At 36.6% G+C, this 126,596-nt stretch overlaps 5 protein-coding genes across 6 annotated transcripts; 4 read left to right on the forward strand and 1 right to left on the reverse strand.

Annotated features, from left to right (window-relative positions):
* Nucleotides 1-2,606: 2,606 nt before the first annotated feature.
* LOC140140584 (uncharacterized) lies at nucleotides 2,607-6,662 on the forward strand. The gene is made up of 3 exons (XM_072162341.1): nucleotides 2,607-3,224; nucleotides 3,340-5,025; nucleotides 6,579-6,662. Exons 1-3 carry the CDS (start codon nucleotides 2,607-2,609, stop codon nucleotides 6,660-6,662), a joined length of 2,388 nt encoding a protein of 795 aa, XP_072018442.1.
* Nucleotides 6,663-19,904: 13,242 nt separating this feature from the next.
* Nucleotides 19,905-22,980, reverse strand: LOC140140585 (uncharacterized). Its single transcript, XM_072162342.1, has 2 exons — nucleotides 21,847-22,980; nucleotides 19,905-19,997 (listed from the first exon to the last, which is right to left on the reverse strand). Exons 1-2 carry the CDS (start codon nucleotides 22,978-22,980, stop codon nucleotides 19,905-19,907), a joined length of 1,227 nt encoding a protein of 408 aa, XP_072018443.1.
* A 3,142-nt stretch (nucleotides 22,981-26,122) lies between these two features.
* LOC140141286 (uncharacterized) lies at nucleotides 26,123-48,331 on the forward strand. 2 transcript variants are annotated; one of them, XM_072163111.1, is made up of 8 exons: nucleotides 26,123-26,513; nucleotides 34,305-34,374; nucleotides 34,862-34,914; nucleotides 41,302-41,430; nucleotides 43,653-43,849; nucleotides 44,402-44,479; nucleotides 44,876-45,086; nucleotides 47,733-48,331. In XM_072163111.1, exons 1-8 carry the CDS (start codon nucleotides 26,306-26,308, stop codon nucleotides 47,777-47,779), a joined length of 993 nt encoding a protein of 330 aa, XP_072019212.1. In that variant the 5' UTR covers nucleotides 26,123-26,305; the 3' UTR covers nucleotides 47,780-48,331. The 2 variants fall into 2 exon arrangements, with proteins under 2 accessions (XP_072019212.1, XP_072019213.1); XM_072163112.1 differs by lacking the exon at nucleotides 41,302-41,430.
* Nucleotides 48,332-54,900: 6,569 nt separating this feature from the next.
* On the forward strand, nucleotides 54,901-86,835 carry LOC140140722 (arginine-binding periplasmic protein-like). The gene is made up of 7 exons (XM_072162474.1): nucleotides 54,901-55,009; nucleotides 55,649-55,701; nucleotides 57,960-58,088; nucleotides 59,312-59,508; nucleotides 61,369-61,446; nucleotides 63,213-63,423; nucleotides 86,040-86,835. Exons 1-7 carry the CDS (start codon nucleotides 54,942-54,944, stop codon nucleotides 86,084-86,086), a joined length of 783 nt encoding a protein of 260 aa, XP_072018575.1. The 5' UTR covers nucleotides 54,901-54,941; the 3' UTR covers nucleotides 86,087-86,835.
* A 16,565-nt stretch (nucleotides 86,836-103,400) lies between these two features.
* On the forward strand, nucleotides 103,401-118,865 carry LOC140141287 (arginine-binding periplasmic protein-like). The gene is made up of 8 exons (XM_072163113.1): nucleotides 103,401-103,817; nucleotides 105,938-106,019; nucleotides 108,575-108,627; nucleotides 113,792-113,920; nucleotides 114,409-114,605; nucleotides 116,940-117,017; nucleotides 117,477-117,687; nucleotides 118,406-118,865. The coding sequence occupies exons 1-8, from the start codon at nucleotides 103,616-103,618 to the stop codon at nucleotides 118,450-118,452; spliced, it is 999 nt and encodes a 332-aa protein (XP_072019214.1). The 5' UTR covers nucleotides 103,401-103,615; the 3' UTR covers nucleotides 118,453-118,865.
* Nucleotides 118,866-126,596: the final 7,731 nt, after the last annotated feature.

Here is a 126,596-nt window from a genome sequence, read left to right on the forward strand (position 1 = left end):
GCGCTCAATCAACTTGCCTAAGTAGGTCAGGTTAGATATCGGACGGTAGTTTGCAAGTTCATCAGCATCAAGCTTGGGCTTCTTAAGAAGTGGAGTGACGATTGCATGTTTCAGGCTTGATGGAAAAGAGCCAGATAGTAACGACTGATTCACAATTGCCGTCATTCCAGGCAACATCTCGTCAATACATTCCTTCGTGATGGAAACAGGCAGAGGGTCCAACTTGCAAGATGTAATATGAGAAGACTTAATAATCTTCAAAACTTCCTCTTCAGATACTGAATGGAAACTATCAAAGGAGCTGGAGCAAGTACCATTAGATTCAATGCTGATAACTGAGTTGGAAGAGGTATCAAGGCGGTCACGAAGGCTACTGATCTTATGATGGAAGTAGTCAGCAAAACGATCAGCGAGATCTTTCGGGTCATCGTGAGCTGGTAGAGCAATGATGGACTTAGGCTTTGTGAGCGTATCGACAACACGGAATAAATCACGTGGCTCAGCATCACTTATTTGGTCACGGTGATACGTTGTCTTGGCAGAGTTGAGAAGATCATGGTAGGTTTCACACTGCTCTTTGTAAAGTTCTCTATGGACAGTAAGACCAGTGGCTTTATACTTCCGTTCTCGGCGACGCTTTTCCTGCTTAGCATTTCGGAGTGCATCGCAGTACCATGGAGCGTGTGGGCGCAGAATCACTGTGCGGTCAGTAACAGGAGCATGGCTGTCAATGATTTTACGAAGATTGGAGTTAAACTGATCGGTAAGAATGTCAACCTTCAAGATGGCATATATAACTGTCTCTCTCGAGGACAACATTAGAACTTTTACAATGAAACAATTCCCAGTTCATTTCATTAAGATCCACAACATTCTCATCTATCAGGGGAAGTTCTTATACCCCAATACAAGGCCCCATGTCACAGGGGAAGTTGCTCAACTTCGTCCAAAATTGTCAAAAATGACCAAAGTTGCACAAAGTTGCATTAAGTTGCCTAAATATTTTGCAAAGTTGCGCAAAGTCGCTTTAAGTTGCTTAAATATTTTGCAAAGTTGCATTAAGTTGCCTAAATATTTTGCAAAGTTGCGCAAAGTTGCTTTAAGTTGCCTAAATATTTTGCAAAGTTGTCCAAAATTGCATTATGTTGCCTAAACATTTTGCAAAGTTGCGCAAAGTTGCATTAAGTTGCCGAAACATTTTACAAAGTTGCGGAAAGTTGCATTAAGTTTCCTAAACATTTTGTAAAGTTGCGCAAAGCTGCCCATATTTATGCAAAGTTGCCCAAAGTTGTGTAAACTTCTCATACAATTACGTCAAGTTGCTGCTGGTTTTGCTGACTCACCCCAGAAGATTTTAAACCCCTAAAACCAACCCAAAAAACACCCCCCCCCCTACCTGCCTACATAGGCTATGCAATATAAATATGTCAAATGGCGTCCTCGAAGTTAAATGGCCCCCTGACTTGCATCACTGTTATTGGAGACTCAACTCTCATGTCAATTGGGCTATTCCAGATAATAAAAGACCCCCCCTTATAGAGGGCAAATGTTTTGTTTTTTTAATCTGGGATTCCAAATTTGTTTTGCAAAAAATATCTGGAATTCCAGACCAAATCTCAAACCAAAAAGTATGGAATTCCCGGCACATTCCACCAAGACCCTATAGAGGGCAAACTATTTTTTTGAAAAAAAAAGTCTGGAATTCCAAATTCATTTTGGAAAAAATATCTCGAATTTCAGACCCAATCTCCGCAAAAAGTATGGAATTCCGGGCATATTCCACCAGAACCCCTATTGAGGGCAAACTTATTTTGGGGGAAAAAGTCTGGAATTCCAAATTCATTTTTAAAGTAATTTATTTTAATTTTAATTTTAATATGTTTATTGCCCGGGTTTATTGCACAAGAAACAAATAAACAAACATCGACAAGATGTGTTGTGCAAAAAAGGCATATAAGGCCCACGGTTGGACCTTTTAATACACAGAAGGAAGTTTACTAGTATAGGCCTACAATTGCGAGACAAACACATTTGCAAATAAGAAATAGGTTATGTTCAAATTGACAAATTTCGTAAACCAGAAATTTAGGCTATTCATACATCAAACATACTATTTGAAATTGTGTCCTATCAACTTTTATAAAACGAGCAGGATTTTTCACTGTTTTATGGAAAATTGTATACACATTGTATAAGCTATATACACCTAGTACTATAAATATTGAATAATATATTAACAATATAAAACTAAAAGATGATGAACACAACCTTTTTAAACATGTTTAAACAGATCTTATGGCTGATTTTTTGGTACTAGTAACTTAGCGAATGATTGATTTTGCCACTTGTTGCATTTATTTTAATAGTATTAAAGACTACTCTAGTATTTTAATCATGTAAATAATTCAAATACATTGTACATACAGAAGGCCGATGTTTAAGACTCATATTTATTCACTGCTATTATCTTATCTACATCCAGCAAGCTTCTTGATATTCTCATTATAGATTCTGTCAATGCTGTTCAACAACAGTCTACTGAATTCTTGTCTCTCTGTCGTGTTTTATCTTCTCTGGTTAACCCCGATATCTTTTCAGCCATCCTTATGAAACTCAAAGAAATGGGCTCTAAACTACAGTTCGAGCTTCTAACTCAAAAATGTCGCAAACTCCGTGAGAACATTGGCATTGCACACGCATCACCTGGTGCTTACCACTATATCGACGAGTCTAATCGTCCAGCCATGATTAGTGGTGATAAACCTAACATGCAAGCTTCCATCCTTAATGCTACTAATAACAACGTTCACCAGGATAGTAGACCTACTCACAGGCCCACACCGGCACCAACCAGAACTCACAAACGGCGTTGGGTTAAACGAGCCTATCGGCATCGCCCCAAAATAGCCCCTATCACTGATAACAAGAGTGTTGTCAACTTGTCTTCCCACAGTCTTACCGAACATGAAGCCTCTGTTCTATCCCGCGGGCTGAAATTTTGTCCGACAAGTACCTCTCTTGATGATCTTGAGCTTCGTACGGACTTGGATAAATTTGCCCGTCGACTTCGTCTTAAAGTTCACTTTCACAGAGACGATGAGGAGAACACTAACACCACTCCTACGACTGATGAAAGTCTTCTTAATCATCCACTCTTGAAGCGGGAAAGTCTTTTCACACCCAATGCTGGTCAAGATCCATTTCTTGATGCTTATATCACTGAGGTTAAGGCAGACATTACCCAAGGGATAAAGCCTAAAACATATCGGAACATCTCTCGTGATGAGAACAAGGCTCTGCATGATATCAAAAACAATCGTATATAGTATTGTTATCAAGGAGGCTGATAAAGGTTCTGCAGTTGTCATTCAAGACAGGGAAAGTTATGTTCACGAGTGTTTAAGACAACTCAACAACTCTGATCACTACCAACAACTTGACCATGATCCTACCCCTGAATTTGAAAAGCGTGTGTGTAAAGGTCTCAACAAAGCCTTGGAGGTGGACCTTATAGATCATGTTCACAAGGTTGCACTCACACCCAAACGTCCCAAACCAGGTAGATTTTATACTCTACCTAAGATCCACAAACATTTTGACACTATACCAGTTGGTCGTCCAATAGTTAGTGCCAATGGCAGCGTCACAGAGAAGGTTTCTCTTTTCATTGACCACCATCTCAAACCACATGTCTCTACTTTGCCATCGTATGTTCAGGATGACATGGATTTCCTTCGCAAGCTAAAGGCTGTTAACGCACATGGGCCCTTTGCGCCTAACACCATACTTTGCACTATGGATGTTTCAGCCCTATACACTAATATCCCGGCAAACGAGGGTATAGATGCATGTCGTTCTTTTCTTGAACCCACTTACTCTCCTGACCAACTTGATGCTTTCTGTGACCTCATGGAAATTGTTCTTACTTGCAATAATTTCACATTTGACAGCACAAACTACAAGCAAATATTTGGGACCAGTATGGGAACGAAAATGGCGCCCTCTATGGCCTGTCTTTTCATGGGCTGTCTTGAAGAACGTCTGCTCTCTTCAATCTCCAAGAAACCCCTCATGTGGATGAGATATATCGATGATATTTTCTTTCTGTGGACACATGGACCTGATGAACTTCAGCACTTTGTCAACTTCTGCAATTCATTCCATCCAACTATCAAGTTTACCTCTGAATCCTCAACCAAGGAAATACCCTTCCTAGATGTACTGGTATCCATCAGAGATGATACTCTCCACACGGACCTGTACTCTAAACCCACTGATTCACATCAGTTTCTTCACTGGACTTCCTGTCATCCCAAGCATACCAAGTCAAGTCTCCCGTACAGCTTGGCTTTCCGGTTGAACCGCATCTGCTCCTCCCCTGAGACACTTCAGAAGAGAAAAGTTGAACTTGAATGCTTTCTAAAGGCCAGAGGCTATCCTGGTTCTGTTATCAACAGACAAATCAACAAAGCTCTACAGATTCCTAGATCTGATGCTCTCGAGCCTAAGACGCCAGACTCTGATAATCCAGAACGCATTCCACTGGTCATCACTTACCATCCTTCGCTTCCCAAACTTTCTCAGATACTTCACAAACACTTGCGTATCTTGCATTCTTCAGATAGATGTAAGAAGGCTATTCCCAACCTACCCATGGTAGCTTATCGGAGAAGTGCTAACATCAAGGACATGATTGTACGTTCATCCCTACCTCCAGCCCAACCTCCTCCCAGAGGCTCGATTGCATGTGGCTCATGTACTTTATGTAATCATGAGATCCACTCTAAACCTAAATGGGGTGGTGGCTCACCAGTCGCACACACCAAGAAAGGGTCGTCTTTCACTAGTTCTTCCACAGGTGAAAGTCATGTCATCCACAAACACCTCAGTTGTCAGAGTGAGAATGTGGTCTACCTTATCACATGTGCTAATTGTCAAGTGCAGTATGTGGGAGAGACTGGTCGTAGCCTGGAAACCAGACTGACTGAGCATTGTGCCGATGCTCGTCTTAACAGAAATACACCAGTAGCTAAACATTTCAACCTCCCAGGACATTCTGCAAATCACATTACTGTCATGTGTATTGACAAACCCCCAAAGACTGACACTTTCATGCGAAAGAAACTTGAGAAAGACTGGATCTCTAAACTTCAGACAACTCAACCACTTGGCTTAAATGTTAAAGATTAACATGCCAGTGTATCTTTAGGCCTATGGATCTTGTTAGCATTTATTTCTGGACCTACATGTAGGCCTATATGTTTGATGTGTCAATTCACATTTGGCTTTCTTATTGTAGGCCTCGTTGTTTGCTAATATTTTTCCAGCTTTTAGCAGTCCCTGTATCACTACCTATTTTGGCATATTTCATGTCAATTTGCAACGGTATTTCACTGTGCTTTGGTTTTAGTGATTTTTGGCTTTATCACTTTCATCCGCAGGCCTATATCTGTACATGCACTGAAATTAAATTTTATCATGCATGGACCACATGCTTTCTTACTTTCTCTGTTTTTCTTCCTCCCCTTCTTTTCAGTATGCATATTACACTTTAATATTTGAGACCTTCATTGACTTGTGTTTTATCCAGCAATTTTTGGCTTATTTTTCACTATACATGTATTGTGTAGGTCTATAAACATTATTTGTTCTTTATTTAATATGCATTACTTTTCTCATAATATTGCAGTTTGAGTGACATTAGTCCACTTATCCTATCTATTCATTCTCTACAACCTCTATTGATTGCGACCCCACTTGACATTCACTTCCTGTCAATTAGGACAATACCCTATTGTCCTGTGGTGGTGCTTATTTACATATAAACTTTCCCAGTCTAACTTTGTAGTGAATTTGCTCTCAATGAGAGAAGACACAACTTATTTTGCTCTGAGTTTGCTGTCTTTTTGCTACTTATTTCAATTTGAACTTGCCTTCAATTTTTGACTTGAATTTGTTTTTAAACTACAGCATGTAGTTTTTGTTGTTTGCTTTATATTTTGTTGTCTGTCCCTGAAGAAGAGCAGTTTATCTGCTCGAAACGTCGGTTGTTTTTTGTCTGTTCTGTGTTTGACTGCTATGTACACAGTGATTTTCATCACTTCCAGTGTACTGTTTTCCTGACACTTTTGTGGGCTCTGGAATTGGCAATTTTTGGCCATCGAACTTTGCCTGTTTTGTGCCTACTCTGGATGTTTGGTTTAGCGTGTCTGTTTATATGCACAGTGATTTTCATCACTTGTTCTAGTGCAGTTTTGTATTACCATTGATCCTTGTTGTTTTTTGCAGGTTCAGCACTTACTTCTGTGGGCCTTGGAACTGGTAAAATTTGGCTATCGAACTTTGCCTACTTCTTCTGCCTACATTTGCTGTTTTTGTCCCCCTGCATACTGTCTAGTCTGCATTTTACTTGTTTCCCCACATCAAGTTGGTGTACCTTGCTTTTTCTTTCCTGTTGTTCTTATTCAAGGTATCCTCTTGTATCATTTATTGATCCTTGATGTGTTTTGTGTCCTCGTCCGTTGGATTCACCGTTACCTACTTTTACTATAAGAATGTGTTTAATATACTCCAACCAGGCCAGTGAGCCTTTAATCACAGTACAAGAATGCTCCAAACGCCATAAAGCATGTTACCTCTTGCCCCTAGCTCGCCCTATTTGACCTTTATAATATAGTGGTAGGTTTGAATTCACTGTGGTTTGAATTGGAATAGCTCTACTTGCCATATTTGCTCTGGTATTACAGTATAACCAAAATACGTATTTACTGAATGGAATATTTTAAATAAACTTGAACATGAATAAAAGTGTCATAACAAATACTCATATTTTATAAATGAAATAATTAGGCCTTATTTGATAAGTAAAATATAAAAGTAATATACAAATCTACAAAGAACCTAGTGATATAATACTAATTACTATATGGTACACTCAGTGAATTTGAAATACATGCATGTACTTCTAAACTATTAGAACTAAGCCTAAGACAGTAGTTACGTACATCATTATAATAAAATATTTGTGTACATTATATAACACTTTTCAAACACTTTAGCAAATTAGCACAAAAAAGTATGAGTAATGAGTTGCTTTTTAATGAGAAAATTATTAATGTTAAGGGAACTGGAATGAGCGTTTTGAGCGTTTCGACAGCATTTTTGTGGGACATGAGAGCACATCAGACCTATCGAATTGCATTCGGAATACGAAGAATGTCTTTCTGATATCAAATAATTTTCAGTTTATGAAATTCACGATATACGGTAAATTTTATGACAAATTATTAAAATTTGATATTTTTCACATTTTGGAGATATAACAGTCCTCGAAGTAAATTTTATAAATTTAATGACTGACTTCCTGCAAAGTGCCATTTGCTGTTTAGTTTTCGTTGTTTTTGGTATTAATCTTGGTAGGCCTATTATGAGTGTAGGCTATATTGGTGGCCTATAAACTTTTCTTATTTGCAGACATATTCAAATTAGGATCAAATGCATTTCAGACTAAAATTTTACGGCGACAATTTAGGCCTACATGTTTAATATTTATCTCAATAGAATTTTTTAGTATTTAACAGAATGCAGGAAGAATCACTTTATTTGGGCAGTTTTTGAATTAATATTAATCACCATCTCTTTAAAAGTAACAAGGTTAACATACCGGCATGAGCTGTCATGATAGTATTAAAAGACAAAGATAAATGCAATCAGATTTTGGAAAAATCATGTGCATAGTTTTTGTTTGAAAAAATAATTTTCAGCGCTTTTAGACCTTCTTAGCGGGCCTGAATAGCCCCTGAAAATGTGGCTCATTTTCCAACAAACAAACAAAAATTACCATAATATTGTGTAATTGAACTGAAGTTGAGCTTGAGCCTGTAAAGTTAATGAAGGCCAGGGCCATTATACATACACAGATTTTTTTTGGGAGGGTGCAGGAATTCCAAAACCGGACTTTCAAATGATAGGCCTAACTGTACTTGGGCAGATTTGTGTACCCAAATCCCTCTACAAATTACCCTTGTCTGTGTAAATGCCTTATCCCTTTTTTCACGGCAGTGAAATGATGCCACTTTCCCCCACATCTCATATGCACAGTTTATCCCTTACATATCCTGTGTCATGAATAGGTATTGTAGCCCACCAGCCCTGTGGTTATTAGTCTAGGAAATAATTCCTAATATCTCATACCCTTGTTTGTATGCCTTTATCTAATCTTGCCACACATGACAACTTACTAATTAGCCCTAACCCGGAAAAGAGTCTGTCCAGGAGTAGGAATTTTTTAGCCTTTTTTAGAAACATTTTTGTAATTGGCTTATAGCCATCACATGCTGACAATACACATAACTGATCGTTTAATCAAAACTAGCAGGTTCATGGCCAGGCCTGATTACAAAGTAAACATCATTCTGTATAGAAAACTGTGCAGCAAGCGATTTACTTCAGAATTTTACTACATTGCACAAAACTAAGTCTATATCTATACTCTATAGTTAATTGAATGTTAGCCCCTAATGTTTATTGACTCTTGTAATAACCCATGTGTAGGCCTATAGGCCTAAACCTGTATAATATTGGTGTTCATACATATCCCTGACCCTGACAAAAGCTAACAAGAGCAAGCTGTGTAATTATTTTGTTTACTTGTGATAAGATACAATTTTCTTCGTAGTAATATTATATAGCCAAATTTGTTTCCTAGTAGGTGACTTAATAAAATTCCTTTAAAAGGAATGGGCGCCCAATGTGAGCTTGGTCGTGATGTGGTAAATTTCATGGTGTTTAGCTTTGGTATTATTATCTCTTGCAAACCCGGTGAAACCTCAATATAGAAATCAGACCTGACAATAGGTTGTAAGAGGGATAGCCTTTTCCAGGCACGAATTGGGCCATATATAAAGAAAGTTTTGCTACTTTGCAACACAATAAAAACCTAAATGCAAAACGAGATCCTGTAGGTGGCTCCCGAGGTGGCTTAAAAAACTAAATGCAAAATGAGGTTTTTAAAAAATTTTGTTTTCCAGAGTCAAGACGCATGTATCATTATTAAGCCTCATATCACTTATTTATTGTCGAATAAGTGCAGAGTAGGTTAGATATGAATATTGAATGTTAGACCAAAGTAGCTCAAAGTACATGTGCTATACACCTGATCCGTGAACTTGTCTTTTTTAAAGACAAATTCTTGTTAAAATTTGTTCTCCCACATTTGGACCTTTTATTGGAAAAATAGCAAAACCGGACCCTTTTGGGCAGGCGGCGGATGACATGATCGAGCCGGCAACTTGTGAAACCGCCCGGCCGTATGGCATTTTCCAATATACTCGGTTAGTTTTGTGGGGTTCATTATCGAACCCCAACGGTTTTAGCTTGTATTTATATTATTTATCAACATAGGCCTATTTGTTTGTGTTTTAAAATTTCAAAATAATCCCATTCAATTAGGCCTACACGGTTGACGATGGACATTTACTGAATTTAGAGAATGCACGTCGTACACCACCTGCTTTTGGGGGTGGTGCTGCCGCTCCCCTGTACGGACTTGACGAAGGCCAAAGATACGAATTTAAAACTTAATGTGTGATTTGCACCACAGCGACGCCTTCAATCAGGGGCGCAGCCTTTTACTGTGGAGGAGCAAAGCCAAATTTTTGTCCCCGTTTGTCCATTTTTGTCCCATTTTTAGTCATTTTAATGACACATTACTCTTTGTCGTCCCCATTTTTTCTGTTGCCACCATACCCCCAGCTCTATTTGCATTGGCGATAATTATAACAATTTTCTCTGTAAAAAGTGCTTTACCTCATTTGTTAATCATGCTTGAAATTAAATGAGGACATAATGTGATCAATGAAAACTAACATTTTGTGGAAAACAAATATTAAGAATCTACTCTTTGTTGAAATCGCACATTATTGCTTTAAAATGTAGTTTATTTTTAGCACTGTATTTATCCCAGAAAGTGAAAATATGACCATAACTTTTGAATACATTATCCTGTTTTGCCAAATAAATCATAGCCAAATCACCTACCAATTCTAAGAATTGCATTTATTTTGTATAAAAATTCCGTATATGGGGTTCCTTACTATAGTTCCATTTTTTCATTGATAATTTCACCATTCTTTTCCAAAGTGATTCCAGATACATTGGTGTAACAAAAATTGTTTTCTGTAACCCATTCATTCATAACCTGTTCTTTTTGTTTCAAAATATAAAATTTGATATAGCTTGTTTGCAACAAGCAAAATGAAATTAATAACAATTAATGAGTAATGTGTAGGCCTAAATTTATAATATACATTAGCCATTTTCCCCAAAAAATTACAATATCAATCAAAATTAACCAGGCCTCAGTGCTGTATAAACTTAATTTTTGGCATTTTTAAACACTACCTATTTTATAAACACCAGTTTTTTTAATAAATATTATAGATAAATAAATAAATAAATAAATAAATAAATAAATGAATGAATGAATGAATGAATGAATGAATGAATGAATGAATGAATGAATGAATGAATAAATAAATAAATAAATAAATAAATAAATAAATAAATAAATAAATAAATAAATAAATAAATAAATAAATAAATAAATAAATAAAAAGATAAACTATACTAAATAAGGCCTAAATGTTAAGAATAATAGATCAAGAATAAAAAGCAAATAAAATCAAATAAAAAATAAGCAAGAATGTATATATGTATTTCTAAACTAGGCCTAGTATATTTTTCTGAAATCCTTAGTTCATCCTGGCATTACAATATTAAATTAATGCTTCAATACAAATTCCTCGCAATTATTGCTATTTTGCAGGGCAACACTTGCAAGCAAATCGTGCCCATTGTACTAAATAAAATGGATGCATGGGACAATCTACAGCTTTTTCGAAAATATAGCAGTATTAAGGGATGGGGTATGAACGTTTGGACAGTATTTATTGTGGGACATTAGAGCACATCAGACATATCGAATTGCATTCTGAATACGAAGAATGTTCTTCTGATATCAAAATTTTTTGATTTTTTGAAATTCCCAATGTAATACACATTTTATGACAAATGATTAAAATTGATATTTTGATATTTAACAGTACTCGGAGTAAACTTGATGATTTATACTTAAAGTGTATGTATGTGGGATGAAAAGCCGACGATCAATTGAAAATTTTGACCTTTCGTTTTGAAGATATGGATTTTGGGGAAAAAAAATCCATATCTTCAATATGAAAGGTCAAAATTTTCAATTGATCGTCGGCTTTTCCTCCCAGCTACATACACTTTAATGCACAGTTTACATGGAGACTCTATTGCTGGAAATTTATTTCCAGCAAGGGAAAGTCCTCGTGTATATTGGTAATTTTGCCAGGCAATACCCCTGGACCTCTGACCTTTCATAGTTTCCTCAAAATAGAACCGGGGCTATTTTTTCAAGACAGTACTACACTCTCCTGAGAGTTTCTCTGGAATGTTGATGGCTTTTACACACTTTTGTTATGTATTTACCTGGTTATGGTTTTATAGGTCACATAGGGGGGCCCCAGATATAGTTGATTGAGGTCACAATTGCTGGACTCTATGTCCCCATGTAAATTGCATCGCCAGGGCAAGTCATCCATCAAAATAAAATTTATGGTTATTATGTAGGCAAGGGTAAAGTCTCCATGTAAATAGCGCTTAAGAATAATATATCATTAGATTTATCAAATTTACTTCGAGGACTGTTATAAATCAAAAATGTGAAAAATATCAAATTTTAATAGTTTATCATAAAATTTGTATTATATCGTGAATTTAAAAAAATGAAAATTATTTGATATCAGAAAGACATTCTTCGTATTCAGTTTCAGATTCGATATGTCTGATGTGCTCCCATATCCCACAAAAAATACTGTCGAAACGCTCAAACCAGATCCCTTAAAATTTAATATGAAAATTGAGGAAAAAAATATGGACTGATCCCAGAAATTGAGGAGTGGACGCGAAATGAATTGATTGAAGCATGATTGAAGGGATCATTTGATGAGAGTCAGTTAATAAAATGGGGGTCAACAAGTTGAAAACTTGGCCCAGAAGAAACAAGTGAGATATTTTGTTTTCAAAAGTTATTTCTTTCATCACACAAAAGGAAATTTGCATTTCATTTATAGTATTTACACATGTTACGGTTATGGTTACCCTAGCTCTGAAAATGCTATTAGCCTTTGACCCCTAGCCAGGTTCAGCACAGGGCCGGGTAATTCAAAACCGTCTACTTCCATGATCTATGTAAGCTTCTGTAGATCAAGATGAATCAAGTTATGACATTGGTTCTTACTTTATGCAGACTGGCAGACTCAAAATGATGGGAAGGGTAATGTTTTTATTTGGTATTGCAGTGAAATATAAATGTTTTGCCTTTTACTCTGTAACTTTTTTGTCCCAGAGAAACGTCACTTACATGATAAATTTAAATATACCTGTTTTGGATGAATGGCATTTTCTAAAATGTATTGAAATTATTTGATGAGAATGAAAATGTGTTAAAACATGAACAAAACTATTTCTAAAATTTATACATGAATTATTGCAAAACCAGTATTTGTCCAGGTATTTACTACTATAATTCCAATGTTTACAAGTATTTCCCAGTATAATTTCCAGTATCAGAGATGCCGCCTTTCCTTCTCATGTCTTTAGTCAAAATGTCTGTACTTTTAAAGCTTTTTAATATATATATTCAGCCCATTTTTGGGACTTTTATCCAAATTTACACACTATTACAAGCTATTCCTATAGCATGAGTAAATAATTTTTCTAAATTGTTATGTTGAATCTTTGTTTTCCATATACCATGTATACATTTCTTAAAAGCTCTTTTGTTACTTTTGAAGAGATGGTGCCCGTAACTGGTAACTACTAATTCAAAAACTGCTCAATATACGTGACCCTTCCTGCATGCTTATAAATACTGTAATTTATAAAACATTTGAAAAAAAATGAAGCTACCGGTTATATTAAGAAATTGAGTCTGAAAGGCTTTTAATATTTATTCAATTAAATACCGTAAAACCCCGTCTACAAGCATATATGGTTTTTTTTATGAAAGCTTAACTAATACTAATTTGGCGTATATATACCAATACAACATATTGGTCTTACAATAATACTTGTTTTTATATGCTTGAATCTGTAATTTATTTGTTCAAACTCCATAATGGCGCCTGTAATAAATTAGCTTTCATCAGAAGCACTCTATATGCTTGTAGACGGGGTTTTACGGTATGTCGGTCAGCAGACAAGAAATATTATTGCCCAATACACATTGATAGGCCTATATATAGCATGTCCAAAACATACTTTCGCGTGCCAAACAGTATACACTTGTTGTTTGGGCTCTAATATATATTTTAAGCTATTTTAGGAGAAGCAGGGTATGATTTCAAAGTTAAATAATTATAACCACCATACTATGTTCTTTATATAGATTTTGTACCCGGATTTTGTATTTACATCATCAGATAATTTATTATAAATTTATTATTTACAGTGTATGTGTAAATGTGTAGGCTATACTCACTATACTGTAGGTCCTATAGTATGGCTAACATGCTAATACTAGCAAGTACACAGCCAGTTTGAATTTCCCACTTTTTACTACAAAAGATCAATGGAATGTGTGTGCACACTGTCATTAAAGGTTGGGGTTAATTTTGGTCAGAAAACCATATACAGGCGTCACCATCCCCTATGATAATATTCCGGGGGGGGTTATCCCATCCCCGGATCTACGCCCGGGATCTACGCCTGTAACTCATTTAGCTAAAATTACCATTTGGAGTTATTACTCATTGGAGTCATAGTACAGTGTTACACCCAAATTGTAAAGTGCACACATTTTGTTGATTTGAAGCTTGAGAGTACACAATTGAATACCGGTACTTAAAAGTTAGGAATGTACATGCCTTCTCGAACATTTTACCCCTGACTTTTACCCTTAAATTCTTTTGATTCTCCCGTATTAAGGACTGATTTTTTTATCCCCTTTTTAGGACCCAAATTATTTTTGATCCCCCACCATATTTTCCAATCCCCCACCGAAGTATTTATGAACACTCCCTAAAGGGGAAAGAAGAAGAATTTTAAATGGATACTGGGGTAAACAGTAAGCATATAGCTGCATGGTAAGAAGCTGGAACACATGAGAGTTTGTGATACAGTTATACAGCCAGTTGCCAGTGGCGGCGCCATTAATTTTTTCGGGGGGGGGGCATTGAGGGGGCAAAGTGAATTTCAGGGTAGGGGAAAAATCAACAAATTTTGTGCAAAATTACGGCAAAAAGTGAAAATTTTGGGTTTTTATTGGGGGCACCAGGGGGGGGCAAGAGTTCTGACTGGATGGGAGGCATTTTCCCCCATGCCCCCCCCCCCCGTGGGGCCGCCACTGCCAGTTGCAAATCTGAGTATGAGACCACATTTATGCCATTATTATTTGAGGCCTAGCTAAGTCTGAATTGAATCCTGTAATATTTATGCCAAACCTTAGCCTCACCCAGCACACGCTGAACCCCAAATGATTCTCTCAGAACTTAGACCCTCCCTCGGGTCCATGGAGAACGACTGTGGACCCTCCCAGTCTGTAAGCAATTTGACTTCCAGTTCCCACAAAATGCTGGGAGTTCACTTTTACGGATTTGGAGTCACGCAATCTTTCTATATACCACGTCCATGTTTTCACTACATTAACGTTTGTGTAAGCGACTAAAACAACGATATTGTATCCGACCAATCAACGCAGCTTGGGAGCGCGGGGATATTTGAAAAGGCTTCCCTAGCTAAATAATGTGCAAACATTTGCAAACCGCACGCGATAATATACGCAATATGGACAATAGGAGCTAATAGGCCTAAGTCCGAGTCGAGTGGTTGCCTTTTATTATTGCGCGTACCATGGGTCTATCAGACGCGTGCCACTTGAGCTCAATACCTCTCAGTTGTTGACAAGCAATGACAAGTGTCCCATCCGATCTTGCGTCACATCCCGCGGCATAGCTTTGTGCTACCATATTTGAATTGAAACTGGGCGGGGCTTTCGTAATTGACATCAGAATCACCGGGCTTCTTTGAACGAATATTTGGAAGTGAAATCTCTAACACTTCGGAACAGTCTCGGCGTGGGGAGCGGTCACTGAATTTTAGCGTTCAATATAGGAGGTGTGATCAGTGTGGTGGCATCAATTTGAGCTAATTTGTGTAGAGAGAGGAATTGGTTTTGGGCTGTGTATTTAGAATCGGGGGGGTGAAGGACTATGGCATATTTTGGTAGGCTATTATGTAATTACGTATCGTTCCATTATCCAGGCCGGACCGAACCGAGACTGTGGGACAGTCTATCAGAACTCAGCATTTGAAGAGCAGTAGAGCCGGGGTATGCTCCGGGGAGGGGGCTACAATATGAAATGGATATAGGTGTAGGGCTGGCACTCACACAGTAAGGGGCATTCAGTGAGAGCAAAATATAAAACAATATGGGGTCATTGGGTGAGAGCATCATTTTTGGCATTCGGTGAGAGCAAAATGTATAAAATATATCATCTGTCACCATTGGGTGAGAGATGAACCGTTTGGATCTAAATTAGGGGGGCAGTGGCTGGCTGAGAATATGACCTCTTTTAAAATAGGGTCTTTGGGTGAGAGCCAGAAAAAGCCTAAAGTAATAATGTGTGATATCGTCAGCCTGCTACGCTAATTGCCTAAAGTCATTTTTGTAATTTTAAGTACAAAGAACAAAATGTGGTTCAAGCATTGGGGAGAGCGTGGCGCAATGGTTAGGGTGAGCGTGGCGCAATGGTTAGGGTACTTGCCTTTAGTGCATGAGGTCCCGGGTTCGATTCCCGGCGGTGGCGATTTGCTGGGATATTGACTTGGAAAAAAAAGTCTGAAATTAATTGGCAACTTCTGTAGATTAAATTCATACTTCCGCTCTCCCCATGGTTCATTTAGAATTGGGTAAATGAATCATGAAAGTACTCCGTCCTTCGGAGGGGACGTTAAGCCGTCGGTCCCGTGTACAGAGAGCCATACCTGTACATGTATCTCGCAGCCAGTTTCGAAAAGAGTAGGGTGTTAACCCCTGACTGTTCCCAACCCGTCCCGGTGTTCAAATGGACCCCAATGGAAATAAGCTTCAATAGAGGCTTTCTTGGGTTATCCAGGGTTGTCAAAATCCGAACAAATCAAATCAAATCAAAGCATACATCAGTTATCTAATATTCCTAATTATTTGGGATTATTCCCTTTCATTTCATTATCATTTGTAGGCCCTACTTGTACAAATATTGGTGAATAAATATGTTTAAATGCATGCTTGAACCATTAGAATTTTGTACTTTGTTCTCAAAATTACAAAAAATGACTTGGGTAATTAGCGTAGCAGGCTGACAATATGCTCTAGCAAAGATCAGTAATAGAAGGGTCAGTGCTTTGTGTGGGTAGGCCCTATCACAGATCATGAAGCTGAAGTCGGTCTACTGTTCTGTGAGAGGCACGCGCCTACCCCCATCGGGAGTTTCATCATTAGGTCAGCCATATGCCACAGCACAGATCCTGGAATCCTGGCCACTACATGTAGCAACTAGCTTCAGCTGTAGCTTGTAATAGGCCTATACAGGCCCATACGCATGATTTTTTTTGGGGGGGGGTGCTGATTTTGAAAAAGTGAACTTTTTTTGCCAGGGGGCGATTTTGTGAAAAGTGGACTTTCTTTCAAAAATTTGGACCTTTTTTGACGAATAACTCGTTAAAAATCTGACTTTTTTTGCTCGGTACGCTCGCAAATTTTGAAATTTTGGGACTTTCTGTACACTTTGGCAAATTTTGGTGTGGGTGGGCCTCTTCAAAACCCAAAATTTTTGCGCGCTTGGGTTGGTCTAAGAAATACTGGCATTTTTTATCATAGAATTTTAGATCTCTTCAAAGTACGCTACAAATATGATTATGTACCAATCTGATCAAAATACAACTAAATCAAGAAAATATTGAAAATAAATTGGATTTCTTTGCACGTAAACTGCACACTTCAGTTTACTATTTCTCATTGCAAAATTATTTTGTACACATATAAGGCCCATGGGTAGATTTACCATAGGGCAGAGTGGGCACGGGCCCAGGTAATGGGGGCCAAAACTGATCACATTGTACCTGTGTACATTTGCGTGACCAAATTAATCTCATATTTGACCATTTTAGCTTTTTGCATTAATTAGTTCCAATTTTAACAATATTTGGCCAAATTTTTTGCGCGGTTCGCGCACATTTGTACTATCATAGCCACGGATCCAAATTATCAATTTCATTTATCCCTGTAAAATCAGATAAACACCCTGATTTGGGACAAATCTAAATTAAGTATAAAATTAAAATTTCCTTGTGCTTGTATTTCATGCGCAATTGTCCCACCGGGAATGTTTCAAACATTTGCCTCCCAGATACCACACCACTGGAAACAACACTATTAAGTATGTTTGTTATTCTATATTTTAAGTGCTTATGTTCTGTACCTTGTATTAGTAAGGTTTTGAACATTAAGAATCTTGAATCTTGATAAAGGGGGGGGTTGTGGGGTCAAAAGTTTTGTCTGTCAAAGAGGGGTCAAAAAAGTTTAGCGGTCTATGGGGGGGGGGGTCAAAAAGTTTAAGGAAAAATTTAAGGAAGACCAGCCCCCCTACCAAAGTATTAATGAACACTCCCTATCTCCGGATTGTTCCGATTAATTTTGATAACTCCAAATTGTTCTGACTAATTTCAACTAACTGCGGATTGTTCCAAATAATATCGATAACTCGGAATAACTACAAATAAATATTGCAATTCTGATAACTCCAATATCGGACCCTGAAATCGGAATTAATACCCTGTCGTGGGGCCTAATATTGGATCCAAAAGATAATAATGATAAAATTGGATACTTTATGCCCAATATTTATTGGTCGAGCTATGAGTTTTAACTCGAGTACGCCTCGTCCAATATTAAAACTCATAGCTCGACCAATAAATGTGGGCTCAATCGATCCAATTTTATATCAAAGTTGCACAAAGTTCTGCAAAGTCACGTAAAATTTTGAAAAGTTGCACACAGTTCCTCAAAGTTGCCTAAACATTTTGCAAAGTTGCACAAAGTTCCGCAAAGTTGCATAAAATTTTGCAAAGTTGCTCAAAGTTTTGCAAAGTTACATAACATTTTGCAAAGATGCTCAAAGTTGCGTAAAATGTTGGAAAGTTGCTCAAAGTTACGTAAAATTTTGCAAAAGCTACACAAAATTGTACAAAGTTGCGCAAAGTTCCTCAATGTTAATGTAAAGTTGCATAAAGTTGCACAAAGTTACTCAATGTTAATGCAAAGTTGCACAAAATTGTCAAAAAATTTGCAAAGTCAAATGACAACTTTGAGCAGTTTTACACAATTTTGCGCAACTTTGGTCATTTTGACAATTTTGGACGAATTTGGGCAACTTCCCCTGTGACATGGGGCCTAATACATGTGTACATTCATTGAATGACCTTTGAAGATTTGGGTACAAAAACTCATACTCTGCAACTTGAGGTCAAATTTTGCACTATGATTATGTAATTGAGGTTATTGGACTGTGCCATTGGACCAGGCTCTTGTGGTCCATAGTGTTTGCTTTGAAAGGATACCTTACGTAACCAAATTAAATCGGCATACTCCCTCAAACATGTTGAAGGACGAGCAAGGTCTGCTGACCTTTTATAACGAGAGGCTAATTATGTACTACGCATGTTTGTGCGTAAGCACACTTGTTTGTCATATACGCGTACTGTGTTCGCACACGTATCGCATTTTGAATAGTATGCGTATAATGCGCAATGCGTTTTGGGCGTTTAAACATTACTAGTAAAATGTACTGGAGATGTTTGTGCGTATGTGTATGATTTGGAAATTCAAAATCATAATTGCCAAACAAAGTGAATTTCTTTGAAGTTTAAAAAAAAACTGGATAAAATTACATCCGAAATGAAAGAATTCAATGTTTTTTATTGTTTGATAAAATATGTTTATAAAATTTCCTTGTTGCTCGTTTCACCTATTCCAGCTGTTTTAATGGCAGTATTAATCACCTACCCCTTGCAAATAAAGAAATTTGATTTAGGATAAATATCTATAGTTTGCATTTAGTTAATAATGAAGCCAATTCTATATATATATATCAAACAACCGAGTCATCGATGTAAGTGTCGTTGCAATACTGACAGGCGATGTTATACATAGTGTGGCACCGATCTTCCTTTCTGATCTTATCCTTAGGAGAAACTAGAAGTTCGCGTAGTGTGTTGCGGGGCTTGAAATGAACTTGGATCCCTTGTTTTGTGAGCACACGTCGCAAACCTTCGGACACCCCTCTTGCATAGGTATGGTTACATGAATCCTGCTAGAGGGTATAGAGTCAGGAGTTGGAGGGTTGTTGGAGTTCGCGATCGCGAAGTGTGACCTTTTGTATCCACTGTGACCCAGTACCTGTCTGATGTGTTCCAGTTCAGCGATGTTGTCCTCTGGGTCAGACACCAAGGTATTTGCATGATGTTCTAAGTTCTGATCACACCTAATTTGTGCTGAAGTGGATGATGTGAGTCCATAGACAGGTACTGGTCAGTATGTGTCGGCTTGCGATAGATAGTGACCTTGAGCGTGCCATCCTCCTTTCTGTTAATCATGGTGTCCAGCATGGCGATTTGTCCGTTCTCCTCGCGCTCGCTGGTGAATTTAATGGAAGGCGAGATGTTATTTATGTGCGTGGTGAAAGTTTCGACTTGTTGATCTTGAATAACCACGAAGGGTATCGTGGACATATCTAGCCCAGAACGATGGTGGCGCTGGGTAAGTACTAAGAGCCTGCTGCTCAAACCATTCTATAAATAAGTTCGCTACCAAGGGGGAGACAGGCGAACCCATGGCCGCTCCATTTTCCTGGCGGAAATTGTCTCATTGGAACCTGAAATAGGTGGTGTTAACACACAGAAAGTTAACAGTTCCATGACGTTGCAGACTGACAGAGAGGTACGATCAACGAGAGTAGAGTCATTGTTCAACAATTCGCGAATGATGCGAAGCGTATCAGGTATCGGCGTCTTAGTAAACAAGGCTGTGACGTCATATGACACCATATAACATCCCCTGGTCCTTGCGCGAGATTACTGATCTTGTCAACAAAATCAGCTGAGTTCTTGAGATGGTGGGGGAAGAACCAACCAGAGCAGAAATAATGTCCGCGACATAGCGAGCAGCTTGGTATAGTTTTCACTATCGTTTATAGATTTTTCTATTTCATCAATCCACTACTTTTGCAAATCCTGCAAATTAGTATAGATAATTTGGCACTAGCCTACTGGCAGCACACCGCTAAATCCTTCCGCATTTGGTGTAACCCTTCATAATCCCGGCCCGGTAAACATAGCTCGGTAGTGCAAACAAGTGGGTGTCCCTTGGGAGCAAGATGAGTAGCCATGATTGTTTATTATATTTAAATTAAAAGATATGCAATTGATCAATGTTCAGAATATCACAAAATGGTGCATTTTGATCTGGTCAAAATAAAGTCATGTGCGGACATGGTAAAGAGGCATTCGTGCAAGCTGAAAATAAGGGTGGGGCGCTACGTTCAGGTCCCCGTAGCTTAAAAGTTAGTTTTAAAAAACCGATTTTAAAATAAATTTTAATCTACCAAAATATGAAAAATGGTTTTACATGGAGTAGAAAAACAAACTTACTTTCATGTATATTTGCAACATTTTGAAATTACAAACCCAAACTGGGTGCTATGATGTACAAGATTGGGCTACGAGTATGCATTTTACTCATGTTGCCAATGCCTGACTTTCTTTATTATACTCAAAAACGGATTTTATTATACATGTACTAGAAAGTTGTTTACGTGCATATAGGCTCCTTCACAGCCGGTTTTTGTTGTGTATGTTTACAACTGAGCCACATGCAGACTGGGTTGCCGGGACTACCAGACAGTGTATCTGTTTTTTGACTATAATACCTCCTATCAGTTTTACTGATAAGATGGCTAATTGAAAATAAACACTTATTTTGTAAACAGATAATGCTCTGTGGTTATTTATGGATGGAAACTTGCTAAAATTGCTATTAATGAAATAATTAATATATTAAACATACATTTTGTTTTGTAAACGATGAAAATCCGTTCACAAATAAGGTTTTTAGGAACCATTCGACATTAAACATTTTGAACACTTTTGCTCTTTGAAAAAGGATACAATTGCACCCATGCTGATCCGACTACTGATAAGCTGTCAACAAGCATTGACAAGTAAAGTGTGACCACTAATTAAACAATAATAATGAACATTATCTGACCATTCCCTGATCTGACCAGAGCTGGGTATAAATAGTGCAGGTGCCTGCTACCAACACTAATTGATATTGGGAGTGACACTAGTCGTCGGGGGGTACCAGTAATTGGGGTAGATAGTGGCTTTGGTTTTATACATGTTTGGTACATATAATTAGAGTTTCTTGTATACAAATCCAAAATTTGGGTTGATGTTACGTACCTCAATGACAGTTTCGTGCTAAGACTTAGCACTTTCTCAAATTGACTGACCAATTCCTGCACCTTGACGGCTGCTTCCGGTTGGAGCTGACGTTGGTGGCGCTGTTAGGAGTTGGTCGTAGATGTGCGGTAGAAAGTAATTCCCCTCGTCTCTGTTGAGTGTTTTGGCCCCCCTCTTTCTTATCCAGATGGCTTCCTTTATGTGTCTTCTCTTTCTGTTCTGTTCTCTGTCTCTGATTTGTGATTCTTCCCATCCAATTACGTGATTGTCTTCTGCGACATGATCTGTTATAGCGGACTTGTTGTCCACCCCTGTAATGGATGCTTGTCTTTGAGATCTAGTATATGCTTTCTTTGAAGCTTTTTCCGCTTCGGTTTTATGTTCTTTGAGTCTAGTTCCAAACAGTCTGGCGGTTTCTCCAATGTATGTTTTGTCGCAATTGAGGCATGGGATCTCGTATACGCAGTCAGATGTTTGTGTGATGTCCCGCTTGTCTTTTGGGTGCACTAAAATATTTCTCAGCGTTTGGTGAGGTTTGAAGGCGGTGTTAATGCCGTCCTTCTTAAAGACCCGTCTCACGCGCTGGGAGAGCCCTTCTTTAAAAGGGAGGACTACCATTCCTCTGGATTTAGACTCTGATTGATCCTTGCTATGCGATTTATTTTTGCTTTGCGTTTGTTTAAAAGCCCATTCAGGGTAGCCGCACAACTTGAGAGCTTCTTTGATTTTGGCTTCTTCCTGTTTCTTATCTTCATCTTCTGTTACTACTTTGTCTTTCCTGTCCATGAGAGTGCGTATGACGCTAAGTTTGTGCTGTAGGGGGTGATGCGAATTGAAATGCAAATACTGATCGGTATGTGTCTTTTTGCGATATATGAGCAGTTTGATGGAGCCGTCCTGCTTTTTGACAATAAGGGTGTCGAGGAACGGGATTTTATGGTCCACTTCCGTTTCATACGTGAATTTTATGTTGCCAGTCTTATCAATCTGATTGATATGTGATGTTAACCGTTCGACTGAATCTTTATTCACAACCTCGAGCACATCGTCCACATATCTTTTCCATAACCGGGGTTTGATATCTAATGGAGCAGTAACTATGGATTCTTGCTCCAGCCATTCCATATAAAGATTGGCTACTATGGGGCTGACCGGGGACCCCATCGCGGTACCAAATTTTTGCTGGTAAATTTGCCCGCGAAAAGAAAAAAAGGTTGTGGTTAAGGTGAATTCTAACGCTTCCATGATGTCTTCCGGTGTTAAATTTGTACGCTCCCCTAGAGTGTCATCATCCATCACACGCTGTTTAATGATTTCTAGTGACTTGTCTATGGGCGTGTTGGTGAACAAAGAGACCACATCGTGGGAAATAAACTCTTCACCTTGTTCAATCATGATCTCCGCTAAGTCCTCCGCTAAGTCTTTAGAATTTTTGACATGATGTTGAGTCTGACCTACTAAGGGCCTAAAACTCTAGCAAGTTCCTTTGATGTTTCATACATTATTGATCCGCAATAATCCACGATAGGTCTTAGTGGAGTGCCGTCTTTATGAATTTTGGGAGTGCAATACATGCGGGGAGTGTTTTCCGCTGTCGGAGAAAGTTTCAATACTCCCTTTCCGTGATTTTCTTGTCCTTTTCCAACTAGACAAGAGGCTAACAAGTTTTCTTTTGTAGCGTGCGGTATAGTCATTTTTCAGTTTTTCATAGGTCTTATCATCATCGAGCATGTTCTTGACTTTTTCCTCATATTCGCCTTTATCCAGAACAACTGTCTCAAATTGACTGACCAATTCCTGCACCTTGACGGCTGCTTCCGGTTGGAGCGTCAGTCAATTTGAGAAAGTGCTAAGTCTTAGCACGAAACTGTCATTGAGGTACGTAACATCAACCCAAATTTTGGATTTGTATACAAGAAACTCTAATTATCTGTTTTATTGACAATCCTGATGAACTTATTTGCGGATGTTTGGTACATGTAGAGCAACCGGGAATCCCTGGGTTTGAGTAATCAGTCTTTTTGATTAGGCCAATGAAAGTCGATTTTGAGTTTCCCGTCACCGCACTCACTTCATTTTCTCACTATTGTAACTATTTTTAATATTCTTTTGAATCTCATTAGGGCTAAACATCCATCCTCAAGTGAGTGAGTGGCAAATAACAACACATTTTACATACGTGTTGGTCATATAATGAAAGGCAGAAAAATAATGAATAATGAAAAAGGTACCTCACTTGTTTTCAGAAATTATGTGACGGGAAACTCAAGGAGTTAGATTGTTATGGACATGGTGGGTTAGTAAGCGGAAAATGTTGAAGGTCAGGTCAAGGCCATCCGAGGTGAACTAAGGACAGAAATTTGGAGTTTATATGAATAAAAGATTTGAGAGGAATTCGAAGGAGGTAGATTGTTATGGACATGGTGGGTTAGTAAGCGGAAAATGTTGAAGGTCAGGTCAAGGTCATCCGAGGTGAATTGAGTATAGATTGTCAGATTGTGGATGACAATTCTGCCCACAATTGTTAAAGGTCATTTGAGGTCGACTAAGTATATATTGTGTTGGATTGTCAGAATGTTCAAAGTGGTGTCAAGCGCATTTGATGTCAACTGAGCATCGATAGTCTGATTTTCATAAAACGTGGTGCATGTAATCACAATTAGGTCCTAAGCGTCAAAACCATCAAGGTCATATCAAGGTTAACAGTTACTGATAGGAGGATAATAGATAGTTGGATTGTCATGAAGTTTGGTTGATATGAAATCCCTTAATTAAGCAGCAAACATTCTTATCTGAATATAGATTGTTGGATTGTCATGAAGTTTGGTTGATATGAAATCCCTTAATTAAGCAGCAAACATTCTTATCTGAATATAGATTGTTGGATTGTCATGAAGTTTGGTTGATATGAAATCCCTTAATTAAGCAGCAAACATTCTTATCTGAATATAGATTGTTGGATTGTCATGAAGTTTGGTTGATATGAAATCCCTTAATTAAGCAGCAAACATTCTTATCTGAATATAGATTGTTGGATTGTCATGAAGTTTGGTTGATATGAAATCCCTTAATTAAGCAGCAAACATTCTTATCTGAATATAGATTGTTGGATTGTCATGAAGTTTGGTTGATATGAAATCCCTTAATTAAGCAGCAAACATTCTTATCTGAATATAGATAGTTGGATTGTCATGAAGTTTGGTTGATATGAAATCCCTTAATTAAGCAGCAAACATTCTTATCTGAATATAGATTGTTGGATTGTCATGAAGTTTGGTTGATATGAACTCCCTTAATTAAGCAGCAAACATTCTTATCTGAATATAGATTGTTGGATTGTCATGAAATTTGGTTGATATGAAATCCCTTAATTAAGCAGCAAACATTTATGAATATAGATAGTTGGATTGTCATGAAGTTTGGTTGATATGAAATCCCTTAATTAAGCAGCAAACATTCTTATCTGAATATAGATTGTTGGATTGTCATGAAATTTGGTTGATATGAAATCCCTTAATTAAGCAGCAAACATTCTTATCTGAATATAGATTGTTGGATTGTTGTAAAACTCAGAGGATGTGATTTCAATTGAGCCGTTTGTTATATACAAGTATGAATTAAATGTAGACCTATTTAGCACACATTTTCCAACTCATCAGCTTTCGACATGAAAATTTTGAGTATTTCCTATATAAGTCATTGGTGGTATTTACCAATTTACCAATATTTCGCACCCGGTTAGTTGTTCCAAACATTCAAATTTACTAGCATTCCAAGTACTTGCAATGCAAAATTATGAAACATGATCTTCATACATGGCGTTGTCTTTTTAAAGACATTTCTTGTTTAACTTGCTTCTTTCTTTACGTTGTCACTCAGGGTTTTCTTTTTGGTATATTTCCTTTCTTTTAATGAATGAAGCCAAGCAGTTCCAAGCGTGGAAAGTCATCAGGTACGAAGTACTCAATAAAACGAATAAAACGAAAAATAGATGTTTGAAATTATGTTATCCTTAATTTATGACAATACATAATTTAATAAAACTTTAACAGTCTTTTTCTTCTTTTAATCATGAAAATAACCCTTTTAATTGATTGCTCCTGTCCACATTATCCCGAAAAATGGGGTCATTTGTCTTCCTATGATGTCTAGTTCAAAAGTTATGTCAATTTAATTGAATTTTGTCGGAATCCAAGATGGCCCCCAAATGAACCCCATGAGACAATATTTAATTTTGGGAACATCAAAATTCATTTACTAGACACCTTCAGGATTACAAAAAATGTAAGTTAGAAAAAAAAGCACTGGGTGTATGGGAACCCCCTCTGGTGACTAGACTAAAATGGCTTCATTCATATCATTTGTACTTTTATTTTCAAAAATTTTCCAAATTCTGAGGGGGTCACATCTCCTCCCAGACACCCCTTGCAAGCGCGACGGACGGCGCTGTCGCGCCCCATGAACAATCTTTCAACATTTTGATATTGCATCGCCCCCTATCAAAATACCCTGGCGCCACCCTTTGTATCAACAACTTGATCGTTGCTACAGCAGTGATGAACCCAGGACTTGACCTGACCCAAGTACGATCATACCAGTTATAGCATTGAAAAAAAAATCATAATACACGTTGAAACTCACAACCGTGCGAGACAAAACTATATCTAAAAAATTATACGTACAATATAAGCTATACAAAGCATAGTCTCCCGTAATAGATATGGAGACTTTAGATTCGAGTGATACAGGTAGAATTGTTTCGCAGGAGCGCGGTCATGGCGGTTCTGGTGTAAATATTAAGCTGCTTCTAATGCTGGTGGTTGTTGCAATACTATTGGCTTCAGTTGCTTTGGTTGTGGCTTTAATAAGCTTAACGCAGAATGGACATGGTGGAGGTGAAGCTAGAGTCACCATAACTGGACAAGAAGGTATGTAGGTTCCTTTAACTCTCGTAAACATCTACCAACAAGTTATTACCCCCCCCTTATTATGAGATATTAACTTAAAATCTATGCATCACAATTTAAAACTGAAATGGCAAAAGGAAACCCAGTTTTGTTTTGCAAAATTTTGTGTAATGACAAAGATCCCTATTCAAAATTAGAAGTCATATTGAAATGTCTCACTTAATCCAATATCCAGAAATATTCAGCGTTTTAATAGCTACATTTTTACCAAATATCAAATATGGTGTGTTTCCTATAAACGAACGTAGTATTCTTTCAAATATTGCACAGTACAGCTGGACGGTGGTGATAAAGCATCCATTTGTATGATGCACAGTGTCATCGTCCCGATATCTTCATGGCAGAAATCGCCATGGTTGAATCCACAGCCACGCATGGCCATTTTGTTCCGACCTGTTTAATTGTTTTGACACGCATAATGGGCCAAGGAACATCCGACTAAGGCTGCTGACAATATCAAGGTGACTGACCTCTCTGTGTGTGAGTGAGCATGGTATACGCCACGGGGTCATCTGCTTTTAGTCTGCCTCCACGATAGTCTCCTACACAGCCAGTTTGCGTCGGTCTGACACTCGTCGATCCTAACAAACATGTATGTTCGTGATAGCCAGCCTCCCGGGGTAAAAGCAAGGGGCGGCCAAAACGAAGGGGCGGCGGAAGAAGAAGGGGCGGCAAAAACAGGGGCGTCAAAAACGAAGGGGCGGCAAAAAGAAATAGTACAGAAAAAAGGGCGGAAAAAAATGGTACTATACATCCAAATTTTAGGGCGCCTAAAATCCTTTTTTTTTTCTTTTCTTTTTTTTTGCTCTTCACTTTTTCAAACCACTGAAGACAAATGTGTCAACCTTTTCGGGTTGTTGGGGAAGGGGCGGCAAAATTGAATTTTCCTCAGCCCCCCGGGGTAGGGGCGGCCACGGTACGCCACTGAATTAAACAATCTCGACAGAATCTATGAAAGTGTGGGTTGAACATGTTGAGGGGCCTAATTGTAGGCCTATTCAAGTTTGACATTTTTGTTAATATCGTCATGACTGTGTAATAAAGACAAATGTGAGAAAGATATTATATGATGAATCTGAACACATCGAAGTATAGTAATTTTGGTGTGTACAAATTTGAAATATAAACTTGAAGGGAACAACACAAAAGGTTGATGAAGTCCTAAACGAAAGCCCTTTCGATTGGGGGAGTGGGTCAAAAAGGCTAACTACGTTTAAAAAAATAGTTAAAAGTTATTTAAAGCCATAATGTACGATCTTTTAAAATGGGTTTGGTAATTTTTTTTTTTCAAAACTGATTTATTTTGTAATGTTTGCACATGCCAGTCCCAACTTACACGTAATGGGATTCAACCAAATTCATTGTGTTTTTAGGACAAAAGCAAATTTGAATTAAAATCCCCATTGCGGGCCCCATTAGAACACCACAGTTAAGCGGCTGAGATAGGGAGTGAGTTTTCTGTCACTTAAGGGTATGCGATGTATTGTTGGTCGAAGCAGCAAACAAAAATAGTTCACAGCATCTTGCGAATGGTAGTGAACTTTAGCAAAAATTGCATTGCTCAATTCATAGCGAGCGTGTAGAAGAATTCAAATATCACAGATATACTTTTTTAGGTCCTGTGGTTCTGGTTCTTGAGTTATGTTGTAAAGAGAGCTGAAACAACAACATTGTTGTAAAACGTACATAACTCATTTACAACAATAAATTAAGCAAGTTTTCAAAGTATATGATTTGTAGAATGAACTTTTGCAAAACACCAAAGTGTTATTTTTCAATAATATATTGATTCAGATAATGAAAATCGATTTTTTGGTTGCTTCGACCAACAACACCTCGTCTACCCTTAAGTTACCTCATTAGTTTGGATTAAAATGATCAGAAAACTTTCCTAATAATATTGCATAATTCTTTGGCAAAGAATAATCAAATTAAAATTTGACCGAAATCGGTAATTAACTTAAAAAATTATTAACACTACTATAAACGCAGTAAAAAGGAGCCATGTGCGTACGCATTTTTCCTTATTTCATTCAATGCCGAATATTTTCTATAGAATATGTAAATTGTTGACATGGAATGACTTATATAACTGGGATTTATGTATACATTATTTTTATTTAGGTATCCATGACTACTTGATTCATGAGAAAACACATGAATAATTTTCATAATGATCAAATTACCCGTTAATTCTGTATAAAAATAAAGTTCATTACACACTAGGATTTATGCAGGCCTATACATTATTTTTTCAAAGGTTTCCAAGACTACGTGATTCATGAGACGACACATGAATAATTTTCATAATGATCAAATTACCCGTTAATTCTGTATAAGAATAAAGTTCATTACACACTAGGATTTATGTAGGCCTATACATGATTTTTTCAAAGGTTTCCAAGACTACGTGATTCATGAGACGACACATGAATAATTTTCATAATGATCAAATGACCCGTTAAGGGAACTGGAATGAGCGTTTTGAGCGTTTCGACAGCATTTTTTGTGGGACATGAGAGCACATCAGACCTATCGAATTGCATTCTGAATACGAGGAATGTCTTTCTGATATTTTTCACATTTTGGAGATATAACAGTCCTCGAAGTAAATTTTATAAATTTAATGATATAGTCTTAAAGTGAATGTAGCTGGGAGGAAAAGCCGACGATCAATTGAAAATTTTGACCTTTCATATTGAAGATATGGATTTTTTTCCCAAAAGGCCTAATTATTTTGTGTGTTTTGGGAAAAAAATCCATATCTTCAATACGAAAGGTCAAAATTTTCAATTGATCGTCGGCTTTTCATCCCACCTACATACACTAATCATCAGATTTATAAAGTTTACTTCAAGTACTGTTAAATATCAAAATATCAATTTTTAATGATTTGCCATAAAATGTGTATTACATTGCGAATTTCAAAAAATCAAAATTATTTGATATCAGAAGGCCATTCTTCGTATTCAGAGTGCAATTCGATATGTCTGATGTGCTCTAATGTCCCACAATAAATACTGTCCAAACGTTCATACCCCTTCCCTTAATTCTGCATAAGAATTAAGTTCATTACACATGTTACAGGTAGACTTAGGACTATTAAATTTAGTTATGATAAAAATATGGAATGACTTCCTCTTCCATTTGTTGCAGTCATTAATTTTTTTTAATTCATAACCACACATTTTGTCCAAGGATTATAGAGGCCCTGCATGAAATTATCGATTGGCTCCAAACAAAGGATTTGAGCCGGTGTCCTTCACCGTAGTTATGGCGGAGTGGAGTCCATTCAATCAAATGTTGTCATCAACCTATTCGATCGTAGTGCATGGTTATGTGTGTGAGACGAACTGTCACGGTAGATTGCAATCATGCTTTTGTTGAATGCATTTTAGTAGTCCGCCATATTTACGGGATGATACGTCACATGCAAGGCATCTATAGAGGAATCCAAATTCACGCCTTCCTACACCTGACTAGCAGCCTTAAGTTGGGTCCCCGCCGGCTACAATGCATCCAAAATGTGTAATGATTCGGCCTTGGCGGAAATTTTAAACTGCATTCCATCACCCGTTTTACACCTTCCGCGAAAACACAGGTAGACAAAAGAATGTTTACAACACAATACAGTTCCAACAGTTGTGCAAATAAAAGCCGCCTTACACCTAGAGAAGGTCGAGGAGGGTTAATAGAATAATACAATAGAGATAATTCCGCAGGTAATCCCGTCGTATCTATTCATAGCTGTACAAAATTAATGGATGAACAAAAGGACTATGTATGCATAGATGCGACAGGATTACCTCTATTGTATATATTATTCTATTAACCCTCGTCGTCTTTGCATCTTCTCCAGGTGTTAGGTGGCTTTTATTTGCACAATCGGGCGCTCAAAACCCCAGGTTGGTGCTAGCGGGAAACCAAAGATGGCCGACCAAATCCTGACCATGACTCGTTGGATTCGTCTATAGACCTTAGCAAACATGGACACATAATGAATTAATTTACATAGTTTACAAACTTAATTCAGACAAAATAGGTAGCATATGAAATTATTGTAAATGATTTTAATTATGCACTTAAAAAGTAAAAAAAATGTGCAGCCAATGCAGTTTTTCATTATTTATTTCTAGCCCGGCGAGTTAAAAAGGTGGCCTACCCCTGCTTTAGATGGATAAGGAAGACACTCTCATCATCAATGACAGATATGAATAAATACGTTAACATCATTCCCAGTCATATAATAAACCAACAACAAAGATTAAATTGGGAAATTTTGCATCTTTGGCTCTGTGCGCCCCTGGGTACCATTCACGCGAAAGAGAGTTCAACAGAAAATTGAATGGATATAGACGAATCCAACGAGCCAAGTCATGGTCAGGATTTGGTAGGCCATCTTTGGGTCCCCGCAACACCAAAAAGCCGCTTAAAAATCAATGTTAGATTCTTTTGTGTTGTAAACTGTCATCATTCTTTGTCTACGTGTTACACGGGTGACAGAATGCAGTTTAAAATACCCAACAAGGCCGCATTATTTCACATTTTAGGTGAGATTGAGCTGACGGGGACCCAACTTTGGCAGCCATTAAGGTATAGGAACGCGTGAAATTGGATTCGTCTATAAGACACATAACAACAAGCTGATTGAATATCATAATTGCTAAATATTCAAAGGAATCATTAATATGACTTGTATACAGTAAAAATATCAGTACAAAAGTAGCTATGGGTACCGCAAACCGGTGTAAATAGGGACAGGGGGTATTTATTTATTTATTTATTAAAACTTCTTTTGCCTGGGTTACAAAACTCAGTGTAAACACTGTTTTTCTCTTTGGCACAGGGGTCAAACTTATATAAAATTGCACAATTTAACAAAATTAGGAATACAATAAAAACTAGACCAGCTAGTCATAAAATGTGCATACAACATACTGCAGTTACTGTCCGTTTTCCTATAACCAATACACAGAGCTCTCACAATTGACGCGTGACCTCTACAAGTAGTGTATGTTAGAAGTATAGGCAATTGCCTTGAAAAATAACCGGCCAATATTTAAAGTATTCTCTGAAATTCTAGAAAATATAGTTTTGTAACATGTTCTAAATTTTTAGCTAATTTAGGTGTTTGGAAATATTCGCACTTTTGTGTTTTAGGAAGGATATGTAAACGACAGATAACACCAAAAAATATGAAGAAATTATTTCCAAACCGTCTAAAGTCTGTAAACCATTATGCTTCTCATTTTCAAGAACGCTGGTTAACAATAAGCAGACTATTGTCTCATTTCGTAAACAAAAGCCCACACAGTATTGTTACCTTGCGTTCGCTTTATAATCGTTCACCCAACTGAAACTATAATACCAGCTCATTGCTCATTGCACAGGTAAAACAGAAACATGTGTAGTGTGGATTTAACCAGAGAAGATCTGATTTAATCAGTTGAGCTGTTTTCAATAAGTGTTATCTTGGTTTAATAGCTTTTAATGGGGTTTAAGTCCTGCAAAGGTCGTGGTGAATTCTACTGTAGACATGACTGCATCATGAGGTATCTTCTATCCAGTGATACCAATATAAGTACAAACATTCCCCGTATGAATATCGCGATGGCTTAATAATGTGAGTGCGCCCTCGTAAAATCACAAATATTATACGCAAAATATAGGCCAATATTGTCATTTCTGCTTTAAAATCCTCCAGTTTTTGCAAAATATTACAGGGAAGACTATTTATAACTTATATATATCAAAATTAAAGTCTAGAGCCTCAGAACAACCAGTAATTTCTACACAAAAGCCCAAAATCAAAAATGCATGATATGGTTATACACGTAGTTGAAGGCATATTCGACCTCATATACAACTCTTTGCGCAGTGGTAGAACATTTTGGATTTAGCATACAGCCGAAAAGCTGAAAATACCCGTTTGGAGGGATGATATCAATAATTCGTGCACATTCATTTCTATATATACATTTTCAAATGAATGCTCAAGAATGTTCTAAATTTTTAGAAGGACCAATGGAATGGTACCAAGATTTTCAAACGCCGTTTGACTCAGAACAGCATTTTTGCGTTTTCGTTACTCTGCCGTGTTCATAACGTCTAGACCATTAAGGTTTAATAGGATCCCAAAAATTTGGCATGTGCAGGGGGAGATTTTTTGGCAAGCCGTGAAGAGGGGGGGGGGGTGCGATTTTTGGTAGGCCGAAGGAGGAGGAACAAGCATTTTTGGCACACCGTTTGGAAATTTTGCCCTCCCCAGTGGCTCATAATTATTGCACAGCTCCTTAATATCTGCTGAACACATCTTCCAAACACGAATGGTTTGCTTTTCCAACTTGTTGTTTATTAAGTTTTAAAAATTGACCTCCAAAATACTGCAAACTTTTGTCTGTATTCATTTATACTAGTTTCACGGTCATTGGTTTTAGGAACAATAACACGAAATCTGTTCAGTATATTGTAATAATGGGGATTCAATGACCCCTTGAGATCTGGTGAGATATGTCTCACGCGATCTGTTCATTATACATATAACCTAAACCTATTCAATTTTGTACAAATGACTATATTTGGTTATATTTTATAGGAATTTTCAACGAGCTCACAAAAATATAGCCTGTTTAGTCATTTTAGGCGATATTAGCAACTTTAAGTTATAAATTGACTATTATTCTGGAAAATGCGCGAGAAGTGTGCAAATTTGTTTGAAATTTTAGGTTAAAATAATAAAGTTAGGGGTCGTCGGATATGGATGGGGTTGCCCAAAGTGGCAAGGGTTGCCCCTTCGTCTACGGGCCTGGACACATGGATATCCTTGAAGATAACCAAAGTTATTTACAGTCTATCGAATCCATTAATTCGAATTAAACAATTCATCAGGTGGCCATTTCTGGAGTTTTCTAGAAACATGAGAAAGGGTGTATTGAAGTGTTAAGCGCGGTCAGCGCATACTTTTGACATTTCTTCTGAAAATAACCATACGGTAGATGCTATATTTAAAGCATCCCTATTGAGTTTGTCGAATGGCATAGAAATATTTTAAGCACCGATTTTTAATTCTCACTGCACTGATTTTTAATCTCACTGTACAAACGTTCCAGGAGACACGTTAAAATAGCCGCTGCCAGTGGAGCTGAAGTAAAGGTGGATATTACCACCTCTTCAACAGCCCAAAAAGGTTAGCCAGGTTTTTTCGATGGTTTAAAAGTGAAGAGCAAAAAAAACAAGAAAAACAAAAACAAAACAACCAACAACAACAAAAAAGAGCACAAAAAACAAAACAAAACAACAAAAGGGGGATAATAGGCGCTAGCAACCTAAAAACATTCTATTTGTTTCACAATTGTTGAACATTTTTTTAACATACTTTTCCGCACTTTTTACAAAATTTTTTTTTGCCTCCCTTCTTCTTCGGCCGCCCCTCCTTTTTGCAGCATCCTGCTTACTCCGTGGGCCTCTTGCCCCCAAAGTCCCTCCGCCCATACGCGCATGAATGGTGTATTCCAGGACTAGCATGAGTCCCTCGGCCCCGATCTCGAAACTATTAAACATGGCGGAACAAAATGGCCGTTTCTCATCTGCAAGCATAACCCGATGACCGTGCGTAAGCAGTTGAAGCACTGGTTGATAAGTCTATTCCAGGACAAGGTTTCTTATGTTATTGCATTAGTTTATACCTGATATTCATTAGATTATTAATATTCATTGGTTATTGATACCAATATATTTGTCTTCATCTCCTAGGATCCGATTCGAAACAAGATAAGATATGGAATATTGCGACTGGACACATGACAAGCAATAACATATACATGTAAGAAAATTAGTATTTAGTAAAATGATGATTGAACGTCGGTTTTTCTTGTATTATATTCACGATACTCAGTTTCTTGAAGGGCAAAACTTGAACATATCCGATGACTGAGTTTAAAACTCCAGCGAACGAGTGATGTTTCAAATAATTATACCTTCCTTCCAAAACAACTGAATTAATATTATAATACTTGCCTATGCATATTCCAACGGTCCCATCGACTGAAGTAGGAATTCAAGTTCAGCTGCGACAATTTATGTATTTACTTTATTTATAACATTGGGCATAAGCCATGCAAAACCGAATAGGGTGAGGCTCATAGGCCACTGAACTACGAATTAAGAGGCAAATGATTAAGTTAGAAAACAAGGCCACTGATAAAACAAGTGGTTGTGAGAATAATTTCAAGTCATATCACTCCCAGAGTCTAATTTCAATTATGGATGATCTAGTCAATTATATCATCATCTAATATGATTTTTTGCAGCGATCAGCCATCGGGGCAGTTAAAAGGATTTAATGTGGACCTTATAAACGCAGGTAGGTGTTTAATTTTTACAAATGCTGGTATGAAAGTATCAACAATATTTACAATTAATTATAAAAATGGTAAAAGCAACAAAAAAGTATTGGTTTTTTTTTGTTAAGTAATTATCCGGCATAAACCTTGCTAGTGCGTATAAAAAACATTAGGTACTTAATTGCTGCATTGATACTTAAGTTTGAACATTTAGGAAACGGATATCTTAAAATAAAACGCTGTCAGTTCAGTGACTTGTCAGGAAAATCAATAACTACATAAGTTAACTATATCAATGGTATTGATAACTGGTTCACGCTTGGTTTGCACCTGTTACCTACCAAATGACTATGAGCGTGTTTATAGTGAATATACCGTATTTTTAGTATACCGTATACGATAATCCTTGTATATATACCGATACCCTTGCTGTTTATAGTGAGACACAGTTACCGCACAAATTATATACCAACTAACATTATCGTACATTTGCTATGACCCCGAGGTCACACGGGGTATGTGTAAATATTGTGGCGCGAGCTATAAACATTCAACAATATGATCATGGCGGTGAACATGTAGCTTCTGTTTTGATAACTCTTGGGTGTGAGAATTGTTCCGACTGTCCTGCGCGCATCCTACGCATCATAAAGCTCCTACTTCCGGTATTACCGCACACAATTTATACTGGTGTGTTTATAGTGCAAATACACATATCCTTCGGTTGAGAAGGATATCGATGTACCATACATACATATACTGCTAGTGTTTATAGTGGGCAAGTATCCGGATAATTTCTGATCGGATAGAAATTATACCGCAATGTACCACATCATATTCTCCCACTATAAACACGCTCATATAAATGTTTATAGTATTACCGGAAGTAGGAGCTTCTACATGATGCGTAGGATATGCGCGCAGGACATTCGGAACGATTCCCACCCCCAAGAGTTATCAAAACGGAAGCTACATGTTCACCGCCATGATCATTTTGTTGAATGGGCTGTTTATAGCTCGCGCCGCAATATTTACACATTCGCCGTGTGACCTCGGGGTCATTGCAAATGTACGATCATGTTAGTTGGTATATAAATTGTGCGGTAACTGTGTCTCACTATAAACAGCGAGGGTATCGGTATATATACAAGGATTATCGTATACGGTATACTCAAAATGCGGTATATTCACTATAAACACGCTCTATGAGCGTGTCTATAGTGGTTGTGTACGGAAAGATTATAATGCAATAACAATAGATTTCGCAGTACTTATACGCTAATATACGCTAAATACCGGATAATCTGGCTCACTACTTTTTTTTATATTTTATTTGGGGTCATTAAGGGCATACTACACCCATATATTGGTTTGATTGGTCTAAAAAATATTTTTTTCATTTATAGCTAGGCGATATATGCACGGATCATGTGAAATTTAAATAGTTTCTTTTACACATTGTAGTAAGTCATTTTAGCCCTATATATTTTTTTTTTACTGTGTATCCTAGTAACTCAGATCTGTGTTTCATAACAAACTATAATTTATTATTTTCAACATGTTCAAGTAGGGTACATGAATAGAATACATTAAATCTATAGTGGTGCATGCAAAATATATAACACTGAATAAATTAAATAAACACTTACACAATGGATGAATAGTCATTAGTCAATTTAATTATATAATGTGTTGTTAGGAGAAGAAAAGGCTATTAGGTCACCGTATGTCAGGTTATAGGTCAATTGGTTCAGGACTTCAGGTCAAATTTAAGCATCAATTTTGAATACACATGTAAGAGTCTGTGATATCATAATGAGGAATAATTTTCATATTCTGTCTTTAACTGGATATATATCGAGAAGTGCAAGGTGGATATACTAATATACCTTGGGATGTAAATGGTGAGTACAATTTAGAATGCCTAGTTGACATGGATTTCACAAATAAATATAAAATAGTTACCAAAATCACAAAAGCTAAGCTTACGGAAAACTACCCAATATGGTGGTATAGGTGACAAGAAATACAATTTTTTCAACATTGCTGCAGTATGGTTGTGGTAACCTGTTACCTGGGGCTTAATTATGTTTCAGTGAAATAATGTCGCAAGTTAAAAATACAAAATATAGCTCAACATTGACAATAGAAGCATTTTAACCAGTTCCTTTTTTGATAGTTGTGGAGCACCAAGTTCATGAAGTCATAAAAGAAATCAGGAACCACTTGTTCCCATTTTACATATCAACTTTATTTCCCTAACGTGTTAGCAACACATATCCAAAATTTTAACGAAATCCGTTGATAGTAAGCTTTCCAAAATGAAGTGAATTTAAATCATCAGTGATGTACCACCTTTTGGCTTCTACTTTTAAAAGCATGTAAGCTACGTTGATACCGATGCCACCAATAAAACGAGAAGATTTGCCCCTTCATTTTGCATACCACTTTGTCCAATTTTTTTGTAATTTCTTCACAAAATGCAAAAAAAAAATCAATGGGTGTAGTACCCCCTTAAACAAAATGTGATGGCCTCAATAGCCCGAAATATAACGCAACTTGTTATCTAGCAGGGTGTTTATAGTGAATATACCGCATTTTCAGATACCGTATACGATAATCCTTAACTGTATATGTACCAATACTCTTGCTGTTTATAGTGAGACACAGTTACCGCACAAATCATATACCAACTAACATTATCGTATATTTGCAATGACCCCGAGGTCACACGGTGAATGTGTAAATATTGTGGCGCGAGCTATAAACAGCCCATTCAACAATATGATCATGGCGGCAAACATGTAGCTTCTGTTTTGATAACTCTTGGGTGGTGAGAATCGTTCCGAATGTCTTGCGTGCATTCTACGCATCATGAAGAAGCTCCTACTTCCGGTAATACCGCACACAATTTATACTGGTGTGTTTTCTTTCATGACTTTTCATGACTTTTTGCCAAAGTGAAAACTTTTCGAAATATATCCTAAAAACCGGGTGTCAAGTTATTTGGACAGACAATAGCAGTATATGTATGTACGGTACATTGATATCCTTCTCAACCGAAGGATATTGTGGCGAGATATTCCCACTATAAACACACCAGTATAAATTGTGTGCGGTATTACCGGAATTAGGGGCTTCTTCATGATGCGTAGGATGCGCGCAGGACATTCGGAACGATTCTCACCCCAAGAGTTATCAAAACAGAAGCTACATGTTCACCGCCATGATCATATTGTTGAATGGGCTGTTTATAGCACGCGCCACAATATTTACACATTCCCCGTGTGACCTTTTGGGTCATTGCAAATGTACGATAATGTTAGTTGGTATATAATTTGTGCGGTAACTGTGTCACACTATAAACAGCAAGAGTATCGGTACATATACAAGGATTATCGTGTACTGTATACTCAAAATGCGGTATATTCACTATAAACACACTCAGTGATACATGATTCGCATTAGGGACCGTTCATTATTTCCACCGGAGGGGCCGGGAGAATACATGGGGGGTCAGATGGTTTTGTCGGGCAAAAGGGGGGTCAGATGGTTTTTAGTTATTGAAAGGGGGGGTCAGATGGTTTTGCATCTCAAAAATCCTGGAGCTTCCGGGGCTTCGCCCTGGACCCCCATCTGGAACATTGCCCCTTGACCCCTGACCATTAGATTTGCGCTTTGCATGTCGGCCGACACTTTGGTCCTAGTCCGGACGGACTTAAGTCGGGCCTCAACCTGTTTTTCACCTGCCACGGTGTGAATTGACATAAATTTGCACCAAAAGTAAGTAATTTATTATAACATTTTGAAAAAATGGGTCATTGGGTAAAATTTGCTGAAATAAGATAATTTTGAACCATATTTCATAATTATACATACATGTACACTGCCATTTTCGTAATAGAGAATTAAGAATAATCAAGCTGCTGCACAGTAATGCTGTGGTCAGACTCTTCTTTGTTCTTTTACAATGAAAAGAGACAACTACACCACCCCAAACCGCTCCCCCCAATACACATCCACTATCAAACCCCACCCCACACAGGTGTCATTTCCATACCCTAGTTAAACTACAAAGACTCGCCCAAACCACCATGACAGTAAACTTAGGCAATGTATTCAAATACATTATAGAAAAATAACATCATCATCATCATCATCATCATCATCATCATCATCATCATCATCATCATCATCATCATCATCATCATAATAATATAATACTAATAGAAATTCACCCTTTCAGAAATTAAATATGGTTGTGTGGTCCCCGCCCCCCCCCCCCCAATATTTTGCCAGGGGGATGCTCCATACAATCATCCCCCAATGTTGACGCCTGAATATAGGTTTCTGACCACATATTTGCCCATTTTAGCCCCAAAAGTGCAAATTTCCGTGCGGTTTGCGCACATATATTCCACTTTTGCACCATATTTCATCAGTTTAGTGGGCTTTTCTTCGTGGGCTTCCCGCGCATTTGTACCATAAACTTATTTTGTCGCCAAAAGGTGCTGGATTCACTATACTTCAAGAATTTTTTTCCAACCCCATCCCCAGCCCCCATGTCAAAAAGAAATCTACGCCACTGTACATCACTGATTTATGGTAAGATGTCACTTTAGAACTACTTTTTATTCATTTTAATATACTGATGAAGAAGATTTTGCAACTCATTCATTTTACACCAAGTATCAACATGTATGAGAAGTTGATGCATACTTACAATTTTAAGAGATTGAAAATTAATAAATCAGCTTGATAGTTTATTAAACTCATTTGATTTTTTATATTCTGTATGATTGAATTAAATGACAACTTAAAAAATGAAATAAATTCGTTTTACAGCCATTTTACATAAAACTAATGAATTATAATAATTTTGACCACAAGTTTCCAAACCTGCCACTTGAAAGATTGTTCTTGGTGCAAAAAAAATGTAGTGGTATGGATAATATCACTGTGGTTTGTTCAGGGACCTGTGGTATTGCTATTGAAGTACATGTACATGTACTAGCTGGAGCAAAGGGTAGCAGTTTGAACCAAAACTGTGTACATGCATGTGAAATAAATAATATTTTTAAAAAATAAATTAAGTTAAAATACCCTGTGGGGTTCTACCTAGTTGAAGGTATATGAGGACGTGCCACGATTTTGGAGTCCTTTTCAGCGATTTTGGTATATTGATGGGTACCCAATTACTGCAATTAGGGTAAATTTAGGTGCTTTTTGTGAAGAATTGGTATACTGATAGGCGGGTGGCAAAAATAGTAAAGGCATAATTTGTCAGCCTGATATGTGGCAGTGACGTGATGCGTTGAGGCAGCTGATCCATGCGCGCATCTATTGCGCGTCATTGCGCGTGTGCATACGTCAGGTGGGGGGGGGGGTCATATGATTTTCATGTAGCTCGGGGGGGGGGGTCATATGGTTTTTATTATCAGAGAAGGGGGGGTCATATAGTTTTCGGCAGTGACTTTCTGTCTGCTCCCGGCCCCCTCTCCGGTAGAAATAATGAACGGTCCCTTATGTGCCTGAAAAAAAATACCATAACCAAAATTTTAAAAATACATAACGTATATTCGTATTTTTGTGATGGCATACATATCAGCCTGGTTGTGTGGAAATATTTCTAGTATTTGAGCGTAGACTTACTGTCACACCACCCCGAAGCTCCGGAGTAATTATTATGTAAAACCTATTGTTTAGCGTGCTGGTTTCAGATCATCTTTAGTTTAGCTTGTAGGTTTCAAATAATATGGCTATGAAGGGTATTTCGTGAAATATAATGAACGGGAGAAGAATATATAACGGTGAATACAGGGGGGGCAAGATCGACTGAATTTTAACGTCGTCATTGGTTTTACACGAAAACACGAAAATGTCTCAAATAATTCAAAAAGTGTACATGTATATTATCAAGCAATATTTTATCAGTCTAAATCCGTTTTTGTATGAATAACGCACGACATGTTATGATATATATTAAAATTTCCCCTCCATAACGCAATATCTCCGTGGTGTAGTGGATAGCATTGATACCTGTCACGCCGGTGGTCTGGTTCAATCCCCAGTCCCGGCAAAGAAAATATTTTTTCTTCTGACATTTATTTTGAATCCAAAATTATTTATTTTCATGTGAAAATGTATACATTGTACTGGGAAATATATTTTGTGCATTTTGTTCTTCTGTAACGGGGTCAATAAAGCTCAGGGAAAAATAATTGCGTCCATGCAACGTCCAAGCAGTGTTGCCGTCATATTGTCTTTTTTTGTTTACGCTATTGGCTGTTGTCGGCATTGAATGGATGTCGGCCACCATCGTCTGGGTAAATTGTAATGGGCACTAGAAGTTTATTGATAGATATTATTGAATTATGTTTCTAATGTTTTTTATGTTCTAATTATAGTTTGTCGATTAGCAAATAAGAACTGTCGTTTGGTGTATGACGTCTGGCAACGCTGTTGGGATTCAGAAAAAGGCCAACTACCAATGGGAGGCGTAGGTTTAATGAGTGGATGGTATGACGCATGCGCGGGTAAGAGATTGGTTAGCACCTACTCCTCTTTTCGCCAAACGCCAAGAGTTTCTAGAATGCTGTTAAAATAAATAATTTATTGCACATTCTAGGGAAACGTAGTTACATTTTTGAAATAACCGAGTGAGAGGGTTTTCAATAAAAAAAATTTCCTGTCAAAACTGAAGCATCCTCTGTATAAAAGAAAATATGAATATTAACTGCACATCATAATTATATAACGATTCGTGATACCCAATTGTGGCACATTTGATGTAGTTTATGAGGCAGATAATTTTATTTCAATTTTATATACGCCAAAATATTTTTTTTTTGTATATTCCATGTAAAAATTACATTAGACCCCGCCAAAGATTACTGTTTCGTTTTTATGGTAATCTAATCTTTTATTTCCTGAAATAAAATTAGGGGTCTAATGTGAATTTCTTGTATAAATGATAAAAACATGATAGAAAAATGTTAGGCTGCATTATACTGACCGACGTGGAGTGGTATGGTTAGCACCCCAAGACGTTTCATTGCAATTTGCATACACTTAGATACACATTAGATAGAGACAATTACTCTTGATTTCCCCGAAATGATGAAAAGTTTTTGAAAAGGATTCCGTTTAGAATGTTGATATTTATTACGGATATTTCTGTTTGTTAATTTATGAGCTCTATTATCTAATAATTTCACCGAGGTCGCTTTCAAAAATCCCTTTATTTATAAGTTATAAAGGTATAATTTTTGGAACCAATTAAATGCCCAACATTTTGTTGATTTTAGACACTAGACACTATCGGATGGATACAGTTTATACTACTTTTTTTGGGTACGAATGGAAACTCAGTTGTGTACTGAAATACATGATAGACGACCACAGATGAACTTAAGCGATCTGGAATGAGCGTTTTGAGCGTTTCGACAGTATTTTTTGAGGGACATGAGAGCACATCAGACATATCGAATTGCATTCTGAATACGAAGAATGTCTTTCTGATATCAAATAATGTTCATTTTTTTGAAATTTACGATATAATACATATTTTATCACAAATTATTAAAATTTGATATTGTTCACATTTTTGATATATAACAGTCCTCGAAGTAACTTTTATAAATCTAATGATATATTCTTAAAGTGTATAAAGCTGAGAGGAAAAGTCGACGATCAATTGGAAATTTCGACCTTTCATATTGAAGATATGGTTTTTTGTTGGTGTTTTGGGGAAAATATCCATATCTTCAATACAAAAGGTCAACATTTTCAATTAATCGTCGGCTTTTCATCCCACCTACATACACTTTAAATATAAATCATCAGATTTATAAAGTTTACTTCGAGTACTATTAAATATCAAAAGTATCAATTTTTAATCATTTGCCATAAAATGTGTATTACATTGAAAAATTCAAAAAATCAAAATTATTTGATATCAGAAGGACATTCTTCGTATTCAGAATGCAATTCGATATATGTCTGATGTACTCTAATGTCCCACAATAAATACTGTCCAAACGTTCATACCCCACCCCTTAATGTGCACTAAATGACCTTACCTGTTTACTGTATGACCACACAGTCGACTTTTGCGTTTGTAAATCTGATATGCCGTCCATGTTTGTCTACTGGCACCTGTTATTTCGTAATTGACTATAATATCATGGTCAAAATAAGAATATATTAAATGTTCTTTTGGTCAGTATCCTCTAACTCAGTAATTCTCCTTAATTTGCATTTCCCATTGATACGCACTATATTTGATAAACAGGTCTGAATGTGAATGACAGCCACATTAATGAAGTTTGAAAATCTCTCTCTTATGGACTAAAAGCCATAATGTACGATCTTATAATATGAAAATGGTTATTTTTTTGTTCAAACCTGTTTTTTGGCATATTTGTAATGTTTACACATGTCCTAACTTGCACTTAAATGGAATCAGCCAACTTTGTTGTGTTTGTAGGTCAAAGTTCGTCATAATATGACTTTATGTCCTCTATAGAACTGCATGTTAAACAGCCAAAATAAGAAAATAAGCAGTAGAGTTTCTTTCACTTTACATTGTTATTTCAGCTGAACATTAGCTTCAAGTTTTGAGACTTAAGGTAAAACCTTCAATAGAAATGACTCTTTTCCACTCCATTACATAATACCCGTCATTCCAATTGTTGTTTATTTTCTGTTTATTGTTGTGCTCGCTATGGACATTTTATACTGTTGCTCAAATTAACAGGATGGATAAAAGGTCACACAAGGGCTCGGACATTTCAATTCAGCAAACCATGGCAAAAGCCTGTAAACTATCATTTTATCGTCCAGACGGGAAACCCACGTGGATTCAACCCTACTGATGTAACTAATGTGACGTTTGGATTTGTAGATGGGTTTATCAATGATGAATTCTGTTTAGCTCGCCAAACTTCAATTACGGTACGTGACAATACACATGCGCGTATAATCCTTTTTTTTTTTTCTTTTTTTTTTTTTTTTTTGCTTCACTTTTTCAAACGACCGGAAATAAAATTGGGTCAACCTTTTCGGGCTGTTGATGAAGGGCGGCAAAATTGAATTTCCTTCAGCCCCCGGGGTAAGAGCGGCCACGGTACGCCACTGATACAAATCGAGGGTTGAGAGCCAGAAAGCCTTAACTTACAACGGATTCCTTTGTGAGTTAAGGCTTTCTGGGTCTCAACCCTCAAAATGCATAATCCCCTTCATACAGGGTGTCCCAGAAAACACAATACCGGGCGAATGAATTCGACGTAAGTCGAGAAATAGATATCAGAATCCCAAAACTTAAACATCAGCGTGTAGCCGATCTTATTCTGTATCTTATACGCCAATTTAATTGGAATTGGTTGACTGATTGCGAAGTAATGAGCGATTACATAACGCATGCGTCAATTCACTTCCATTTCCCTTTGCTTTTTGATGTTTTTAGCTTATTTTTTCCTTCCTTTCTTTTCTTTATTGCTTTGTTAGGGGTCTACACTGTCGACTTCACAGATACAACATTACCCACAACCTACAGACATGTTCAATGCTGTCCTTTCTGGCGAGGTAAGTCATCCCGTCATTCTTGTCTGCAAAATATTATTGCGAACCAGGGGCGACGCTAGGGGGGGGGACACCCCTATACCGAATTTTGTCGGCAAAAATTGACTGTTGTCGTCAAAACCATATGATTGTTGGCTAATGTGCAGTCAAAGCTATGTGATTGTCGGCAAATCGCAAGAGTCATAATAAGATTAATGTGTTACGAACTTTTGCCTTTGTTACGTAATAGACCTATTGCGAATGTTATAATGTTATAGTAGTTACTAATTTTAAAAAAAAACTAGTCGAAAAAAAATTGACTCCTACCCCCTGTATATTGTTATATAGTGCAATTGAATGTAATATTAAGGTAACAGAATTTATTAAGGGGAATAAATCTTGCATTTTATAATCTCTTAGGTGGATGTTTGTATAGCCGTCGGAAACAACTTGCCAACTGGTTTGACTCGCCTAGAAGACCCTGCAATGGACTGCCCGCTGGACGCATCAGGTGGTGGGCTTATGCTGCGTATGGATAATCCTCTGCTAGAATGGTGGGATCCTGCACTGGAACGACTCATACAAACATCAGAATATCATGAGATCTGCCAAGATATTATAGAGGAACACGGTATGTATCTCACAATTGTCATTTAATTTTTTGGAAGCGGTCGTTTTGATGTTATATCGTTATGAACACGGCAGAGTGCCGAATACGCAAAATTGCTGTTCTCGCGTTTGAAAATCTTGGTACTATTCCATTGGTCCTTCTAAAAATTTAGAACATTCATGAGCACTCATTTGAAATGTATATTATAGAAGTGAATGTACACGAATTATTGGCAATACTTGCATGTTCTTAAATAATCGATATATCCCTCAAAACGCGTTTTAACAGCTATTCGGCTTTATGCTGTATCCAAAATGTCTCTACCACTGCGGAGAGAGAGGCCGAATACGCATTCAAATACGTGTAAACCATAGCACGCATTCTTAATTTCAGTGGGGCTTTCGTGTAGAAATTACTGGTTGTCCTAAGGCTATGTAGACTTAACGTACTATTTAAGTTATAAATAGTCATCCCTGTAATATTTAGCAAAAACTCGAGGATTTTAAAGCAAAAATAACAATATTGGTCTATATTTTGCGTATGGTTTTCCGGGATTTTCCAATTTCACGGGCGCGCACTCACATTATTAAAAGCACAGCAATATCATGTGGGGAATGTTTGTATTTATTTTGGTATCACTGGATAGAAGATACCTACAGCTATACGTTGGTATCAAATATATTAGTATAGAACATGAAATATAGAAAATTCGGGGTTTCCTGCTATTCAATACTATAGATCAACATAATTTGTACAGCTAAGTATACGATTCGTCTCTCTGCCGAATTCATTTGCGATTCGTCCAAATCAAAATTTCATTCACTACCTCGGTGAGTAAGATTTACCATTCATTTTTGGTGGAAATAAAAGATAACCTGAAACATAATCATAAGCATACAAAAACTCAATTTGCTCAAAATTCTCGATTCGTCACTCTGCCGAATTCATTATGATCCGGTAATTTTATGCCTATGGGTGAAGTCCCTAAAACTTGGAGTCATGAGAGATATTCGGAATCACATTGGCACATTGATTTTTCATATGCGAGCTCCCATCTCCCGGGACAAATCAATATGTGACCATCCACCACAACTGAGCCCGGATGTCGCCAGTGCCCCTATTGAGATATGCTCCATTGAACTTAACAATAAACAATAGGAAATAAAGGATTTATTGACTGTTTTATTGATTTTTCACTACTTAAATGTCAAGTACTATAGACATGATATACATCATTTTAAAGCTAATTTCAAGCAGAATATTTTGGTTGAATATCTCAAAAATGATGATTGGCGACTTCAGGGCTCAGTTGTGCTGGATGGTCACATATTAGGGTTAAGGCTATGAATCCGGGCTAGGATAGATGTGTTGTGATATGATGATCATAATTCTCAGTTCTGAAAAGTAACACATTAAAATACACAGCACATAACATCAAATCATCGCTGTTCTGGCGAAACCTCGTAATTCCAATACGTTAAATATGTACAATACCGTAAAATGGGGGTAACTTCGGTCAGCGGGGTAACTTTGGTCGGTCAAATATATTTTTTTAAATGGTCATATTTTTGTACAGCAATTTTGTTTTTAGTCATATTTGGTGTCAATTTGTTAAGAAATATGTTTGAAAGAAATAATAATCGCTCATGTCCAATTTCCTCGAAATTTACGAAAAATTCGGGATTTTTGACCAAAAATGAACATTTTTTTACATTTTTTTCAGAAAAAATAAAAATCGATATTTGTGAGCAAGGATGTATGCGTGATTAATTTTGCAAGGGGTCAAATGTCACAAAAAACAACAACTTGTCCATATACAGCGAATATCTTCTTTTTTTTTTCTTCATGGAATGTAATACTCTGACCAAAGTTGCCCCAAATGCGGGGTAACTTTGGTCAGGCTATTTTTAACCCCTAGGGCACCCTTGCAAAATTATTAAAAAATCTTGTTCAACTTCAAGGTGTAGAAGGGAACCCTAATGTCATAAAAACGAGTTATAATTATAAATATAATTGGTTTCGTTTGGAAGCAGTGGTTCAAAAACTCTGAAAAGTGCCCAAAGTTACCCCCATTTTATGGTACAACATATTATATTGTACATATTTAACACCTAGCAGCTTTTGGAGTTACGAGGTTTTGCCAGAATAGCGACAAAACATTGAATTCCCGAAGTTCTTCCCAAAATTGAACAATTGCCGATCAGAAATCATTACCAAAGCCATAATGTACGCGTTCCGTCAAGTGTAAAATATGTAATTATTTAATAATTATAAATAATTGTTTGGATGGGTTTCTGTCCATTTTAAGCATAAGTATTAAGGTGAAGTGAACGAAACCCCATTGGCTATTTTGGCTGTGTAACATGGAGTTCTAGGGGGGGGGGGCAGAGTTAAAGTAATAATATGACTTTATGTCAAAATTGCTCTGTTGACAAACAAAACGGATTTAGCTGACTTTATTCAGGTACAAGTTGGGACTTTTGTAAACAAATAAATTATGCCAAAAGATCAAGTTTGAAACATAATTACCAATTTTATATTATATAATATCGTACATTATGGCTTTAGAGTTGTTTAAAAACAACTTACGTTTCTTGGTTTACATATTGCTATTGGCGAATAAGAGTAAATACCTCACACCTTTGTATTGTTTATTTTATCTTTCAGGTCATATGCCTGGTAGAGATCCCAAGGATCGGTGTTTCGGATATTAAAGTGTTATAATTAAAGACAGGGATAAAAAGAATTTATCGCGTCTGACGTCATCTGTCAATCAAATTCGAGCACGGTTTGTTTACAAGTGTCGTGATGATGACTTGCTGAACGCGACGGTATAACCGGGCGCCTTTTTGTTAATTTTGCACTTTCAAACATGCAAACCATCTCAAAAGTTAAGTCTTCATAGTAGGAAACTTTCTTTCGCGAAGGCACCATGTCAACAATGTCTAGAAAAGCTGCTTTTTGCCTTGTAAAAGTACGTAATTTTTCGCAATTTGCTGCTATTCCTTTTCTCCGATCAGCACCAGATAGATCGGTCTTCCTTTTACGCGCTATGAACCTGTGTAAACCAATCAAGGATCGTAATTGACAGTGATATCAGACGCGATAAATTCTTTTTATCTCTGTCTTTAATTATAGCTCAGTGAACTGTATACCATTATCAGTCTGGCCAACCTTGGCTCCTCAAACATTTCGTCACTTTTAGGCAAAAACAAGAAAAAGAAAAGAAAGTATGTCTCAGACACATTTGGTAAAAAAGCTAAGTGCTATGCAGCCAAGGCACAATATTTATTTACATTTTGATATTCAAATACATCAACATAGTAATATACATACACAGTGAATAGTTTTGTTTGTCTCTTTTACAATCATGGCGAAATGTGTACAAAAAAGACAAAGTTGAATCGCTATACGATACTGAAAAAAATATTTTTAAAAAACTTTTTAAAAAAACGACCAACGCGTAGCGCTAAGCGCTAAATTGTATTTCACATAGCAAGGCGCGCGGGTGTCTGAGACATACATTCTTTTGTTCTTGGCCTTAATTAGCTTCACCTGTTAATGTTTGAAGCCACAAGCTCGGTCAACGGGCTGTCGGCATTTTGTTCCATTTTGCTCCATGGTTTCCTATTGGAAGCCCATGTGAAAAGAGTTGCTTTTCGCATACATCTTGCCCTCCATCATCTAAATCTGCCCAAATATTCTTTAAGGTATATGACCAATATATTCAAGATTGTTTTGATGATGTACTTATGAGACCTCTGTAACAATCAACGACAAGTAATGCGGTATAATATTTATGTAAGCTCAGTTTTTATATGGTTTTATAATGTATGATCTGCGTGTATTTTAATGCTTTTATATGTTTGTCTCAGGGCCCTACTGAAAATCAACATTGTAATAATTGTTTATATATGGTTAATAAATAAATAATAAATAAATAAATAAATAACCCTGACCAATTACATTTGAAAAATATCCTCCCTCTATAGAAGATATTTCCAAAATCTTCCACAGGGGTAGTGTGGATTTTAAATTATATCGTTAAAGCAATCGTGATCAGACAATAAATTTCAAAATGTAAACAAGTGAGTGTGCCTCTTTCATACAGCTGATTATGCAAGCGTGTTTTAATATTTGAGCTTTAACAAAAATGCTTATATTATTCAAGGAAAAGAAATAAATTAAGAGTTCATTCATATATTTTCATGACTAAAGGGTTGTTTATGCCCGAGGGGCCGCTTGTTCATACATACCAGAACATTTTGTGAATCTTATTTCATCAAAATAATAACAAAACATTACAAGTAGCAACAAATATCATTTCGACCTCTTTTACCAGTTGAGACTGGTATTAAAAGACATAAGATCCTGTGTCATACACTGGGGTACACAAAAAGGCGGTTTTGTTACATTTTGATGTGCAGCTTGGACTTCAAAACAGTGTCACTTGAGTATTCCTTCACTTAGAAGATTCAATTAGGTCTTAAATTGAGGCTAATTTATTCTATATTACTCATGTTTTTATCCTGTTTTAAAATCATTTTAAATTATTTTCTTATGACGTTTGGCATGAAATGTGCCAAAGGTGGTTGAGGATTTATTTATTTATTTTATTCATATTTATCCAGGGTAGCCCAATTCAGCCGATAGCTGGTCTTACATGGGGCCCTGCAATACATTTACATAACATTAAAAGGCAACGATTTTCAACATGCAATTTATATAAAATATACAACTATTAGATACAAAATTAAAACACAGAATTATATACAATTTTCAAAGTAAAATAGAAATACATCATTAACAAGTACATGCACAATTTTTAAGACTTGAATCTTTGCTTGAAAGTCTGTATATTTATTGAACTTCTTACATCATTACTCAGTTTATTCCAAACCTCAACCCCACTGTATGAAAAAGATGATTTAAAGTACCCAGTGTCATAACCATTTGTGCAAGGCGGTAGAGCCAATAAATTGGACGCAGCTTGTCTGGTGTTCACAGTATGCTTTTCATGTACATACGAAAACCTGTTGATAAGGTACTGTGGTGATATATCGTTAAGACATTTAAACATTAACAGTGATTTGAAATACATTGCACGATTTGGAAGTGATTCCCATCCTAATATAGGAAACATTATATCAGAAGACGTAAGGTAGTTGGCACGCAATATTATTCTAGCACATCGCTTTTGTAAAACACATAATTTACGAACATCTTCATTGAAGCGACCAAACCAAACTACACTGCAATAGTCGAACTGCGGTTGGATAAGAGCCTTACATAAAACATTAAGAGTGCGAACGTCAAGAAATGTTTTTAGACGTCTCAAGAGTCATATTTTACAAAATAATTTCTGCATGACTGAATTTACATGATCGTGCCAAAGTAATTTAGAATCTATTTTTACACCAAGACATTTGGCACTATGAACTCTTACAAGTTGACAATCATCAATGGAAACTGAAAAAGCAGAGCATTTATCATTACGTAACTTAGGCTCACTACCAATGAGCATGACATTTGTCTTATCAGTATTAAGAAACAATTTGTTTACATTTAACCATGCCTTAATTGCAGAAAGATCGTCAGTGAGCTTTTTAGAAATAATATCAGTATCAGTACCACTGACAGACAGAGTGGTATCGTCTGCGTACATAGATATTTTCCCATGTGATATTACATTTGGCATATCATTGATTAAAATCAAAAATAATAATGGGCCCAATATACTGCCCTGGGGAACACCAACTTTTATTTCAAGAGAATCAGAGACAATACCCTTAAAAGTAACTCTTTGCTTTCTACAAGATAAATATGATGCAAACCATTTAACTGTATCTTCAGATGCCTCAATATAATGGAGCTTTCTAAGCAAAATATCATGATTTACGGTGTCGAACGCTTTTCTAAGGTCGATAAAGGCAACACCAGTCATTTCACCGTTGTTGATGTTCGTCAGCCAATCGTCAACCATGTCAACAAGAGCAGTCTCGGTAGAATGACCAGGACGAAACCCTGATTGATGAACATTTAAGATACCATTTCGATTTAAAAAAGAGTAAACATGATTATGCATAGCCCTTTCAATGATCTTACTTATTACAGGTAGGATGGAAATTGGCCTGTAATTATTGGTGATATCAAGATCACCTCCTTTATGCAAAGGGATCACTTTGGCTTCTTTCCACATAGTAGGAAATATCCCCTTTGACAAAGAAAGTTATATAAGTTACACTTTTAACAATGACTGGACGAGCCAATTTCAGGATCTTGCAACTGACATCATCCAGACCTACCGCCTTTTTAATGCCCATGGAGCGAATTTCTTTGTCAACAAAATCATATGGAATACATGGTATATTAAGAACAGGTTTATCATTAAGATCTTCACATGTATGTAACACATTAACATCATCAATATTATTAACATTGTTTACATTTCTTTCATCACTTTCATTAAGTAGATTTGTTGCAACACTTGCAAAATGGCTGTTGAACACATTTGATATATCAATGTCAGATGTAACTACATTATCTCCAAACCCAACAGCTGATGGAGTTGGGGAAACTTTGGATGGACTAACTTTTTTAAGTGTTTGCCAGAGCTTACCAGAATCATTACAACTCTCATCTATTAGACCCTTATAATAATTACATTTAGGATTAGTTGAAGGAGGATTAGGAGGAGGGATTCGTATCGTAAATTTGATCTAAAAATTTGAATATAGTAAAAAAAATGTCTAAATGAACTCCCAGACACCTAAACCAAGTAAATAAATAATGAGACGTGTAGGTAAAATGTTTGAAACATTTCATTTTTTTAATATGTAACACAAAGGTACCTCAGGTTGTGACACAGGACCATAACTGTTTGAGATATGATGCCAATCATTAACTTTAAGTCCCCGTAACTAAGCACACACACCACACTCTCGCACAAAAGTATAATAAACATCTCAAAAAAAGTAACTAACCCCCCTTAAATAAATTCTGCTTCCAACGCATTTTACAGATTTGTAATACAATCACCCGTTTTTGAATAATGGTCATATTTAAGGGGGGTTACTTACTTTTTTTGAGATGTTTATCTATAATTCTAGTTGTATTGAAATCGGCAAATATTGCAAATAAGTTCAAACGTGCTTTAAAGGAGGTAACTTGTTTAATCTGAGAGGTGAAAGGTCTTTTGCCCTTTAGCAATGTTGACTATTATGAATTGTACCTGTTTAAACTTAAGTGGATTTTATTTTTAAATTGTGTTCCAAATAGTCTTGAAGTTGAACAGGTATTAAAGTAACTTGTTGAACTGGTGATTCAACCGTGTTGACTTTCCGAATAAACCCCGACCATGCCAACTGCAGTCAGCACTAAATGGAACCGAAACCACACGTACTATTAAAGTCCCTCAAGTTACATCGGTAAGGATTACTCCCCATTCCAGAAAAATACAGCACTAATTTTTAGGATTAAAATAATATTATCAAGTTCTGCCAAATGAAACATAGCTCAATCACTATTTTACTCATTTCTTGAAAAAAGAGCAAAAAACATTTTCGGCATGTTTTCTGACAATTGAATCTTGAGTATATGCCGACATTTTGCTCAAATTTTCACTTTTTAAATGATGTTAAATGTAATAACTTTAAAAAATGAAACATGTCTTTTCCAAAAATTAGAATGCGTACATTGAAAGTAGACTAGACTCCGTGCAAATCTTTAGACTTGATTGTCACAGCATGTGAAAAACAACCTAAAAATATACGCTGTTGGCCCTTAATTCATAACTTTGGCTGAATTTTACTTGTGTTACCAGTTAATACTAAACGAATAATTAGGATTGAGATGTGTTTCATTTGGTGGAAGTTAATAATATATTTTCAAATCTCAAATAATGAGTGCTGATTTTTTCTGGAATATGTAGAAATGAGCCAGTTATGTGTACTTTTACTGAAAAGCAGCTCCTTAGATTCAGCACAAACATGGGTAGTGTTAGTGCCACCTCTGCATATGGCTTATGAGATTTGATTTAATAAAGATATACTTTAAAGTAAAAGAGATTCAGCATGGAAGGAGAGCGAGAATCTATGTCTTTTATTGGTGGTGGTAATGATGCAGTAAGCAAGGGTGATCATACCATGGTGTGTAAACCTACAGTGATCTCAGTCAAGCTTCAGTTAGTAATATGGATATTAACTTTCCTGATTGCACTTCTTGCGCTGATAATTTCAGTAGTAAGTCTTCGAAATACCTCTGTAAATGTCAACGTATCACCTGCCACGTTAACAGGTAAGCTTTACCTACTTTTTTAATATTTATTTCAGAAATTAGTTTAGATTTCACAGGTTACCTATAACATTATTGCGTCTGTTGTGAGTGATCGAGCAACATGCAATGAGCACCCCTATTATAGTACTACCCACGAGGAGTCGATGGCCATAATGGGCGAACATTATTGCACAATTTTGCAGTTCAATGGTTTAGATAATAATTATCTAAACAGCCATTCACAAGCTGTCACAGTTAGGCTGTTCAGCACATAGTTGCACATTACAGCCTTTCCGCCCAAGATCGGAATTACTAGAGCATGAGCTGCTTTATATTAAGGTGATCTGCACGACGCCTAATCTTGCCATATACATTTATAGATGCAGTAGAGGTGGGTTGAAATCAATTATACGAGGTTTACATTTCATATTGATCAAAGTTTGCAACATAATAATTATGTAATTGTCACATACCACTTTTGTTTTATCTCAAAGTGGAAACCATTTTTATATTGTTGAGTTGAGGGAAGAACATATTTTCATAATTTACAATTGTCCAAAGATTGGCTTCTTTCATAATAGACAGAAAGAGTGGACATCCATAATCATGAAAATACCGAAAACTTAAAGTTTCCGTCATCAGATTATAACAAAAAAGTATTGATTATGAGGAAAAGTGTGTTGTGTTTTATATGTCATAGTAAAACTGTAGCGTGCCCATCAAGCAGTATATTTATAAACACAGCCACATTAAAAAGTCTCCAGTAGTTCCATCCCCATTTAATCAGAGTCTGATGAGTTTATGGCAAAATAATTTTATATAATAATTTTCCATACACTTTCCTTCGAAGGTTGATACCAAATTTGATATCACGAGTTTAATTATCGTGAGCATAGGAGCCGCTGTTTGGAAATTCATGCAATTTTAAAAATGACAAATTACGAATTGACCACGCAAAAGTCAATGCATGGTATCAGCTAATTATGTGGCCTGAGGCAACCCGTACAGGAATCATTGTACACTTGCCTGCGCACAATTGAAAGAGCGGGGTATTTGATTTGCATTTTGACATGCATGGGTAAACCTTTAACCTGCCGGCCTATTCAGGCGACGTAGTATTTGGCACTCACGCTAGCTATACGCTACGTGATACAATTCCCAATGTCATTTTTAGAATTGCACGAATTTCCAAACAAAGATTCCGCCGATGATTAAACTTTTGATATCAAAATTGGTATCAACCTTCGAAGGAAAGTATATAGAAAATTATAATATGAACTATTTTGCTATAAACTCATCAGACTCTGATTAAATGCGGATGGAACTAGTGGGGACTTTTTAATTTGGGTGTGTACGTGTTTATGTGCCGGGCCGTATAATTCAATGTGCATGTAGAGATGCTATGCAATGAATAAGATTGAAATGCTCTGCTTAATAATTGGCTTTTGTTTGTATTTCTCACATTTCCTATGTTCATTTTATCGCAACCATATCCAAACGCACTATTTAAAAGACCTGCACTAGTCAGAAAATTCTGCCTGGCAGGCTTTCTGATTAGCAGTAGTCTTACTAACTCGTTTCTTCCTTTTAGGTTCTTTGTCTATGTCACTAAATGATGAGAAGATTTGGATGTTTGCTATTCATCATTCTGCTCTGAACCTTGTCTACACGTAAGTTGAGACACCTATCGTAGATTAAATGGGCCGCCCGGCTTCGGGAATCAAAATCTCACTCCTGATTCCAGGAAACACACCACTATGTTAGCTTATGTTGAAGGATTCAACGAAATGTCATCCTGATTTGCCAAGTGAGACATAGTCCCAATCCTAATCCTTTAGTTGGAGCTGGCAAGGAAAGTGTATACAAAATATTTTATTCGTTGAATAGATTCCAATAGGTTTGTTGATGAAATGTGCATTTCCATTTTGCTTGACAAAACCAGTATCTAGGTATGGGTCACCTCTATCTAGAAATAAGTACAACATTATGGCGTTATGACGTAAAATTTGATTGCGATCTCGCAAAATTGGGAGTGTACAGCTGACATAAAAGAGGTGCAATTTATCCCTGATTTTTTTGCTACAAGTGGAAATTACTAATCTAAAATAAATGCGCATTTTAGTACACCGGGAGACCCTTGTGAGAGGTTTACCTCCCCCTCTCCTGATTTCCAGTTCAAGTCCTTGAGTTGACAAAAATGATTGTCTGATATTTACAATATACGTATATTGTGTTGCGTAAAATGTGTCGCAAGTTTGTTCTTGTGTTTTTGTTTATTCATTCCATGAAGTTCTGGTTCTGAATTTTAGGGACGAGGCGAGTGGTGAATTGCAAGGATTTAACGTGGATCTTGTCAATGCTGGTAAGTGAGCATATGGTGCAGTCATGTCTACAGTAGAATTCACCACGACCTTTGCAGGACTTAAACCCCATTAAAAGCTATTAAACCAAAATAACACTAATTGAAAACAGCTCAACTGATTAAATCATATCTTCTCTGGTTAAATACACCCAACATATGTTTCTGCTTTACATGTACAATGGGGCAATGAGATGGTATTATAGTTTCAGTTGGGTGAACGATTATAAAGCGAACGCTAGAGAACAATTATGTGTAGGCTTTTGTTTACGAAATGAGACAATGCTCTGCTTATTGTTAACCAGCGTTCTTGAAAATGAGAAGCATGGTGGGTTGCAGACTTAACACGGTTTGGAAATAATTTCTTCATATTTTTTGGTGTTATCTGTCGTTTACATAATTATCCTGACTAAAACACCAAAGTACGAATATTTCCAAACATCTAAATTAATCTATGGCACGATTTAGGATAAGAAAAATCTGCTCTGTTTTTAAACAGAGCGGTAAACAGAGAGGATGCTGCCCTCTAACGGTGGAGCTACATATTTCACTTTCTGCTCTGTTTTTCGCTCTGTTTCTGAAATATAGCACCAGATTTCATATTCCACTCTGTTTTTCGCTCTGATTTTGAAAACGTAGCCGGCCACCGATTTCATATTTCACATTCCGCTCTGTTTTTGAAATATATCCACGTATGTTTTTGAAACATAGCACCAGATTTCACATTCCGCTCTGTTTTTCGCTCTGTTTTTGAAATATTATAACCACATATTTCAAATACAGAGCGGGAAACAGAGAGGATGCTGCCCTCTAACGGTGGATCTACATATTTCACATTCTGCTCTGTTTTTCGCTCTGTTTTTGAAATATAGCAACAGATTTCACATTTCACATTCCGCTCTGTTTTTAGCTCAGTTTTTGAAATATAACCACAGATTTCATATGCAAAGCGGTAAACAGAGAGGATGCTGCCCTCTCACGGCGGAGCTACATATTTCACATTCTGCTCTGTTTTTCGCTCTATTTTTGAAATACAGCCCCATATTTCACATTATGCAATTCCACTCGGATTTTCGCTCTGTTTTTGAAATAGAGCGACATATTTGACTTTTTGCTCTGTTTTTCGATCTGTTTTTGAAATATACCACCAGATTTCATATTCCACTCTGTTTTTCGCTCTGATTTTGAAAACATAGCCACAGATTTCATATTTCACATTCCGCTCTGTTTTTGAAAATATAACCACATATTTCAAATACAGAGCGGTAAACAGAGAGGATGTTGCCCTCTAACGGTGGGGCTTCATATTTCACATTCTGCTCTGTTGTTCGCTCTGATTTTGAAATATAGCCACAGATTTCATATTTCACATTCCGCTCTGTTTTTCGCTCTGTTTTTTTAAATATAACCACACGTACACATTTCGTGTACAGAGCGGTAAACAGAGAGGATGCTGCCCTCTAACGGTGGGGCTTCATATTTCACATTCTGCTCTGTTTTTCGCTCTGATTTTGAAATATGGCCACATATTTCACATTCTGCAATTCCACTCAGATTTTCGCTCTGTTTTTTAAGTATTTCACTTTCTGCTCTGTTTTCGCTTTGTTTTTGAAATATAGCACCAGATTTAAACATATCACGATGAATATAGCTGCTTTTAGCTGGAAAAAGTACATTAAACTGGACATAACAGTTTGCCAGTTTGCCCTCGAATATTCTCCTCTCTGCTCTGTTTTTCGCTCTGTTTCAAAATAGAGCAAAAATTTCTAATCCTAAATCGTGCCGTATATCTCTAAATTAGCTGAAAATTTAGGACATGTTACAAAACTATATTTTCTAGAATTTTAGAAGAGTACTTTTAATATTGGCCGGTTATTTTTCACACAGCAACGTTAACTAGGGAAATCCCCATACTTCTAACATACGCTATTTGTAGAGGTCACGCGTCAATGGTAAGAGCACTGTGTATTGTGTAAAGGAAAACGGACAGTAACTACAGTATGGGTAATAAATTAATCATGATAAATAAAACTCTGGTATATCTGCTTATGCATGCCATGTTTCGATTCATGTTCAATTGTGCTAGTGTGCGATGCGTAATACTTCTTTCACCTTTACATTAAACAACAGAGGGACTTGCAGCTAAGAAGCGCACATTGTCCTTCGCAGCCAGCGTTGTGTACGGGTTACAACAAGACAATTAGCTGAAGTTTTCTCAATCATCTCTGTTTTCCTCCTAATTTTCATATTTATATGCATAGTTTGCAGGATAGCCAATAAGAACTGCCGGTTGGTACAAGATTACTACAAGCGTTGCTGGAATAGAGTACCGGGTCAGCTCGCTCAAGGTGGACTGGGCTTATTTGGCAGAAATTACGATGGTTGTGTCGGTAAGTTAAGACAATAAAAAAATGTTTAAAGCAAGTAACGCTTGTTCATACATAAACTTACTTCCGGTATTTATTACCAGCGTGACCTTGTGATGACGTAATGAAAATGTTGAACATAATTATAGCCGGGTAATACGTTGTTTGTTTTGTTTTGTTTTGTTGTTGTGTTGTTGTGCACCCCCCTTTTTTTCCACGTAATGTGTGCACATAAGGTTAAATACCACTACAGTCAGTTTACTTTGAAGTACAAAGTACAGACGCGGACGCACACATTGTGCCGACTTTGAAGGCACGCATACCTGCAGCAGAGACGCAGCACTATACATTGTTAACGCGCTGTCTACGCTGTATATATCTATTAAGGAAACGCAAGTAGTATGTTTGTCGTTTATGGCAGACAATTACATTTAGCTAAATTTTCAGCGAAAAAGATTGGTGTCGTAGGCTTGAGTCCTAGGTTGGATTGTTGTTTTCAGAGAGGCTGAATATTAGCACCGGCCCTGTCTATAATCGATAATAATTATTTGATGGATATCAAAATATTAGACCGAGAAACCAGATCGGTTGAGAAAGGAATCAAGGAAGCAATTTATGTGAAACGGGAGAAGCCTGCGGCACTTAATAATGGAGGCTGGCTACGTCACAACTTTGCGGAGGCCTATTGGTCGCACGGTGGCCTAGCGGAACGGGCATTGACTCATAATCGGAAGGTTGTGGGTTCGAGCCCCGGCGACACCATCGTGTTGTGCCCTTGAGTAAGGCACTTTATCTCGATTACTCCTCTCCACCCAGGTGTTTAAATGGGTACCGGCATTCTTAAATGCTGGGAAGGTAACAGACTCGCTGTAGAGGGGGTGTAGTGATCCCCCTATAGCAACATTACATCTGGCCCAATCGCCAATGAAAGAGAGATGGGCACTCCGATCACTGTTTATACAGGATCGTCTGTCTCCTTTACCTTTACTTTTATTGGTCGGTGATGAAGATCCCTCGAAGGTTTAACTCAACTTTGATCTGTGACACAACAACATCCGCTTCACAGGTCAACGAACTTTTGCTGCCATAGGATATGAAATATTGCCACTCGTAATAAGTTTAGTAGATCAGATTTCAGTCTCAGATTTATTTCTAATAACATGGGGTGACCAATTAATGCACTGGCACTGTTCTCCCGTGTATAATAAAAGACATTTAATTAAACACTTTTGACTCCTTTCTGCCAGGTTGGCATCATACATACGAGCGAGCACGTGTCTTTCAGTTCTCAGATCCTTGGACACAAACAAAGCCTGGTGCATTTTACGTCAAACCAACTAACCCTAGGAAATTCAACTGGCTGGATCTCACCAACAAAACCATTGGATTCATTAATGGCATGGCGTTTAATGAACATTGTATTTCAAAAGTGACGCAGATCAAAGTAAGGCCTTTTTATTTTTTCTGAACCATTTCTTTCTTTCAGTCATATGTATTAACAAAAACATTACTGGGCGCCGGGCAGGAAAGGCCCCCATTCCCACACCAGACCATAATGACCAAATATTTAAAGCGCCTTATATTCACGGCTGTTTGATGTTTATAGAATTGGCTTCATTATTAACTAAATGCAAACTATAAATGGCGCTATTTATCCTAAATCATATTTCTTTATTTGCAAGGGTTAGGTGATAAATAACGCCATTAAAACAGCTGAAATAGGTGAAACAAGCAACAAGGAAATTTTATAAACATATTTTATGAAAACATAAAAGGAATTATTTGTATTAAAAGCTTGAAAGGGTAATTTCCAGTAACTAAATAGCGCCACCAATTTTGTCATTAATAGATACATTTTATATCAGAAAAAGCTTTTAAAAATACTATAAAAGTGAATAATTTTGTAAAAGAAGGGAAATTAAAGTTGAGAACGACTTAAAAGTATCTGTATACATTAGCACGATATCCCTTTTAGCTGTTTAAGCCTAAAATTTGGTAAACAACTGCGTATTATAATAAAGGTAGCACTCCGTTTTTTGTCGACACTCAAACTGTTTGACACGGTCAAATGTTAACCACCATAATCCTAGTTTCAACCCATAATAACATTGAAAGCCTTTAGTCTTTGTTGTTGATTGACGATTGACACAGGATGAGCTAACGATAAACACACGATGGACACATGATGGTCACACGACAGACACAGGATACAAAACATGTTAGACAATTAACAAACAAATTCGGGTCATTACGTTTTGTTACCTGGAGAGATTTGATCATATCTCACCTCCTCTTTGAACCAAATCGACGGTAATAACTCTTGTAGTGATGGGTCAACATTTAACCACAAATTGCCTCAGGCAAAACTCACTTCCTGGGAACTAAATACCACACAAGGTCATTTTTATGTAACTCATTGACCCATTTGTGTTATATACTGCCTCTAGCTATAATGACAGCCTTGTGATCTGGTGAACCCATTGACAGATATGAATATATGAATACAAAAGCCACCTAAGTCCATACTTCGGCCAAATTGAGTTAAGCATGGGAAATTGTTGCTATACATAGGCCTGTCATATGTATGAAAGAACAACTCAAATTCATTCTCTGTGTCTATTAAGCATGTGAAAAATAGCATGTATGAAAGAATCACCCACTTCCATGATTTGAGTCTTGTAACACATTGATTGAAATCCAGTATGTATAAAAATCCACTTGTAACACATTCATTGCTAGAGAGTGACTTTTGAACAAAAATGGGTTTAATAAAGGAAAGTGTGTGGTTTATATTACATGGCAGAATGCTTATCAACATTATACATACCTGTGTGCTTTATTTTGTATTATCTTACTAGTGGTAATCTCATTCTAACATTGTTGTCTTTGTATATGATTCAAAAAACCACCTAAGTCCAAAATTTAAAATGAACCCCACGAAGTCCCTGAAATGCTAATCGTCATACCTAATACAGGTTAATCCACTCATTTGCACGTAAAACTTACCATTTTGACCAGGTAAATCTAACTGAAGGAATTAAAACGATACACAGGTTTTTCTCTCAAAATCACTTCCTATGGACTTAGGTGGCTTTTGTATTCATGTATTCATATGAACCTCAGGATGGAATTCAATTTTTGATCAATTCTCTTTTCTTTTTCTTTTTCTTTTTTGTTTTTTGTGATTGTTGTTGATACATGGTTTGCTTTGTATTTATGCATTTGTTTCGTTTTGTGTTTGTGAAATAAAATTATAATATCCACAACATTAAGAAAATTATTCTTGTTATATTTGACTTTTCAGGGAAATGTCTTAACAGAAAATCAAATCAAGTATTTCCTTTCCAGGGATGAATTAATTACGGCCGTTCTTAATGAAGAGGTATGTTTGTTAATATTTCAAAGGAAGATTTGTTTTTGAATTTTTTACAAAATGATGACATATTGTATTAGTTTCAGCTGCCGGGGGGTATTTCTCTGTATTTTGAGGCAAATTAAGTTAGGAAAAACATGCAGCAAGGAGAGCTTATGCATATCACAATTGTTTTGAAATATGTGACGTGTCATGTCAAAAGGAGACACTTTTGGGCAGGATCATAAATGGAGAAATAACCAAAAATCTACCCGTGGGTGATTTTTTCATAATTTGGGTTTGTTGCGAATTTGTGATGTTATTAATGATAGAAATATTGTCTGATAGTTTCAGACTGGAATATAACTGGCATCTTGTATTTTTAGAGACATTTTTCAAGGTAATTCCTACTCTCAACATTATCAATAATATTTTTAAATGCCGATATCTCAATTTCCAATTTTACATAACTTACAAACTCAATATCTTCGCTTAGAAATGTTCGATTTCATTAGGGAAAATGGTGTTGTGGAGCAAAATATCTCTATATTTAAGATAATTATGTAAAAACCTCAAAATTGATTCCCTGCCCAAAAGTGTCTCCTTTTGACATGCCATGTCACATATGATCTTAAAGAAAATATGTTGTTTTAGTTGTGAGTAATTGTTGCAAATTTAAAACTTTGGGTAATGGTATTAAAAATACTACTGCTCTCTAATTTACCTGACTCTGAATAATATCATGATTTATTACGTAAAAATTGGTATTGAATGATGAATCAGGTTAATTTTAATTATTGTAAGGATGACTGAGATTACGTCACAAATATTTAGACAATGGGCGCCATTAGCGGCTTTTTTAGTTGTAATACTCTGGTACAAAATACATCAGTTACTTTTTTTCACAGATTTAGTTAATAATTTGATCAAACAATATATTCTGTTGTAAATCGATGGAATCTGACGGTGATTGTTGAGGTATTATTATTCTTAATAGAATTAGGGCTTCTGACCAGCCTATTCTCCTCTGCCGTCTACTGTGATCAGCAGTACATATTGAGGGGGAAAACTAGCGTGCCGCGAAGGCGGAGGAGACTTAATGTCCATTCATACCACGCCGCAATTGTTTTGCGGTGCGGCGCGTTGCCGATATATCAATTATTTTTTGCCGCAACTCAACGCATCGTCGCATTTCCAAGTTAACAATCATGTATTTAATTTTATTGCGATACCGCAGTGCGGTATTTTACAACGCACCGCATCGCAAAACAATTGCGGCGTAGTGTGAACAGACCTTAAAGCTATAGTTGACGAAAACACATGCGTTAGTAATATTTATCTTAAGTCCAACACTATTGTAACCTGTTGCCCTAATGACATGTATGAACTCTAATACCCTCCTTGATGAAATCGCTCTCTGACAGCTCATCCCTCCCTGGTGTGACATGTCTATTAGACATGTCTAATGCTCTAGTCGCATCATGTCTATTAGACATGTCTAATGCTCTAGTCGCATCATGATATTGAGACCCTGGGTCAGTGCCGCTGACAAGGGGGGGGGGGGCCTAGGGGGCCCTAAAAATAAAGAAAACATACATTAATGTGCCCATAAACGCAAAGTAAAGACACCTCATGGGGCCCGTTAAAAGGGGGCCCCGTGCGTCCATTTTACCCCGGGCCCGCAATGGCTCTCGGCGGCACTACCCTGGGTTCCAATCCCATTGATGTCGCTTTTTACTGAGTATGTACCCATCCCTTGAGAAAATGGACATAATTACCTTGAACTTTCGCTGCAGATAGATGCTAGTTTTGACATAGAAGAAGGTTATAAAGCCAATGTAGATGTGGAGCAAGCATCAGATGACATCCGAGACTGTGTAGTAGCTGGTATGGGTATGATGGTATTGAAGGATAGTATGCTCCCACAGTGGTGGAACCCAGCATTGAAGCAACTCATGAATTCGGTTGAATATCGACTTGTTTGTGATGATCTCAAGAAAAAGCATGGTAACAATATTTGTTTTGTTTATTTTCTCACAACAGTAGTGATAATAATTATCATGTATATATCGAGGGCTTAAAACCAGAACCACTATGTCCATTTGAATACTCATTATGTTGATGTATTATCATGTGAAGTATTTATAAGGCAAACTCATTCTCAACTTGCATCTCCACACACACCTCGCATTATGATCACTCCAGTCAACACACTACGTATCCAATACGTTCGCTGACGTTAATGTACCTATACATTATTTTAAAAAGCCGTTTTGAAACATTCCATAATGACGTGGTATTTACATCTTAAAAACGACCGTAAATAACTTTCTGTAATTCATACGTTGTTACCGACGTAATAGGGACGTTTGAGTAATACGTTCACAATAATTTGACGTTAAAACAACGTCATAATGACGTTATATCAATTGAGTCATAGCATTTACTTAGCCGAAACTAAACCTGCAACTTTTAGATTATGCCACAAACATCCAAAACATTAATGACGTTATTTCTTACCTAGAAGAAGGTGACCTGATATATTTGAATTATCGAATTCTTTAACACTTTTGTATAACAATAAAATATCATCCCTTTCCAGCATTCATGCAAAAAGACATGTAAAAGTTTTTGCAAATGTGACTAATTGTTTACGGTACTGACCTTTATACAGCGTGATATTGGTAGTCTACAGTGTTTTTATTAATGAAAGACCATATTTTTCTTAGTACCATATTGAAATTAGAAGTTCAACTCGGTGTATTTAAGAAGATATCATCAAAAAACAGCCTAGTTAGTATCATAAGTCATGAACGTGGTATACCACAGTCGAGACTAATTTGACAGGTTTTTTTATGATTTCTTCGGAAATATACTCATTTGGAACACCTAAGTTAAATATGTTTAAAACTGAAGAGTTGTTTAAGTTCTATACGAAATTTTGTGGACATGGTGCCATAAATAACTGGATTTATTACGTGATTTAACAACGGTACGTCAATGATCAAAGCTATAATTTTGTTTTCGTAAATTTCGGCATCCATGTCCTCATCACTCTTAATTGCAAAAATGATCAGAGTCGGGAGATATAGTAAAACGAATATGGTGGTAGTAATTATAAGTACCTTAGTCATTTGGCCCAATGTTTTTTGTTGAAAAGTCGGTGCTCGTCGAATTGATGACAAATGAGCCGGCTGAGTTGAGGATTCCAGTGGCGGTAGTGTTGTTATCACTGACAACTGATCGTTGACAGACCCTAGTGATTCTCTTAGCCTATTGTTTTGACTATTCGATCTTTGGAGAGTGATTGAACATTGCGGCTGTCTACTAGATGTACTAGGTACCGATAAATACTGGTACACAGTTGAGTCTGTGTGTATTTCTGCGATCGTGGTACTTCCTTTTTGGTCTTCTTTCCTAATTCGGTTAATTTCGAGTAGTTTTGGTCTTGAATCACGTTGAGAATTTTTCATCTGATTTCCACAATCGTTTTGATTTACACTGCCTTCGTCGTCTTCCCGTATTTGTTGGTTTGTATTCTCAAAGCGAACTACAATATTGCGGACTTGCATTTGCTGTCGCCGCACATGCAAAACCATAGTAAGATTAAGCCCCGCTATGATTCCAAAGTCAGTAATAAACATGAAGCAGTCAAGTACCATTAAATCTGTTTGGTAAAGAGCTTCTATGCACATATAAGACGTCTCATCATTTGTGGTGTACCGTAGACCAATACCGTGTGGGGTCCCCAAACTGGCGCCCATGAGTACAATTAATATTAGTAGCATTATGGTTAGTTTTCGTGACATCCTTTTACTTGGATTGCGGCAAACCGTACACCAACGATTAATGGCTATTAAGCCATGTAGTAACAATATGTAGATCTCAATGGTGTAGACGACGCTGTATAAAGACATACATAGGATATCACCAAGAAAGCTAGCTGTGTTTGATTTATCGCTGTTGCCGGCGGTTATGACATCAATATCAGCACTTCTTGCAATGTCGTCAGTCAATGTCGAATTGTCGTTAGCGCTCGGTATACTGTCTGATATATTGTAGTGCCACATGCCTTTAATTAAATACAATCCTACATCCATCGGTAAAAGAATCATGCATATCAATAGATCTCCAACTGCAATTGCCAAAATTAAGATCACAGCAGGCGGTTTTTGGACGCTCTTTCTTCCAAATACTATTAAAACAAGTACATTGCCGATAACGCCCAACGTACCTAATAACGCATCTTGGATTACGAAAGTGTCCATATAAGGCATGATAACGACAAAGACGATCTCCTTTGATATTGTGAAATTACTGGAAAAAAACCCAATATTAAGCAAAGTCAAATAATGCACCATTTCATGTTTTTACATTCTGTTTTTCGTTTCCTTTTTATTTGTCAATTTTTTTAGCAAATCATTGTCACGCAGTTGTTCGAGATTGCATCGACTAAATTCGACTGTTTCAGTATTTATTTTGCAGATAATCGTTTTAAATATTACTTTCTAAATGAATACAGTTTCATTATACGAAAAAATAATACTTACATTGATAAGCAATTCCGTAATACGACAAGCAGCACCTTCAGATTCACGCTCAGTGTGGGTAAAGAATGAACTACTAGTTTCCCCTCGTTCTCTAAAATGAAGATTTGCATCAGATAAGCGATATATTTAAGGCATAAGTATTAACCTTCCCCTTGTTTAAGAAATGTGATGATTTGCATCAGATAAGCTATATATTGAGTTGAGCAATAAATGGCTCTTGAACATTATACTGATAATTTTTCTTCCATTAGGAAAATACACATTTTGTCAATATGGGCTAACCATAAAGTCTTCTATATACTTCACAACAGTTATATTAAGCATAATGCAGTCCAAATCCGCATTTGTTTTGTGTACTTCAGAAATCCAGATCAATGTATCCATTACCAGTCTATAATATCGAATTGATTAATTCGAATTTAACAATTCACTGAGTGGCCATGGGCAGCGCCATTAGACATGTTACAAGACTACCAAGTGACAGGTGATGGAGCTCGGCTGGACTAAGAAGAAGAAGAAACTGACCAAAAACAAAAGTCCAGCTGTCGCTCGGCTGGACTAAAGAAGAAGAAGAAGAAGAAACCGCTGACATGCAAGAGTCCAGCCGCCGCTCGGCTGGACTAAGAAGAAGAAGAATAGCAAAACAGGACCTAGCTAAGTGACCTCAGCCTAAGTTCGGCTGGACTAAGAACCTTATAAAAACTTTCCTTAGCCATTTTGCAAATGGCTAAAGAAAAAAATTTTCACAAAAAGTTTATCGGTAAATAACTCCATTGCAGCTATTTTTAAAATATCATCTCTATTAGATAGATGCATTCGTCCATAAAATTATTACAAAAATAGGAACCTTTTAATAGTTACTAACAAATAATATTTTATCTAAAGGCCAATCTTTAAAGACTCGTGAATAAAGCTTTTAGTAGATCGTTTATTATGATCTTCTACACCGGTGCATCTTTCACGGCCAATTGAACACTTAAAAGCTAGTTTTAATAATTATAAGATAGTCTTGTCAGCTGATCATCTTGAAATTACATGGAATTTAAGAGAAAAACAACTTCTTGAATGTAGAATTACTTTGACAATATTTTACAATGTAAGTTTTAGTACATGTGTAGCATTTCTTTTACTTTGCATTATCAACCCCCTGAGCACTACCTGCCGATCTAACATTGCCTCTGATTGGTCAATTACATAATATCTTCATTTTAATCACCAATCGGAATAGAACTTTGCAAATAATTCACCCCAATTTTTTTGCGTGGTGAAATTATTCTAACAATGTTGCTGATTGGTCCAATTGGTAATGAAAACTTCTTTTGGACCAATCGGCAGGTAGTTCTCATGGGGTTAAAATATTGCACTGGAACAATCACCCTGTGGAGCTCATATGTTTATGATTATGTTGTCACCAGTGTGTTAAGCTATTTGTATTTGTATAATTTTTATTTTATAATACGATACGATACGATGCGATAATGCGATCGGCAAGATGATACACGCATTGTAGACGCTGAAATGAAATGCAATTTTCTTCGTTTTACCCCATTTGTTTGGCTCGAAAGTAAAAGGGGACAATGTGATCAGTAGCTATCAGTGAAAACTAACATTTAAATAAGAATCTATTTTTTATGCATATCACACATTATTGCTTCAACTAGAATACTATAAATAGAAATATTAGTGTATATCGGTGATTTGGAGAGACTCATGTACATTATGTTGTACCCAATCTATAAAAAAAAATGGTAGTAGTGATAATAATAAACCATCATAGAATTGAGTAATTTATTGAAGGAACATAATAATATTTCATGTATAATTACATGAAGTATAAACCCGATAAAATCAAATGCAGAGAAAATAAAACAAAAAGGAACAAAATCCTCAAAGAAATAGGCAAACCGGATGAAATGGAAAAGACAACGAAAATAATGGAACAATTTGAAGAAAATGAGAAAAAAAAAGTGACATGAACCCAGCAGTCGGATAACTCCCATAGTCTTAAGGGGGTACGTATATTATAGGGGCAAGGACTACAACTGCTGCACTGGAAATTTTATGTCAGCACAGACAACAGTTGTGGAGTTACAGTCAAAAATGAGGGAAAACCAGTATTTGATCAATAAATCAATAACTACTTGCCTTGAGTTGCTGAATTTTCAGTGCAGTAGTTGTAGTCCTTGCCCCTATAATAAACATATCTTACTTGTCACCAATGCGTTGTAATTTTTGAGAAAATGCAAAAACATGCACAAAATTGGCCAGGGGTGTAGTACCCCCTTAACCGTACTTGTGGTTGATGGTAATAATGGTTTAATAACAATTGTCAAAAACAGGTACCAGTGTGTAATATGCCTATCCTGCCTGAAACTAACCTGTCCATAATATCATATGCCTACAGCACTAATTTTTTGGGATTAGAAATTTTTTGATCAACTTCTGCCAAATGAAACATAGCTCATTCCTAATCATTCATTTAATTCTAACTGGCAACAAAAGTTAAATTTAACTACTTGCCAAAATTTATGAATTAAGGGCCCAAAACATTAATTTTAGGTGTTTTATTCACTTGTTGTGACAATCAAGTCTAAAGACTTGTACAAGTCTAATTTCAATTTATGCATTCTGATTTTTAGAAAATACATGTTTGATTCTTTATAATCAATCATTTAATTAAGGTAACACAAAGAAGTGAAAAGTAGAGTAAAATTACTCTTATGACTTGTACCAAGTCTTTGATTTTTGAGACTTTATTGTCAAAAAATTTGCCAAAATGCTTGTTTTTGGCTCTTTTTCATGAAATTAGTAAAATTTTATCTTTTATCTCCAATTAGTACAACATGAATGATTAGGATTGAACTTTGTTTCATCAGCGATGATATTTTGTAATCCCAAAAAATTAGTGCTGTATTTTTCTGGAATGGGGGTATAGTTGTCAGCGGATAACACTTCCAAGCTGTGCAAAATCCAGCTGACCTGATGAAAATTTTTTACAGGAGAAGCATTTTTTATTTGATTAAATTTATACTATTTGGGTCAATACATATTTTAATCGGAGTCAAAAGTACTTAGATTCTTGATAGAATAGATTATTTAATTATTACAATTATACAATTACATAGCAATAAACATAAGTGCAGTACAGTTTTGCTGCTTCCTGCCAGCAGCCCCTTCCAAGCGAACACAAAAAGGTTCTTAAGGCAGGTTTCCCTGGAACTATGAAAACTCATAACTTCTAAAATTGTTGGTCTAAAATATATAAATCTATAAATATTTAGAATGGAAATGAATTGATAAATCCATATGTGAGGTCAATTTTGACAAAAATGCTCAAACAAAATATTTCTTGTGTAAAAAAAAAGATAAATCTTTTAAAACTAGATATAAATATCTAGTAACGTTTTTTATTTTAATTTTTTTTTACCAACTTCATCAAAAATATTTAAAATTTGGGCCAAAATCAGGCTTATTATAATTTTTTTTAATGCAAAATTTAGCATTTTTCAACAATTTTCAAAAAAGAAAGTTGGTCAAAATTCAAAAAATATAAAATAATAAAACCGTTTCTAGATATGTATATCTAGTTTTAAAAAAAATAATAAACAATATTTACTAAAGAATTTTTTTGTTACGGTGACCGAAAAAGTGTTTATCCAAAAAACCCTTTTTTTTTAGGTTTTCTCCGAAAATTATCATTTTTGCCCAACTTTGACCTCACAGATGGATTCATTAAGTAATTTCCATTCTAAATATGTATACTTTTATATACACCAACATTTTAGAAGTTATGAGGCCCAAAAGTTTCAGTAATTCCAGGGCCACCCTTAAAACTTAAATGTCGGGTTATATAAAGATCGTGAATACGTTTTTAAACGTTATTCTAAAATAATTGGGGCAAACATTTTTTATGAATATTTTGCAGTGTTGTAGGTCTCGAGACCAGGTCTCGGTCTCGAGACCTGGTTTTGCAGTGTCTCGGTCTCGGATGTCAAGGTCTTGGTCTCGGAACTCAACATTCTCGGTCTCGGACCTCAAAAGTCTCGGTCTCGAACGTTTTTTTGGTCGAGACCTGAAGAAAAAGATATGATTTTCTATTGTTGTTCATTATTGTTATTCCTTACCCTAAATTTCAATGAATGTTGAAGAAATTGTTAAGAATAAAGATACAGAAATCATTTTATAAAGTTATAAAAAGTTATAAATGAATCATAAGTGAGCATGTTCGTATGTGAGCTTCCAATTTCAGTTCATGATTAAACATAAGTGGGCAGATGGCGGAAGCGAGGATCCCACTTAATAGTAAAACGAATATGGTGGTAGTGATTAAGGGTATCTTAGTCATTTGGCCCAATGTTTTTTGATGAAAAGCAGGAGCTTGCCGAGTTGATGAAGAATGCGTTTGCTGAGTTGAGGATTCCAGTGGCGGTAGTGTTGTTATCACTGACGGCTGATCGTTGACCGATGCCGGTGATTCTTTTAGCCTATTGCTTTGACTATTGATTTGTGGAGACCGTTTGAAGATTGCGGCTGTCCGTTAGATGTACTAGGTACCGATAAATGCTGGTACACAGTTGACACTGAGTGTATTTTTACGATCGTGGTACTTCTTTTGTGGTCTTCTTTTCTAATTCGGTTATCAGTTTTGAGTGGCTTTGGTCTTGAATCACATTGAGAATTGTCTATCTGCGTGCTACGATCGTTTTGGTTTGCTCTAATTTGTACTTCCCGTAGTTGGTTTATATTCACAAAGCGAACTATGTTGCGGACTTTCCTTTGCTGTCGCCTCACATGTAAAACCATATTAAGATTAAGCCCCGCTATGAGTCCAAAGACAGCAATAAACAGGAAGCAGTCAAGTGCAATTAAAACTGGTTGGTAATAAGCTTCTATGCACTTATAAAACGTTTCATCATTTGTGGTGTACCGTAGACCAATACCGTGTGGGATTCCAATGCTGATACACATGAGTATAATTAATATAAGTAGCATTATGGTTAGTTTTCGTGACACCTTTTTGCTTGGATTACCGCAAACCGTACACCAACGAATAATGGGTATCAATTAGCCATGTAGTAACAGTATGTAGAACTCGATGGTGTAGAAGACGCAGTATAAAGACTTGCATAAAAGATCACCCGGAAAACTATCCGTGTTTGATATGTCACTGTTGTCGCCGGTTATGACATCAATGTCAGCACTTGTTGCAATGTCGGTGGCCAATGTCGGATTGTCGTTAGCGCTCGGTATACTGTCAAGGGTGTCCGGCATATTGAAGTACTGCATGTCGTTAATTGATAACAATCCTACATCCATCGGTAAAAGAATCATGCATATCAACAAATCTCCAACCGCAATTGCCAAAATTAAGATCACGGCAGGTGGTTTTTGGACGCTCTTTCTTCCAAATACTATTAAAACAAGTAAATTGCCGATAACGCCCAACGTACACACTAACGCGTCTTGGATTATGAAAATGTTCATACTTGGCATGATACCGATTCAAGAAAAAGACGATATCCTGAAAAATAAAAATGTTAGTAAATATAAAACCAAAATATGCACTGTCACATAATCATCTGTTTTTCGTTTCCTTTTATTTTATTATTTTCAGCAAATCATAGTCACACGTGTTCCATAATACCTCGCCTGAACTCGATCTGTCATTTATATCATTTTTAGTCGTTACATGTAGTGTCAGTATTGAATTTGTAGTGTAAAATATTTGTAAACTTATAGTTTATGAATGAATAAATGAATGAATGAATGAATGAATGAATCTTTATTTCCATAATAAAAAAACAACAAAATACAAAGAAATTCAACATCAATGTTTATAACATCACTTTCTTAAAGAATAATGTTTAAGTATACGAATATGTAAAACAATACTTACACTGGTGAAAACGACAAGCAACACTTTAGATCCACGCTCAGTGTGTACAGAATGAACTACTATTTTCCCCTTATTTACTAATAGCTGAAATGTAAATATTCATCATAAGCTATGTGTTTACGTCATAATGCTTTTAATCACCCACCAATTTACGTATATAGGGACGCACCATTATTTTTTGTGAGGGCATTGATTTTTTTCTTTTCCCATTTGCAAGGGGATAAGTCGAGATAAAAAGAATATCACATAATTTACTGTTTCTGTTGTAGCGATAAAAAATAACCTTTAGAATAAAACAAATAAACAACGAGAGGTAAGCACGATATTAAAAATGTCCCCTTCGAGTTTGCGAAAAAAATAAATCACAAAAGAAAAAGAAAAAAATAGCGCGACCCAAACTCCCTTAGCCCGTGCATGGTAATCTAAGTGTTGCAAACCTTAACAAGTCGTCTTAAAAAAAACTAAGTGATACTTGCGTCATATATGAGTAGGCACTTTCAAGAGAAAAAAAACCTTGGACTCTAATAATTCAGTTTTAATTGAATGGATCTCACAAATTCGAAAATAAATTTGATCAAAAATTAAATTGTTTAAATTCATGATTACCTTTCTTCCCTTACGAGCTGGGGTATGGACGTTTGCACAGTATTTTTATGGGACATAAGAGCACATCAGACATATCAAATCAAATTACATTTTGAATACGTAGAATGTCCTTCTGAATTTCGTGATATTATACAAATTTTATGGCGCATTAACAAATCCAAATACTATTAAAACAAGTAAATTGCCGATAACGCCCAACGTACACACTAACGCGTCTTGGATTATGAAAATGTTCATACTTGGCATGATACCGATTCAAGAAAAAGACGATATCCTGAAAAATAAAAATGTTAGTAAAAATAAAGTCAAAATATACACTGTCACATTTTTTACATCTGTTTTTCGTTTCCTTTTATCAGCAAATCATAGTCACACGTGTTCCATAATACTTCGCCTGAACTCGATCTGTCATTTCTATAATTTTTAGTCGTTACATGTAGTGTCAGTATCGAATTTGTAGTGTAAAATATTTGTAAAATTATAGTTTATGAATGAATGAATGAATGAATAAATGAATGAATGAATGAATGAATGAATGAATGAATGAATCTTTATTTCCATAATAAAAACAAAAACAAAATACAAAGAAATTCAACATCAATGTTTATAATATCACTTTCTTAAAGAATACTGTTTAATTATACGAATATGTAAAATAATACTTACACTGGTGAAAACGACAAGCAACACTTTAGATCCACGCTCAGTGTGTACAGAATGAACTACTACTTTCCCCTTATTTACTAAAAACTGAAATGTAAATATTCATCATAAGCTATGTGTTTACGTCATAGTGCCTTTAATCACCCACCAATTTACGTATATAGGGACGCACCATTATTTTTGAGTGAGGGCATTGATTTTTCCCATTTGCAAGGGGGGGGGGATAAGTCGAGATAAAAAGAATATCACACAATTGACTAAATAAATAACCTATTCTGTTGTAGGGATAATAAATTCACCTTTTAGAATAAAACAAATAAACAATGAGAAGTAAACATGATATGAAAGTCCCCCTTCATGTTTGCGACAAAATAAATCACAAAATAACATGAAAAAATAGCCCGACCTAAACTCCCTCGGCCCCTGCATGGAAATCTAAATGTTGCAAACCTTAAAGGGTAGGTCTATTGCAAAAACAAGTATATCTCTATACGAAGAGAATAATTATTACATTACAAGTTGACACTCGTTGCAATTTTATGCGTATATTTTCTCCTGAAAAAAGAGAAATTGTGTGGGTAAATTTCCGGCTCGTACGTGATCTTCCCCCGTTTGATGAAGCAAAATTAATTTTCAAGGCAGCGGGCTACCGTGCTCTCATCATACAATCACAATCAGTTTGACAAGTTGGACATTAGCAACAATGAGTTGTGCTATTGTTTACCATAACAATTCTGCATAACAATATGCAGACTATTGTTCTCATTTGGGAAACAAAGCGTCACACAGTATTGTTAATATGTGTTTGCTTTTTAATATTTCATCCAACTGAAACTATAATAACTATAGTATTGCAATATAGCACAGGGAAATCAGATAAATGAGTTTGTGGACTTAACACGGTTTATATGGTAGTCTCAGATTGATCACGCTGAAACTCTAAGCTCAAATTATTTTTTGTATTTTTTAGCCCAAATACTTCTTGCCGTATGTAATATCTCAATAATGACCATTATATAAAAAAAGAAGCGTTTGTTTTTTATAAAAATATAAAAAAACCATTAAATGTGTGTTTTTTTTTCTGTGAACAACAACAGTATACGTTCTGTGCATTGAAAATGTTTATAGTCCTTTCTCGCAAAGCAGGCACAGTCATTTCATGACGTCAACTTTTTTCTTGGTCAAATCTCGTTCGAAGGAACTCATCGCTTAAGTTGGTTTTTGCGGAATATCAATTTTAAACGTCTTATTTTCTCAAAAAAGAGTAATTTTCATTGTCCTCATAATATTAGCTTGCCAATGATATGATGTTGTCCGAGCAATATAAATGACCTTTAACAATTCGTCTTAACAACAGATAAGTGATACTAGTACTTGCGTCAATATGAGTAGGCACTTTCGAGAGAGAAAGAAACCTTGGACTCTAATAATTCAGTTAAAATTAATTGAAATGATCTCACAAATTCGTACATAAATTTGATCTTACATTATTGTTTAAAATCATGATAACTTTTCTTCCCTTAAGGGCTTGGGTATGGATATTTGCACAGTATTTTTTATGGGACATGAGAGCACATCAAACCATTAAATGTGTAGTTTTTTTCCGTGAACAACACAAGTACACGTTCTGTGCATTGAGAATATTTATAGTCCTTTCTCACAAAGCAGGCACAGTCATTTCATGACGTCAACTTTTTTCTTGGTCAAATCTGTCTCGTTCGAAGGAACTCATCGCTTAAGTTGGTTTTTGCGGAATATCAATTTTAAACGTCTTATTTTCTCAAAAAAAGAGTAATTTTCATTGTCCTCGTAATACAGGGTGTCTCAATAAAAATAGGCCCTATGGAACATGGTGCATAACTTAAAATATCGGCAGTAAAATAAAAAATTTCTTAAAGATTCAAAACCCATGAAGTGTCTGCTTAACATTGGTGCAAAAATGATCCAAATCCGTTCACGCGTCACTGAGATAATTAAGTTTGTACAAATAGACACATTTTGGACCATTCCAATGGGGTAATACACAGTAACAATAATGTATAGTTTATAATAAGAGAAATAAAAGGAAACGCCAAGTGTTGTTGAATAGGAGTTGAAAATCAATCAATCAATCTCCCGAATAATGATTTTCACACTTTTCTCTTTGGGTCAAGGGTTCGGATAGCAACGTTTGCAAAGTATTTTTGTAGGACCTGAGAGCACATCAGACATATCGAATATCATTCTGAATACGAGGAATGTCCTTCTTATATCAATGTTGTTGTTGTTGTTTTTAAATTCGCGGTATAACACACATTTTATGGCAAATTACTAAAATTTGATGTTTTTTGTATTTTTAATATTTAACCATGCTCGAAGTTAACTTCACAAATCTAATGATATGTACTTATTGTATGTAGCTGGGATGAAAAGCCGACCTTCAATCGATTTTCCCCCAAAAAGACCCAATTGTTTCTGTGTTTTTTTTATTTGGGAAAAAAATCTTTATCTTAAATATGAAAGGTAAAAATGTTCAGATGATAAACGGCTTTTCGTCGTACATATCATTAAATTTATACAATTTACTTCGAGGACTGGTAAATTTCAAAAATATCAATTATTAATCATTTGCCATAAAATGGCATTATATCAGAAGAACATTCCTCGTTTTCAAAATGCATTTCGATATATCTGATGTGCTCTCAGGTCCCACAAAAAAATCGTGAAGATGTCGCTCTTTATACATTTGTCAACCAACAGTAGGGCTGAACTTTATATTGAAGTTGCAGAAATATGTGATTCAAGAAAAATAGGTTCCCTCAAATTGAAATGTCCAGCTAAAGGTATTGATGGTGATAAACAACATCAATAACAGAAACGAGGCATAGTTGCTGATCAATTATCTCCTACCTAGCAACACTGGGAGTTAAGGTTTGACACTATTTCAAACTATTGCGATTTGGTAGTTCACATCATATTGCAAACGGTTGTGAGCTTTGGAAAAAATTGCATTGATATTACAGATAGACTTTCGTAGGTCCTGTGGTTCTCGAGTTATGTTGTAAAGAGGGATGAAACAACATCAATTTTGTAAAACGTACGTAACTCATTATTAATAAGTCAAGCAAGGTTTCAAAGTATGAAGTTTTGCAAAACATCAAGGTGTTATTTTTCAATAATATATTATTGATTTAGATAATGAAAATCGATCTTTTTGGCAGCTTCGACAAACAATACTTAGTCAACCATTAACTTCATTAATTTCTTCCATTCTAAACTACAATGCAGCACATTATTGTTAATGTGTATTGTCCCATTGGAAAGGTCCAAAAATGAGTCTATTTGTAGTTTCCCAATTCCCAATTATCTCAGTGACGAGTGAACGGATTTGGATAATTTATGCACCAATCTATAGACAACACTTCATGAATTTTGTCCCCCTATCCACAGGGCCTATTTTTATTGAGACACCCTGTATTAGCTTGCCAATGATATAATGTTGTCCGAGCAATATATATGACCTTTAACAATTCGTCTTAACAACAGCTAAGTGATACTAGTACTTGCGTTAATATGAGTAGGCACTTTCGAGAGAAAAAAAACCTTGGACTCTAATAATTCATTTAAAATTAATTGAATTGATCTCACAAATTCGTACATAAATTTGATCTTACATTAAATTGTTTAAAATCATGATAACTTTTCTTCCCTTAATGGGCTGGGGTATGGACATTTGCACAGTATTTTTTATGGGACATGAGATCACATCAGACATATCAAATTACATTCTGAATACGAAGAATGTCCTTCTGAATTTGCGATATTATACAATTTATGGCGAATTATAAATAAAAAATTGATATTTTTAACATTTAACAGTCCTCGAATTATTTTTTTAAATCTAATGATATTTAGATTTTCCCCCCAAAACACGTAAACAATGAGGTATTTTGGGGAAAGTGCATCAATATCTTCAAAACGAAATTTTCAACTGATCATTGGCTTTTCCTCCCAGCTACATACACTACTTAAAAGTACATATCATTAGATTTATAAACTTTACTTCGAGGAGTGTTAAAAATGACAAATATAAACAATATCAATTTTTAATAATTTGCAATAGGATTTGTATTATATCGCCAATTTCAAAAATTCAAAAATATTTTAAAACAGAAGGACTTCCCTCGTTTTCAGAATACAATTCGATATGACTGATGTCCTCTCATGTCCCACAAAAATAATGTGTAAACGTTGTTACCAGAGCTCTTAAGAAAATCATAAAAGCTGCCTGCACGATGTGATCTGCATCCTAAGGATAATATCGACTCCTCTCAATCCTGTGGGCATATTTATATAATGAAGACCTGAGCGCAAGAAGACCGTAAGTCCACTTGGCCCCTCAACATGTATACACTAAAGTTACATATAGTTTTTTAGGGTTTTATAATGTTTAATACATGTTCAGGGCGAAACCATCATGAAAGGTTGTGAAAATTTTGTTTTGGCCCCTGAACATGTATTAAATATTACCAAACTATACGAAACTATACGCAACATTAGTGTATTCATGTTGAGGGGCCAAGTGGACTTATGGTCTTCTTGCGCTCAGGTCTTCAAATAAGACTGAATGAAAACAGAAAAGACACTGAAAAAATCACGTACGTAATTAGACCAGAAAAAAAGAAAATAACCCGTCACAGAACAGCATATGTCGACCAATACCGACCATGTGGCATCGTGGAATCATGTCATTGACTGGGAGGGGACAAAGATTCTAGAAAATGACTCAAATAAACACACAAGGGGAAACTTTTTGATAGCTCCAGGAAAAAGAAGGAAAAAGAAGGAGCCGAAGAAAGAAGAAGAAGAAGAAGAAGAAGAAGAAGAAGAAGAAGAAGAATTTGCTGAGATATGACAAAATGCGTATATTAACATTTGGGTCTTTGGGGCTTTTGACCTTTGGGCCAAGACCACCGCAAAAAATTTCTAGGGGTGATCAAAAACCTTAGCTTTTATACTTATGGGCATGCAAAGCAGTGACTGTATTTCCAGAAATAGACATTGGTATGATACTCCTGGAGCATTCTTATTCACATCATTTTACAGACAACATAAACATGCTCCAGGAGCAGATTTGATATAATTTGTTAAACTATATACTTATAATGGGCAAGTAAAGCAGTGCTGTATTTCAAAAATCATACATTGGTATGATACATCATGATCCTGGAGCATTCTCATTCATATGGTTCTGGTTCTGGTTAAATACTTCTCAGCACTTTCTACAAAGCCAGGCGAGAAGGGTAAACATAAACATACTCCAGGAGCAGATTTAATATAATTTGTTAAACTATATACTCCTGGAGCATAATTTGGGGCAAAAATCTCTCAAAAGCGTGGAGAACTCAGAGACTATCGTAAGTGTCATTAACATTAGTCTTACATGCAATACAACAGCAAAACTAAACTGCTGAAACTGCATTTACGATGTTTTATTTCATTAAAACATACTATCAACTTCACAGCTTCAAAACATGGTTTAAAGTGTGCACTTTCGTGTGTTCTTTTATAATTCTTCAAAATACAAATTGCGCCAAACATTTCACTTAGAGGCCCATTCAGTGATTTGCTAATCCGGACGATCGTGAAAGCATCGAAATTCAGATTTTGGTACTTGTAATTCAAAAAAATAAAAATACGGGTCCTAGATATTTTTATCTAGTTTTTAAAATAATTTTAAAAAATTTTTGGCCAAATAATTTTTTTTTACGTTGTTGCACGAAAAAATTTGGGCCAAAAACCTGTTTTTTGGAATTTTCTCCAAAAATGAGCATTTTGGCCCAAATTGGACCTCACAAATGAATTTATCAAGTCATTTCCATTCTAAAAATGTATACTTTTTATATTCTTTAGACTAATAATTTAGCAGTTACGAGGTCCGAAAGTTTCCATAATTCCAGGGTTCAGACCAACCTTAATTACTTTTTTCTTATTACATGTAACTATAATTAAAGACCGAATTAAAAAGACTAGTTTGCGTCTGACGTCATGACAAAGTCGCGCCGTGATTGGTTGCTAACCTGCGCAGTATGGCATTTTTGGTCTGCTTGACAGGACGTCATACGCAAACTAGTCTTTTTAATTCGGCCTTCAATTATACGGCTTTTGTGTTGTCCCAAAGCCCTTGGCAGTTTCAAAAACGAATCTGGTAAATTTTCTTCGAAATATTTCTCAGAACTTCATGACTTTACGGCAAAAAACTACAAAACTTAAATAAAAAATGAATTTGCCGTTTCAGCTGAATTGTATACGCTAAGAAAAACGAACGCACAGGCGCTTTAAGAAATAACAAATTTTAACCTAACCTTACCCTAGAGCTTTCCGATTATGCAACAAACATAAACATACTTCTTACTTAAAACTAAAGAGTTTTTTCACTTCTATACGAAATTTTGTGGACATGATTCCATAAATAACTGGACTTATTATGTGATTTAACAACGATATGTCAGCAACCAAAGTTATAAGTTGGCTTTCGTAAACTTTGGCATCCATTTCTTTATCACTATAAATTGCAAAAATGATCAGAGACGGGAGATATAGTAAAACGAATATGGTGGTAGTGATTATAAGTATCTTAGTCATTTGGCCCAATGTTTTTTGATGAAAAGCGGGTGCTTGCCGAGTTGATGACGAATTCGTTTGCTGAGTTGAGGATTCTAGTGGCGGTAGTGTTGTTATGACTGACGGCTGATTGTTTACCGACCCTAGTGATTCTGTTAGTCTATTGTTTTGACTAAATTATTTGGTTTTTGTAGAGTTCTTGAAGATTGAGGCTGTCTACTAGATGTACTAGGTACCGATAAATGCTGGTACACAGTTGAGTCTGTGTGTATTTCTGCGATCGTGGTACTTCCTTTATGGTCTTCTTTCCCAATTCGGTGATCAGTTTCGAGTGGCTGTGGTCTTGAATCACATTGAGAATTTTCTATCTGAGTGCTACGATCGTTTTGATTTACACTGACTTCTGCTTCCCGAATTTGTTGGCTTGTATTCTCAAAACGAACTACAATATTGCGGACTTGCATTTGCTGTCGCCGCACATATAAAACCATGTAAAGATTAAGCCCCGCTATGAGTCCAAAGACAGTAATAAGCAGACAGCAATCAAGTACCATTAAACCTGTTTGGTAATGGGTTTCTATGCACATATAAGACGTCTCATCAGTTGTGGTGTACCGTAGACCAATACCGTGTGGGGTCCCAAAACTGGCGCCCATGAGTACAATTAATATTAGTAGCATTATGGTTAGTTTACGTGACATCTTTTTACTTTTTTTTGCGGCAAACCGTACACCAACGATTAATGGCTATCAAGCCATGTAGTAACAGTATGTAGAACTCAATGGTGTAGAAGACGCAGTATAAAGACATGCATAAGATATCACCAAGAAAGCTACCTGGGTTTGACTTATCACTGTTGATGCCGGTTATGACATCAATATCAGCACTTGTTGCAATATCGTCAGTCGGATTGTCACTGTCAAGAGTGTCTGATATATTGTAGTGCCACATGCTGCTAATTGAAAACAATCCTAAATCCATCGGTAAAAGAATCACGCTCATCAACAGATCTCCAACCGCAATTGCCAAAATTAAGATCACGGCAGGCGGTTTTTGGACGCTCTTTCTTCCAAATACTATTAAAACAAGCAAATTGCCGATAACGCCCAACGTACCTATTACCGCATCTTGGATTATGAACGTGTCCGTACTAGGCATGGCTACGAAAAAGACGATCTCCTTTGATATTGTGAAATTACTGGAAATAAAAAGTTAATGAAAGCAAAATCAAAAAATACACAGTCACGTGTTTTTTACATTCTGTTTTTCGTTGTCACACATCTATAATTCAACAGTTTCTTTTCTTTTTGAGTAGTTACAGGTAGTGTCAGTATAGATTTATTTGTAGTGTAAAATATTTACAAATACTAATTTTAAATGTTACTTTCTAAAAGAATTAAGTTTCATTGTTTAAAATACACTAGGAGACATTATACTGTGAAAATCCGTGAAAATCACAGCTTTTTACGGATTGTTCAACCGATCCATTTTTTGTTTCCTATTCATACTTACATTGATGTAATAATGATTCCACAAAACGACAAGCAAGTTACACTTACGATTTACACTCAGTGTGCGAAAAGAATGAACTACTACTTTCCCTCATTTTCTAAAATCGTTTGCATCAGATAAGGGAGTGTTCATAAATACTTTAGTGGGGGTTGGAAAATATGGGGAGATCAAAAATATTTTGGGTCCTAAAAAGGTTGATCAAGAAAGATTCAGTTTTTCGCGCGCATGAAATCAAATGCTAAGTATTCACTTGTCATGATTGTGTACTTTCAAGCTTCAAATCAACAAAATGAGCGCACTTAACAATTTGAGTGTAACACTATGACTCCAATGAGTAATAATTCCAAACGGTAATTTTTAGTTACAGAGTTAATGACCATAGGCGTAGACCCCCCTATATTGTGATAGGGGATGGTCCATACAATCATCCCCCATGCTGATGCCTGTAAATGGGTTTCTGATCAAATTAACTCCATATTTGGCCATTTTAACCTAACAGGTGCCAATGTCTTTTTAAGCTTTGGGCGATTTCATTCCAGTTTTGTATGATTTCACCAGTTTAGCTTCACGGTTGTTTGATGTATATAGAATTGGCTTCATTATTAACTAAATACAAACTATAGATGGCGCTATTTATCCTAAATCATATAAAACAGCTGGAATAGGTGAAACAAGCAACAAGGAAATTTTATAAACACATTTTAGCAAACAATAAAAGGAGTTGTTTGTATTAAAAGCTTAAAAGAGTAATTTCCAGTAACTAAATAGCGCCACCAATTTTTTCATTAATAGATACATTTTATATCCAAAAAAGCTATAAAAATGCTATAAAAGTGAATAATTTTGTAAAAGAGGGAAAATTAAAGTTTAGAAGACTCAAAAGCATCTGTATACATTAGCATGATATCACATTATAGCTGTTCAGGCCTAAAGTTTGGTTGTACATGATGTTTTGTTTGAAACACTAATAAATGATCCCATCAAACAACCGTGGCTTCTACATCATAAAAAGAGGGGATAAAAAATCCACCCTTTTAAGGGAGGTGTAATGAGCGTGAACCTGGTTTGGATGCAGAGGAGTGTGCCTGTAACAGACACAGCCACCAGAAAAGGACCAGCTCAGATCGCGCGCCAAATAAGTTTGCAGTCCAGAAATTTCATTTTTTTCTCAGCCTTGCAAAAAATAGGCAGAGGTGGGAATCGAACCCGGGACCTCGGGTGTTGTAAAACCTACTGCGTTACCACTGAGCCAACTGACAATCAGCTATGAGAAGTTTGATAGTAATCCTTGATATTGCTGAATAGAATAAATCAATACTGATAGGTCTATTTATCTAATGTACGATGTTATTCAAATTGGCCTATAAACTAGGAATATAATGTGAAATGACTATCAATCGATCAATCAATCAAGTTGTCAAGTTATCAACAATCAATAATAAACCGACGTAGGCCTATCATGGAATATTACTAACTAGGCCTACTACCTAATATACCAAATAAATAAAATAAATAAATAAGTCAGTAAATAAATAAATAGGCATAGGCCTAAATAAATAAATAAATACATAATGCAGAATGCAGTTAGTATTTCAGTTGCAAAATTCCAAACATTCTATTCACACATTCTATTATAATTTTCTGCTATACACGCAAAGGACCTGTGCCTTTAATATGTCCGCGCCTAATCAATAATGAGTCTTTCACCATGCTCACACACCATGTTAAACTATTTTATCCCTGCAAGTATTATCTACTGACCAAGTCCTAACACCTCAATGAAATGGATGCTATAACGTACCCAATCAAGCGAACATATCAAGGTCATATCAGGGCGTTATACAAAGAATGGTCAAAGGTCATCGTTTCCAAAGAAGTATAGTAATAGATGTAGACACAAACTTTCGTGCGGGAAACATAAACACATAGTCGTCAGTCGTGGGGTTTTTATGAGATTTGATACGGCGCTGAAGTCTATTGGCTGTCCCAAAATCAGTACCAGACCCGGTTTCCAGACGGCAATGTGTGTGTTGTTACAAGGAATGCAAACTCATTTTATCAATGAGTGAACCACATAGAGGAATACGACATCTATCGTGAGCCAATCTGCATTCTGTTGCCTGCAAAAGCCGACGATCAGGTAAAAATTCTAAAAGCAGCGTGACTAGATATTTGCGTTAATTTCATGATACGTGTAAAACGCATTGAAAACGCCAAATTGCAGTCATAAAATATATAATATTAGTAAATCACCCAATCGAATGTTAACGTAGGGATGTGGAAAAGAACTGCAATAACAATAACAAACTATGTGCCCAAAGAGTTGTCTTTGGCATGTCGCTTTTTTGAAATATGACCAAAAATATCAAATTTTGGAAAAACGCCACAAAATTTAAAACAAACACGAACCTTCCAAAATAAATATATATTAGCACTCGGCGGCCCAGTCAATACCTGCCGCTGTGATTTGGGGTAACTCATTGCTTCCCCTCTCCAGATACCGGAACTTCAAGGTCGCTCATACCCCAGCCCTTAAGGGGGGATCAAAAAAATGTTGATGTCCGAGGTTCAAACTTCCCCCCTCCCCTCCCACCCCCAAGTATTTATGAACACTCCCTAAGTGATATATTGACGTCATAATGATTTTAGTAAGACCAGGATATTTGACCAATAATAAATTTGACATTATGTTCAACACAAGAAGACAAAAACAAATTATACTGATTACTAGAAATCCATTGTAGCTATTTTTAAATATAAAAATATCATCTCTGTAAGATTCTTTCGTCCATAAAATTATTATAAAAGTAGGAACCTTTTAGTGTTTACGTACAAATAATTTGTAATCTATATAGACCAAACTTCAAACACTTTAAACAATAATGCTTTTTATCTAGATTGTTTATTATTATCTTCTTGCATCCGTCACGGCCAATTGAACGCTTAAAAGCTAGTTTCAATATAAGTTCATCTGATCATCCTGATAGCATTGCCTAATTTATCTAGAAGAGAAAACAAGTTCTTAAAGGAGTATTTCGTGGTGACATTTTTATGGCATTTGTCAGTAGATATCCACGAAAAAATCTTATTCCCAAAATTTCAGTTGATTCCGATTCCAAGTTATCCATGATTATGTGTATTACACTGCTCCATTGACTTGCAATTTGTAATTGTAATTTCGTTCTGGTATACCAGAACGAAATTCAGTTTTCACGATATCTTTGCTAAACGAATTAATCTGCAAGAATTTTTTTGTACATAAACATTATGTAGCCAGAGGTTTCCAGTGATATAAAAATCTCAACTTTTGGGGGGGGAAAGGGGGGGAGACGATGCAGTGGATTACGAAATGCCCTTTTAAGCGTGGAAAACAAGATCGTTTTTAGGCTACGCTATGTTTTGACCAAATTCAAAATTATCTTTTAAATTCGCAGTGCATCTTAAAGGTAAAACGTCCAAGGATTCTTATTTAGTAAATGTTAATATTCTGAGCCAAAGGAAAACCTTTGTTAATAGTGTTTGAATTTTGTTATTACATTCAAGAACCAAATTTTTTTTTAATTCACTTCATTTTTGAAAGATTTGTGGCTTTCTTTTAAACTTTTAATACGCGTTGCTAACACATTAGAAAACTAATGTTGATGTGTTCAATGGGAATAAGTGGTTCCTGATTTCTTTTATGACTTCAAGAACTTGCTCCTTTTTTACAAGCTGGGTTGTATGCTGGTCTAAATTTGTGTTTATTTATTGTCTTGTTTAATTATACTTTGGATTAAATAAACTGTTCTTTCTGTCTATCTTTCTTTCTTTCTTTCTTTTATTTATTTATTTATTTATTTATTTATTTTTTATATATTTTTTATTTTTATTTATTTTTTTTATTTATTTTTTATTTCTGTCTTTCTTTCTTAATTTCTTAATTTCTTTCTTTCTTTTTTCCTCTTCCACAATTTTCCTTACTTTGTACCACATCGGCCTTAAAATGGCAAATTGTTACTGCAATGGGGGTTGATTTGCCGGATTTTGCGAACTTATTCCTATCTTTCGTGAACCATACCCCGAAATATTTGATTTCTATTTGAATTGAAACGTGTTGTCTGAATTCGACAGATAGTTTAAACTTTTAATCCGGAAGGCTGTTTAAACCGCCATAATGACGGATCGTGATCATCCAATTCGTGATCCGAACGTCCCAGCAAACACAAAATGTTTTCGGCATCATTCGCAAAAGGTTAGAAAAAGTTGCCAGAAAACGTTTAACTGTCGGGTTATATAAAGGGTATAAAACATTTTCATAACATTCAAAAACATTTTTGATAACTTACTGCAAACATTCTAACATATCGTTATTTAAGTGTTAACAAAATATTTGGCAAAAAATGTTTGCAGAAAATATTTTTCAATAACATTTTGAAAACATTTCAAAATATTTTTGTAGTGTGTTTTCATACAGAACGTCCAAAACGTTTTCATGACCTTTATATAACCCGACATTTAATGTTATTAGAATGTTTTACCAAAACCAAAAAGCCCAAACTATAACCTGTTTAAAACCTTTTAAGAACGTTTTGTGTTTACTGGGGTTGTAGCCTATGAAACGTTGTTATATCGACGCATGCTCATATAATTTTATTATATATATAAAACAATGTCTATACACACACCCCAACACCCCCACAACACCAACACCCCTCTCCCACACCACACACCCCAACCACCCATCCATCCACCGACACACATGCAGTTTTTAAGCATCTCAACTATTGTTCTAAATGTTCTTTTATTTATTTCAGGTCATTGGCCCGGACCAGCGCCGGATGAATTATGCATCGGATATTAAAATCTTTTAAGGGCTGGGGTATGAACGTTTGGACAAAATTTATTGTGGGACATGAGAGCACATCAGACATATCGAATTGCATTCTGAATACGAAGAAGGTCCTTCTGATATCAAATAATTTTGATTTTTTTAAATTCGCGATATAATACACATTTTATGGCAAATGATTAAAAATTGATATTTTTGATATTTGTGAGTGGACACTACGAATGAGCCGTAAATTCGGCAAATTGTATTCTGAGTTACAGTGTAAAATGTGTGTGAAGGTCGTATTCATAGTTAAATCAATTCATTGCGACAACTATCTCATCAAACACTGTTTAAACCAATCAATAATACTATTGCTAATACGCTTCTACCTATTTCTATAGAATAGTTGCTGTCTTCGTTTGCTTTGGCTAAATCCTGTTCAAGTGGTGGATAACAAAACATTGTATTTTGTCTAGGTATGTATAATCAACAATTAGCAATGAGAGGACATTCCTGAACCTCGTTGACTTGGGGGTTGATTTGAAATGACCGCCAATTATGACTGTTTGATATTTATTACCAAAAATGTGGAAAAAGAGACGCATGTAGAACCGATAAAAGATACAATTTTGTTGAAGGAACAGAGTTCAACAAATCATAAACCCGCTTCTGGATATCGTTTGAAGTCAAATGATATACCATTTTAAAGCTCATGATATACCGTAAACGTTCGCCTAATGGCGCTATGGAGTTCATGGAAATGAGAGAGCGCCATCCCTGTAAAAAGCCGACTATTATCACTGATCATTAAGGGTACGTGTAGTTAAAGGGTGAAACCTATCGACACATACAATTATGAACAAGATCGAACAAACTTGTTCATGATGATGCGGTAATCATTCACCTGATACGTTGTGGCCCAGTGAGCAGAGCATTAGACTAAAGTGCGAGGATAAAGAGAACTTGTGGAGAAGATTGATGGTTCGAATCTCATGCAGTAATTTCTGACAGATTATGATGTCTGTCAATGGTTTTTTTTTTTCTGATTTGAGGAAATTTTATTCTCTATTTTCTTGATTTTATCTTTAACATTGTTTATATAATTTTATTATTTTATCTTGTATGTGTCTTTTTTCATGTTTTTATCGTTCCATTTTAGAGTAACTCAATCCATTCAATCAAATGTTGTAATGAACCTATTTGATTTGTTATGTGTGTGAGACGAACTGTCGCGTGCGACAAGTCTTTCAATTCGCGCGAGTGTCCTTGCCTATATGCATCAGTGGTCATAAGAGGTATATCATTTAATTCGAAGGGGGGGGGGACCAAATATATGGGGGTCATAAAGTCTTGGAAAGAATAATAGGAGGGGAACATAAAATGTTTTATGACCAAAATGTAGGAAGTCACACGATGACGACAGAAAGTGTGTTATTTTATTCAAAAAGACTGATTTCAATACAATTTTGGGTTTGGGATCATAAAATTTTTGTTACCGAAATAGGGGGTGCACAATTTTATTGAGGCAGACTTTTTGTAAATTTGGGACCCCCCCCTTCCAAAAAAAATGATAGCCATCTAAGAGGATTCAAAAGATAACCTCTGCCCCAATAATCCCACGGTTGTTTGATGTGTATAGGATTGGCTTCATTATTAACTAAATGCAAACTATTGATGGCGCTATTTATCCTAAATCATATTTCTTTATTTGCAAGAGGTAGGTGATTAATACCACCATTAAAACAGCTGGAATAGGTGAAACAAGCAACAGGGAAATTTTATAAACATATTTTTATCAAACAATAAAAGGAATTATTTGTATTAAAAGCTTAAAAGAGTAATTTCCAGCAAGTAAATAGCGCCACCAATTTTGTCATTAATAGGCACATTTTATATCCGAAAAAGCTTTATAAAATGCTATAAAAGTGACTAATTTTGTAAAAGAGGGGAAATTAAAGTTGTGAATGACTCAAAAGCATCTGTATACATTAGCATGATATCGCTTTTAGTTGTTTACAAATGGTTTAAGCCTAAAATTTGGTTGTACATTATGTTTTGTTTGAAAATCTAATAAATGATCCCATCAAACAACCGTGATCCCTAGCTATATTTGTTTGAAACTGTTCCACGGAGGATGTATCATAATAGGCTCAGTCTTCAAATGATATCATAGGGCCTGCACTTTGGCTCGACATTTGAATTCATTTTTGGATACGCCCCTATTATAATTAGGTAATACTCGACTCACACACATTCCCTATTATGTATATACATGTACCACATGTAGTAAATCCGTCTGCTTTATCTGTATTGTGCCGTTTTTAAGCAAATAGTCAAAACAATAGCTCTTTTACAGTGTGCAATCATCCCGGGCAATAATTTGGCAATAATAGAGGATGTGCGTGAAATTATTGATTGGCTCCATACAAAGGATTTGAACCGGTGTCCTTCACCGTAATCATGGCGCAATGCAGTGCATTCAATCAAACGTTGTCGTCAACCTATTTGATCGTATAGTGCATTAAATTTGTTATGTGTGTGAGACGAGCTGTCGCGGTAGATTGCATCATTGCAATAGCTTGTAATCATGCTTTTGTTGAATGAATTTGAGTAGGCCTACTCCGCCATATTTACGGTATGCTACGTCATAATCTAGGTGATTATTTGCATTGGATGTCTTGAATACGCTGGCGAAGTTGTGTAATAATCGGACTAATGCTATAACAGTAGGTAAATACAAGTATTGAATATAGGCCTATCGCGTTGCAAAGCCCAATTCAGTGATCCCAGCGAAAGTGAAAAAAAAAATCAAATTGTTACTTTTATAAAAAAATTTAATGAAAAAAATTGGCAAAAAAACCCAAGAAAACGGCAGTATCGACGAAGTTGAAGCCCCATTCAAATAGGCCTACATGTAGCTAATTTATATACTGTCTGTAATTACAGATTCACGTAAATGCATTATTTTTGTCTTAAATAGGCCTACACGGCTTTTGGCTGAACCACTAGCAGAAGACACCAAATTGATGTTTTATGACCTTTGACATTCTTTTGTGGCGAGTGACATGGTCAGTTCAATTCACGCCAAGTGTCCTTGACAGGTTTGACTCTGCTTCAGTGGTCATGAAAGAATTCAAAAGATAACCTCTGCCCCAACAATCCCAAGCAATTGTCTGAAACTGCTTTTCGGATGATGTATCATAAGAACTCAGTCGTCAAATGATGATAGTCATATAATGACCAAAAGATTATTACTGACTACTATATCATTGAAGACTGAGTTCCGCAGTACTAAAATCTGAATTTTGATGATTTTTACGATCGTCCGGATGAAAAAATCACTGAATGGGCCGTTAGTTCCTCCTCTCCTTACCTTGGCAATATGAATCAAAGAAAAAAAAGAAGAAAAAAAAAAGACAACGAAAAGAAACAATAAAAGAAAAACAAATATGAAAAGTTCGAACAATATTTGGTTTATAAAATTAATGTGACCGTGATGAGGCTCGAACTCACCACCTTCCGATTTAAAGTTCGAAGCGCTCGTGAACAAAATTCTGATGCCTTACCAAGAGCTACCAAGTGAGCTGTGCTCCTGAGATACGAAATAAAAATAAAATAATGCACTGTATACCAGGAGGGTGAAAGTGCATAGGAACAATGCCGGAAACTACGTCACGCTATTGTTCGACCTAGGCTACATATTTTTAACGCATGCGTGTTCGTCAATACAGCTTTAGACTCCTCCACCTTCGCAACACGGTACGTGGAGTGACTGGAATCACACTGACGGCGGAGGAGAATACTAGCTGGTCAAACAGTTTAATTCTATCAAGCATATAATACCTAAACAATCATCGTCATTTGATCTATTTACTCACAGAATATATTGTATACTCAAAATATAATTTTAAAATAGTAAACCTGTTAACTTATATATTTGTGTACTAAAATATAAGGACACGTGATGTCGAAGACAAAATGGCCGCTAATCCGCCTATTGTGAGACCTAGGATACATATTTCGAAAGAGGGCAGCAGACTAGGATGCCTATCCCTTTGTCTATTATTCCTGTGTATACCTGCTTGTGTCGGTAATTGATTTGCTCATATTCCATATGGTACAGTGCAACAGAGCAAAAATGCCCATAATTTAAAAGCTATATAATTTATGAACAATATACACTACACATAAAAATACTAATACAAGGGCATTTCAACATAAGAATCCAAACAATTAAGTACCAACATGCACAGCTTTGTCCTTATATCACATTTGGGTTTTTAACAAAATGTTATCAAACCTCTACTGTGATTGGCAGCTGCACAAGGCATCTCTTTGATAGCTGATAATGGCCATCCATTCAGCAAGTGGCTACTAACTGACCTTGACAGGCTTGAATGAGCACTGTCATCTGCTACAAAGCCATCACACTCTAGGTTTGACAATGGAGTGAAAGACTATTATTATTGATTAGGCGCGGATTTTAAAAGTACAGCTCCTATGCGTGTATAGCAAAAAATTGGAATAGAATGTTTGGAGTCATGTAACTAAAATACTAAATGCATTCTGCAAAATGTGCTCTTTCTGACCAATTTATAAAGCATTTCATTAGCTTTAATTTGACACATTGTTTGACATGTTTGGAATTATGGTAAATCATTAAATAAAATATTTATTAATTAATCAATTATGTCAATTAATTAAAAATCTAATGCAAATATGCATATTTTCTCTGACAGAATTGTAGGATTTGACAAGAGCCATTTTTCTTGTAAGTTTGATTCTTATAACATACCGGTATCGTATTGCGTCCCATTATAGTTACAGAAAAAAAAATACGCGTGCAGGACACACATACGCACACCTACACACACACACACCCAAAGGATCGTACCGTTTTACAATCGTATAACATTCTTTGGCGCTAGTAGTAGTAGGCCTAGTAGTAAATTCCAATTTTCTTTGCTTTACCTCACTTGTTCTGCTCAAAATTAAAAGGGGACATATCTGACAGTAAAAGCTTACATTTTATGGAAATTATGTTTAACTATTTTAAACAGCACAAAACAGATAAAGCAAAATTACTATACATAGGAATATACATGTATGGTATGCCAGGGACTGTTTAAGAATATATCATTAGATTTATGATATTTACTTCGAGGACTGTTATATATCAAAAATGTGAAAAATATCACATTTTAATAATTTGTCATAAAATTTGTATTATATCATAAATTTCAATGAAATTTATTTGATATCAGAAAGACATTCTTCGTATTCAGAATGCAATTCGATATGTCTGATGTGCTCTCATGTCCTACAAAAATACTATCGAAACGCTCAAAACGCTCATTCCAGATCCCTTAAAGTCATAATGTACGATCTTATAATATGAATGTGGTTAATTTTTTTCAAACCTGATTTTTTAGCATATTTGTAATGTTTACAACTTGCACCTAAATGGAATCAGCCAAATTGCTTGTGTTTGTAGGTAAATAGAGCAAAGTTCGACATAAAAGTCATAATGTCCTCCCATAGAACTGCGTTTTAAACGGCCAAAATAACAAGCAGTGTTTCTTTCACTTTACCTTATTATTTCAGCTCAAAATTAACAGAAACCATTCCCGATAATTATTACTAGTATTATTTCAGCATTTTGAGTATATAATGACAAATTTAAAATTTGAAGGAAATCGTACATTAAGTCTTTAGTTTGGTTAATTTTCTTTGTCTTTTTTTTTCCTTTTCTTGTTTTATTTATTTTTCTTTGATTTATATTGCCAGGGTAAGGAGAGGAGGGAACTAAAGGAATATTCAGTAATTTTTTGATTTTTTTTCATCCCGACGATCGTAAAAATCATCAAAATTCAGATTTTGGATACTAGACTGCGGAACTTGGTCTTCAATGATAGTCAGTAATTTTTATATTTTGGACATTACTATGACTATCATTTGAGGACTGAGTTCTTATGATCCGAGGAGCAGTTTCAGACAATTGCTTGGGATTATTGGGGCAGAGGTTATCTTTTGAATTCTTTCATGACCACCGAAGCATAGTCAAACCTGTCAAGGACACTCGGCGTGAATTGAAAGACCATGTCACTCGCCACAAAAGAATGTCAAAGGTCATAAAACACCAATTTGGTCATTTGGTGTCTTCTGCTATCTAAAGGCCTTACATGGCTGATTTTGTACCTTTCGTCATTGTCATAGATGTGCTAACAAAGCTTGCTAGTGCAGTGGTTCAGCCGAAAGCCGTGTGTCTAAGGCAAAAAATAATGCATTTACGTGAGTCTGTAATACCGGTACTGACAGTATATAAATTAGCTACATGTATTTGAATGGGGCTTCAACTTCGTCAATACTGTCGTTTTCCTGTTTTGTTTTTTTGCCATTTGTTTTTCATTAAAAAAATTTATAAACGTAACAATTTGATTTTTTTTTTTCACTTTCGCTGGGATCACTGAATGGGACTTTGTAGCGCGGATTATTCAAAACTTGTTTTTACCTACTGCTATATATATAGTATTAATCCGATTATTACATAACTTTGCCAGCGTATTCAAGACATAGGTTATGTAAGGCCGTATAAAATTAATGTTTTGGTTCTCGTCCAGAGGATTTTCATAAATTGATGAGGGAGGAGGTGTTTTTTTTTTTTTTTTTTTTTCAATGTAAAATTAGCATTGTCAGTAGTTTTCGGTCCTCTCAACAGTGCTCGAGGAAACGATGAGGCCCTTTTTTTTTTTTTCAAATGTGAGATTCTGAGGATAAACCCCTAGAGTACCACAAAAGACTTGCAAGTGATGCTTGTTCTCTAATAAACTTATTTATATGTATGAAGATTTCATAAATCATTCCAAAGTCTAAAAAATTGAAAAAATCTAAAAAAAAAAAAAAAATCTGACGAATCCCAGAAATTGAGGAGGGAGGGGACGAGAACCAAAATATTAATTTTACACGGCCTAAGGGATAAACTGTACATGGTATAGAGGCCCTGCATGCTTTTATTGATTGGCTCCAAACAAAGGATTTGAAAAGTGTCCTTCACCGTAATCACGGCGCAGTAGCCTACAGTCCATTCAATCAAATGTTGTCAGTGTGCGAGACGAACGATGTATAAATCTGGAGGTCACATCATCACTAATCATGCTTATTGTAAAAAGTTTGTCCAATGCATATACTGTGTGTAGGCCTATTGTTCCCGGGTATTGTCAATGCAATCAAGCAAACAGGTATTATATTTTGAAAAGGCCGCTATAGTATATTCACATGGGTGTCTTGAATGGCCAATCATATGGGACATAATCAAATTGCAGTGACTGCTTCCTTTGTTACCACATGTCAGTCATCTTGTGATTATTGGAGCATGTAAACCTGCAAAAAACGAGCCAAAGTGCAGGCCCTATGAAATAAAATTTGACCAACTGAATAGAGGCTGTGCATATGACATATCATCCCGTAAATATGGCGGACTATACTCAAATGCATTCAACAGTTCGTCTCACACACATAACAAAATGCACTACGATCAAATAGGTTGATGACAACATTTGATTGAATGGACTGCACTGCGCCATGATTACGGGGAAGAAACCGGTTCAAATCCTTTGTTTGGAGCCAATCGATAAGCGCAAGGCCTGTATAGCTATCATTGAATACTGGCTAGGATTCTACAACACAATAAGAACATGTTATAAGGCGCTTTAGAAGGCACACAATACCCCAATGGCTTTCCATATTATATGCACTCAACAGCTATTCAGTATCGAAGCCCGGTATCGAAGTTACGTAATGTTACTATGTCAACGGGATCACGCGCTTAAGTAATGAACCACGAAACAATCAGTACACAAAAAAGGCATACCAAAATAGCGTGATCGTAATGATCACCATACAAACAGTGCTTGGTTGCGATACCATCACGGAGTTACGTAACTACTTCGTGGTCTGATAGTTATGATCAATGGTCTGATCTACTTGGGTTCGATCCTTTTAAGAACAGAAAAAATAGCTGATCATTTATAATGCATAAATGAATAAAGTAATGAAGTTACACAATTTGAAACATTGAGGCCGTTCTATTTTTCAAAGGGCATTTAACTGTTAAATGTAGTGGAATATATCACGCATTGATAGGTCGTAGGTGGAGCAAATTTTGTCAGCGGTTTTTGTTGCCGTTTGTTCGCAGTGCCTATTTATCTAAAAAAAAATAAGAAAATTAAATTTAAAAAAATCACAATATTCGTTCGTAAAATGGGGACAAAATCCAAAAACATTTCTTGACCCTTCTTCACATAAAAGTGGGGGCAGAAATCAAGATTCGAACAAGTACCATTCACCATTCAAGGCGCACCCTCTACCGACTGAGCTAACGGATCAGACAATAGAAGGGTGTAATTTTGAACTGAAAATATTTAAAAAATATGAAGAGATTACAATGTTATAAACAGATTTACCAAAATGAGTTAGGTATAAAGTATGAATCGATTTACAAATTAAGTCCAATGGCACTTTGAGAAAGAATACCTGAAGAAACCCCAAAACATTTGCTGCTCTAGCAACTAACCTAGTGACCTAAAGTATTGGGTCATGTCACGATATTTTTCTGAGGCATTATGTCCAGGTTGCTCAATTTAACATACACGTATCCTTAATGCTGTTGAGATTTTACAAGGATGGCGCTCTCACATTTCTAAGAATCCAAAAGCGCCATTAGGCGAACGTTTACGGTATATTTTCCAAACACGAAATAAAACAAAATTGAACATTTTCAATTGATCGTCGGCTTTTCATCCCAGCTACATACACTTTAATTACATATTATTACATTTAGAAAGTTTACTTCGAGGACTGTTAAATATCAAACATTTAAAAAATATAAAATTTTAGTAATTTGTCATAGATTTGCATTATATCGCGAATTAAAAAAAAATCAAAATTATTTGATATCAGAAGGACATTCCTCGTATTCAGAATTCGATTCGATATGTCTGATGTGCTCTCGTGTCCCATAAAAAAATACTGTCTAAACGTACATACCAGCTAGTGTTCGTCGCCCTGGCCTCATTGGATGGACTAAATATAAACATTAAATGCTTTGAGTTATATACTTGAAAAGTAGGCCCGCGGTAGGCCCGCGGTACTCTCATTAGTAGCTAAGGGGTGGCGTGACATCCTTCAAATAGCCACTTTCAGTTTAACAGACCCTGGGGTCTCAGTAAAAATGATGGTACTATAATGTGTGGCGGATTCGAGGGGCATTGTCAGCTATTTAGTTTAGACTCAGGTGCATTTTCAGCCATTTCTGGTTTTAGCTTTAAAATATTTTAACTATAGAGTAGCGATAGTAGTAGTAGTAGTAGATCAGCTAGTGTACCGAAAGTATGTATTATAACCCTATAAATGACGGGTTATATAAAGATCATGAATACGTTTGTAAAACGTTATTGTAAAATATTTTGTCAACAGTTAAATAACATTCTCTTACAATATTTTCAATAGGTTTTCAAAAATGTTTTTATACCCTTTATATGTGACGTGGTATATAGAAAGGAGATCATAAATGGAGAAATAGCACAAAAACAAATCTGCCTGGGTTTGTTTCAAATTTGTGATGTTAATAATGTTTAAAATATTATTGTCTGATAGTCTCAGACCAGAATATAACTGGCATCTTGTATTTTTTTCAGACATTTTTCAAGATCATTCCTACTCTCAACATTGTTAATAATATTTTTAAAGGCCAATATCTTAATTTCCAATTTTATAATACCATAACTTACGAACTCAATATCTTCGCTTAGGAGTGTCTGATTTCATTGGGGAAAACGGTGTTGTGGTGCAACATGCCTCTATATGAAGGGCTTATTTCCAAACTGTGCACAGCCACAGTGCAAAAGTCCACAACCACAAGTTTCTCATTTACAATCACAATTTATACTTTGACAAGTTTGACATTGAGTTTTACCATTAACAAGCCATTATTTATCACAACACGGCTTGTAATGTTAACAATATGCGTTATTGTTCTCATTTGGGAATCAAAGGCCTCACACAGTATTGTTACTGTGCGTCCATCCACTGCTTGCTTTGTAATGGTGCATCCAACTGAAAATATATTACCTATATCATCACAACACATAGCAATATTGCACAGGTAAATCTCTTCATATGTAAAACACTCAAAATTGATAACCTGCCCAAAAGTGTCTCTTTTTGATACACCACGTCACATATAACCCGACATTTAAATCTTTTCTGTAAAGTGTGATGTGTTTGCTGGGAATGAGTATGTTTCTGAACAATTAATCTAACCATTTTTACAGTCAAACAGTACTCATCGCACTCATATTTGTGACTGGACGCGGCGAATCAGCCGTAAAGTCGGCCCCGGTCAATTTTGTTTTATTTCGTGTTTAGAAAATATATACCATAAGCTTTAAAATGGTATATCAGTTGACTTCAAACGATATCCAAAAGCGGGGTTATGATTTGTTGAACTCTGTTCCTTCGACAAAATTGTATTTTTATCGGTTCTACATGTGTCCCTTTTCTACATTTCTGGTAATAAATATCCAACAGTCATAATTGGCGGTCATTTCAAATCATCCCCAAGTCAACGAGGTTCAGAAATATCCTCTCATTGTTCTTCTTCTTCTTGCGTATGTCAGGAAGAAACAAGATATAAAAGCCAAAACATAAATTTCATTAAATTTCAAGCCCAGTACGCATCAACCAGTCCCTGGTGGCTTCATCGACTTCAATCAGGCCGGAGATACCATTCGGTGGTCTATGGAGGTGACAGGATGAGATGATGTGGTCGGCTGTTTGTTCCTCACTACCGCACTCGCAAGCCGGGCTTTCCTTTAAGCCCCATTGGAACAGGTTGGCATTGAAGCGTCCAACTCCACTTCTCAGGCGGTTTAATTTTGTCCAAGCAGACCTGGGTAGATTGAAGCCTGGGATGGTGTCTGTTGGGTCTGTGACAAAGCGCTGGAGAGGTGAGGAAGACTGAAGCCATTGGTCTTTCCATGCCTTAGCTGTCCAGTCCTTGGCTGTCTGGTTAGGCTGTGTCGTCTTCATCAAGACTATTGCTTGCTGAGCAAACGGCTTCTTGGATACCAATCTCCTGCTTTCCCCCTCACTGTTCCTAGCTCTTGACAGGGTGTCATGAAGGAGGTGTCCTGGTTCTTCAGATCGGAGTGCTATAGCTACGGAGGCTGCTTTCCTTCTGATGTCCGGCGGAGGGATTCCTGCTAAAACTGGAAGCTGTTCGGTTGGAGTTGGTCGCAGACATCCTGACACAGTGCGCATTGCTTCATTTAGACCAGTGTCTACCTGGTGGGTGTGGTGGCTCCTGCTCCATACTGGTGCACAGTATTCTGCTGGTGCGTATACCAAGGCCAGGGTTGATGTTCTGAGGGTCTTGGCGCTTGCTCCCCAGCTGGTGCCGGCTAGGTGACGAATCAATGCGCATCTTGCTGTGACCTTGTCCCTTAGATTAACCAAGTGCTGCCGGTAGGTGAGGGCTCTGTCCAGTTTCACTCCTAGGTATGTGGGGCTGATTATACATACCTAGACAAAATACAATGCCTTGTTATCTACCACTTGAACAGGATTTAGCCAAAGCAAACAAAGACAAGAACTATTCTATAGAAATAGGTAGACGCTTATTATCCTCTTCAGCAGTAGTATTATTGATTGATTTAAACAGCGTTTGATAAGATACTTGTCGCAACGAATTGATACACCTATGAATACGACCTTCACATACATTTTACACTTTAACTCAAAATACAATTTGCCGAATTTACGGCTGATTCGCCGCGTCCACTCACATTTGTAAAAAGAACAAGAAATGTATAAACATTTTGAAATAAACCTAACTTAGTTGAATGGTAATGGATACTACCAGTGCTAGCATCAATGAAAATACACTAAGGGACCGTTTACAAACACTTGTTAGGGGGGAGGGCTGATGCAAACAATTTCATCGCGAAAATGTTTCGCCCTGCACCCCCCCTTTACAGACCTCAAAAATTCCGCCCCCCCCCCCCTTTTTGACATGGAAATTATTGGTCAACCCCATAGAAAGCATATAAACTCAATTTTGTGGTCATTTTTTCAGGGTCCCCCCTTAGAAGGGTCAAAATTTTCAGTCCCCCTTTTTTTTTGCATCAGTCCCCAACAAGTATTTGTGAACCGTACCTAAGCTGCAGCGGGAGCGAGAGCTGTTACTTATAACCAATTTCTTAACGCAACACTACACCAACCTCCCTCATCATGAAAATATAGAGCTCAAAGCCAATAAAAGTAAAAAAGTAAAAATAACTTGTACTCTCCTTTTTCCCGCTTTTCAGCGGTAGATCTGTATGAAGTGTTGAGAAACATCACACGCGATAAAAATTGTCATTTTATGCAGTCATATTATTTACGCATCATTGCTCCATCTTGTTTAACAGAATTAAACGAAATGTAGTAGAACCATCTGCACTGTATCTTTACTCGACATGCACAATCAAGGTAAGCCCGCTACCTGATTGTAATGTCTTGTTCAATATTCTGCACGTACTGAAAATGTTTTAATTTTGAAGTTATGTACATGTACTTGTAAAAGATTAACATTTAGGGCGAATTTCTCGACGGGTGGCTTAGCAATTGGCTTGTCTAGCCTCAAGGCTTAAGAGGTCGTAAGACCAGGCTTAACTGAAAACATATTTCCCGAAGCACGGCTACCATAGCCTCGAGGCTTCGTTAGCCCGTTGGCCAGGCTTGTAGGATTAGCCCCAGGCTTCAGTAAAATTGGCATTTCTCGAAATCAGTCTTCTGTAGCCGTAGTCTACGCAAGCCTGTTAGACCAGGCTTACAGCGGCTTTTATTGGCCCTGCCTCAGAGCAGGTCTTAGGTCGTAAGCCTTGGTCTATTTCAATTTACAAATTATTTAAATTGTAACGCAAAGTTTATCTGTCATATTTTTGACAGTCTTTCAATTAAGATGAGTAAGCAGTCGCGTAACTGAGGGGGGGGGGGGAAGCGGGTGAGCTCTTGCCCCCCCCCCCCATGAAAAAGGTAAATTAGACCTACTTGTGAGAGTTATTAATTAACCTCATATTTGGTCATTTTAACCTTAAAAACTCAATTTTTAAGATTAAATAAATTCCATTTATCCCACTTTTGTACCATTGGCCTATATGTCACCAGCTTTAATATCTTAAATATGGGCATTTGTACCATTTTTTTCAATCCCACCTCCCCCCATGTCAAAAAAAATATACGCCAATGTTCCGGGGACACATTCCAAGCAGATCCCATAACTCCTCAGACCCACTCCACCCCTTACAAACCCAAGCAGCATCAACGATGCCTGCCCCTCATTTATTATGTTTGCCCCCGCTTTCCCCCACCCCACCCCAAATGAAAATGTCTAGTTACGCCATCATCATCATCATCATCATCATCATCATCATCATCATCATCATCCTATATGATACCACCTGTCCCTATCCAAGCCTTAACCCTAACCGCCTAAGGGCTTTTTGGCGACGGGAAGGGAAAGAAGGAAGGAATAAAGAGAGAAAAGAAGGAAAGAAGTTGTTTGCTCTGGGTGGGATTCGAACCCGAGACCCCTCGCATGCCAGGCACTGGGTCGGCGACACTTTGCCACGGGTCTTGGGCTTCGCTGGCCAGCGAAACCGTGCCTCATCATCATCATCATCAGTCGGCTGCGGAGCAGGCGACTACAAGCTTTCTCCAACTGTTGCGATCTTGGGCAAGCGAAACAATTTTGTTTGGCTGCAGCATCCCTTCAGTATCTCCCAGGAGGTGTTGTACATACTGTATAGTACAGTGTCCGCGGCCGTCCCGGTTTCCTCTTCCCATGTGGTGGAATATAAATAATAGTATACCGTCCTGTTAGGGTTAATAGTTTAATACTCGTACTTTTCATAAGTAGGCCTATTACAATATTATTTTGGAGTGCCTATATTATACCAGGTTGGACATCAATTTAATACAATAGAAGAAGGACAAAATTGGTAAAGATATAGTAAATATTTGACACGAAACAATAATGCATGCAGTATTAAAACTGAATTTACGGATAAGATGCATATAATATTGCTACATCTACTTAAATAATTATATAATATTGAATGGCTTTGAGTGTGATACAAGAATATTTTTCTATCGAGTACAATATATTCTTGTATCACACGAAAATAAGCCATTCAATATTATTATTATTATTTATATCAGGCTTTTGCTATGCGGTAAATTGAAAATTTAAGCTTACCTAGCCACCGGGTTTAACCAGGTGTATTGTAATGTAAGCTTACACCTTTTGACCTTCTTGTTTTCTGCTCTTTACTCTCCAAAGACAATTTCGGAATAATTATAAAAAATATATAGGTTTATAAGTAGATGTGGATTATATTTCATAAGGTTATCATCATGCCGCGAATCAAGTTTGTGATTTTACTTGTTTTATACAGTACGAAATCTCCTGTGAGCTGTTAGCCTGAGTCCCTCGGCCCCGATCTCGAAACAATTCAAAATGGCGGAATAAAATGGCCGTTTCTCACCTGCAAGCACAACCCGATGACCGTGCGTAAGCAGTTGAAGGACTGGTGGATCAAGTCTAGTGAGCCGTTACGATGTCTGTAGTGTATTGTTGTGCTGTTGCATCATGACGCGTGTTGGTGCCGTCACCATGGTAACGCGCGACGCGTACGCGATACGCGTACAATATTCAAGAAATATTGTAGTGCATCCGGGTATTTTGAGAATATTGTACAATATACAGTTTTATTGTATCGCTCAAAAGCCTGATATAAATAATAATTATAAATATTGTACCAACAGATAACTTCATGTGAGATCTGAGAGGACTACTGTTATCAGCAGTAGATAGCACGTTGGTTGCTTTCCTTTTTAGGGGAATCACAGATTCCTATCCATTAGACTTACAGTTTTACCCTTTTTGGGATGCAAAGAAAAAATCACGAGTATAAAGCATAGACGTATCATTCATACAAGTTCGACTCATAAAAGTCAAGTGGAAATAAAATAATACATAAAAGACACAAAAACAGACACAATATTCTTGCATCAAGTTGTGTACGGTATAAGCCCAAGCATAAGACCGCGGGTCCAGCTAGTCTTTGCGCCGGGAACATTGCGATAATGAGACGGCAACCTTTTTAGTACGGTAAACCGTGAGGACCACAGCTTATGTACATCTACCTCCAACAACCTATACAATTAAGTCGCTGCTTGAAAGGGACGAGGTTGTCAAGCGTTAAGCCTGCAAGGCCACTAAGACTAGATTGAATTTGCGTTGAAGAAATCCGGCTAGAGTTAAGACTCGGGCTTCGAGTGCGGGCTAGGCTTAGTGGCCTCAAGGCCACCTTAAGACTACGGCTTAATAAGACTCCTGTCGGGAAACTCGCCCTTAATGTCTTCAGACAAATTGCAAATCAGTAACACAGTATTCCAGAAAAATACAGCTTTAATTTTTCCTGTTTTGCCAAATAAAACAAAGCGAAATCATAATCCGCTAGTTAGTTCTAACTGGCGATGAAAGTCAAATTTTAATATTTGGCCAATTTTTGGCAATAAGGGCCAAAAACATTTTAGGGCGTTTTAGTGTGCTGTGACAATCAAGCCTTAAAACTTGTACCAAGACCAAGACTAATTTCAAGTGACGTATTTTAATTTTTGGAAAACATATTTTCTAATCTTTTTCATGACCAATTATCAAAAATAACATAAAAATATTAAAATTATCAGTTGACTCTTATACTCAAGAGTTTGAATGCTTAGACTTGTGCCTAAGTCTTAGAATTTCATGACTACATTACAATTGTAAGAAAAGGAGTAATGCGTCATATATGTTAAAATGTGACAATGTATATTCACAATATTTCAACCCAATGATTTATGTTTTGGATGGTCGGGCGTACTATAATTGTGGTATTTGCTGTTAATAATGCCGGTAAATTAGAGGTATTGTTCCAGGAAATAACCTTGAAAGTTCCTTAGGATACTCAGATTGTTATGTTATAGGTCAGTGAATTCAGTGTGCTTTCTTTACGGTTGGTGATTTCATCTACCTACGTGTATTAGGACCGCTGCACAGTGTCATCGACCCTATATCTTCATGGCAGAACTCGCCATGGTAGGTTGAATCCACAGCCACGATTGGCCATTTGGTTCAGACCTTTGAAGCTCTTTGAGACGAATAATTAGTCGAGGGACATGACTAAGGCTACTCACAATAGCCCGGTAATTGATCTAACGCAATATAAAATTAGAGTTTTGGTCCGATTTTGAGTTCAAAGCGCACGGCCAATTTTCAAAGCGCATTCTAGCGACCATCATATCTGTTCAACACGTATTTTCAAGTGTATGAGACCACATCTGGTTTCTTGAGAAAAATTCATTTACGGGAGATATTCATCATTTTCTAACCCGGTGTCCGAAGATTTTCGTCTGATAGCAAAATCGTGCATAGCAATTCACGTGTATCGATCCCGTGTATTCATTTTAATGTCTCTGCAGCACCAAATAATTATTAGCCAGGCGGTGTCGGTGTGCGCTGCAGACCTTTTAGTGGATGTAGAATATTCAATGTAACATGTCTCCGTTATTCAAAATATATATTCCCATTCAAGTAATATTTCAGTTTTCACCGAATGTTTCATGACGTAAAAATTGATAATAGGCTTGATATTCTACATAACATAATTATCAATTTTACGTCATGCATCAAACATTCGTTAGAACTTAAACAGTATTGGAAATAGAATGGGAATAGATTAAACAACGAAGACATGACACATCCAATATTCTACGTCGAATACTCGGAGTCTGTATTAGTCCAAAAAAAAGCAACAGATTTTTTTACCACAATGCAAGGTCCCTAGAATGACATATTAAAAGTTTCTAAATATTGAAGTAGTGGAAATATGCCTAATTTGCATAAATCCAAGATACGAATGAGTTTCATATACCATGTAGCAGTAAGCAGTATGTATATAGACTTTTTATTAGACGTACAATGTTGTATGTTTGATGACGTAAAATCGATAATATGTTACGTATAATATCTGGTAGAAATATATTATCGATTTTACGTCATCAAACATTCGTTAGAACTTAAACATTACTGGAAATAGAATGGCAATAGATTAAATAACGTAGATATGTTACATACAATATTGTACGTCTAATACTCGGAGTCTGCATACTGCTGTAGAGTTCAGCATATTGACTTCTTGATGCACTGAACTGTGTCGTAATATATTCACATGTTATTTTCCCCTGTTCAATTCATAACTATTGATGTGAATCGGGTACGTAGGTCTGGAGCCTTGCAACACTTACCATGAGCAAGCTGAAAGTGGCTGTATAAGAAAGATTATACTGCATTGATTTCACAGTACCTATATGCTATTATACGTTTAATAACGGATAACCGGACTCACTAACAACACGCTGGTTTGGATATAAGATCGTAGTATATATCCACACATACTCGGAGATCAACGGAAAATCATGGAGACGGACTCCATGAAATTTATCGAATCGCCGTCTTCGAATCACAAATCAGATAGAAACCCGGATAGAGACTCATCTCTGATGATGTTCCAGTATTTCTTTTTGGTAGCAAGTGGTGTTCTGGCTATTGTGTCGTTTATTATTGCTTTGGTTAGTCTGAATGGAGGGAACCAATGCGTCAATGTCAATGTATCAGGAGGTAGGTTATATTATGTTCGATTCTAAACAACAATTACACGCAATATGGCTGTAATGTTTATATAGAATTCACATATCCTGCAAATTCGTGCGCACATATAGGCCAACTCCAGATGCACTAACCAAGAGACCGTTCACAAACACTTGTTAGGGGGAGAGCTGGTGCAAAAAATTTCTCTAGAACATTTTTCGGATCTCAAAAATTTCAGAAAATTCAGGAAATGTTTCAGCCCCCCCTTAGGAGGGTCAAAACTTTGAAGCCCCCCCCCCCATTTTGCATCAGCCCCCCCACACAAGTGTTTGTGAACGGTCCCCAAAATACATAAAAACATATCAAAAGTCCCCAAAATTCAAAATAGTGAGACAGTGCCTAATTTAGATAAATCACAAATGGCCGCTATGCAGGGGTGACATTTCAAATGTGGTCAAATCTTGCAAAAACCATACGTACCAATGTATTATTGCTCTCGTCATAAGGATTCAGAAAAAGTATAGTTTGACCTATAGACGAATCCAAATACACGCATTCCTACACCTGACTAGCAGCCTTTAGTTGGGGCCCCGTCGGCTACAATGCATCCAAAATGTGAAATGATTCGGCCTTGGCGGAAATTTTAAACTGCATTCCATCACCCGTTTTACACCTTCCGCGAAAACACAGGTAGACAAAAGAATGATTTAAGTTTAGAACACAATACAGTTCCAACAGTTGTGCAAATAAAAGCCGCCTTACACCTAGAGAAGGTCGAGGAGGATTAATAGAATAATACAATAAAGATAATTCCGCAGGTAATCCCGTCGCATCTATTCATAGATGTACAAATGGATGAACAAAAGGACTATGTATGCGACAGGGTTACCTCTATTGTATATATTATTCTATTAACCCTCCTCGTCTTTGCATCTTCTCCAGATGTTAGGCGGCTTTTATTTGCACAATCGGGCGCTCAAAACCCCAGGTTGGTGCTAGCGGGAAACCAAAGATGGCCGACCAAATCTAGACTGCGGAACTCAGTCCTCAATGATAGTCAGTCATTTATCTTTTGGTCGTTATATGACTATCATTTGAGGGACTGAGTTGTTATGATATATCTTCCGAGGTGCAATTTCAGACAATAGCTGGGGATTAGCGGGGTAGAGGTTATCTTTTGAATCCTTTCATGACCACTGAAGCATAGTCAAGTCTGCCAAGGACACTCGGCACAAATTGAAAGACCACACGACACACGACACCAATTTGGTGTTTGTTATGACACCAATTTGGTGTTGGTTATGCTCCTCGAAATTAGTACCTTACGGTCTATGTCTGGACCAAATCCTGACCATGACTTGGCTCGTTGGATTCGTCTATATCCGAAAAAAATTCTTGAGTTACAGGGGAAACACACACACACACACACACACACACAAAATCAAGACAAAGGACACCGATACTTCACCATGAACTTTACTTTGTTTTACTCCTTCGACTTCCAACTTCAATACTTGCTACCCTTTACTTATCTCTGAACTCTTTCTGCTGACATCTCAATAAATAAGTTGGTGTGCCCGCCATCACTGTCTATCACTGCCTGGATTCATTTATTGGTCACAGTACAACCCATTTGGCTTGAATAGGAGCTAAGTGCAACTTTCAAAATCCGACTTGAAGCCACTCAAGCGCCCATAACTCGACCAAATGATATCGTAGAGCAACAAAAGAGGTATCAAATTGCGCAGGAGAAAGCTGCGCTTTATATACATTAAATAAGTTTTTGCTATATATTTCAGTTTCCGATATATATGACCATCTATAATCGTTTTGATACTTTCTGGGTTGAGTTTATTAGCGCCGAGTGTCCTTGACAGCCTTAATTATGCTTCAGTGGGCATGAAAGAATTCAATAGATAAGCTCTGCCCCAATAATCCCAAGCTATTTTCTGAAATTGCTCCTCGGAGGATGTAGGCTATCATAAGAACTCAGTCTTCAAATGATAGTCATATAACGACCAATAGATAAATGACTGACTATCATGGAAGGCTAAGACCCTGATTCAGACACCATTGGCACGAGCTAAATACGTCGAAAACGCGGGTCAGTTTAATTTGCTCAATAGTAACATTTGTCATTTTTTCACCAGGTTCACCAAGTTCCGTATCTTCTGGGGATGATAAAATATGGATGTTTGCTATTGGTCATTCATATCTCAACATTGAATACGTGTAAGTTCAATTCCAATCAACAGTGATCAACAATGAACAAAATAAATAATACAATTCTGGGCACGAACCAGGGCCCAGGCGGTATTTATGATACAGGGTGTCCAAAAAAAAAAAAAGAGGCCCCTCATTGCACCCTCTTTTTCTCCTATTTCTGAAAAGTTGATTAAATATATTTTGGTATGTAAAGAAACCTTTAATCGTTAGCCTAATAAACCAAAACAATTATTTCAATCGGCCAACACCTTTTGAAGATATGCCCTTTTGAATAAAAGTACCCGTTTTTCACTCTGTCCAGAGTGGTTGGGATGGCTCATGCTGTGGAGTGGCCTGCACGATCACCAGACCTCACACCACTTGATTTTTTTCCTTTGTGGCAAAATCCAAGATCTTCGCAAACGTATTACTGAATGCATTCGCAAGTATTCGGCGCACAAGGATGGTACGCAATGCAATTGATGCAATGAGGACCAGGGCTGAAACCAGTATTCGCGAAGGAGGCAACCAGGTAGAGGGCAGAGCAGCACAGTAAACTCACTTCAGAACAACCAAAGACAAACCAAACAGCCTTTTAGGGCTACCTTTTATCCTAAAAAGAGAAATGACTTATGTTGTAAATAAAAAATGGAAAGTAAGAAAGTAAGAAACATAATAAAACAAAAAAGGCATAAATAACCAAGATAAAAATAAGTAATTGCTAGTAAAGCAAAAGAAGTCCCATTCGGCATCCATTTTACCCACAAATTTATGACACTATTAACAAAATCCATTGCCCATAAACCCATCGGTAAAGCCAATTCCATAAATAAAGTTATTTTATAAAGTTATCATTGAGGAATGTTTGATATTCATGCATGGTATATGTACTCCTTTTCAATCTTTGAAGTAGCCAAACCTTCTCCGTGGACAGAGTGAAAAACAGGTACATTTCTTTGAAAGAGCATATCTTCAATAGTTGTGAGCCGATTGATATAATTGTTTTGGTTTATTAAAGCTAACGACTCAAGGTTTCTTTACATACCAAAATATATTGATCAACTTTTCAGAAATAGGAGAAAAAGAGGGCGCAATGCGGTGCCTTTTTTTGGGACACCTTGTAGTTAAACTAACTCTTGCTGCTGAAACTTATAGCTTGTGGTGATTTTGACCATAGATAGACATGGTGATAGACCCTTAATTTTTGTATTGACCATGTCTAAACTAGTCAGGCAGTTGCTTGACTAACTTAAAGTTAGTCAAGCAGGTTAGTCCAGCCCGCCTGACCAACCTAACATTAGTCAAGCCCGTAGCTCAAGCTAGTCCAGCCTGCTGGACTAGCTTGCAATTTTGATAAGCTAGTCAAGCCTGCTTGACTAACGTGTAATACGGTGCTTGACTAGCTTACAATATCGATGGCTTGACTAACTTGAAGATACAAACCGGCTTGACTAGCTTTAGGTTAGTCAAGCCTGCTTGACTAGCTTTAGGTTAGTCAAGCCGGCTTGACTAGCTTTAGGTTAGTCAAGCCAATGACTTTTGTAACTTTCATTTCACAATACTAAATTGCGCAACCGCTTTGCACGTGCATGTTCAACACATAGGAAATTGCTTTGAAATGGCTACCCCATTATACGTAGTTGTCTAGTAATTAAATAATATTATCGGAATGGAAAGTTTAGGATTGACAACCTGGCACTACCATCATTGTTAACAACACTACTGTTTATATTTGTAAAAGCTTTCTGATGGTTTTAATGTAATTTAGTGATATTTTGAAACATGCGATTACAGAGTTAAAAATCTAAGGTAAGCATACTAAACATGATAAGTACTAATATTATGTTCCATGATTTGTAAGTGCCTCCGTGGTCTAGTGGTGAGAGTAGAGGGTTTGTAATCTCCAGGTCCGAGTTCAATTCCCAATGAAGGTAAGTGGTCATAAATGTGTTGTCATCATGATTACCAGGTAAGAGGATTTTCTTCAAGTAATATGTTAGTTTCAAAACGCAAAACTATGAGAATAAATCCCACCAGACAAGATAAACATCCACATTTGTCTCTTTTTTCAATTTTTTACCAGTAACGTGGTTTGCAGCACGTTAGTCAAGCAAGCTAGTCAAGCAGCTGCCAGACTAGCTTAGAACTGCTTGACTAACGTTAGGTTAGTCAAGATGGACACCATCTGGACTAACTTAAAGTTAGTCATAAACTAGTCGAGCGACTAACCTAACGTTAGTCAAGCAGGCTTGACTAACGTCCAAGCTAGTCAAGCAAGTAAGTCGAACCGGCTCGACTAACGTCAAGTTGGTCAAGCACGTTAGTCAAGCAGGCTTGACTAGCCTTACGTTAGTCAAAATGGGCACCATCTGGACTAACTTTACGTTAGTCAAGCTGACCAATTAAAGTTTTCAGTGTACGGACATTTCCGGTCCGAGATATCAGTGGCAAAAAAAGTGATAAAATTATAGCCTACTTTGGACATAATTATGATACGCCTTAGCTGTTAAAGGCTAACATTTTCTACAAATTACTGGTGTTCATACAAGCATAATATACTCCTGCATATTATTTCTTATCAGAGACGAAGTGAGTGGTGAGGTTCGAGGGTTTGACGTAGACTTCATCAACGCAGGTAAGTGTAAATACCATTCAACTCGCAAGGATATGTCATGAACTACAGCAGTCATCGCCGTACGCCAGAGTTTCTAGAATGCTGCTCAAATAAGAAAAAATTAATGCTAATTTATTACACATTCTAGGCAAGCGTGGTTACCTTTTTGAAATTGCCGAGTGGGAGGGTTTTCAATGAAATATTTTGTGTGTAAAAACTGAAGCATCATATAATGTATAAAAAATATTTGAATATTAACTGTACATCATATATGTGACCGTCCACGGCGAATGAGCCGTAAATTCCTCCCCGGTCAATTTTGTTTTTATTTCGTGTTTAAAAATAAACATCATAAACTTAAAAATGGTATATCATTTGACTTCAAACGATATCCAGAAGCGGGGTTATGGTTTGTTAAACTTTGCTCCTCCAACAAAATTATAGCTTTTTACGCTTTTACATGTGTCTCTTTTTCCACATTGTGGGCAATAAATATGAAACAGTCATAATTGGCGGTCATTTCAAATCATCCCCAAGTCAAAGAGGTTTAAGAAAGTTTTCTCATTGTTAATTGTTGATTATGCATACCTGTACAAAATACACTGCCTGGTAACCCACCACTTGAACAGGATTTAGCAATATAAGCTAACAAAGACCAGAGCTATTAAAAGTTCTATAGCCATCTAAGGTAGAAGCTTATTATCCACTTCAACAAAAGGATTATTGATTAGTTTTTGACTATCAAATTGAGACGGATGTCGGGCCAGCTTAAGTTACCGATGAATATGACCTTCGTACACATTTTACACCGTAACTCAGAATACAATTTAGGGAATTTACGGCTCATTTGTGCTGCCGGGTCACATATGACGATTCGTGATACCCAATGGTGCTAAAGTTTATGTGGTTTAGAAAGCAGAGAATTTTATTTCAATTTTATATACGCCAAAATATTTTCTGAATTGAGTGGAAATTAACACTGAATTGGTGGTGAAAATTGTATGTAATTTTTACATAGGTCCCCACTAAAAATTACTGTTTCGGCTTTATGGAAATCTAATCTCCAACATCTGGAAGAAACTTTTGGGGACCTACGTGGAAAACCTCCAATAAATTGCAAAATTCCAGACCGTGTATACACGAAAAATGGTAGACCCACATGTATATACCCGGTATAATTCTGTATGGAAGTATTCTCAACGCTGACACCACCACGTCAATGGGTTACGAATGTAACCATTCCTCTACCAAAGAAAGGTGACCTCTCTCTCATGACAAACTACCGTGGTATTTCGCTTATGTCCATTGCCGCAAAAGTGTACAACAAGATCCTTCTGAACAGGATCCGACCCCACATTGATCCTTTACTGAGAAGCAACCAGGCTGGCTTTAGATCTGGTCGCAGCTGTGCTCAGCAAATACACATTTTGAGGAGGATCATGGAAGGCTTCAAGGAGTACCAACTTCCCTTAACAGTCACTTTTGTAATTGTGGACTTCAAAAAAGCCTTCGACTCCATCAACAGGTCCGTCATGTTTTCAGTGCTGCGGCATTATGGAATACCAAAGGTTGTGGTCAATGCCATCCAGTTGCTATACAAAGACTCCAATAGTGCCGTTATGGTAGATGGCAGTATCTCAGAGCCTTTCAAGTAACAACTGGAGTGCTTCAGGGTGATGTGTTGGCACCATTCCTGTTTATTATCCTGGTAGACTACCTTCTGATGAAATCAACTTCTGGAATTGACGCTGGAATTGTTACCTACCCACGTCGGTCAAGCAGGTATCCTGCCAAGATGCTGAATGACCTGGATTTTGCTGATGATATTGCCCTGCTGGAATCTTCCATAGACCGGGCCCAGTCACAGCTTACTAGGACTGCAACTGCAGCAGCAGATCTAGGCCTTGTAATCAGCGCACCTAAGACAGAATATATGACTGCAAACTGTAACGCCCAACCAGCACTTGAAGTATGGTAGTACCATCAACCATGTCACAGACTTCAGGTATTTGGGTTCCAAGATGGGCTCTAGTGTTGGAGACCTAAAAGAAGAAAAGCACTAGCCTGGGCAGCTTTCTGGAAACTGGAACGCCTTTGGAGAAGCCCGTCCCTGCCAATCGAAACAAAAAATCAAGCTGTTTCAGACAACGTGTGTTACTGTCTTTCTGTACGGGTGCGAGTCATGGGTAATTACCAAGGACATGGAAAACAAGATCAATGCATTTGCAACATCTTGCTACAGAGTCATGTTAAACATCAAGCGTGTGGATCGGATTCCAAACGAAACTGTCTACAACCTGACCAACACCACTCCACTGGTTGCCAGAGTCAAGATTCATCAACTCAAATTTCTCAGCCATATACTGCGTCTTGAAGATGGCGAGCCTGTGAAAGAATATGCGCTTTATATTCCACCACATGGGAAGAGGAAACAGGGACGGCCGCGCACGCTGTACTTACAGTATGTCCGACACCTCCTAGGAGATACTGAAGGGATGCTGCAGCCAAACAAAATTGTTTCGCTTGCCCAAGATCGCATTAGTTGGAGAAAGCTTGTAGTCGCCTGCTCCGCAGCCGACTGATGATGATGATGATAATATAGGAGTATAGCACGTGCAGCCCAGCGAGTTCAAATCGATAATGTATTGTGCCCATTAATTGTCGGATTTCTGTATGTAGAACACGCAGTTATCAACAATTGATCGCTAATAATACACATTAATGTTTTTAAGCAAATAAAATTCCAAAATAGGGTACGTTTTCTGCCTTTGCTTGTCACGTGGTAGGCCTATGTTGAAGTTGCGATTATATGTTCAAATAAGTTTCAAAGTGGATACCAACAAGACAAGTGGCCGAGCAGACTAAGGCTCTTAAAGTATCCATGATAGTGGGGCGCCGTGAGTTCAAACCCCGCATCTGCCAAACTTAATTTTACTCTTTTTAAATTTCATATTGGGGAAATGTGGCAGGGAGAATTTATGTATGGCGTGGAGTGGTGTGGTCATGTACCAGCTACTACACTACCGGTCGCCAAGACACTTGGCTCAGTATTGCGCAGTACCAGGGAATTACCGGTGTTGTACCAGTGCATGTGGGTCCTGTGCAGTAGCATAATGGTGCTGTGTCGGTACTCGGTGTGTACCAGTCAGGTACCTTGGTTTCTTTTTTGTTCTTATAGTGTTTTCGCCAGCCCATGGGGCTGGTACCTAATTCTGAGATGGGGTTTGTGCACACTAAAGATTAGCTAAGATTATAGCCTTCTTCTATTGGTATGAATTATTTTTTTTACTTCTCGCGGTGGAAATGTTTTTGATGTCTGCTAATTCGATTTGCAAGGAAAAGAAAGTATGTTTTGCCGTTTCAACGAACGAAAACGATTGAGTATTGCCAAAGTTATGTTTGAATTAATTATGACTTAAAAAGTTATCATAGGTTAGGCCTACACATATAAACATAAACAGCAATCAGCATATCAAAAAAATGACATGGTCAAAGCGGGGGAATGATCACGAGGTCATATCAGTGGACTACTGAGCATAGCATGATGTTTGGTTGCCTGTGAGTGCATAATTGATATGTTGATAACAGATCTAATAATGTTGTAGAATCAAAATCTTCATTATATGGACCACATTGAAGTCAAAGTAATTATCTATCCTATCCTGTGTCGTTTTATGGATAAAATTGACTCAAAATGTTATTGATGATATTATTGCTATCTTTAACATCAGTTTTGTCTTTTCAACGGGAAAAAATCCGATTGAAAATAAAGTTTTTAGGGGCTAGCTATAATATTGAACAATATATCCCATATTTTGACATGCACTTATAGAAAATAAATAAATTATTGTCTTACTTTATAAATTATAAATACTGTAAAATGACACATAACTAAAGTGAGGCCAATTTCTATCTTTTTTATTTGATTCATAAAATTACATTCACCAAAATGATTGAAGACTGAGAAAACACACAATGCAGACTATTACAGAATGGAGTAGGTTAGATGCCATGTCCATAGCTTTGCAGGAGTTTCGGACTAACAATCAACACATTCAAAAAATACAGTTTAAAAGTGAAGATTGTAGTGAATGATCAGTTCTTTATCATGTGCTTGCCACTATCTACTTTATAGTAAACTATACATTGCGAAATAATATAAAATTATTTTAAAATAAAATGTGCATGTAAGTTGAGTTAACATAGCGAATTAACTAACAACTGCAGTGTATTTCTTGATTTTAATAATAAGCATGGGTAAAAAGCAGTAAAGACAAAAATACAGAACAATTTGGAGTAATGAATTAAAGAGTTGACAGGAGTTAATGGAGTTAATGTTTTTTGCTGTTTCAGTGGGCATGTTCTCACCATTGATGGTTTGGTGAACTGTCATGTAACATGGATGTAAGCGTGATCCTAAAAATGCCTTTCACGGTGACCCAAACTATTTACAAGACCTCTTCTGCATTGAGGCTGGCCTTCCCTTTTAAAGGGAATTTTTATTTATATATAACCGAGGTACACTGGTATTTGGTAGTGCAAGTGTTCTGCTGTTTCTGCAAAATGATAATTAATAAGTCTGATCCTTTAATTTCTGTGAGCAGTGTATTAATAAACATTATTCATTTCAAAAAAAGAAATTTACGGTATGATAACCCCTTGTTAATAATAATTAATAGTGATTTATTGTATTTAATTCAGAGGAATTAAATTGCCTGTCACAATCTTATATTTGCTGTAAACGTACTACACGTAATGTGATATGATCAGGCAAGATCAGTCGGAAGTCGGAAATATTGATTTTGAGATAAAAAAAAACCAAACAAAGGAGTTATTTCCTTTTGTTTCCTATTGTTTTAGAAACTATTTAACTGCTCAAATCTTTTGAACTGGTTGTTCAAATGGGGAAAAAGTTTCCTGCGAAATAATAAGAAACTATATCTGCACTACAAATACCAGTTATTGGTAGAAAATGTGGATAAAGACTATTTTCAGTAATGTTTAATAAACACGTTCGTGTTTTTATACAAACAGAAGCCAAAACATTTTATTTGCTTTGTAAGTGTTCGGCTATTAAAATCGGTCAAAAGTGTGTAGTCAACAGCGAAGAGGCGCCCATAAACTTACTTGTGTCATCCGTTTTCAACGTTTTCAAATGATTTCAGTTTTTTCTCCTTTTATACAGTGTGCAGGTATGCCAACAAGAACTGTCAGTTAGTGTTTGATATTTACGAACGTTGCTGGAACTCAGAAGCTGGCGATGTGGCAAGGGGTGGAGATGGGCTGTTTAGCAGGTATTACGACGCATGCGCAGGTACGTACTAGAGAATTTGGAAAAAGGCGGTCTGTTATATCATAACTATGGCACAGACGAATTTTACCAAACACATCCGAAGATCATGCTACACTACTCTGTTTATCTAAAATATTAGAATTTAGATACCTCATAACTTATAGTTTCCTGTCATCTGATTGGTTAAAAGTGCGATCATTGAATTAGCTATATATCCCCCTTTTCTTAAGAATTACGCAAAAACTGAACTATTCCCCGGGCAATAGTCTTTTTTTAAAAGTATTCCCCGGAAATAGTCGTTTTCACATCTCTGATTCTCGATTGAATAACATCATTGTTTACAATGCGTCATGACCAAGTGTGGCAGTACGATTGTAGAAGAGACTGATTTTGTTTAGTGAGTCGTTTGTTTGTTAGTTTCAAACATGTTAGTTTGAATTGCAAAGACCTGGACATTCTATGTTCTAGCAAAGCTCTGACAAAGTTTTCTTCTATTTTAATACCTTCAGCCTGGATGCAGACTTACGAACGTATGCGTGTGTTTCAATTCACCGACCCTTGGTCTCATGCCGATAAAGGCGCATTTTATGTAAAAAAGAATAACCCCCGTGATTTTAACTGGCAGGATCTAAGTAACCAAACTATTGGATTTACTGATGGAGTAGCGTACAATGAACATTGTATTGCACGCGATGATAGAATAAAGGTGAGTATCTTCTTTGTTTTTTTGTTAGTCTGTTTTTTTGGTTAGTCTGTTAACCTGTTGAATAGCAGCTCTTCGACATTATCAGGAAATCAATGTTTTTCTTATTAATAAATATATGTGTATCTTAAAGAAGTATTTCGTGATCCTATCATGCTCTTTTTATGACATTTTAGTAGAAATCCGCGAAAAAGGCTTATTCCCAATATATCAGTTGATTCTGATTTTCCGTTTGCGAGTTACATGATTATGTGTATTACACTGCTCCATAGGCCACTGTGTTGAATTATGTTCTGGTACATTATTGTACATTAGAACGTAATTCAAATTTGGCAATATTTTTGCAAAACGAATTAATCTGCAAGAATTTTTTTGTACACAAACATTATGTAGCCAAAGGTTTCCAGTGGTATAAAAAGTCTCAAATGCCCTTTCAAATGCACTTTTAAGGATATTTGAACAAGTAAAATATTTCACTCGCCGTTCAATATACATCTAATTGCATTTGCATTATATCGCGAATTTCAAAAAATCTAAATTAGTTGATCAGAAGGACATTCATTGTATTCAGAATGCAATTTGTCTGATGTGCTCTCGTGTCCCACAGAAAATACTGTGCCAACGTTGCTATCAATCCCTTAAGCGAGGTGAAAAAATAGGTTAGTACATTCACCTCACAAATTAAAAGAAGTCTCCGGCAATCACAACATTTGTCCTTAAATGTTAGAAAAATAATTATCAAGCACGAATCACGTTGTTTTATTTAACACAAATTCATAGTGACCATAAAAACGAATAAAAGTATCCGTCTCCCAACACGCGATATTCAAAATTCCCGCGCGCCGAAATTGTCGAGTGCAATGACGTCCCAGTATAGAGGTAGACCCTCCCTCGGGTCCGTGGAGAACGACTGGTAATGTAGATTACATAGCATTAAAAATCAACCCAATACACGGACCCTCCCAGTCTGTAGGCAATTTGACTTCCAGCTCCCACAAACTGCTGGAAGTTCACTTTTACGGATTTGGAGTCACGCAATCTTTCTATATACCACGTCCATGTTTTCACTACATTAACGTTTGTGTAAGCGACTAAACAACGATATTGTATCCGACCAATCAACGCAGCTTGGCCACGCGGGGATATTTGAAAAGGCTTCCCTAGCTAAATAATGTGCAAACATTTGCAAACCGCACGCGATAATGTACGCAATATGGACAATAGGCCTAAGTCCGAGTCGAGTGGTTGCCTTTTATTATTGCGCGTACCATGGGTCTATCAGACGCGTGCCACTTGAGCTCAATACCTCTCAGTTGTTGACAAGTGTCCCATCCGATCTTGCGTCACATCCCGCGGCATAGCTTTGTGCTACCATATTTGAATTGAAACTGGGGCGGGGCTTTCGTAATTGACATCGGAATCACCGTGCTTCGTTGAACGAATATTTGGAAGTGAGATCTCTAACAGATTGGACCAGTCTCGGAATCAGCGCTCAATGGACTTTCGCGTTCACTTATAATACGAGTATATTTCTATATTGCTGCATGGTTGACTGTGGTGGGTGTAATTAGTGGTGTCGATTTGTGGATGAAGAGGAATGGGTTTTTGGCATTGAAGAAAATAAGGGGGGGGGGGGTTGGCATTTTTTTTCATAGGGCATTACGTAATTATTTATTGTTACATTATCCAGAGATGGAACCGAACCGAGACTGGGGGCCAGTCTAGTATAGAGGCCGATCGAGTACTGATCCGTCGGAACACGCTTTTCAATACGGAATAAATGCTAACCTCATCGTGACATCATCCAAGCAGCAAAGTTCATTTCCATTAAAAATGCGTTATATATGACGGATCTGCAGTCGACTATTCTGTTAATGCAATGAAGACTGACGACAATTGAGCACAAGTAACCACTACGCCATTGCACTTAGGCAATTTCGGCGAGGGAATTTTGAATATCGCGTGTTGAGAGCCGACTGTTTTTATGGTAAATATGAGTTTGTTTTAAGTAAAACCATGTGATTCGTACTTGATAATTAATTTTCTAACATATAAGGCATAATGTTATGATTGCGGGAGAGCCCCTTTAAATCAAAGCTGGCAAAAAGGGATACCCCGGGAGGGATACCTGCCTGATGTGCCCTCAGGTCACACAAAAATACTGTGCAAAGGTAGGTGACCGAACCCTTAATAATTTGTTGAATGCCTATTTCCGAGTTTCTGAATATATAATCTTAAGTTGACTCTACCATAATGGCAAAAAGGGAAGTGAAAATAAATTACTACCGGTTGATTCGACAATAACATTCATTGATATGGTGCCAATATATTTTTTAGGGAAACAAGCTGCGGATAGAACAAATAAAAATCTACAAATCAAGAGACGCACTGATTTCAGCAGCTATCAATGAAGACGTGAGTTTACTTTTACATTTACGCACCCCTTAGGGAACAAACCAAAAGATCGATGACGTCCTATAAACGTAACTGGTTCCGTTTCTCGGCCGACCCCCTTCCGTCCCTGCCCCGGCTCCCTGCCAGAAACGTAATCTTGAAATGGTATATAACGGTTTCTAATGTTTGTTTTTGATATTAAAAAATCAACATTTTGTGGAAAAGCAAACAAATATATATTGACATATTTCATCAGAACGATGTTTTTTTTACAAACGTAATCGAGTATTTTTACCCCCTCCCCCTTAATTTTAATTATGATAAGGCAGTACGTACTTCTACATCTGTGGAGTTGTAGCTATGGACGCAGGCGTCCACTACTGCTACAGGTACGGGTTACATCATATGTTGTCCATCCGAATTATTATCTTAAGTATGGAGAAGTTATATTAACACGAATGTTTGTATTATCTATAATAGGTCGACGCGGTTTTCGATACTGTCGGCGGTCACACAGACATTACAGTAATAGATAAAGTATCAGAGGATATAACAGTCTGCATTATTGCAGGATTTTCGATGATGACATTAAAAGACAGCACGTTACCAAAATGGTGGAACCCGGCGCAGAAGAAACTAATGAAAACAAAGGAATACAGGATGATATGTGATGATTTGAAGATTCAACATGGTAAGATATTGTGGAAGATACTGTGTATACTCCGGAAATCACAACATTATGCCTTATATATGTTAGACAAACAATTATCAAGCATGAATCACATATTGACCATGAACACGCGATATTCAAAATTACCGCGCCGAAATTGTCTAGGGCAATGACGTCATGGTTATTTGTGCTCAATTGTCGTCAGCCTTCTTTGCCCGGGAAATTTGAATAGTCGCGTGGTGAGAGACGGCTGTTTTTATTTGTTTTTAAGGTCAATATGAGTTTCTTAAGTTAAGGGTGGACGAGGTATTGTTGGTCGATTTTCATTATCTAAATCAATATATTATTGAAATATAACACCTTGATGTTTTGCAAAAGTTCAATCTGCAAATCATATACTTTGAAAACTTGCTTGATTTATTTTTGTTAATGAGTTATGTACGTTTTACAAAAGAGGACCTACAAAAGTATATCTTTGATATTTCAATTTTTCTAAACGCTCGCTATGAAATGACCAATGCAATTCTTGCCAAAGCTTACTACCATTCACAAGATACTATGAACTACCAGATCGCAACAGTTTAAAATAGTTGCTGACCTTCAATTGATAATTATTTTTCTAACATAGGGCATAATGTTGTGATTGCCGGAGACTTCCTTTAATATATGAATGCCCGACATTGAAATATCACATTTTAGACGATTTTACTGATTAGTAAATTCTTTTGTATATTTACAGGACATTGGCCGGGACCAACGCCAGAAAGCTTCTGTCTCGGTTACTAGATGTATATTAGAAAAGAGCAATCGGAAATGCAAAACACTCAGCAGCTTCAACAAAATGTATAGTGATTCGTCGAACGTCCGCCCTCTATACATTCATGGCAATCCATGTGGCGGTTTCTAATCATGTGCGATTCATCAGTATGTAATAATAACGTTGAATGCAAGGTCAACCAATTACCTCATTACTTGAAATATCGAGGGTTGACAAACAGAAGGCCTTAACTCAAGTATTATTGTGCTATAGATGCAATAGGAAGTTGAATTGAGTTAAGGATTACGATTTGAAGAATCTGTGGGTATCACAGATTATTTTGGTACCACAATCTCAACATGGCCAAAAGTGAGTTAAGGCCTTCTGTTTGTCAACCCTCGATATGTTAGATCAGTTGTCTTCAGATGACGCAATTTTTGACCTCAACTCGGACTTGGAATCTATAAACCGCAGATTCAAGAAGTTACTTTTTTAAATGGTAGGTGATAACACTGCCAGACGGCGATGGAGATAACGCGATAACAATACGCAGTGCATCATGGGAAAAAGTTGGCATCCAAATTAGCCCGCGTAATACAAATGCAACACATTAACATAATAGTCATTGTGTGTTTAAATGTGAATAGAATGATATTACATGCAAATGCTTTTGCTCAAACGGAATCTTTTGTGGAGCTGTTTTCAACATTATTATTTATCACACTCGCTTGAAAGTCCGATAGTTGCTACATGTAGGACAACGATGTCGTCTCTGGAAGTCAAAAAATGGGACTGGTGAGAGTAACCGCTGCAACTGGTGAGAGCAACCGCTGGTAGCACGAAAAAGAGGCTCGTTTCAGTTATAACATCCTGGTAGGCAGCGTCTGGATTATGATAAGGATAATGAACTGAGTGCAATGCATTAGTCAAGATACGCACGCGCCGTGGAGTTATTGCATTTAGCTCGAGAGCCGATAGGCTCGAGAGCTAAATGCAATAACTCCATGGCAAGTGCGATTATCTTGACGAATGCATTTGCACGAGTACATTATCCGTCATATACTTTGAGTGTATTAAAACAATAGGCAATATTAATTGCTGCATTCATTATATAAGTTTGAATATTAGGGAAAATATCTTAATTTCAAAAACACCGTCAGGCCATTGACCAGGTAGCATTTAACTGGTCAAGAAAATCAATTACTGTATAAGTTAGCTACCAATGGTATCGATTGCGCCATACGTCATACTTTAGTAACTTAATTATTCACGCATGGTTTGTAACCAATTGACTTTATGTTGTGATCATTTAATATCGTGGTTCCAAACACAGAGAGCACTGATCCAGTTGACCTGGAAACAATCGATTTTGACGTCCCACTAGTACTAGGCATGTCCACTAAAAATTGAAGTACTTTTAAATTGATTCAGACCTAACTTATTGGCTGGGAATTGATGAAAGAAACATTTTGGCGTTTAAATAATCTTAATCGGACGTTTCATTCCAGAGATATGGCCTTTCGAGTGTCACGGTTTTATATAGGGCTGCTAGAACATGTTAAAAGTTAAAGTCCACAAAGGAATACTAACAGAAAGTGCAACTTTAAGGTACTTTTTCTTAATGTATTTATTAACTAGCGTTATCTGGAACATTATATTTGCTTATAACAACATGAAAATAAGATCATCCTGAAAATTTAATCGATTTTGTTGACATACAACAAAAAATATAAGACCTCAAAACCGATGGTTTGTTTGGTGAAACCTCAAGCATGATCATAGATGGCCGCCATGGAAAATATCTCCATAGAGGAGATGAACAATAAGTGCATTATTTCAAATGAATAGCGGTAGTCTTAAACATTGTTCAATCTTTTAAGGTCAGCACATTTTATCTTCAAAAATTATTATATTTCATCATGGCATAAGTTTGGTAACATTAATCACTACCAATTTTGAGAAATTTGCTCCAACTCAAATGTTATCTTTACTACATTGAGCAATACACTGTGTGTGCATGGAAGCCATGATGGATAGCATATGAAATGGACATGTAGTGAGAAGTGCACGGGGAAGTAAAAGATTTGAGATGGGCCGCGGTAGGCTTAAACATTCTTAAATTTCTTAACATCCTGCACATTTTGTCTTCAAAATAGTTAAATTTTATGAGTATGTAAGTTTGCTTGTCTGATTCACTCCAAATTCGGAGATAATTGCGTTTGAACACCTGATGCACGGAATGGTGTCACTTCAACCTGTTGTAGTTCTCATCTCATTAAATTTGTCATTAAAAAAGTTGATCTCTTCATGAAGGAAGGTCCTCTCTATTTACTGACCAAACAGGAAAAAGTTTGGTTAATGTTATCTGGTGGAATCAGGAATTTCTTGAAACACCCTGATATAGGCCTACATTTGGATCAAAACAAGTATGTACGCCATTTAACAGGCCTGGGATTTCTTGTATCGATCAGTTTCTCCATAGACAATACGTTGTGAGTGCACGCACACAGTAAATGAAAAATCGTTCTAGTGGAAGCTGTATTGACAGTGGTCATCCCTACTAGTACTACGGTGAATGGAGATGAGAAAAAAACCTTATATATCAATATCAACTGGACTTTATAGTTCTATAATTTGAACTTTAAAATCTACTTATATTAAAACACACGACAGTGGAATTTTACAATTTGTTCAGTATTATAAAGCATGATCATGATATTATGCGCTAGTGTGTGTTTCCCGGGCGTGTTTATGTTATTTTAGATATAGGCCTACATGTATTTCATTTGTAAAATGCTGAATATTTTGTAATGGTGTCATCTTGTATAATTATGGTCCACCTGTTTTTAGCCCTTTTTAATTAATAGAAGCTCGATTATTCTCATTTGATGTTTGATTTATTTGAGTTCATTAATCATAATTTAGGACAATGATAGTTGCAAAATAGAACACAGTTTGTAACCTATGATTTACATCGTGCGCATGAAAAAATACCATAACCTATAACTATTTTAACACCACATAATGCATATTCGTACTTTTTTGGTGGTATATATATCGAACAGACAAGATATAGTTATGTGAAAGTAGTATTTCTAGTATTTGAGCGTGCACGTGTTATCTAAAATCTATTGTTTAGCGTGCGGGTTTTAGATAATGCATTGTTTAGCGTGCAGGTTTATATAATTTGGGCTATGAAGGGTAGTTCGCGAAAATAATGCACGGAAGAAGAATATATAACGATGCATAGAAACGGGCACTACTGTCTGTTCAATTAGCTTAGATTCTTGAATTTTTAAGATATTTGAAAAAAATAAAAAATTGTGGCCAAGTCATCAAAGAAAAGTGTTAGCACAGCCTTAGACCTAACGTGATTTATACTTTTCAAATTCCCAAGTTCAATTTAAAACCCCATTTCTTTTCAATTTTGCCTCATTTTGGGCAGTTACTTGGGTCCACCGAAAGGGTTCGCGGCCTTTTATCAAAATGAGTTGGACGGTCCATTCTCAACTTAGGGCATAGACCCTATCCAATTTAGCAAAACAATCTGTCCACCAATCTGCCCTGCCATTTCAATTGTCATACCGTTCCGATTATAGGATAGGTTCTATAGGGTTCTATAGGTGATGATGGTCCACCGGTTTTTGTTACACGAAATTATATGGCGCGAGTACGTTTTATGCATAACATTATTCTGAGCATTATTTTTTCCTAAACAAGGACATTACAATTATGGATTTCGTTCTCATTTCAACTGGTTTACAATGTAAATTGAGTTTTGTTTAATACCACCATTCCTTCCCAAGAATATCAGCATTCGCTTGACATTTTCAGATACAGTAACTTTACAAGAAATGTTTTCTGTAACCTGATTGTTTTAAATACTATTTTCTTGTATAAAAGTTCTTTTGTTTCACAGTTTTTTCAGTTTGTATTCAACAAACTAAACGAAATAACAAATTGAAAATAAATGTGTAGTTTTATAATAGGCCTACACCTTCAGACCCATTCTCAGACCCATTCGCACAATAAATAAATAAATAAATAAATAAATAAATAAATAAATAAATAAATAAATAAATAAATAAATAAATAAATAAATAAATAAATAAATAAATAAATAAATAAATAAATAAATAATTTAAAAAAAATAAATACACAAGGAATGTATTTATATGAGCTGGGCCTATTTTAGAAAACCTTAGTTCCCATAAATAATAACGTAATGTTTCGACAGTAGGGTTTCAACACAAATTAGGCATACTGGCAAATATTTTGCTGGACAATACTTCCTGATGCGGATGGTCGAATAAATATCATCTCTGCGCATTGTGACATTCGTCCCCATTGCTCTAAATGGATTGATTCCAAAAAGTTTATGGTACCCGACGTTCTACGGCTTTTTATAAGAATATCGCGGGAAAAGACCAAAATTGAAAAGAAATGTGGTTTTAAATATTGAACTTTAGAATTTGAAAAGTATAAATCACGTTAGGTCTAAGGCTGTGCTAACACTTTTCTTTGATGACTTTGACCACAATTTTTATTTTTCAAATATCTTAAAATTCAAAAATCTAAGCTAATTGAACAGACAGTAGAAGTATATTCCTAGTTAATCCGCCTTGAAACAGGAAAAACTAGCAATGATAGTTGAAATTTAACAACTAAAGTAAAAATTCCATTTGAATGAACACAGCTGTATACAGCGTGACGATTGTGAGCGTGCACTGTGCAATGTACGTCGGGGTGTGCGTAACGCAGAGTGAATCCAACCATGCCAACTCACTCGTGATTGGTTAGCATTTTCTTTGTTTCAACGGGTGCGTTCATATTGCTTTATGGAATACACGCTGTACAATCGCGTACAGCTGTTGTTGGCCGCTGTGTTAATTTAAACTAAATTTTCACTATATGAAAGGCTAATGGCGTAGGCCTACGGAAGTCGCAACTCGTGTAAAAGTAACGTGCCTGAGCTAGAATATAATCCAAATTGAACTAGCAAATCTTGCACTGATGTCGCCATGTTTATGTTTTTATTTTTAATTTATTCAAAAATAAATCACAAACCCAACTGTATGAAAAACGTGTATATATTTGTGTCTGTGCCCGTGTCAGGCTTTGTATACTTTGTATAAAACATGATTGTACTATATACTTGGATATATTATTGGTAGAAGATATTCATTAGTTGAGGCTTACGGCTTACAGATGTGATGTGCCCATAGGCGTAGATCGGCGGGTTTATGCCAGGAAGATGGTCCATACAATCATCCCCCTCCAATGTTGACGGCTGCATGTGGGTTTCTGACCAAATTAACCTCATATTTGGCCATTTTAGCCCTAAAAGTGCAAAACAAAATTCGCGCTTCGCGAGAATTTATTCCCCTTCTGCACCATATTTCAACAGTTTCGCTTCAAAATGGCAACAAAATTTTCTCGCGCTTAGCGCGCATTTGTTCCACACACTTATTCTGGAGCCAAAAGGTGCTGCATTCAATATACTTCGAGATTTTTTTCTAACCTCACCCCCCCCCCACCCCCAATGTCAAAAGAAGTCTACGCCACTGGATGTGCCCGACTATTTGACTATTTATCTTGGTTTACAATATAAACCTATTTCATGAAAGATGGAAACCCCCTTTCAAGCAATCATGCAAGTGTAAAAAGACATTTTAAGGGAACCCGGTCCATATTCGCATATGGCTGGATGTGAACATTGCTTGATGTAGAAAAGTCCCCGTGAACGTAATAAGATTTTTAAAAAGTGACCCCTGTGGAATTTCCAGGTTTACAACTTTGGTATGAAAAAAGCAATGCAAGAGATTTTCTCGTGGCAGATCCGAATTGAAAAGTGGCTAGGCTTTCTAATGGGTTACATATAGTCTGTGCCTTCATCAAAAAGGTACCTGTGAGCCGGTCAATTGGGGCGTGTAACAAGTAAAGAAACATACCGTAAATGGCCCATAAAAGTAAAGAAATGTGCTCTTTGGGCCCGTATAAAGTAATGAAGGAATATTTTCTACCACCTAGAATGTCTCGTTACCATGACAAGATATTGCCCAATGAATTAATGTTGATTGGTTGTGCAGTGCTATTGTTACCAGTGGCGTAGCCAGCACTTTTTCAGAGGGTGGGCAAAAAAAAAAAAGGGGGGCAACTTTCAAGAGAGGACAAACATTGATGAATATGGTCAAGGCCTAAAAATCTTGAATACTTAGGCGGCCAGCATCCCATGGGGTTGGTGTGGGGAGGTGGAGAGACTTCTCACATGGACAGCTGCCCTCTGGCTACGCCACCTATTGTTATTTGCTGCTATTATTAGGTAAAAGTAACAAATACTTTTTATGAAGTAAACATCTACTAAAACGTAATTACCCCCCCTTATTATGAGATAACGCAAAATCTATGCATCAAAATTTAAAACTGAAGTGGCAAAAGGAAACCCAGTTTTGTTGTGCAAATTTTGACGACTCATTTGTCTTAATGATAATTTTTGCCATGGTGACCATTTAAAGCCATATTATAACATTTGCTGAGGAGGACGCCCTCACTGAATTTTTTAAAATCATTTTTTTACACGATTAAATTGTACTTTATTAAACCAATATAGCCTGCAAAAATCAAGACTCTAGGTGCTGTAGTTTTGTCAAAATCCGAGATTTTGAATAAAACGCCGGATTCAACGCTTTATTATTACGATGGAATTATTAGTCGAACGCATACACGATGTTCATAACACACAGTACGTGACGGCGTGCGGGACGGTGATATACACAAAAGGTCGTACTATAACATGACCGAAGGAGTGGTACGTATTGGCGACATGTGCGCTGGTAGTAAATTCAATTTTCTTTGCTTTGCCGTAGTTGTTCGGCTCAAAAATAAAAGGGATATATCTGACAGTAAAAGCTAACATTTTATGGCAAAGAAATGCTAATCTATTTTGTTTGAAAATGTTATAATATGGCTTTAAGTGAAAAATATGTCAATTCAAAAGTTGCACCTGAACCCATTGAAAATGTTCCTTTTGTTGCTAGAGTGCGTGGTCGTCACTGGTCACCGCGAGTCATCCTCAGAGGATGATTTAAGGAAGCCCCATCATGCACTGCAAAAGTGTTATCACTAGAGTTTCAACTGCCACTTTACTTTTCAAATCCCATTGAATTCTCTGCAAAAGATGTTGTTTTAGAATTGTGTGTGTGTCATTATTACTTGGTCGATTTCAGAACATAAGTGATGTGTGTTTAAAGGATAATTCACACCTTCTGTAGATAACATAAAATGTGAAATCGACCAGCATGTTTACAGCGTTTTTAATGCAAATATAACTGTATACATTCAAATTTAACCATGCACTTCTATGCAGCATAGCAGAGCAATGGTGTCATGTTACTCACAATGCTCACCTGCTGCACAGCTAACCAGTGGGGTGTTGGGTAGTACTTCCTCTGGGTCATCCTTGACCAGACATTTATTGGTACACTGACTTGAGTAGCTTTTTAGTGCAACCATGGCTACAAATTTTAAGCTATCCAGACAAATGAGGTATCAAAATTTGCATAATGAACCTGTGTGTTTGTTTTAGCTATTTCAGTTTTTATATTTGACACATATATTAAGTTGTGTCTCTTAATAAGGGGGGGGGGGTAATTACTTTTTGGTAGGTTTTTACAAGCTATTCTTTGTTATAAACTCATTATCGGGCGGCAGGTTAACAATTTGAGACCAGTCGTCAATGTGGTCACTGAATAGTTTAGCTCATGAATGCAACATAACATCCATTTTATAACATAAATGTTATGGAAACTCTGAAAATTAGTCCTCGGGAACGGCGGTAGCAGAATTTAGTTCGACTGCTCAGTGCCAGAAGTGGGTAAATGCAATAGCTTCCCTGGTAACATTTGGCAATGTACATACAGTATATCGTATTCATCTACACATGGCAGCTATACATGACAGCTATTGCACTAACCCACCTCTGGCACTGAGCAGTCAAATTAGGAGATTTAAAACAAATTATACATAATGTCATCACCAAAGTGAAACTTTCCCAGAGTGTGTTATTTTGAAGTAGGAAAGTGTGAGGTAAACCCAAAACTCCGCACAGTGTCATCGTCCCGATATCTTCATGGCAGAAATCACCATGGTAGGTTGAATCCACCGCCATGCATGG

Source organism: Amphiura filiformis, chromosome 19, assembly GCF_039555335.1.
Source record: "Amphiura filiformis chromosome 19, Afil_fr2py, whole genome shotgun sequence".
Lineage (NCBI taxonomy): Eukaryota > Metazoa > Echinodermata > Ophiuroidea > Amphilepidida > Amphiuridae > Amphiura > Amphiura filiformis.

Excerpts from the sequence above, each read along its gene's own strand:
- LOC140140584 (XM_072162341.1), top strand. The coding sequence starts at position 2,607 with ATGAAACTCAAAGAAATGGGCTCTAAACTACAGTTCGAGCTTCTAACT. Across the intron at positions 3,225-3,339 it reads TTGATGCTTATATCACTGAG|GAGGCTGATAAAGGTTCTGC; the intron begins GTTAAGGCAGAC and ends ATTGTTATCAAG. Across the intron at positions 5,026-6,578 it reads GTCTTAACAGAAATACACCA|GCCAGTGAGCCTTTAATCAC; the intron begins GTAGCTAAACAT and ends TACTCCAACCAG.
- LOC140140585 (XM_072162342.1), bottom strand. The coding sequence starts at position 22,980 with ATGATTGAACAAGGTGAAGAGTTTATTTCCCACGATGTGGTCTCTTTG. Across the intron at positions 19,998-21,846 it reads ATGTCGCAGAAGACAATCAC|GTTCCAATGAGACAATTTCC; the intron begins GTAATTGGATGG and ends CACCTATTTCAG.
- LOC140141286 (XM_072163111.1), top strand. The coding sequence starts at position 26,306 with ATGGAGACTTTAGATTCGAGTGATACAGGTAGAATTGTTTCGCAGGAG. Across the intron at positions 41,431-43,652 it reads ATGGTATGACGCATGCGCGG|GATGGATAAAAGGTCACACA; the intron begins GTAAGAGATTGG and ends TCAAATTAACAG. Across the intron at positions 43,850-44,401 it reads CTCGCCAAACTTCAATTACG|GGGTCTACACTGTCGACTTC; the intron begins GTACGTGACAAT and ends TTGCTTTGTTAG.
- LOC140140722 (XM_072162474.1), top strand. The coding sequence starts at position 54,942 with ATGTCACTAAATGATGAGAAGATTTGGATGTTTGCTATTCATCATTCT. Across the intron at positions 55,010-55,648 it reads GCTCTGAACCTTGTCTACAC|GGACGAGGCGAGTGGTGAAT; the intron begins GTAAGTTGAGAC and ends TCTGAATTTTAG. Across the intron at positions 55,702-57,959 it reads CGTGGATCTTGTCAATGCTG|TTTGCAGGATAGCCAATAAG; the intron begins GTAAGTGAGCAT and ends TTATATGCATAG.
- LOC140141287 (XM_072163113.1), top strand. The coding sequence starts at position 103,616 with ATGGAGACGGACTCCATGAAATTTATCGAATCGCCGTCTTCGAATCAC. Across the intron at positions 103,818-105,937 it reads CAATGTCAATGTATCAGGAG|GTTCACCAAGTTCCGTATCT; the intron begins GTAGGTTATATT and ends TTTTTTCACCAG. Across the intron at positions 113,921-114,408 it reads GTATTACGACGCATGCGCAG|CCTGGATGCAGACTTACGAA; the intron begins GTACGTACTAGA and ends TAATACCTTCAG.